The sequence below is a fragment of the Perissodus microlepis genome, chromosome 11, assembly GCF_051167445.1.
Source record: "Perissodus microlepis isolate ML-2025 ecotype Zambia chromosome 11, ASM5116744v1, whole genome shotgun sequence".
Taxonomy (NCBI): domain Eukaryota; kingdom Metazoa; phylum Chordata; class Actinopteri; order Cichliformes; family Cichlidae; genus Perissodus; species Perissodus microlepis.
In genome coordinates this window covers 18,734,164-18,878,342 of record NC_140471.1, presented here as the reverse complement: position 1 = coordinate 18,878,342, position 144,179 = coordinate 18,734,164, and the positions used below count along the sequence as shown (strand labels likewise).

Below are 144,179 nucleotides of genomic sequence, written 5' to 3'. Positions count from 1 at the left end.
AAAGAAGAAAAAGAAAGAAAGAATTCAAATCTGCATTTAGTCTTTGCTCCATCAATGTTATGGTAACCAATAGAGCTGAAATCTTTGGCAGATGTGTGGCAGCAATTTTTCTCAGCTATTATAGCATTATAAACACTCGGCTAGAGTTACATAAAACATGCATATTTTTGACTGGGAAATTTTCAGACGAGAGAAACAGCTGTGCTGGCCTTACAATGCATTAAGTATTTCATCCCTTTTAGATGGTTAAATTGTGCATGAAATGTTGCTGGCGCAGGGTTCTCCCGAGCTGGACTGATTAGGCAACATCTGTTACATTGGGAGAAATCTGTGTCGTTTCTAATTAGCTGTCAGGCTGCGGATACGTTGTGCCTGATGGTGCCGAGGATCTGCCACAGGTTCCTCTCCTCGTCCTGTCACCTGCTTGTGTGTTCCCTCCTCCCCACATCCTCCACCCCAGTTCCCCTCTCCCTTCCTCTCTCCCCCACTCACTCTCTCACACACATACACACACATACACACACTCATCAGCTGTAATTAGAGAGCAGAGTCCATACAAAGGAGCGAGCCGGGAGCCAGGCTTGAGCCCATCTGTGCAGCCCCATCATCAGTGAGCTCACAAACTCCTCCAACACTGGGGGCCGCTCCCGGGCTCCCAAGCTCCTGAGCCAGACCCCTGCATGCCGATCATCTGAGCATGCAAACTTTCTTCCTCTGCCTGCCTCACGCCCGTCTTTATCTTTCTTCTCTGCTTTGCTCTCTTTCATTCCCCGCTGAAAGGAAATCTATCGGCTCGGAGCTGATTCATCTTGCTTTAATAAGGCCCAGATGCTGGTAAATATTAAATGCACTACAGTGAGGAACAGACAACACTGTGACCAGCTATTGACAAAACACAGCATTAGAGGGATGGAATGAGCTGAAATCCATATGGACAAATTAACAAACACAGGAAGGTGTCAAAGAGACACCCACAACTAATGCTGTTTTCATTCGCACACTTGCACAGTTGTTTTACTCTCACATTTCTTTTTTTGCGTCCGATTTAATTTCCCTAAATCTGTTATCATTCATTTTTAGCTGAATGTAAAAAAAAAAGCACATAAAAAATACGCCTGACCTTCTAGAGTTTTATTTCATTCATTACTGAACTTGTGCACAGTATGCTATTGCTACAGGTCATCTCCAGCAACAGTCAACACAATATCTGTCTGGCAATTAATTTCAGCAGCTAATCGATGATTGTTTGTGTGTTTCAGTGGAAAAAGACTTCCCTCCCCCTTTTCTTTTAGCATTTTAATGCATCGTCACATTTGAAATCTTTAAGACAAAGCACCCCAAAAACAACATTAAAACATTTAAAAATAATAAATAAATATAACTTTAATAGCTTAAGATAACTAGCATCTGCTGTAAGATGATATTGAGAGTATCAGCTGGAGATGTGTAAGGAGGTAACTCAAAAACTCTGTCAAAGTCATTAACCGAATTTCAAAGCAAATTGTCTAAGGAGCTGGGAACTTCCACAGAATGTAATAAATTGTGTAACTTTGCAAAACATTTATTGCATTAAAAATTGTAACGTTGGTCTATTTTAAATCAAAATGTTGAATTTGTTTTATGTTGGAAAAAATAATCTTATGTTAACTTCCACCAATATAAGAGCCAGGAATATATTTCTTGATAACTAATACACACTTCAAATCTGTGACAGCATGGTTTTGGAAAATTTAGACTCATTTAGAGGTTTTTTTTTCAGGCAAATACACGAAAAGAAGAATCTCCATCATTTAGCCACGTCTATAAACGTGTGCGTCCTTCCTTTGTTAAAGCAATAAAACAAGCTAATACTTCCTCTTTCCATCCTTGAACCTCTCAGTCTCCCTCTTGTTCAATCATGACATAGTCAGACAGCATACACATCTGTCCCCTTTGGCTATTCCTGACAAGTTCAACTGGAGAGCCTTTGAGACAAGGGGAGGGGCTGCGGGGAAAAGCCAAAAGTTCTGCCTGAGTGGTGCCTTAAGGCAGCAGATGAGACACAAAGATAATGCTGGGTGGTTCTCATAGACCACAACTGAGAGATCCCACCTTAAAATCAGGTGGTTAATTTGAAAGTTGACAAGCAGGACTTGTCATGTACAGTGGAGTATTAGTAAGTCATGTTCATTCAGGTGTCTGAAACATCAGATGGGCCCTTAAAACAGGCACTCAAACACTCCACTGTCCATCAGTAAGGAGACAATGTGCTGACTGACTAATACAATTTGGATCATCTTGTGTCTGTTGTATTAATTTGTGTGTGCAAAAAATATGCGATAGATGTGACACTTTCCTTGTACTTTAATATCTACAAAGAATATAAATGTGTTTTTATACATCAGAAGCATCAATAATGCTCTCCTGTGTTTTAATTTATCTCAGATAATTTAAAAAAGGGTTAATAAAAAGTCTGCATGCGTCTTTTTTCTGAAAATATCTCGCAAGACATAAATTCTACATAAGCACAACTAAAATTACTGTTTTTATTTATTTATATTTTGCTTTGAAAGAAAGCTTCTTCACTTCTTTAATGTAAATTCGCATCATCTTATGTGAGAAATCAGTCGACCTATGTGGAAAGAAAAACCAAGTCCTGACCCTGAGATACGTAATTGTCTTTCACTGAGTATAAAATGATGATGAAGAAAAAAGTAAAAAAAAAAAACAAAAACCCAACTAGTCTTTGAAGTAGAAGCAAGGCTGTTGCAATTCTGCTGCAAGCAAATCAAAGCAGAGAGGAAAAAACAGTCTGTGACCAAGAATGACAGGCCTGAGAGAATGTCACAGCAATTGTGGGGCCATCACTGGCAAGAGATGATGGGTGATTGCTTTGCGTTCCACGGCAAGTCCATCCTGGAGGACATTGCGCACCCTTGCTCATCTGTGGCCCAACCTTTGGCGCTGACATTTAAAGTGTTGATTTTGGAGCACTTATGCTAATTGTTGTAATTTTCCTGATGAAGCGCCATTCTGATACCTTGATGTGGCCAAGATAGTTTTACATTTTCTATGTGGTCCTCTTTGCCATTTGCACTGTGTAGTGTCAGCGCAGAGTGCTACTGAAAGCAGACAAAATTGCAAGCAAATTGCATCAGATTGCCAACATTGTGAAAAGGTAAATTGCTTGCAAATCTATTTAAACCACTGGCCTATTTTCATCAGCTATGGTACTTGGTATTCATGATTGCTTAATTGGCGACCTTTTCTATTGTGTAGTGCTTTATGGTGCGATGGAAAACGATCTTTACCAAACCAATTACCCTTTTTTTTTCTCTGCACTACTACATTAGAGCTGTGATTGCAACAGCTAGTCCTTTGTAAATGAACTTTCTGGTTTCAGAGAACAGGCTAAAGTGTCATTTGTTTGATATGATGTTGTTGAGCCTTTTTTTTTTTTTTTTAAATAAAAAGCAGCGCTAAAAAGATGGACTGTTTTAGTTATACCCTGTACACGTGTGACAGTAATAAGCCCATAATAACCTCGTCCATGTGAGAGACTTGTTAAATATAAAAATATTTTGTCACACTATCAATCATGTGTATTTACCTACCGCTTAGGCTTTATGAAGCTTCAGATATGGCCATTTGAACATTTCCTGCAGTTTTAGGCAAAACCTCAGTGGGCTGTTAAGTTACATTTACTGGCAGTTGATATTAAATATGCTGGGATTTAAATCTGTCCTCTTTCTTATTTACAGCAATTTATTTTAATGTGTGGTGGTTTACAGAACTCTGCAAACCGATTCACTATCACAGGAAGCCAGTGCCGTTCTAGCAACTTTAATATTATCCTAAATGCTGAGAAATTAATTTGAATCCCTCTCGTTTTGGTTAACTGATCAATACATTTTTCACCAGCCTGGCCGTCCACTGCAGAGTTCCATTTTCATTCATTATTGTCTCAAAAGCATGATAATGAGAAAGTCCCCCCCTCTCTTTCCTAGACAGACTTTTTGCAGTATTGAATTTAGTGAAGTGCTGTCAGTCTGCTCACTTCTCCTCTGCCAGACAGGCCAATAGAATTAACCCTGGATTAACCCACCAGGCCCAAGTGCAAGGTAATGGCCTTGGCTAATGGCTGTGGCTGCCTGGTGCCAGGTACTATTGACTCTCGTTGGCACAATTTGTTCCATCTGAGGGGCAGCGTGACAGCATGGTCATCTCTGTACAGCTGGCGTCCATTGCCACTGCCAGGCGGAGATAATGTTCGACCACGCCATTGAGCCAGGATCATAAGGAGCAGTGTTCTCTGGCCTCATCTCCGTCTTGACAAACATGGGAAAGGATCCTTTAGGAGAACATGCTTTAGGAGAGCTTAATTTATGTATTTTTGAATCTTTGTATTTGGTCCAAGAGAAACAGTAATACTCTTCAAATGGTGATGCAGTATAAACCACCGAAACAGTTGGTCATTGATTTAGCAGCTTCCAAGCACTTAAAAGATTTTGAGATGTTATCGTCACTCATATAAAACTGGCAGGTTTGAGGCTACAGCAGGCTTTATTTCAGTCCACTCATTTTCTGGCAGCTTTCTTCATGTAGTCACTCCTGTGTATAAACAGCTCTCATCCTTAGTTTTTTTGTGCTCATGTCTTTGCCTGGGGTGTGGGAGTGTAATGCAGGCGGGGGGATGAGAAAGAGGGCTTAAATCTGTCTGAACAAGGAAGCAGTCTCCTCCTCTTCAGTAGATTAGCTTATTTTAACTTCGGTCAGGCTTTTACAGAGGCAGAGGACGGGGTTCGGTGTGTGTTTATGTGGATGTGAGCGAGGGGTGCTTATAACCCCTCCTGCCATTTTAGCAGACCTGAGCTCTGAATGGGAATGTGGAGGTGAGGGAGGGGGCTGTAAATTTTCTCTGAGTCAGGCCAAAGCTGATTGATCTCTGAGTGTAAAATCGATAAGTAGACACTGTCATTTTTGTAAAGGATGACTTGGAAAGAGAAAATAAATTAAGACTCCCCAGATCGGACTGGATGTGCACACACTGATGGTTTGGTCTAATTAATTCAGTGCACTCCGTATTTTGGTAACGTTGCGTTCGCAGCTTCAATCTCACAGGTGCCTAGCCATGGCAGGCAGTGCTGGCAGCAGCAGACCCTTTATTACACTATGTATATTTCATCGCAAACATGCAGAGAAATCAGACACTTGCCCTTGCACTCCCTCCATGTCTTGATTCCTGATTAATCTCTGTTGTTATTTTCAGACGTACATCACGTCAGGGGTTGATTAAATCAGGAATTGAAAGCCATTGTCTTTCTTGCATGTCCCTTATCAGAACTAATATACCTGCTGTGGTCATTTGTCTTGAGTTGTTATAAGAAATAAAGACTGGTGCACTTTTCTCGTCCACAAGATATTGCACGAAGATTAATTTACTACTTCTCATCTCTTTGCTCCTCAGTTTACTGTCTGCAGTGTCACTTGTAATATTTTTCATGCTTAGATATGCTGTTTTCACTTATTCATTCCTGTTTCACCTTGATCCTCTCATCTATTATATTACGCTTCTTCCGAGCACCGGGAGAATATAGTCCTCATGCCTTATTGGATTGATGGTTACAGAAACCATTGCATAATATCAACTTTCAGTGGGCCATTTTTCACTGCGTTTCCCCCGATGTTTCATTTGATCAGCACTCGCGATTTGCTCTGTGTTCACATCTCCAGCTAGTGTCTTTGTTTATACCCTTGTGCTCTGTGTCATGTAGGACATCCTTCCCTGAAGTGGCGTATGCATGAGCAGCGTGTGTGCGTGCGCGTGTGTGTGTCTACTCAGTGGCTTTTATCACTTGGTCTCTAATGTGTCAGATGTTACTCAGGATCCACTCATCATGCTGCTGTCTCCACTGTTCAGCGGGACCATTAAGGACACATCAGGCTATCAGGAGGCAGCTCTCGGGGACTGGCAGGCATTAAATACTCCCTTTGGCCTCACTCTGAATGATCTACAGGTCAGAAGGGCTTTGCACATGGCTTGGGGCTTTAGAACAATCACTGTGGAATAGAAACCTGACAGATTTGCGCATTATACATGTGGGTCAACCTTGCAAGTTTATAGTCTTTTGAGATATTTGAAGGGTCTGCCGTATGGAGCGGCTAATGCTGAAGGCTCATATCTCTCTTGACTACGCTCGAGAGAGACCCAAGACTAACTAGACCAGATTTATCTCGGTGTGTAAAACAAAGGGGTTCTGAGACATGTGTCTCGCGAAGTAAAAGAGTAATTCTTTAAACCATCGACGTGAAAGAAGATAATTTGTATGTGAAATACTCATTTAATTCGCATTCACTAAGCAGGTTATCAAATTAAATCAGGGCTCTGTTAGGCCTGCCACTTGGGCTTTTGGGCCCAGCTTCATGTGTAAAATTGGCCAACAAGAGATTTGGGAGAGCGCTTTGCACACTCCTGTCACGTCATCTCTTGGCTCCCCTCAGGAGGCCGATCCCGGGGTCAGTGCTTGTGGAGAGATGCCTCTATGGACTGCCACAGGGCGACAGGGCCACAACACCATCTCCAGCTGGGCAACTTATTACAGCCCCGGTCTTTCTCAGCCCCTCCTCACCTGCCCCAGCCATTCACAACATCATCAAGCCATCACATATTCATGAAGCTGGGGGCTGGTGGAGTGTGTGTGTCTGTGAGCAATTGGTGTGTGTGTGGGGTGGGGGGGTACCAGTGCGGTGACACTGTGCAGCGGTTGCGGCAATGGTGCAGTGTTTGGGAGAGTGCAGTTGGAGCTGTAGGGGGGTGAATCTGCAGGTGGCTGTCACATCCGTAATTGCCTCATACTTCCCTCTGCAGCGTAAAATTGTTTTCATTATGTGTCATGCACACAGTGCCAGGCAAGGGCCCCTTGAGAGCATTCCCAAGAGCCAGAGGGAGGAGGCACTCCACTTAAACAGCCGCTTAGCTTCAAATAAGAAAGGAGAAAAGGAGCAGAGAGAGGAGGTGGAGGAGGAGGAGGACAGGAGAGAGGGAAGGGGTGTGGAAAAAACAGAGGAAGCTCATCATTAACTGTGTTCGAACAACAGCAGACAAGTGTGAGCTCATGCACAAAAACCAGGCAGAGCTTATCCTAAACATCTCAGTTACCAGGGGGGAGTTGTGTGGCTTCAACCATACTGTGAGCTCCTGGAGGGCTTCCGTGGTCAGAGGGGGGAGAAAAACAAGGAGCGGGAAAAGAAAAGGAGAAAAAGTTTCCACCTGACTGGAGTTCCCATGGTTTACCATGCAGGAGGGTAAGCAGGTTTCAGCAATAAACTCAGGCATTGTCAGGCAATAATGCTCAGTCAGGTCCCTCCATTGGGATTCAAGGGTGTCTTTTTCTCTGCTCCCTGCGCTGCACTAATCACAGGCCTACTTTGTTTAATTGCAGCAAAAGGGAGAAAATGTGTTCAAGAAGTCATCCTAATCCCTCCCCTTTACCCCCTGCTCCCTCACAGCAACCCCCAGCCAGATTTGGCTTCTCCGTGCTCCGTCCCTCTCTTCTGCTCCACAACGCCCCCCCCCCCCCCTTTTTTTTTTAATGAATTGTGGGACTTAAAGACACAACAAACAGCAGAACTGTGATAAATAAAGGATAGAGCAGAGGGGGATTGTGATAGGTAGGGGCCTGAGGTGTTGGCTGCTTATGTATGAAAAATCACTTCCGCTGGATTTAAATGCTTGCAACAAGTGCCATTACAGTAGGTTTTTTCCCCACTCCCTCTCTCGCTCTCATTTTTTTTTTTTGTTTTGTTGATGTTGCTGATGCACAGGTGGTGGCGGGGTAGAAGGATCAGATGAAAAAGTCCCGTATGCAGCCAGCTGCTGTTAGCTCCACGGGCAACGCAGCCTCGAAATCATCGCTGCTGCAAAAAGCACGTCAAAGCTCCCTCATTTGACACAAATTCACTTCTTCTATTTTTCAATCACAGATTTAGAAACTTAAGGTGCTGTGCATTGTACTTGATGACTCTGGGGTCACGGGCCCCCAGGGGGGCAAAAGAGGGGATTTATCAATCAGGACTCCTCGTCTTTCTAAAGCTGAATAAAAAGCGACCCATGAAGAGACAAACCAGTCCCCTTTTAACTAAAGGCTTTTCTTATTCATTAGATCCGGATTCTGGCTTCTCCCTTTACCTCCTTTTCTAGAGAACGAGGCATCTCAAGCATAGAAAACCACTGAGTGGAAGGAGACAAATATCAAAAAGATCCTTAAACTAAGGTTTTGGATAACATCATAGACACTGTGCCTGCTATGACTGACTAACAGAAAATTGTTATTGTGTTTTGTTTTGTTTTTTTAAAATCACTAACAATAAATTGCAAATGTGCAGCCATCATTTAAAGGTAGCTGATACTCAAGGATTCACAGAAAAGAAAAATTGTGATTAAATTCAATTTTCAAAAATAATCATCAGCTGCTCTGTGTCAATCATTTTTCTTTGTCTGACATAACAAACAGTAATTTCCATTTTTCTAACAAAGAGAAAAAGTTAAAAAAAAAACCCCCAATATAAATATGGTAACATTTGAAAAAAAAAAAAACCCACTACTTATTCCACCAAAATGCCAACAACTGTAATCACGATTCTCCATCATCAAAATCTCTGCCAGAATAAAGATTACTTTAATTTGCTTTAAATAAGCTCACAATCTGTATTTTTTTTCCAAATTGAAATCTTCTAGTGTTTTGTTATTATTTCAACAGTCTGTTACGGGTGTTTATGCCTGTTTTAGGCAAATCAATTCAAAGTTTTCCCAAACTGATGTGAACTGATGCACAAGAAAACCCCCCACAAAACACTCTTGATAATTACACAAAAGATCCAGTTTTGTAAACACGTCAAAGCACCGTGAGTCTCTAACAGACTCTCCACGCTTGCGTCGAGAATGGTGACAATAAGAAGAGGACACAGTTAAAAAGAAATAACTTCATAAAAAAAAAAAAGCCCACACTGAGTATGTACTTGTAGAAACCCTTCTGGTCTAAGTGGCTGAGGGTTTAGATGAGAAAATCCACCCTAAGTAAACGACTTCCCATGTGACCTGGGGCAAGTCACTTAACCTCTGTCTTCATGCCCACCGCCCAAGTTTAAACAAGAGGATTGCTCAGTTCCATCCCCATACACTCCTCGAGTCCCCTCTGACCGAATCATTTTGCTCAGGATGAAAAGCCTGGTGAAAAGCAGAGTTGTCAAAACAAACAAATATACATTTTTTTTTATTACAATGCCAACCACAGGCAACACTTACAAAGGCTGCTAAACATTAATATTTCCTATTCCAATCAATTTGCTCAAAAACACAGTAAAACAAATCAATTTCTTATTAATATCCACCCTGTGACACCACATGGAAGTGATACTAACAAAGAATACCAGCTCAGAAGTGGCAGTTGCATAATGACTGTTGTTACCATCTAACCGTTTGCACAAAAACTGCCCATTTGAATCACTCGGCCATCTTTGTGGCTAAATTTGGATCTTTTCTAACCTTGTTGTCATTTTATGATATCCACATTGTCTCACAGTTTTATGATTCTTTTCCTGCTTTTTCGCTTAACTTTAGCGAGTCTAACTAGAGACTGTTGCGAGCCAGTGAGGGCTACTGGTGCCTGTGAATGTAGCATTATATGGCCCAATCTCTTTCTCACTCCCTGAAAGACTGTTTAAATGGTTTGGTTTATTATTGCCCAAGGAAGGCTAAAGGCTTCTGTCAGCATTTGGGAGAGGGAATCACTGCCTCTTTACTGGACAGCTGTTCCGGCCTTACCCCACTTTTCATATGGATATGTATGTTAATGACAGGCAATGGACTGGAGATGAAGAGGCCTGAGCGCTAGGCCCTCTCTTCAGCGCACTTCTAAAGCTTCCACAAAAGGAGCAGTAAAAGAGGCTGCAATGGTGAAGCTCCCACTTTTGTGCCCTGAATTAGTTCTGCAAGCAATGAAAGTGATCTTTTCTGGACGACAGGGGAAGTCTGCCGATGGCTGGACCAACTCATTAGCACAAAAGTCTGTTGGGACATATAATTGACTGACGCAGATCCCCCGCCTGTCACAACACAGCATAGACTGTGGGATAGCACACATACTAGAAAAATACCTATCCTCTTCAAAACTCACCTCACAGTTTACATTAGACCTGCCCTCCCCCTTTCTTTAGGTGCTATTGTGTTTACTTCCTTCTTGCAAATATCACATCCTACAGCCTGCTGACGGCTGTGAAGCGCTGCTTCCTGTTGACGTCATTAAGAAATATCGCACCTTTTGACATTTGTTGACTTTGACTTCACTGGAAGACAAAAGTAAATGTTTGGGTGTTTTTACTGTTTTAGTTTCAATATCTTACATTTAGGAAACCTTTTGAAGATTGACCGAAAAAGAATTAGAGTAGATGAAAAGACTATTCATCTTCCATTTGTCATTATAACGTTTGTAACAAATTGCCTTAAGCATTTGAGTTTTTGTGGGTGTTTATTTTACACCATTTTTAAAAATAATAAATGAACTAATATGTGCGCTGACTGGAATATCAAAATCACTTTCTGGATATGCAGCAGGAATCTTTTTCTCTCTCTTTCTCTTTTTTTTTTATAGACTGGAGTAGCAAACCTGCTCTGCACACCAGAAGCCCCTAATGGCTGCATCATGGTTAAATTGACTGGAAAATGCTGTTTTAATTTCCATGTTAATTGAAATGGACTAATTGTTAATATATTCTGAGAGCAAAGTACTAAAATGGAATAATTTTCCCAAAATTTAATCTCTGCGGAAATGGCTTTGGAAGCGATCGCCGTTTTTGAACGCTTCTCTGACCACGCATTAAAAATGAATCACAGATAACCAAATAATTCAAATCTTATAAAGTTATTTTAACTTTTTGCACACCAGACAGGAATATCATTTTTTCCCCTTTCTTCTTAAATCCAGATAGTGTAAAGGAGTTTACTTGAAAACAATTGCCATTGTTTTTCCATTTTTAGGCAGAAGAATTTTGTCAAGCAGCTAAATAGGGTATTCTTCATGGTCTCCCTTCTTCACAGGCAACTATAGAAATTAGCCCTACGTTTCTCGGCTCTCACACATGGATACACACGCTTGCATGGACACAAGAAAAATTTCTTTTCTTCTGTCAGCATTCCTGGCCAACAATGGCTAGATTAGTGGACGTGAGGGCCCCCTCGGGGGCACGTATTGTGGCACAGAATACCCTCGGCAGGAACAGCTGGTAGGGGTTAATGGCTACTGAACCTCTCAGCCGGAGCCCTTTCTCTATTGTGTGTTCCGCTCATGGGAAGGAAGGAGGCCACTGACAGCTTCTGGGGTGTGAGGAACCCTCAGAACAGCACCCGGGTCACCCCAAATGGGGAGCAGGGCAGAGGGTGGGGAAAGAAGTAAGGGGGAGGGGGATGTTGATGCTTAGGGTGGTAGGATGGTGGTAAAAGGGAAGTCTCTGTGGACCAGTGACCAAAAGCTGCACAGCTACACAGCCAGCAGTAGAATTAGCATCAGTGTATATTCAGCAGAAAACAAAAAAAAAGGTTGGACAATGGGAGTGGCAAACTGTACACAAGGAGGGACGGGACTGAAGATGACAATGGGGAGGAGGGGGCAGCTCAGCGGAGGCTGAGTGACATCAGCTTATCATGTGACTTGATGTTTACATGAAATAAAAGCACAACCAGTATTGTAAGATTAATTAGTGGCCAGAGTCTCTGTAGCATCTTAATGATCCCGTTGCCTCGTTTCATTGAGGCAGCAGGATCAGCTTGTTGTGAGCTGAGGGCTGGGGTCGCTCTGCTGGGGCTTCTATCCTCTGCAATAGCCCCACGCATTAGTATTCAAAGCTGAGAATACACAGGAGTAAGCAGTCCTCAGATGCTGCCCCACGGTTGTCTGTGTGCTTGAGCTGTGAGAGAAGCTCTCCCATCCAGTCCTCCTGAAGTGTGCGTGTTTGTGTGTGGCCTGTGTCGCCTTGTCTTGTCAGCATCACAGGGCTCTAGCCCCGCCACCCCGAGGAGCCCCTCTGTCAGAGCCGGAGGGACTGCATCCCCGATTTAATCCCCCAGTTACTCACCCCCCGCTGGGCAGCGTGGAGAAGCCGTTCTCCCTGATCCATCCAAGCCTCTCACACCAGCGGCCACACTCATTAGAGGGCTGATTATGATAGTGTGCGGGTGTAATGTTTAATCGAGTCTGACACCTGATTTGCCATGTTACAAATCCTGTCATGCAAATTGAGCCATTTGTGTTGTTTGATATGGAGAGATAGGCTATGAAATGAAAGATTAGCCCTGAAATGAGGCACAGGGGATGTGTGCCCTCTGCTCCTGCCGCTGTGATTACATAGATGAGAACAAGCATCTTTTTTTGGCGCTGGTGTATCGCATCGGGACAGGACGCATTAAATTAACATGGTGTTTTTCCTTCCCGCAGGAATCAGAAGAGGAGCCTATCAGTGAGAAAATGTCTCATCTCGTCCCCGACAAACAAGGGCAGGGTAATGGGCCTCTAGGAGCATGCTCTTTGAAATCACACCAGCCTGTGACAACTGATGTAAATAATTCAAATGTCCTGAGCCTCTCAGGCTTGGAGTCTGCATAATAAAGGCAGTGCAGCATCTTATGTGGCTGCGGCCAAATCAATGCATGGACGAAATTGTTCTATAGCAAAGCAAATGTAATTTCAGCCTTTTAGTAGTCGGGGAAAAGAATCATTGACATGCTGTCGGAAAGTATTTCAATTTCACTGTAAAGACAAAACAAATCGCTGATATCGGTGCAGCGTTGCACTGAAATTGCTGGGGGTGTCTTGACATACAGATGGCTTAAATTAAATGGGGGGAGCGCACCACTTGGCATTTTTCACATGCCCTGACACCTGTTTTAAGAACGACCACTTCTCATCTGTAGCAACACACAGGGCAGTCCAAACAAGTGCTCTCGAATGTCTTATGTGGCCTCTCTTATCAGTCCTCTTACTGTAAACATTTCATTTCCTCACCCTGTCAGAAATGTCTTTGTTGCTCGGGCTTTAATCTGAAAGACAAAGTCATCCACATGGCTTCCTCCCGCTTGCTATTTGTCTTTTGCTTTCTCCTCTCTCATCTCTTGTGACAACCTTGTCTTTAGAGGGCTTTAAGTTCATGTTCCAGTTTTTCTTGGCCTTTATTGCGAGTGCAGAGGTCCTCTAAAGTATGCTCTTCTGAGTGGCTGACTGTTTGTTTCTTTGTCAGTCTGAGGTTACAGTGCTGATGTTTATCTCCCGATCGGCCGAGGATGACATTACCGCAAACGCTGTCAAATGCCATCAGTCGCTCGGGGACTTTTTTATTTTTTATATTTCACCCCTGTGAGGTTATTTGTGCAAATTAAACACCGCTATGATTTCAGTGTCTCTGGGCAGACAGCCAGGACTCGATGGTGAGTTATTACAGCAGCAGAAGCCTTTTATGTGAGTCAATTCACGTCTCAGAGGAAATCTACCTGTTTTTACAAGTCATCTCCTCCGAGAAACACCTGTACTGAGAAACAGACTCATTGTTTTTCTCTAAGCTACATCGTAAAAGATTGAAAGAGCGGAGAGACAACACCAGGCAGGTTTGCTGAATCACTCATCCTTTCTGGCGCCACTCGGCTGACTGAAGAGTTCCTGTCAGATGAGTGAGTGATGTCGGATTAGAGATCCTGTAACTTGTTACTACGATTATATTGGCCTGTTTTGCTTTACAGGAAAAATAGGCTCATCTTTGGAAGCCATTACAATATAAGACACATTGATTAATGATCACTAAATGACCCTTTTTTCATATTTGAATTGGATTTCTGGCACAAAAAAGCCCAAATGATTAACCGATTGATTTGATATTTTTGATTAATGTGAATTTAACAGGTTTTGTGGACATTCGAATGCAAACAGAAATAAAGAATAGATAGTATGTGTCATTAGTTTCAAGGCAGCTTTAATCAGCTGTTGTGAAGGACAGCAATTTCTCTCCAGCTAGCAGTGCAAACACAGCCTGACTTATTTTCAGCTCAAGTTACAGTCTTATCCATAGATCGCCCCATATAGAACTAGTGACTTGCTCTTTCCTGTTAAATATAAATGTTACTGTTTTCCCAAACTGCCCAGAATATTGTAAAGTTATTGATTAGTCGTCATGTTTGGCCGCTCTTATTGATGGCACAAGAATGTGAAAGTAGCTAGCAACCCTGATGTAAAGAACAGGATTTATTGCCCAGAATCTCTTGAACAATTTTATCAAAAGCCTATTCCACTGTGACATTTTTTTTTCTCCCATAAATCAGTGAGGGGAAATCTATCAGTGGACAGTAGTGAGAGATAGATGAGCAGAGGGATGAGAGGGTCAGCAGAGATTTTTCACTGGTCCTCCCCATCACAGCCGCAGCCTCACTTTTTCACCTTTATGAATTGGTCTTTTACTGACTGGCCGGGCTTTTAATTTGTTCCACACACTTGGAAAAAAAAACTCTCAACATTTCGACTTTGCACATAAGATAATGTATTGATTGTTAAAGCACTGGTGCATTGGGTTCCTCGCTCATATTTATATAGCAGAAACTTTTAGATGAATGGTTCTCAGGAGCTGGATCAACCCCCACAATATTAATATCCTGGATATATTCAATTTTGGCAGTAAAGATATTAAGAATCGGGGGCCTCGACACATTTCACTTTAAAACCATCTAACTGTAAATTCAGACAGGTTGTATTAAAGAGGAATAAGAAAAGGAGTGAGCATTTTGCAATAATAACAAGCTTGTAAAGCATGCCATTGTTGGTCATGGATGCATCCTGGTCCTCAGGCATGCATTCATTTCCAGCAATTTGTTTAATTAAGGATCACAAGTGTTGAGCTTGTATTGTTTTACTTCACTGTGAGTCTATATTAGGACGTGTTATTCACCAGCCTCACTGCAGAAATGCTCAGGCATATAAAACGGGAACAACTGAGCATAAAAGCATGCTTCTACCCTATTTGTTTCATTGGAATTAGTCAAAAAGAGTATTATTGGTGTGACCCTGATTTTTTTTCGTGTCCTCTTTTTTTCTTTATTTGATGGATTTATGCCTTTGTCATTACTCTCGCTGTAGGGTGTTGGTGTCCATCCACCCAATCTGAGTTGATTGAAGGCCTTCATTTGCTATGCGGCCATGTAAAGTAGAAGCCTGGAAATATCACGCTGACCTTGATGCTTCTTTCTGATTCATTTTCCCTGACACCCTGTCCTCCGATGGGATTTCTCAGGAGTTAGACATCCAGCTGATATTTGTAAAGTAACTCTTCCCTTAATTTCCTTCAACGATGAAATATTGGCATGTTTGTTCGAATAAATATTGGGAAATTTATAATGTGGACGCTAAATGTGGGGTTTCAATTACACTTATTGTATTTATCATGGAAAAATGCAAGTATGTGTATAGAATCGTCTTAGTTTGGGAAAAAAAAGTTTTAAGCAGGGAGACTTACTTGGAACTTTATCAGCTTAATGTAATTTTACAGGATATAATCAATATTTTACAAAAGACACAAATTCTCTCTTACTGCCCAAGTAAAATTATTTTTCAGTCTTTTGATGCTTGACAGACTTTGGTGAGATTCGTTGATGTGAGTGCTGATAGTAAAATGTTTTTAAGGATGCTTAGTTTGTTTGTTTAAGCGCTGAATTTCTTTTTATTAAAACGACCTTGTACCAGGAAACTAAAAGACAGTCAAAAGAGATCATAACCAACATTTAGAGTTAGACATTCATATAATATATAATCATTCTAATAAACTTTAATTATTAAATATATTAAATATTCTTCCTGTTTTGTGACAGAAATCAACTGAACATCTGCAAAAAAAAAAGATTTTCAAGATGTGACCTTCCTATTTGCAGTGACACATATCTTCACAGGTGGCTCTGCGAAATGTTTCTTCTGCAAAGTGGCTCCATAATGTTGTCAGGTGACATTGTTGGCATACTTGTTAGCTTTGCCTCGGAGCGGGGACGAGGAAGCGGTGAAGACAAGTGAGAGGTGTTGTCTACATGTCTGATTTACTGTCCTGCTGCGTTTGAAGTAGGACAGGCGGAATTTGCCTTCACTCTTCTTCTTTGTGATCAGTTGTCCCAGATTATAGCCTAGGTGAGGCCTCTCGCTGTCAAGCACAGGATATAGGAAGTACCTGTCTCTCATAGCCTCTGGACATTGTCCCACAACTAGTTTTCCACATTGCATGTGCAACCCTACACCAATATTTTAGCCTGCTTCACCTTCAGCTTTTACATTATGACTTGCGTGCAGTGACTAACTTGACTAACAGAGATTACAACACAATAATTTCACAATCGCAAGGTTAAAATGTGCATGTAGCATGAGAATAGCCTGGAGCTGTGGCACTGATGTGTTTTAACCAGTTGTGGACCCAGACAGCACAGCTTGAGCTTGGCGTCAGCAGTGTTTTCTTTGCCAGACCTGTTCAGCAAATGGAAATACAAGCCAATACATGCGATGCGTTTGACTCTAGCTCTTTTTGACAACAAGCATTTCAACAACATCAACAGGCACTGCTGCTGGTGCCAAAATCTTCTTTGTTTAAATATTATAGCGTACTGTTTACTTTAAAAAGCTGCCTGCTGGCGAGGGAATGGTTCTTTCGCTAAGGGACTCTTCAGACTATGTGTATGTTTTTATCATCATCAAGCCATGATAAATATTTATGTATTCCTCACATTTTCGGTCTTCCCACCTAATCAGTCACCAGAATGTGCTTCAAGACAGAGTGATGCTGGCACAGTGTGGCTGATTAGAGTCAATCAGCAGGGGGTGAAACCAATGTTTCCCTCAAAACAACCACACAGACAGAGGACTGGAATTTCTCCTCTCAGCACATCAGCTAATGGCGCAGCCAGATTTTCATAGACCGAATGGCAGCTTGATTGTGAGCCGCATGTTCGTGCGGACACTGATTTGGTGCTGTTAGGGCATCCAGAGGGGGAAAAGGCAGAATATAATCAGCACCTTCAAAAGTTAAACAGAGCACAGGCGTCAAGTAAATTGATTGGATGAGACCTTGTAAGGGAGCTGATCTATCCCAAGAACAAAAGCAGCCTTAAATGGAATATTTCAAAGTGCAGGAGTCCAATCAGACAGTGGAATCAACAGCATCTGCAATCGTCATCGTATCAACGTGAAGAATCGGTGCAAGTTGAGATGCAGAGTGTTACTTAATGCTGTCTGTGCCAAGGATAACTAAAAATATCAGTATAAGGTAATCGTTCAAAGAAGAAAACTGTCAAACTTTGTGTTTTTATTTTTTGTTGTTGTTGGTTTTGTTTTTGTTTTTTTTGTAGATAAAACCACATTTTTAATAGCAACACAAAGTTTTCACTATGACTATTTTGAGAGTGCTGAGGTCAGAGGTTAAAGTTCATAAAGGAAACATAAAAAAGGCTTGTATTTGACAGCAAAGGGGATGACTGCTGTGAAATAAACATTATTATAGTGACTTGCATTACTGTGTGTCAGATAAGAGACTTTCAAGTGTCTTTAGAGAACTAAATTACTGCCACTGATATTTTAGCATTTCAATGGCAACCTTAACTCTCAAGGCTGTCTTTGTTTTTATTTAAGGCTCAGGCCTTTGCTGTTGGTATCAGTTAAGTTTCCCATTGAGGAGGAAATCACAAGAAACCAACATTCAAATGATGGATAAAAGGCCTCTGTGTGTTTTTGTTTTTCATCATTGTATGGCCATTTCAATGTATTACCTCAAGGGAAAACAAAGTAACAGTGATCGCCTTCACACTGTGTAGCTGATGAATATTGCATTTTCATAAAAAGGGATTGAGCCATTTCATTTCATTTCAGCACAGCTGCTATCTGTCTCTTGTTGTTTGACAGTAAAATATGAAATTTGCCTTTTTTTTAACATTTGAGGAATTTTAATACAATAAACGTTGACTGTGATGCACCTTTGTTTGACCTTTGAAAATAAAATTGTACCTTGTGTGAGCATATCCCACTTCACTCCATCTTTGTTTTGGAATTTTGATTTTAAAAAAATAATAAAAATAGAGCGGTTCAGACACTTTGAGAGGAAAGAAAATCATTTACAAGAGGTAAAGCCTTTACTTTTTATCAGTAGTGAGTAAAATAGTCATTTGCTATTTATGCTAACAGGATTGTTTTGTGTCAGTTTTGTTTCATTTGTTTCACGAGCTGGTATTACGAAAATGTTTTTTTGAAAATCAGGACACAACACCATATTTTGTGTATGTACCCATAACGGCCTTCAGTGTGGTCTGTTTTGTCCGCATCGAGCATTTCACCTGCGCGTGTGAACTCCAAGTGGCTTAGAAAATCTCTGTGTGGGGTTCTGGAGGCAGCAGTGGGTCCCAAATTGAATTACATGCACATTTCTCAGCCACAAAGGGGAGCTATCGCTAATTAAAACCATGTGATTGATGACACTGACGCTCCATGTCAAGGGAGGATAATTCACTCACAGTCACTCTGCTGCATTGGTTCCTGTCTCCACGCCATAAGCTACTGTAAGTCCAACACTTCCTTTGCTGAGAGGAATAAACACCTGAAAGAACCATTTTTTTAATGTTTGAAGACTGTGGCTTGTTTGCCACATATGTGAAATCATTTAAGTGAATTAAAGTCACTTGTTAAGGGCAGCATCAGCATATGAATCTGTGTAATGTATATACATTTACCCTTGTATGCACATACAGTACATGCTCCTAATTATCTTAAGCCGAGTGAAACTTTGACCTGCTAAAAGGGAAGCTGTCAACCTATCCATCCAAGAACAGCACTTTGTGAGTAATCACTGTGTAATGGGTTTCATACTTGTTCACTGTATTATACACAAACCCTATATGCAGCTACTCACACACAAACACACATAAAGACTCTGGTACAATCCAGCTTGTTGCTTTATTTACTGGTAAGAGTGTGGTTTCTTGTTAGGAAATAGAAAGCAAGCTTAGCATGGGTTCAGCTGGGAGAACTGAGAGTAGGCACACCATACATGGCCACACATACATATTACCACCTAAAGACAACACAGATAAACAGAAAAAACATAAACAGGAAGGTGAAGTGAGGATTCGAGTGTACTGATGTTGGATTTTTAAAGTAGAAGATAAAACCAAAGCAATAATGTAACTAAGGATTAAGAGGAATGTATTTATTCACGAAACACAGAAACCTGCTGATTGTAGCAGGCACTTTGGCTATTGGCACCGCACACAGTGCACTCAGTCAATAGATAGCGAAGTATTTTGTTTGTGTTCTTTGTTATTTTAAAGGTTTTTGCTCTGACATGCTTTCCTAGGGAGTGACTTTTAAGTTTGACTTGAGTTAAAGGGTCATTTTAAATGTTAGAAAAGAAAAGTAAACCTGAAAGCAGATGAGCAGAAGAGAATGGATGGATGGAGAAATGGATGTATGTGAAAGTAAAACCCAATGACAATCAAACTTTCTAGTGTACCTGAAATTAAAAATCACTGTAAGTCAGTGTGTGCAATTTTAACAACACCTTCAAACTAGGAAAAAAAAAGTCTCGCCTCCTTTTATGTAGCAAATGCTACTAAACATTATAACATGTTGCCACCTAAGCAGAACAAGTCCATGTTAATGCTCTCTCTATAGGCAGACTATTACAGTGGTTCAGAGCTGCTGCTATCGTCGGCCAGGAACAATTTTGCACTCTTAAGCTTCATACAAGTCAGATCCTGTCAGTGGGTTAGTTTTGTTCAAAGGACCAATTAGTGGGTCCTACCTTAGCCTGCAGCTAAAAGGCCTAATGGGGGCATCCACCTGAGAGGTGCAGAGCTCTCCCCACTGGGCTTTAATTTGAGAGAGGAGTGGGTGGCAGTTTCTGAGGCTTTTACCATTACACAGGACTTCATTGTGGCTGCTGACCGTTTGATCTTAAAATAATTTACTTAATGATCTCACCACGGGAGCAATTGGTGCTGCTCGATTAGTCTGCAAGGTCTAATGGACATGGGAAAGAAAGAGGAGGAGGAAGGGAAGGAGGGTGAGGGAGAAATGGGGGGTGCCACAGTGAGGATTAAATGAATCTGCTATGCAACCTTGGGGAGGTACATTTTTAGGCATAGGTAAATTCAGAGGTGAAATTCTCTCAGTTTTACAGAAATTCAGAGTGTGTAACAGTGTGAGGAGCTGCAGCAGTTAAACAAGCCATTAGGCATTTCTTTAAAATGTTTTATCATATAAAGGCTTACTAAAGACTTTGCCACATGCCGATTATGGGGGATCTTTTTTTCTTAGAGTAATTTGGGATAAACAAGAAAATATTCTTGAACCTATGAAGTGATTTATATGTTAAATGAGGCGACCTAAAATTGAGGATAACTGATATATCCAGCCTCTAAAACATGGGCAGTCATTACCACAATTTTCATTAACATTTTAAATTGTGTGATATTTAGAGAAACACTTATTCCAGTTGAATTAATAAATCAATTTACAAGCAATTTCAAAGCATCAGCATCTTGTGAAAAAACCATGTGAGGGATCACCAAAACCAGCGGTTTTTCATGAAAAACAACCATGTTTGCAACTTTTTGAGAAAAGTGTATCGCTTCGTTTAAATAATTGTTTCAAAATGAGTTTATTTGCTTAAAAGGGGTTGTGTAACTAACAGAGGAATATCAAATGATTTTTGAAAACTAAAAACAATCAAAAGGTCTAATTCAGTATTTCAGTTTAAGCTGAATCCCTTTTTATACTATTACTTCTTTTAAACCCTTTTATGTAAAAAATTACAAAATGCAATTAAAAATATTTTGGGTTTTTTAAAAGGTTCTGCATAGCTTGAAAACCAAATGCTGTGTTAAGGTAACAAGTGGCAAAGTTACTGTTGAGCCACTGATGCTGCAGCATACTGTGATAACGTCACGAGGCTAGTGATTGGTTAATGCTTCACCATGTCACTGTAACAATAAAAGACTCTCAGCTGTGTACATTTGTTGTACATCATACCCTTCAGGCAGTGGCGGGCACCGTTTTTTTAGCTTGATATTATTAGATAGTCCAAATACTGCAGTGCTAGCTAAGCTTCCTAATCCAGCTTCCCAATGTTAGCCATCATTGTGTTCCTTGTTTCATTTTCCACTGCTTATTATTCAATATTATGCCAAGTCAGATTTATAGAATGTATTAAAAGAAAGAAAGAAAGAAAGAAAGAAAGAAAGAAAGAAAGAAAGAAACAAAGAAAGAAAGAAAGAAAGAAAGAGCTAGTTTCTCGTCCTCATGTTAAACTGCTTTCCTATCTTTACACCAAGTGTATTGGCCGGGGTTAGCTGGTTAGTATGCCAGTACATGGACGTCTTTGACCTAAGGTCGTAGATGTTAATGCTTTACATGCTCTTGGTAATTGATAAACTGATAAATACTTTATTGTCATTGCATCCAAGAAAAACACATACAATGACATTTACTAAGCCGTCATTGCAGTGAAGCATGCCATAAAACCCATAAAACAACAATAATAAACACCATCAAAAAAGAAAACAAACAAACAAACAAAAAAACAATAAATTGTACACACAGTCCAATCATAAAAGAAAAACAATACAAAAGCAGTATACAAGACCATTCAGTAATTTATTAATGTTGGTAATGTTTCTCTGTTTGTTGGTTTGTTTTGTCAGTAAACTAACAATCTGGCTAATTGTACCATTAAGGAGGATAAAATTGTTAAAAATAAACATTGTTTGCATACATTTAAGTTTGTGAGAGGTACTTAATTCAACTTTATTTATACATAACACCTTTCATGAAAAACATGCACTTCAAATGCTTGAGCTTAAAAAGCAACAATGATTTTTGAAATTGGATAAATTAGTCAATAAAATGAAATAGTAAAAGTATTTGATACGATAAATACCAGGACTCTCACAGCATATAAAAAGCAACAATAAAAAATCAGTTGTGAAGATAAATAAAACTCAGTAGAATACAATTAATATCAGGGATAGAAGGTATATAAAAACTATGACCGTTGTGTTATATTCCAGTGTTAGATATCATAATCTGTGGCTTAAAGAACATAAAAATGTATGAAAACTAGTGACAGTGAAAAACAGTCCCAACCAAAACAGCTTCAGGGATTCACAGGAGAGTTGAAAAGGTCACTGTACTTCTAGGACACACTCCGGTACATGACTGAAAGGCTCTCCTGACCTCTGCGCATTGAAAACGAGCCAAAGAAAGCTGGGGGTTGGGGGTCTGAGGCAGCCATTAGCAGATAAGGCACTTCAGGTAAGTTGGTGCAGTTTATTTTCCCCACGGCAAAGTATGAAAAGCGGAAAAAGGGAGGTGGGTGATTAACACAGATCACTATTATTAAATCATGCAGGAAGGTTCTTAGTGCACATGAAGTTGTCTGTAACATGTCATGACAAACTCTGGATCACTGGCAGGAAGAACCCAAATAAATCTCTGAATGGAATTTTTGATGGGAAGGTACGCCATAATTAGTATCTTCACTTTTAATGATGAACTGCATCTGTTTCTCTTGTCAGCATTATAACCTTATTCAGAAAAATGCAAATATGTAACAAAAATGCAATAGTAAAAAAAAGAGTGCTGGCGGTAACATTAAAATAAGCAATTTAAATTATTTTGTAAGATTTTAATTTAAGCTATAACTGTTCCTATCAGGTAAAGCTACTTTACTTGTTTCTCTAAAGTGATTTTTGGGCTTTTCTAAGGAAAAAAAAGTCATCCTTATGAAACTACAGAAATTGCATGTGGTCATGTAAATTGATGAATGTTGATTTTTTACTAGCAATTGAGTGACTTGCTGTGTTTCTCAGGTAATGTTGCAGAATATCATAAAAGCTATGCAAGAAATAGCGAAGCAGTTAACTTTTACAGGGTTAATGTCAGTAATCTGTTCTTTAAAAAAAGTAATGAAAAAATGGCTACAACACTGCAAATAGTAGCTCCCTGAGCTTATGGAGATTGGCATTGATTCTAAGTTTATTTTCATAACACGTGCCAAAACTCTCAAAGACAAATTTGAATGAAATGTAGCATAACTGGACCACTGCAGTGCAAATTGTCACACATTCATTCATTAATCTGACAGCAACACCAGTAGGGAGTAAACCACTTTTTTTTAACTCTTTATTTCCCCAGCAGAGAATTCTAACTTAAAATAAAGTCATGATTTCCCTCTGAATTATGATGTTTGTTAAACTAAGTATAATAGTATGATACCTGCAGAGAGGACAAACACTGAAGCATTCGGTGGTTGCCATTCAGTTTGCGCTCTTGATTTTATGCCGACACGTTTACTGTGGCATGTGCAGGAGTCAGCCTCTTCACTTTAAAGTGGGCAGTAACTGCATCATCAACAGTGCAGTAATTAAGAACCAATATTGTTCATGCCCAATGCTTTTTGTGTTCTGTATGTGGGTTGGTGGGACAAATGAGGATGTAAGGGATAGGCAAAGATGGAAGCAGATGATCCACTGTGGGGACTCCTAAAAGGACCTACCAAAAGAAGAGGAAGAAGATAAGTATTCTAACAATGTGCTATTTGTCCCTAATTTGTTATATATGATCATATTTGATATATTTAACTTGTTGTCTTTTAGTCAGACTGACCATACTGAAATAAACCAGGCACTGTGTCCTGATAATGATCTTGTGCGTACATGGTCGTGTGTCTGAAGCGGCCATCAGACTGTAAGGTCTTGGATGAATTTTAAACATTTATTGACCCATCCCCCCCACTGAATGGCAGTAATCCTTGTGCCGGGCCCAGCCAGAGACCACGAGGTGTGCATATTAAAAGTTTTTACTGAGGCTCCACAACACCTGTGAGCCCCTCACCATTGAGCCTTGCACCACAAGAACATAAATCACAGCTTGTGAGTGGAATATCTCATAGAGAGCCAGCATTCCACAGCTCGTGCTGGGATTAGGAAATCAGAAGGGCACACGCTCTGCAAATGCTGCACAAGGCCCCAAGGAAGCCAGGGTGTTGAGAAACAGCCAAGGAGGCTCACTCAGCTCTGTCATTTATAATGGTGCCGGACTGACAGAAGCCCCTGGGATATTACTGCTACAAACCCCAAACCACTGACTGTATGTGCCATCCAAGCAAGTACAAATTATGGTCTAAACGAAGCGGAAGAGCTACTGCAAATTGCAGGAAGCGTTCTCCTGTGTCTTCATTATCTTGTTAGTTTTTTCGATAAATATATTTTCCACAGCATGTGGCTGAGATTACCAGAGTAAAATGAGCTTTCTTCATACAGTGACATCCTGAATTGGCCATTTTACTAAATATATGCAAAATAAAATGCGGATGTTTTGCTGTCAAATGCTACATTCTCACTGCAACAGGTGTATGCATGATTAAAACTACACAGAGGACATCCATGATTTGCCCTTCTTTATAGCCCATTATGCATTCCCGAGGAAAAGGAAACTGTACTGTGAGAAATGCAAGCATTTGATATGCAAAAATGCTCTTCGTGTATCCTTGGCCTGTGTTAGTCAAAACATTGATGAGATTAATTTGCATTTATGGAGTGAATGATTACACAAGTACACTATATGAGGAATAAAGGGCCCAGCTCAGGTTAAGGCTGATTGACAGAAGCATTGTCTGGTGGGGCTTCACTTCATTTTGAGAAGCCCAAAGTGACCCCATGCATTATGGCTATGGGGGCAGTGCCAGTCTCTCAGGATGCTGATTAAGTGGGATAAGCCAGCCCCTCAGACACAAGTGGCCTGACCATGCTGGGGGAGTCCTACCTAACTGCTTACACCCAGCTCCACCCCATACCACATACAACTGACACAAGCATAGGCATACAAACATCAAAAAGTGACATTCATTGCTAAACCAATTTATTAAACAGCTGGACCAGCTAGATCAAATAAACCTGGGGTCTTAGTTTGGTTTTATCAACTTTGGATTTTTAGTTTATTTCAACCATGTAAGCTACTTAAACCACTTGGTTTTAAACCCAAGCCTAAGCATATGCTCTAATAGGTATGTGTGTGAACCTAACTGAACAATGGTGATTCTACAACTATTGTAAGGTAATGGCTGCCCTTAAAGCTTTTGTTTCCCAGCTGAGGGACACTTAAAACGAGCCTTTCAAGATAACGGCTGTTGTAGGCCACCGGCTTCCCCAGTCCCCCCCCCCGGGACAACGTATCCATCACCAGATGCCCTCGGGTGTGGGCTAACAAATTTGTTCATTCCGGGGGCTTACATAACACACGAAGAGTTTATTTTGCAGGATTTAGCGTGAACTGCCAGCAGAGATCCCACTTACAGGTTGCGCGCACAGCAGTCCCGGTTTTTAACATGCATTAGGCGTTAATTCACTAAAGGGCAAAATCCCCCACATGTAGGCTATTATTTGCCACCAACACATCGAAACTGGTTTGTCATGTCTGTAGGTAGACAGGTGGAGCAATAACTTATGACGGGGTGACTGACGAGATATTATTATTTAGTCAATGCGATCAATTACTATGTGGACGGGAGGTCACCACGTGTCTGTGTTTTTAAATATGGGTTGCAAAACGGATTTTTGCCAACCACCTGGTCCACTTGCTACTCTTTTGTCCTTTAGGTCAAAAATAAGAAAATGGGAGAAAAAAAGGAAAAAAGAAAATTCTATCTATCTATCTATCTATCTATCTATCTATCTATCTATCTATCTATCTATCTATCTATCTCAAAAAAACGTTTAAGCTGACAAACTGCCTGAAACTGTTTTTTGCTGCACTGTGCATGGGTCTCTTGGATCTGTACGACGATTCGTCAAAAGAGAAAAGCCAGTGCCCTCTACAGGACGCCACTGACGGTGCCAGAGCGCACACTTACAAACACATCTCTCACTTTGTAAAACTACTGTTTTACAAACATGTTTCTCACACCTATGTTAACAACTACGTAATTTCTGACTTATCTCGCACAACCAGTGCAACTCATTTTTATATTTCAGAAGCAGGAGTAAAATATGAGAGGAGAAAATATTTCGTGCATTGTGTGTCAGCTCATGAAAAGGTCAGACCGTCCGTGTGATGTTCATATTATGACGCCGTTTTAAATCTATGATATAATACTTTATTTTTTAAAGAGGACTCCAGCTGTAGTACTGCTGTAAGTAGTCATACACTGTGGTGGCATAGCTCACGATTAACCCGGCCCTGTAGAGGGCGATCTTGTTGTGTGGACGATCAAAATTGGGGTCGGCATGTATCTACTATTATATAGAATTCCAGTTTCTTACAACATAATTTATCTTACAGCATAATTTAAGCACATCAGTATGTTAAATAAAACCGTGAACTCATATAAACATCCACAATTACATGAAAGGAAAGCAGTACTTTGAATCTTAAAAACACTTTATGAATATTTTTATGGCAGTCTAAGGTTGTTTTTTTTTTTTTTTGTTTGTTTGTTTTTATACCAATTGCATCTCCTTTGAAAAGAAAAATGCACTTTTGGAAACTAAATTGACTGCACTTTGAACGCATTAAGAAATGTGTAAATTTTTTGCAACACATACAAATGTACTTTTCATCCAGATTCTTTTCTTCCTTTCTGTGATTTACTGGCAAATTAATTTATATAATAACTAATGTAAAGATGAATGAAATTAAAATACGTATGATTAATAAAAACAATAAAGTTTATCCATTGATAAAATTCCTACAAAAATATAGCCATTACTAGTTCTAGAGATATTTTTCAGTGTTATAGCAGTGGTATGGAAACCTAATTGATTGCCAGAAAAGACATAAATAGTAATTTCCACAACCTTCTCTTTATCATAATAAGAAACAACATGTGTGGTTGCTGAGTGAACCTTTGCAAGGATAACTCAGCCTGTGACGCACTGTTATTTACACTTGGAAGAAACTGTGAACCCTGGAATTACCAGGATTGCCAACTTCATTGCTTATAAAACATGGTTTTATCATCATCTAAGAAACAAACACAGTCTGACTAAATTAGTGAAACACAGTTGTATTTTTTGTGTCTTCGTGAGACATATTGAGAAATAACTCACAGTTCAAACTGGAAATAATAAGTGAATCATTGCTACATGTATTTTTCTTACTCCCAGTGTTCATTTGGATTTAAATATTCAAACTGAGAAAACAAAACTGTAGCTGTACCATCCATCAATTTATGAATAAAGTCCTGTGCAAGAGTCTTGAGCCACCACTCATTTTAAAATATTTTGCTTCCAAGGAGCCAGACTGTAATTTTTCAAGTAGTCTTAATTGAAAAGTTCTCCAGGCTTTCTCAAGGTCTTTCAAAGTTTCTCTTTGGTGCTTTTTCAATCATTTTCAGCCAAGTCCTTGTATCTGACCTATGAACCATTCAAGGGGAAAAAGGAATCTAGCTCAAAGGCTGAACCATTGTTGTTTCTATACATAGACAATTTGGAGGAAAAAACAAAAAACAAAAACCAATTTTAAATTGTATCTTTGAGCATTTTTACTGTCACTCTGTTCTAAAAACACATCATTTGTTTCCCTTACTTTAAACAAATCTAGGTAAAATGCCAAAGATAACACAGTTTGACTGGTGTAAAATAGTATTTTTGACCAAAGAGGTGATTCTCAAAGTTCCATTAGTAAAAAAACTTGGCATATCTCAGCACTGTGTGTCTTTAAGAAGAAGAAGAAATAATAGGCCTAAAAAGCTATCTGCGACAGTATCTGAAAGTCATATCCTTAAAAAATAGGAAAAAAGCCAAGACTGGACAAGACCTGAGAGATGGATGTGGAAAATCATTCAAGTCATTATCAATACACAGTAAAAGCATACCAGAGCCCAGACATCAACATTAAAGGAGTGTGAGATCATCTTAAGAGAAAACAGAACAAAAGGCAGCCAACAGCCAAAGAAGAGCTTTGAATGTCCTCCAAGAAGCCTGGAGAACTATTCCTGAAGACTACTTAAAGCAGGGGTGTCCAGACTGTTTATTTTTTTTTACAAGAGTGCCATATTTGTCAATGGAAAATCACCCAGGGGCCAAAAAAATAATAATGCATTTTAAGGTAGGAGTGAGAGGCCGTATAAAGCCCCCGGGCTAGACAAGCCTGACTTATGAAATTACAAGAAAGCTTGCCTAATTCAGTGTTCTGTAGACAAACAAAACAAAAACTGAGCTTTCTGGCAAAAATACACAATGCTATAATTAGAGGAGAAAAGATACAGCTCCTAAACCCAACCTCAGCTATGAAGCATGGCGGTGGAGGAGACATAATATGGTGTAGAAAACCTGAATGCCCTGCAATAACTAACTTAATTAAAATTGCCTACTGGGGAATGTAAAGGCACAAGTCTGTGATTAGTCCAGCACAGATAAGGAGAGGCAGGGTTATGGAATGAGACAATGACATGTACACAAACAGCAACAAGATAACATTTTCATAGAGATGAATGATGTGTTTTTAGAATTCCGAAGTCAGGGATAGGGTGGGATAGGCTTTAATTCTGTTGCGACCATGACTCAACAGAAGAAAATGGATGGATGGATGTAAAGAAGTTGTATATAATGGAAGTTGTGTTTCAGTACAGAGACAGCTATCAGAACTGATTTTAGACTCAGACATAACATTTGCTTTGTCACTAGTGCTTCCCAGATTGACCAGACTGTTTTGATGAAGGGCCATTTTATGATTTATCTTAGAAATCAATGCAGCATTGTCAACAAAACTCTCAACACCGTCAATCATTGATAAGATGCTTCACACTACAAATAGTCCTTGTCCTATTTTAGAGTACAGATGAGAAAATGCACATATAGAGTATAGAAAATTACAAATACATAGTTTTAACATTCACGATTAAAATAATTCAAAATAGTAGAGTTATTATAGTTTTGCGTTTTCTAATTATTTTTTTTTATCATTTTAATTCATTTTGACTTTTTGTTTTGAATTCACTTTAGTTTTTATTGTATGAAAGTATTTAGTTTCAGTGTTAGTTTTTTTTGTCTTTTTAATTATTATTTTAATATTATATTTTATTTTTGCATGGAGAGCATTTGTTAGTATAAAATCAGTGTATGTATTACAATAAAAACACAGAACTTCTTGAAAGCAGTTGACTCACACTGTTGCAGACATCCAACGTCTCCATAAACACGTCCATCAATGCCTCATTACGCAAATAGTTTTTTTAAACCAAACTTACAAATACTAAAACTAAAAGTTTTTAGTCTCTATTTTTTATTTTATTTTAGCTTTTCATGTTCACAAAATTGTTTTAGTTTTGTTTGTTTGTTTGTTTTTTAAGTCTAGTTTTTATTTAACATTTTAACTAAAAGTTTTCGTCACATTCTTTATTAGCTTAGTTAACTATAATAAGGTTGATGAATAGTTGCATAAACAGTCAGTTTGCACCTTTGTGGTGGCAGACTCAACAACTCCATAGAAATTTTTGGAAGGCTATTGAGGTGGCAGGTATGGTGCCAGGTTTGAACATCACTGTTTTTTTTATAAGAAATCATTTTTGGTTTTTTAGAGAGTAAAAGTGACACAGTCTGTCCTGAGCACCTCCTGGGTCAGAAACCGTTAACAGAATGTAAAATTAAAAAATTCTTATCTGCTTTTACATTGACAACAAAGCTGTGTTGTTGGAGTTGAAGCAATCATTTATACAGTGCTGTAATTGTACTTGGAAAGGGTTCCAAGATGTTTGCCTTTCTCTCCCTCTAGCTGTGATGACTGTGATGAAGGTTTTATGGTCCTGGTCCACTTTAGGCTAATAGGGTTTCTGATTCCTTGGCAAAGTGAATGACTCATGTTGTCAACCACGTTAACATCTGTGCTGGATTTCAGAGTAAAATGAGTGTGTGGATTACATCAGAAGCCATCTCCATCTTAACTGCTTGAATGCATTGCTTTCAAACTTGTTATTATCACCATAGCAACAGGCAATCCCCTTCCCGTAGGTGGTCTTGTCATTGTTAGTGATGAGGTCCAAAATGGTAGTGCCACCTGCATATCTGAGGAATTTGTCTCACTCTCCTCTTCCTTTTCCCAAGGAACCTTCTCTTATAGTGAGAAAAATAAGAAAACAATGTCACTCACAGAAAGAAGCCATATACACACACACACATACAAATATATACCACTCAGTTAATTTAATTTCACAGGCACCCCAGACATTACAATTTGCATGTTATTTATTTAGTTATATCAAAGCAGTCAGACCCCTAGGCTGCCCTGAAATAAGTTGTTGTAAAGTCACTTGTGAGTGTCCGTATCAGTCTGTGGGTGAAACACGTGTATTCACTGGTTGCTTTTTTAAGCACACCTTGCTAGTGCCGAGTGTGTCGAATCCCTTTTTTGTCTTCAGAACTGCTTCTCTTCATGGCATAGGTTCAACAAGGTGCTGGAAACATTTTCATAGATTTTGGTCCATATTGATGTAATACATCCTCACACATGATAGTTGCTGCAGATTGGTTGCCTGCACCTCCATGATGTGAATCTTCTACATCCCAAAGCTGCTCTGTTGGACTGAGATCTGGTTGTGAAAAAAGTCTGAGATGATTTAAGCTTTGCAACATGGTGTGTTATCCTTCTGGAAGCAACAATACCCCGGTCAGCTGTGTATTAAACAATGCTTAGTTGGTACTAACAGGCCCAAAGTGAGCCAAGAAAATGTACTGCAACAGTCTGAATGGTTGATAATAGGCAGGATGGATCCATGCTTCCATGTTGTTTATGTTTATTTTTTGATTGTATCATCCAAATGTTGCTGCAGTTATTAGAAAAGATTTACCAGAGCAGGCAACATTCTTTTTCAATCTTCTATTGTGGAATTTTGGTGAGTCCATGCAAATTGTAGCCCCAGTTTCCTGTTCTTAGCTGGCAGAAGTGGTGAAAGTACAAGAGAACTGGTCTGGTCTTCTGCTGCCATAGCTCAGCTGCTTCAAGGTTTAACATGCTGTATGTTCTGAGATGCTCTTCTGCATACCTTGGTAATTTGATTTACTGTTCCTATCAGCCCAAAGCTTTCTGGCAACTCTCTTCTGAACTTTGACACCAACAAGGCAGAGAACTGTGACTCACTGGATATTTCTCTTTTTTGGACTGTTCTCTGTATACCCCAGAGATGGTTGCAAGGGAAAATCCCAGTAGAATCACAGTTTCTGAAATACTCAGACCAGGTTAATGAACGATTAGATCATCTTTCTTCCCCAGTCTGATGCTTGAACTTCAGCAGGTCATCTTGATAATGTCAACATGCATGCACTGAGCTGCTGCCATAGACTGATTAGATATTTGGTTGAGTTAGTGATCGGCTGAACTGGTGTACCTAAAAAAGTGGCCTGTGTGAGCCTACTCTGTAAAGTAATGAGTGCACATTATCTTTCCGGGCCCATCAGATTTGAATGTTTATTTAAGCCAAGAATCTTTGGAATGCTGCACATTGTATAGAGTAATGATGAGTAAAGTGAGTATTAACAGACCATGCCAGACATAAATGCAATAATATTTAGGCAAACTTCTCATTTAAGGCTAAACCCAGAGGGTAAGAAGTGTGTTGAGCTCAACTAATTGGAACAAAATTCAAAAATTAGACATTAAATAAAGAATTGCCTGGAGTATGTTTACTGGACAAATGGTTGCAATAATAGTCCAGTAGTTATAGCAAAATGGCTCTGACCCTTTGCTGACTACAGATGGTTATAGAAGAGCAAACGAGACAGCTGAAAGTGGTTTAGATCACATTTTAACATGAAAGGTATCATTGATAAAGGGGAAAACCAGGTAATTAACATTCACTCCTGGATATCAGGTTCACAGTATAAAAACAATAAAAACACCAAAACAGGGTACAAACTGTTCAAGCCACCATGCATTGGTGTGGAATACAAATTACAGATAGTCTGGAATTATATCGACATTATAGGGCCTTTTCAGTAATCATTACACCTCCAGTCATTTTAAACAAGCTAAAATAGGGTCCTGTCTTTACTGAAGCTAGCCGGCTGACACTTACGTATCCGGCAGTGATTGAAGGTCGTTGCTAAGCAACGGAACGCTGAACCGCCCTACTATGCAGCGCTCTTAGAAAAGCACATAAAGCGAAGTTAACACTATCCATGAGGGAATTTAATGGATAATGTATAACTGCTGCAAGTAAGTTGATTTTTTCGAACGTAGTGCGGAGCTAAAGCATGCCATCTTGGCAGAGTAGTCATGGACGAGGAAAAAAATAGTCCGTCTTTTCTTGAGGACCACAGAGTTAAGTTTGTCGAGGAAAAAGTTTGCGGGCTACTGCGGGTGCACAGCCAGACATGGCAAAGAAATGCTGTCAGTGAAGAGTTTCAAGCCCCTCTGAAGAACTTCTTTGAAAAGCAGTCGCTTATATTTTTCTCTTCCTCTAAAAAGGGCTGTCTGGTTGCTTCTAATGAGGTATGTCTGTTACAGATGTTGCAGAGTCTGCTGCGTGTGTTCTTACAGCAGACATTTTGACATGTCATAGCAGGAAACTCGCAGGTATAATCATGGCAATTTTCACTTAGGGGAGATTCTTCTTTTTATGTATGTTGGTTTGCTGTTACTGGGGCACTTCATCATTAAAATGATTGATTTCACCTGCAATTTTCCTACTACACAGGTAAAATGTCTGCTTTGAAAATGCAGTGCCAAAGCGCATTCAGTATAATACTGTCTTAGAGTATTTATTATGGACTCATCAACTAGTAAAGATCTTTTAAAATGAAACAAATAAATCGTTTTATCATGACATATTTAAAAGTCTTGCAAAATCTCACATTATTTCAAACGCAGGCTCCACCAGATGCGAAAAATGAACAAATCTATATTCTCAAGAAGAGAGTTGTTCCAGTCACCTCTGAAAACTGCAGGGAACTGCTGCTCTTTGGCCTTTTGACTCCACCAGTTCTCCTGCAGCTGTCATGTGCAGTTAAGCAGGTGACTGTGCCACCCATTTTCATACACATAAGCCATAAAGAAGCTTTTCTTTCCATTTCTAACCTGCCTGTGTGGGTTCTGGGTGAATTGGTTATGTTTTTGTCTTCGCAAGATATGTGTTCCACTGCTGTCCGACAACAAAAACCATCAGACTTGGCCACTTCTGATATCTGAAGACATCCTTCGACATGTGGAAATCATGTGCAGTCAGACCTCAGTTGTGCAGGGACGGGTTATGGGGAAAACTGTCCTCCCTATTCCAATAGCAGCTGACTGGATGGAAAAGTCACACGGCATCTTTGAAAAGTAAGAAAACAACCAAGCATACAGTGTAATCTTTGACACTATATATTTTAAGTAAAGCACTCACCTTCTATTTTCCTCCTTCAGGCATGAAAACTATGACAGGGCAGTGGCCCATACCATAGAGACCCAGGTCATCAACTGGACAAATCTGATCCAGAAAATTTTAAAGGAGGATTCATCAGACAAACTAATAACAGGCTGTAATCCAGGGCCCAGTGCAGAACTGAAGTTTTGGGCATCCAGGAAGAACAACATAGAGAGCATTTATCATCAGGTATACTTCCTAACCACATTGGTATTCACCAAAACATGTTTTAATATCTTTTCATCTCCTTCTACGTCACTATTTGCTAAAGTTGTATCTTGCTGTAGCTTCAGAGTCCAGTTATTCAAATGATGGTGAAGATGTTAGAGACGATGGATAGCAGCTATCATCCAGCAATCAAGATGCTAATTGGAAAAGTGTGTGATGGTAAGATTACCGTGTCACTTTTTTAAAGACAATGGGTAGTGTCTGCCTTGTACAGCATAATATCACCTCCATCTCTGTTATACAGTTAGAGGTTAACATATGATTATGATATATATTTTTTGTCCTCAAAAAATAAAGCTCTGCGAGAAGCCGAGGACATTGACCTCCATCTACAGCCACTACATGCACAGCTGTCTCATTTGGAAAACGGAGAGCTTCTACTCATGGAAACATACATGCCGGCACTTTTTCACACGCTTTACCTCATTTGGACCAACTGCCGGTCTTACCAAAGACCAGCACGCATCGTGGTATTACTGCAGGAACTCTGTAATCTGCTCATTGAACAGGTATAAGTTCTCTTTTGAAACACCTGTATTTATAGATGTACATAGGGGGGTCCAGAGAAAGAGCAAGCTACTACTGACAGCTGACATTACTCTCACTGTTAGCTGCTAGCATGAACAAATTCACAGATACAAAAACTTATTCCCTGTAGGCTTCTACATACCTCTCTGCAGATCTGCTTCTCAGAGAGGATCCAGAGGAAAGTCTACAAATGGTAAAGAGAGTCATAAAGGTTTGTAGGTGTTTCAAAGACAGTTACCAGACCCAGAGGGAAAGACTTGCCAGCCAAGTGAAACATGCACCCTGGGATTTTCCAGCTGCTATGATTTTCTCACGTTTCAACCAGTTCTTTAATCGTATGCAACAGCTTGAGGTGAGATAATATTTTTGCTTTATTGGTTGTCATAATAATGTTGTGCGTGATTTTGTTTCCTGATCTTTTTTTTTTCCTGACAGGAATTCTTTGAAATCATGCTACACTATAAGAGAATGGAAAAGTTGCAATTTGGTGGAACTAAAGGGAAACTCTACAGTGAGCATGCTGCTAAGATGCACAAAGAGTTCAGTGACCTCTGCCAAGCACTGATCCACAGTAAAAACTGCCCGCTTGACTTGAACTCTCAGGTGATACTATTAATAAAGATTTTTTGGGATTTATAATAATAATCATAAGGATTATTTTAATATTATTATAATACACATGGATGCACTAGTGTTCATCATTAAATACTGTTGAACTGTTGTTTCTCTCATTAGGGTTTTGAAAGTGAGTATAAGAATTTCAAGATTAAGATTGCGGACATTGAATGCCGCCTTGCTCGCTTTCTGTGTTTGGTTTTCAAGGATTGTTCAGGCCTCGAGTCAGCAATGAAAGTAAGTAAGACTGCATGCTAGTGTGGTAATGCATTATTTACCAAGTGAATGGTGAACAACAAAGACTCAGAGTGTTTCGCCCGTAGATGCTAACTATTGCTGGACCCTTCCTGGAGAAAAGACAGATTAGACAGATATTTGGTCCCAACTTCCTTCTGCTACAGCAACATTTCAGAGAAGAGCTGGAGACGTGTAAACATCTATTGAAATTACAGCTTAATCAGGTACTCCAAGCTAAAACTGGATACTAGCAGTATGTATTCACTGCACAATAGATATTGTTAATTTGATTTTTTTTTCTATAATCTCACTGTGTTTACAGATGGAAACTAGTCTGGTGAAGAACATGGCACACACATCTGGAGCTTTCAAGTGGGCAAAAATGCTCAGAGAACGCATTCAAAGACCGTGGGAAAAATTCAGATTGCTTTTTGGCAAGTCAGTAAAAACAAAAATTAGAATATGTTCTAAGCATAAGTTACACTTCTTGTCTTTATTGATTATATTATTGAACAGAAAGAGATTTATTTTTCATATTTCCAGGCCTGCAGAAGGAGTAGACATGGTTACCGAGTACAGCATGTACGCAGAGATCTTGAATCTACTAGACCAGTTTGAGAAGGACATTTACTCTGACTGGTGCTGTGGCTTAGAACAGACGTGCCTGATTAACCTGAACCAGCCACTTATCTCCAGAAATACCTCTTCTGGCCTGATTTCAGTCAACTTTAATCCAAAGGTAACCAATTTCATGGAAATATGAAAGTGTACACCTTTCAATGCTCAACTTACTCTTTGACTGAGAGCATGCAGTGGCCCACTGCTAAGGCACCCTCAAGATCCCTAAAAACTTCTCAAAGAATACAATTCAAATGATCCAAGAATCATTATTCCTTACCTCAAACTTTTAATCATACTGCTGACACAGTTTGCAAGTACAAAAATAGTAGCAGCGTTGCAGTGGAAGGAGCACATTTCCATATTTAGTTCAGAATCAGAATCAGAATCAGAAAGGGTTTTATTGCCAAATGTTGAGCAGGTTTACAACATTAGGAAATTGCTGCGGTGCTTCAGTGCAAACATACTGTCATAAATTACGCTTAAATAGACATGAAAATAAAAATAAGAATAAGAATTAAAAGTGCTAAGTAGATAGATATATACATGATATATACATGAGTGCAGGTGGTGATCAGTGCCAAACATGGAATGATGCAGTGAACACAGCGTAGGGTCATGTGTTAGTGGTGGGAACAGTCATACGGTTATTGTTCATGTGTCCAACAGCAGAGGGGAAGAAACTGTTCTTATGGCGAGAGGTTCTGGTGCGAATGGACCGGAGCCTCCTGCCTGAGGGGAGCAGGTCAAACAGACTGTGTCCAGGGTGAGAAGGGTCAGCTGAGATCCGAGCTGCACGCCCCAGTGTCCTGGAGGTGTACAGGTCCTGCAGAGATGGGAGTCTGCAGCCAATCACCTTCTCAGCAGAGCGCACAACACGCTGCAGTCTCTGTTTGTCGCTGATAGTGGCTCCAGCGTACCACAGTTATTTTATTCCTTAATTTTTTTTTCTGTAAATTGATACAAAGTTTTCCCTGATAGGTGCCAACATCATCACAACAAACACTGTTGCCCTGGCAACCTGGTGTTGATAGTACTATTAATTCTGCACCAGAATTAATAGTACTTCTTCTCGTAATCATCTGTGGTGTCATCCAGAATGTCCTGGTAGAGTGTTTTGCCATAATTCTTCTTGTAGTCTTCCTTGATCCGCTTCATGTCAATTTCAGATCGTGATCAGATCGGGAGATCGTGGCTCAAAGCTGTGTAAAGCGCTTTGGGGTCCCTAGGGGGGACTAGTAAAAGCGCTATACAAATACAGGCCATTTACCATTTACCCATTACCTACTCACAGCATATCAATGTTTATGCTTTCGCATACCTGCTTTATCAGTAGCAGAGTATTACTTATACATAATCAAGGACAGGAATATAGATTTTTTTTTGTTCAAGTTAGACATGACCAGGCTTTTGTAGATATAGAAGCCTCACTCTTCTGGACGTGGAGGTGGGTGTGCTATTAGACAACCCACTCACCACTTTAATCACACTCTAGATTTTGTTCTAACATGTGGCATAGAAACTGAACATTTAAGTAAGCACAAGTGTTTTCTGAAAGCCCTCTCTTGTCTGATCATTTTCTAATAACATGTACATTTACAATAATTGATTACACAGCAGTGAGGAATAGATTTCAACACAGTAGATGTCTTTCTGAAAGTGCTGTAACTAGGTTTAATTATATAATTCACTGACTTTAACTCCTGATTGTTACTCCAACAGAGGTCTTGTTAATAAGTTTACTTCTTCAATATGTATGGCTCTGTCTGATGTAGCTCCTGTGAAAAAGGAATATAATTCTCAAATGCATTAATGCACCTTGTAAGCTGGAGAGGAAATGGTGTATCACAAATTTAAAAGATCATCATTTAGCCTAAAAAATTGTTTGCTGCTTTGTTAAAAAAAAAAAAAAGCCCTCTGTAGAGCTGGAACATCTTACTATTCATCATTGATTGAAGAAAATAAAGAATAACCCTATATTTCTCCTCAGCACTGTAGTCTGGCTGACAAAGTCAGAGCTCTGTTAACATTAACTAGTAATGATTCCTTGAATTTCTTCACAAATAAAATTTTAAAACTTACTCAAATCATCTCACAGATGTAACATTATCTACATTTATTTAGTATCTTTTACTCCAATTGATCTTTCTGAGTTAACTTCAGTAATTACTTCCTCCAAACCATCAACGTGTCTTTTAGACCTCATTCCTACAAGACTGCTCAAAGAATTCTTACCATGATGTTATGCTTCAATCTTAAATATGATCAACCTATCTATAATAATTGGCTATGTACCACAGGCCTTCAAGCTGGCAGTAGTTCAACCGTTACTTAAAAAGCCATCTCTTGACCCAGCTGTGTTAGTTAATCAGAATCATATCTATCTAATACACTCCAGTTTGTCCATGTAAATGGAGTGCCCTCTTCACTAAGGTTAATTATGGAGTTCTGTAGGCTTATATGTATTTAAAAGTAAAATGGGAGGGAGAGCCTTCAATTTTCAGGCATCTCTTCTGTGGAATCAGCTTCTAGGTTTGGATTTGGCAGACAGACACTCCCTCTACTTTTAAGATTAGACTTAAAACTCTTCTTTTTGCCAAAGCACATAGTTTGGGCTGGATGAGGTGACCCTGAATCCTCCCTTAGTTATGCAGCAGTAGTTGTAGGCTGCTTGGGAATTCCCATGATGCACTGAGTATTTCTTCTTCAGGCACCTTCCTGTGTTTATACACGCATTGAATCATTATTCCTTCTTAATCTCTGGGTCTCTTCCACAGCAAGTGTTTTGTCCTGTCTTCCTCCCTCACCCCAACCACATGGACGCCCCTCCCTGAGCCTGATTCTGTTGGAGGTTTCTTCCTATTAAAAGGGAGCTTTTCCTTCCCACTGTCGCCAGAGCACTTGCTCATAGGGGGGTCATATGACTGTTGGGTTTCTCTCTGTTGTATTATTGTTGGGTCTACCTTACAATATAAAACTTCTTGAGACGAGTCTTGTTGGTATTTGGCGCTGTGTAAATAAAATTGATTTGAACTGAGCTGACAAGGCTTTTAGTGCTGCTGCCCCTCTGCAGTACCTTATTTCTGGATGTTTTCAGCTAAAATGCCACTTTCTGATGCCTTTGACTTTTGTGTGTAAAATAAATGAATCCAAATTTTTATTATTATTACAAGCTATTACTAGTTATTACCTGCATTACTGGCAGTTTCTGCCAGGCCTGGGGTGCATTTTAAATAATACTTTATGTATTTAGTGGTCAAACAAAATTTTGTTGTGAATATCAATTTTGATGACCCTTAAGCTGTATGTGTGATGATGTTCGTGCAAGGTTTTCTTCAGATCGGTCCACTCATTAAGGAGGAGATACATAAAGGCATATATACATAAAAATGCTACAGTCATTATAGTATTACATTTAAATTAATTCAATTAAATTAATCAGTAATTTCTTTTACTTCTCAGCTGACTGAGGCCTTAAAGGATGTGAAGTATTTTCAGACTGTGAGTGAGATCAACATACCTCCAGATGCACTGGCTGTTTTTGAGAAGCGTGAAATGTTCACAAAGGTTTGAAAAATCATTTTAGAACTGGGCCACACAAGGTCACCCATCAAAGTTAAACAGCAGTTTTGTTTTGTTTTTTAATTTTTTTTAATTTATTGGCCCTAAATGCATCATTTGCTCACATTTGTATTTTTCAGTATGTGAACGGTTTGCAGCTGTTAGTACAGTGGTACAACAAGCTTAAGCAGACAGTGTTAGAGGTGGAACTCCCTCTCATCAGAGCTGAGCTGGAGTCAGTAGACCTGCAGCTGTCGAGAGCAGAGACCAGCTTGACGTGGCAGGACGAGGGCTGCTGGAGCTTCATCAGCAACACCAAACACCTTGTACAAGACCTTGTCTGTCGAGTTAATAGAGTGAGGGAAAACTGTGATGCCATTCAGTCTGTGATGAAGAGATGGAGCAAACAGGCCATGTTTTGCAGAAAGGACAACAAAAAAGGTTCACTCATACAACTGGACGAGAGAGGAGACTCTTTCAGGAAGAAGTACAGCTCCATGAAGAATGATGGAGACTATATACATGGGCTGGTGCAGGTGTGTGTGGCTGGATCTGTGAAGAGTAACTGAGCCATTATAGATTTTCTGTGAATACCTAAGTAAGCACTGAAACATGTATGTTTCTGTTGGTATGGTTAAAAACAGCATTCACCTTGATTAGATTAAAGCACATTATTGGTTCTGTTCACTGACAGTTTAAAACCTTGTTTAGTTACTTTTTGTTAATTTTATTTAAACCTTGAATTTATGTGCAACTTAATTAAACATCACATTAGTTTCATTATGAAGATGACTTGCATATGATACCATAGATCCAAATCTAAGTTCTTTGGTGTATGTCCTGTATTGTTTAACATAAATTTTTATGCAACATGGAGCTGCTAATGCTCTCAGCTTAAAAACTTTTAATTATAATCACAATAATCTTTTTCCTCTGACATTCTGGAAGTATTTTTCTTGATATAAATAGTATTAACATATTTAAGCACTTAAGAAGCTATTAAAATAAAATTACTCCAGTTGTTGTGGAATAGATAAATCCCCCCAAGTAGAGCTTCAAAAATCATGTGAAATAGAAATTATTACAAGCAGAAGCTAAATATTATTCTAATATTCTACTTCTACTCAGGAGAACATGGTTCTTTTCCATGCTGATCCGGATTCAGAAGAGTGGCAGTGCTACCTGGAATATTTGGATGACATGGTTGTTGAAGGGCTCTTCAGCTACATCAGTCGCTCTCTTCATTTCCTCGTGGAAAACATGGAGGCAGGCCTGAACCAGACTCCACTGTTTGAGGCGAAGCTAATCCTCAATGGCTCAAAGATGACTTTCTGTCCCTCAATGGAGAAAGATGCAGGAGATAGCCTCTATGAACTGATAGAGGGGCTGGTTGCAGATGTATTCAAGACTTCAGTGAATATCAGGAGAGTGGCTGCTCATCTTAGCATGGAGACCTATCAGGTATGAGACCTATGTTTGAATTAGCACAGGTTTCTTATACACTGACAAAAACTAGGAGATGTCTTCTCTGCTTTTACTGCAAAAGTCACACAATTTTAGAATTGCACAATTTGAATGACTTGCTAGTTATTATTTGTCATTGTACTTTTATATGTGCTAAAATGTTCCCAGATTACATCGTAAATATGTTCTTACTAGAGTGAAGAGTACAGCCTCCCTGTCAAAAGGAGAATAGTGGTAGACTGTGTTGCTGTGTTATAAGTGAAGTACTGTTACATCCATTTCCTTGGTGTACTAAACTTGCCAAACTCATTATTGTGTTTTCTTCTACAAATGGTAGCTATTCCTGATGTTTTGTTTGATGTAATATAACTCTTACAGGATGTAATGGATGGCATGCTAGACTTGCTGGACCTGAGACAGGAAATAATGGAGCGAGTGGAGAACGTCCAGAAGAAAGCAATAAATTACCAGACAAAGTTTGATTGTTATACTCATCTGTGGCAAGATGACAGGGCAGAGTTTCTCAGGCAGTTTCTCCTGTATGGACGTGCACTCACATCAGAGGAGATGGAAGCCTGTACAGGAGATGCACTCCCTGACAATCCTCCTACAATCAGTAACTTCAAAGAACAAGTAAAAAATGTTTAAACTCTGGGCTAAATTCTTGCAATTCACGGGAGTTTGAGTTTTATTTTTGTTTTTTATTTTTAATTTCAATGCCTGTTGTGGTTTTAATTTTATAGATCGATTATTATGAGGATCTGCATGATGAAATTTCCCACTTTGAAGACTTCAGAGTTTTTGATGGATGGTTTCGGGTGGACATCAAGCACTTTAAAGTCAGCCTTCTTAACACACTAAAAAGGTGGAGCTGGCTCTTCAAAGAGCATCTCCTGACCAATGTCACCCACAGGTAAATTTTATTGGCATAGATTTTAAGTTCTGACAAATTTGTAGGATCAGTTGTTCTTACTCTAACTTTTCCCACTCAGTCTTGATGAGCTGCAGAAGTTTATCCAAGCTACTGTTGAAGGGCTAAGACAACCTATAGCTAAAGATGACAACCATGGCTTTGTGGAAGTGATGAGTCACCTGTTAGCTGTAAAGGACAGACAGAATGCCACAGACAAGATGTTTGAGCCTCTTAGAGAAACAGTGATCCTCCTGGAACAATATGGTGTGACCATACCAGACCATATCTACTGGCAAATGGAGGTAGGAAAAGAGTGAGCCAACTACAGCAATGTAATCATAAACAGTAATTTATCCACAAAGAATCAGATTACTGTATTCATTATGTGTACTTTCGTGCTCCGAGTGATAACTGTAGTTTTGTCGACAGGAACTTCCAGAGAAATGGAGTGGGGCTAAAAAACTGGCCCTAAGAGTAAGGCATGAGGTGGCACCCATGAAGAATGCAGAAGTGATGGTTTTACGAAGACGGTGCATGGATTTTGAGGTGATCATATGAGAAAACTAAAATTGTACAGTGTAGAAACTATTGTAACATACGTTAAGCAACATGAACATTTTTTTCAGGTGAAACAAACCCAGTTCAGAGACATGTTCAGAGCAATGGCACCCTTCAGTTACAAGGCAGTAAATCCTTACAGTAGTCTTGAGAAAGTAGGTTTTTAATCATTGCTTGACTATCGGATTAAAACAGCATTTTATTTGACCTTTTTGAATGATAACTGCCATTTGTTTTCTAGTCAGAAAAAGCAATCCGGGATATGGAGAGAGAAGTAGCAGAGCTGCAAGAGTCTGCCAGCCTACTTGATGTTTCCATTTCTGACTACAGAGACATCAAGCTCTGCAGACGAGAGATTACGATTCTCAAAGAACTGTGGGACATTGTTGTATATGTGCAAGTAGGTTGATTTATCAGTGATTTTTAAATGTCATTTTTTTCATGGGGAAATTGAAAAAACAAAAACAAAAAAACAACTCTAGGTCTCATCACCCTACCACAATACCCCAATACATAAATGACTTGACCTGGCTGTCCTCTTTGAGACTTTGAATACCCTGTAGCCTCTAAATGTCCCTATTAAATAGCCTTAACCCACTGACCCTTCTCCATGTGTCTTTATCTATACAGAGCAGTGTGGAAAACTGGACAATGACCAAATGGAGGCAGATAAACGTGGACCAGATGGATGCAGAATTGAGGAGGCTTGCCAAGGTAAGGTCACCAACAGTGCTACATCACACCAGCTCATCTCTCCTGCTGTCTTGCTGTCACGCACCATTGCTGTTTGTAACAGATGCCCCTAATAACTAATTATGTTTACCTACCTTCTGTTTGTGTAGGACATACAAAAGCTTGACAAAGAAGCTCGCTTGTGGGATGTGTATTCTGGATTAGACCTTTATGTAAAGAACTTGTTGACGTCACTGCAGGCTGTGAGTCAACTGCAGAACCCGGCAATACGAGAGCGTCACTGGGTCCAGCTAATTAGAACAACACAGGTGCATAAATTCATAAAGCAGAGGCCTTTTTGTAGGAGATCTCGTTGTATATTTTGCTTTGCTTAATAAACATGTTACACTTTTTTACTATTTTTTTTTTATAGATGGATTTCACTGTGACAGATAGTACCACTTTGGAGGACCTGTTGGCTTTACAGCTCCATTTGTTTGAAGATGAAGTCCGCAACATAGTGGAAAAGGCAGTCAAAGAGATGGCAATAGAGAAGGTTTTTCATCAGCTATGAACACAAACATGTTGACGTATTTTCAATTCAGTTCAGTTCAGTTCATTTTTATTTCAAACATGTGCCTTCACAATCATTACAAAATATCATTCCATTCTTTTGTTTGAAAAGGAGTATGCAGAAGTATACACTTATTAGTCCCTACCCCCCCTTGGAAGTTATTAGAAACAGAATTTCACATTAAAGAGATGTGCTAAACAAATAAATAAGACATGCAGCTGTACTAATAGCACTTTTTGTGAAGTTAGTTTATTGGTAAACTTCTATTTGCTATCAACACTATTCACTGTTTATATTTCAGGTTGTAACAGAAATAAGTCAGACGTGGATGTCAATGGAGCTTTCATATGAAGAGCATTACCAGACCTCTGTGCCACTGCTTAAATGTGATGAACAACTCATTGAAACTCTTGAGGATCATCAGGTAGATGTCTTAAGTTACTGTAAGTTATTTTACAAAAGAACAAGAGCTTGTTCTCAAGATCAGCTGTCTGTGAGAATCTCTGATAGTTAAGTGCTGAACAGAGATGAGATCACAGACGTGCCTTCCCCATTTGAGTGTCTAATAGCATGGCTGAGAGCAGAAAGGTCCCTATTGAGTCCCAAGATTTATAGCTTCTGGACAACACAGGGCATTGTTGCACCGTGGCGCTCTTTGAACATGTACACCAGATGCGTTGAGGGGGTTACAGCCAGCAATTACAATTCCTGACACTTTAGTGCCTCCATCTTTGTTTAAATAGTCCCCCCCCCCCGTCCCCCCCCCCCCCACCCCCCCACCCCCATTTGACTTGGCTTGGCATGCTGATGAGGTAGAAGATGTTTACAAATGCAGCTGATACGTGTAATGGTGTCCAATTCTGAAAATAGGTTTTTTCTTTAGGATAGGTTTGATTCTATCTGCTGCACTTTAATTTTACATTAGAGCACATTCTTTATGCTTATTCTTCTTTTCCCTTATTCTCAAGGTTCATCTCCAGAGTGTCTTTCAGAATAAGCACACAGATCACTTCCTGCACCAGGTAGTGGAACTACAAATACAGTTGACGGTGGCCGACTCTGTGTTGATGGTCTGGATGGAGGTCCAAAGGACATGGGCCTACCTTGAAAGCATTTTCAAAGGCTGTGATGACATTTGCCAGCAACTGCCTGCAGATACACACAGATTCAAAGCAATAGATGCAGAATTTCAGGTCTGCATGTATACACAGTTTGTGTAGAGCTGCAAATTATGTTGTTGTCACCATTTGTAACAATGGGAATTTTTGTTCTTTCAGGAGCTAATGTTGGGCAGTGCCATCATTAAAAATGTAATTGAGGCCACTAACAAACCTCATCTACTGGAGAAGTTAGAGGATCTACAAAAAAGGTTCATGCTGTTTTCATCAAACTTGTGTTATACGCTTAAAGGTTTCCTGCCTACTGATCCTATTCAATCTTTCCGACAGGCTGGCATTATGTGAAAAAGCTCTTACTGAATACCTGGAAACAAAAAGACTCGCATTTCCACGATTCTACTTTATTTCATCCGCAGACTTGTTGGACATCCTCTCTAAAGGAAGTCGTCCCAGAGAAGTAAATTCAGTAAACTTTCCCTTCTTTAGGGCAGCTGTGGCTCAGGATATAGAGCAGGTCATTCAATTATCAGAAGGCAGCGTTGGCGTTATGGACAGGTCCCCTGGGGTGTAGGCCTGTCCAATAGGGACTTTCAAAACGCTTGAGCGCACTGTGCATTTATAGTACTTATGCATGCATATGCATTTGGTCTAAGATAGGTTGTTTATTTTTGAGTTTGTTGTGCAGGGATTTTTTTTAACAAAATTAGTTGTTTGCCCATCAAGTGAGAAGCTCTGTGCTTTGGTCTCCAGATCCTCACATGTTCAGGTTTCTGTGGGGAGGATACTGTACCCCAAATTGCTCCTGATGCATCCATCAGAGTGTGTGCATGACAGAAAAAAACTTGAAGGGTGAATGTGTGTCTAAATGGGCAAATGTTGCATGTAGTAAAAAGTGTTTGAGCACCCATTTAGAGTTGAAACATGCAAATCCTTTTATTTTATTTTAGTGTCTAGCCTGCGTAATAATTGCCGTGCTTAATGTGTCTATCATGCGCAAATACGACTGACTGTCTTTTGTAGGTGACCGTCCATCTCTCAAAGATTTTTGACAACTTGACCGATCTTGAGTTCAGCAAAAATGAGCAGCTGAGTAATCCTAAAGTTGCTGTGGGCATGTATAGCAAAGAGAGGGAATTTGTGCCATTCCAGACTGAATGTTTGTGTCGCGGGCCGGTAAGATCATATTCATCATCAGCGAATGTAAATTATCGATCACACATCACAAAGTAGCTGAATCATTTGTTTAAAAAAATACTTCCCGTTAGGTTGAGGCATGGCTCAGTCGTCTCGAAGAGTCTATGAAGGAATGTGTCAAGGGTCACCTATCCGAGGCTGTGTCCGTGTACGAGGACAGACCCAGAGAGCAGTGGATTCTCGATTTCCCTGCCCAAGTTGCTCTCGCTGGATCACAGATCTGGTGGACTAATGATATGGAACTTGTGTTCAAAAGACTGGAAGAAGGATTTGAGTCAGCGCTAAAAGACTACAATAAAAAACAGGTATGGTAGCTTAACTGACATTTTAAGGCTTTAGTTTTAAATAGTGGCAAAATAGTTTTGCCATTAAAAGGTGTTTGTCATATATTAATGTTTTTTAAGGTTAATGTGATATTTTCAAAGAAAAGAAAGTTTCGATTTGATGTCATGCTCTCGACATGCTGTGTTCAATGATCTGTATTATACATAGTGTCTGCATATACTGTGCATATGATCTGACCTGACTTGGGCTTCGGGAGCCTCACCGTCGACTCTGATCAGAGTTGTTTTATCACTCTTGTCACTTTCATCGGTACCATTAAAGGTTAACATGTCCTTGGCTGCTGTTTGAAAAATCTCCCTCTCCCCCATCAACCCACGGCATTGCATTGATTGGATCTGCTGTCACACAGGAACAGGAACAAATGATTTCCAATTATCTTTTAGTAAAAACAAGAACACTAGACTGCTTTTGATCATATGTAAAGTAGACATTCGTGTAATGCTGGTAAATGACCTGCAAGGTTTTATGATTTTGAATGATCAGTAGGACAAGTGACAGGAAAAAAAGAAATGTTAATATCAGTTTGAGGGAAATGATCTCCTGTGTGAATTTGTGTTACTCTCTTCTCCTCTTTGCTTTGAAGTTGTTGTTTCCCACCTATAGGTTTCTCAACTCAACATGCTGATTGGCATGCTACTCGGAGAGCTGAGCTCAGGAGACAGGCAAAAGATCATGACTGTATGCACCATTGATGTCCATGCCAGAGACATTGTTGCCAGCCTTATTGCTAAAAAGGTTAAAACAAATGAATAACTTCTTGCATGACATCTCATTTTAGTCTGATTGAGCTAACTTTGGTATTATGGCAAGCTTTACTCTTACTGTATGTGTGCAGATCAAATTACTTTTTTTATTAATTTAAAACAGCTTGATTTGGAATTTGACTAACTGATATCATAACGTGGCACACTCAAAGGTATAATTCTTTTAAAGAAAATAGTCATAGCATCTCAGTATTTGTGTGGCATTTTTCATTGATGACGTTTGATATGAGCCATGTGTGTTTACAGGTCACCACCTCACAGGCTTTCCCTTGGCTTTCCCAGCTTCGACATTACTGGAGTGAGCAGCTTCGCCACTGCTACATCAACATCTGTGATGCTCAGTTCATTTACTCTTATGAGTATCTTGGAAATACACCACGTCTGGTCATCACTCCTCTGACAGACCGGTAACTCTTCTTGTTTTTCCTTCGGCTGCTCTCTTAAGTGAGATTATCTGCCTCCATCTCACCCTCTTCTGACACTTAGACCATCTGCATGTCTTCCCTCTCTGACTCTTCTCTGTGTTCTCTACTTATGCTTATCAGCTTTTACTCTTTGCAGACAATACACAACATTAATTGTGTAAAAAAATTATGTTCACCTTTCACACTGTAGGTGTTACATCACCTTGACTCAGTCACTCCACCTGAACATGAGTGGGGCCCCGTCAGGCCCTGCTGGAACAGGGAAGACTGAGACCACAAAGGATCTTGGCAGAGCCATGGGTGTCATGGTATACGTCTTCAATTGTTCTGAACAGATGGACTACAAGGTGTGAAATTCCGTACATCAGAGTTATTGCCATTGGTCAGTTTATGTTTTCATTTAGAGGTTTCAGTAAAGAAATATATTTTAATGCAAAATTTCTGTGATGCTTATTTTTATGTTTAGTCCATTGGAAATATTTACAAGGGTCTGGCACAGACTGGAGCATGGGGCTGCTTTGATGAATTCAATCGTATCCCTGTGGATGTTCTGTCGGTTGTAGCGGTGCAGGTTAAAACCATTCAGGACGCCATTCGATCTAAAAAGGAAAGGTGGGTAATTGAAGAAGAATACATGAAGTTTACATCATGTTAATTTTACTTAAAAAATAAGTCAACAGTGTGTGCCACCTCACAGGTTCCTGTTCCTCGACAAGAACATTGCTTTAAAACACTCGGTTGGGATTTTCATAACTATGAATCCTGGCTATGCAGGGAGGACGGAGCTACCTGAGAACCTCAAGTCTCTTTTCAGGTGGGAATGATGCACCCACCTTTTTAAATATATATAAAATGTCATTTTTCAGCAGAGAGTTCACCGTGTGCTTTGTCTGTCCTCCTGTAGGCCCTGTGCCATGGTGGTGCCAGACACTGAACTCATTTGTGAGATCATGCTCGTGGCAGAAGGCTTCCGTGATGCTAAGCTTTTAGCCAAGAAGTTCATCACTCTGTACACTCTCTGCAAGGAACTGCTCTCCAAGCAGGTATGAGTAAGACACTTAGTAGCTCTGTAACATTTCACATTGTTGAATTAGAACAGAGGGCACCAGTAATAAATCTTTCTAGATTTGCCTCAGGAGCACAGCAAAGCACTAGGAGTTTGTTTGGATTTATGGTTAGTTTAAACGTGGGAATGCACATTTTCATTTTCTTTTGTCATTTTTGTTTATCAGGACCACTATGATTGGGGTTTGCGTGCTGTCAAGTCTGTTCTGGTTCTGGCAGGGGCATTGAGAAGAAGAGACAAAACAAGAGTAGAGGATCAGGTGAACTGATATGTGCATTTTATCTCATATTTTATCTAATATCTCACGCTGATATTTTATCTCATACTCATTTTAATACCTAGGTGTTGATGCGTGCACTGCGGGACTTCAACATGTCTAAAATTGTGACAGAGGATGTGCCTATCTTCATGGGACTGCTGGGAGACCTGTTCCCAGACATGGAAGTAGAACGAGAAAGAGACCTAGAATTTGAAAAGGCCATTCGAAAGACTACACTTGATCTTCGGCTGCAGCCAGAGGAGACATTTATCCTCAAGGTTTGAGATGAATCTGTTCATACCTACTCTAAAAAGGATTAAAGAACCCTCTTTTAAGCACCTTTATTTTTGAAGGTGGTGCAGCTGGAGGAGCTCATGGCTGTACGTCACTCTGTCTTTGTTGTTGGAAATGCAGGGACTGGAAAAAGTCAGGTTAGATTTTTTTTCTGTGTCACTTGCTGTCTAAATAAATGTTCAGCTGAATTTGTAACATAAATATAAATGGTAAAGTGCTGGTATTTTTATTAACAGATATTGAGAGTTCTCCATAAAACTTATGTAAACCTGAAAAGGAAGCCTGTATGGAATGACCTCAACCCAAAAGCAATAGACAGAAATGAGCTGTTTGGCTTCATCCATCCTGCAACTCGAGAATGGAAAGATGGTAAAAAAAAAAAAAGTGCATTAAAAACAAGATAGCAAAACCTCAACAAAAAGACCAAATCTCACTCTTGTTCTATGCACCCCAAATTCCTGTTTGCTAGGTTTGCTTTCATCACTGATGCGAGAGCAGGCAAACATCTCCCACAGTGGGCCTAAGTGGATTGTGTTGGATGGAGACATTGATCCGATGTGGATTGAATCACTCAACACAGTGATGGATGATAACAAGGTACCTCCCTCCTTTTCACTCATACACTATTGTAGACACATAGCAACCAAGGTGGTATAGATAGAAAAAGATGTTTCTCTCCCCTTCCTTCAGCAATCAGCTCCTGAAGTGTGAGTACTTGGAGGTTCTTTTCCACAGCAATGAATCATGCCATACTTGATGAGATATGGGGGTGTTTTCTTATCATTTGGGTAGAGTCTTGTCCATCATATTGGCCATTCAGATGTCGTAGTATTAATGTTTCACAATGTCTCTCAGGTACTGACTCTAGCCAGTAATGAACGTGTGGCGCTTACTTCATCTATGAGACTGATTTTTGAAATCAGTCACCTAAGAATGGCGACTCCTGCCACTGTGTCCAGAGCAGGTATCCTCTATGTTAACCAGCAGGACCTGGGCTGGAACCCGTGAGTTACACAGACTTCAAATTAATCTCATAGTATCTAATATCGGATACCTTTTCTGTGGTAATTTTGTGTAATCTTCTGGATTTGGGTTGCTGCTCAGGTACGTTGCCAGCTGGATTGACCAAAGAGAACGGCAGACTGAAAGAGCCCATCTCACCATACTGTTTGAGAAATACGTTCCACGTTGTCTAGAACAGATGAAAAACACTTTCAAGACAATCACTTTCATTCCAGAGATCTCTATGGTGCAGGTGCATATGACACAGAAACATGCGCAATGCATTTATTTCTTCCCTTGTATACCTCTACTGGCAGAAAACTGAAATATAATAAGCCTTTCTTTTCATTCAGACACTCTGCACTTTGCTCGACTGCCTTCTGACACCAGAAAATGTTCCTTCTGAATCCCCTCGTGAAATCTATGAGACCTATTTCACCTTTGCCTGCATCTGGGCATTCGGTGGGGCCTTGTATCAAGATCAGGTATTCATATAGTTTAATTTAGGTCAATTTTACATCATGCTGTGTACATTATAGCAGCTGTAAAGATAAGCTTTGACATGACAGTGAAATACTCTTTAGAAGTCTCTCATTCTGTGATATTTCAAAGAGAAATTAATTTTTTTTTCACAGAACTAAACATCAAGCGCAGTTAGACAGTACTATTGGTTGGTTTACTTAGTTATAGGATTATTTTTATTTACTTTTTCTAGCACTATTATTGTAAAATAAAATAATTCATTAAAAATGTCAGGTAAACGGGACAGTTTTTTCAAGAATAAGCTTAACAAATTTTGACTGATTGTAGATGGCTGTCTAAATGACATGATGTGAATTAATCCATAACATTGTATGCTTCATTGCTTCATAAGCTCTGTGATTATCGAGCGGAGTTCAGTCAGTGGTGGACCAAAGAGATGAAGACTGTAAAACTGCCAGCACAGGGAACAGTGTTCGACTATTACCTTGACCATCAAACCAGGCGGTTTTTGCCCTGGAGTGACACCGTGCCACCCTTTGACATGGACACTTGTACACCATTACAGGTAAGAGCATATGTATAAGCTGCTAGAACTCAGAGTAGATCCCTCAAGAGAGAAAGGGAAACTTTTCAAAGTGGTTTCATAAATAATTACCTTTACAATCAAAAGAAGCAACCTCCTTACAGCAAAATAACCAAAAATGAACAATGCAGTCATATTAAAAATGTATGTATGCCTCAGTGAACATAATAAGAGAGGGTAAAGTCACATCCTGAGGTTATGGCAGGGGTGCTAGAATGGATGATAGGCTTGCCACTGTGTCTGATTACCATCCAGTACTCCCTATACCAGACTGTGTGGGGGTGAAGGCATGAGCAACAAGGCTTGAGCTATCACCCACGCTCTTTTGTCTTTCTTTATGCTCCTGTGTACAGCTGTGAATGCTCCAAAGGCTCTTGCTGAGCCATAATTAGTAGGGTTTTGTTCTGAGCAAATGATGCTATTATGACAGAATAGTTGTGGCGTTCAGGGGAAATACAAGAAATTATAAATCACGCACAATTCACTGAACACATGTCTGTCAATAAATCACACTCAAAGAAAGCCATAATAAGCATGTGTGTTTCTGTTCTGTGTCTTCCTGCTGTTTCTATGATTGCAGGCTGTTCTTGTACACACAGCAGAGACCGTGCGTCTTCGCTACTTCATGGACTTGTTGCTGGAGAGGAGACAGCCAGTGATGCTTGTGGGGAATGCCGGAGTGGGAAAGACTGCACTCGTCAGGAACAAGTTAGACTGTCTGCCAGAAAGTTACATGACCACAAAAGTACCTTTGAACTACTACACCTCCTCCCTCATGTTGCAGGGTGAGTGGCGTTTTTGATTGTCATGTGGAACAGAGTAGCACATGCAATGAACTGTAGCACCACCTACTGGCAATGACTGTTAATGTCCGTGCACGACTCACTGCTTTATTTATTTACTTTATTTATATCTCTCAAAACTGCACTGTTGTACGTAGGTGTGACTTTATATTTTTCCCTAGAATGTCCTCTATCTTTCTTAACTCTAAATTCTTATTTACACCAAGTTGAGAGAGAAGCAGTATTTCGATTATCCTGTGTGTCCAATACACGTAGTGAATTGCCAGTAAAAATCTTTGATCTTTAAAAATCTTAGTTGAATTTGGTTCAGTCAATGTTTTTATTGCTGTTCATTTGTTTATTTCTGTTGCAGCGATCTTAGAGCGACCATTAGAGAAAAGAGCAGGCAGAAGCTACTCCCCTGTAGGCAACAGAAGGCTGATCTACTTTATAGATGACATGAACATGCCAGCTATGGACAATTATGGCACAGTGCAGCCTCACACACTTATACGCCAACATCTGGATTATGGGCACTGGTAAGACGACTCTGCACACACCAAGTCAAAACAAGTCAAGTCAGAGATTCTGTATAGTTTCTCTAAGGAGCACAGACAGACGTAGCATAACAGCATAGGCAAGAATAAAAAAAACATGCAAACAATATGAACAAACAGTACCTGTTTTTCAGCTGTAATTTTAAATCTCGTGACAGTTGTTTTTTTTTTTGTTTTTTTTTGATTAGCCATTGAAACCTTCTTCAATTTCCTTCTCTCTGCAGTTATGACAGACAGAAACTGACCCTGAAAGAAATACATAATACCCAATATGTTGCCTGTATGAATCCAACTGCTGGGACTTTCATTATCAACCCCAGATTACAGGTATGATAGCAGGTAAAACTGTTGTATATACCAACATAATCAATTTTTCAAAAAATATAGTTATGCAGAGCAGTGCTGATGGTTTGAGTTGTAGTTTAAATTAATCTAAATTAAAGTGGATGTGCAATAATGCACAAATCCTGCATTATCATGCTTTTTTCATTGCTTTCTAATCTCCAGAAACTGTTTTGAACCTAATCTTAAATGTTGATAAATTTAATCTCCTGAGACCCTACATGCTCATATGGGGACATTACATCTGCACCTTTTACTTTATTCTGACCTACAGTGTTTTATATTTGTTACTTACTTTTATACTTTGTTAAGCAATGGCAATTTTATTTACTTATTCTGTAAAATTAGCCCATTGTCACCACATTACAAATGTTAAAAAAAGTATGTAACAAAGTTTGTTTGTTTACTCAAATAAGAGCTCGATTTCAACAGTGCTTTATACTGTGAAGATATTATGGGAGTTCTATTTTATTGGTGTGGGACTTCATACCACTACTTAATACATACTACTGCTACTACAAAGAAAACACAATATGTGTCAAGAATGATTGCTACTTCTACATTCATACATTTGTCACAGTGTTTGGTGTTTAACAGAGCCCATTTCTAAGCAAGATGTTATCTATACACATATATACTAAACATATTTTGCAATTTTTGTGTGCCTTTGCTCTCTACAGAGGCATTTCTCTGTGTTTGCAGTGAACTTTCCTTCATGTGATGCTCAGAGGTCGATCTTCAGTCAGATCCTGTGTAGTCATCTGAAGCAGCAGCTCTTCAGTCCCCTTGTTCAGAGTAGTGCTGCAGCTGTCATTCAGGCAGCCATAACTCTTCACCACAAGATGGTTCATAACTTTCTGCCCACAGCCATCAAGTTTCACTACACGTTTAATCTTCGAGATCTGTCAAATGTCTTTCAGGTATTGCCCATAGTAAACACTCATACAACTTGACTTGTGTATTAAAAGTAAAATATTAATGATGATATGTGAAATTAAGGGCATCCTCTTCTCTGGACCTGAGAATGTGAAAGACAGCGCTGACCTGGCACAGTTGTGGCTCCACGAGTCCTGCAGAGTATACTCAGACAGACTGGTAGATCTAAAGGACCTGCAGCTTTTTCAGAAGTTCCAGTTGGAGACTATGCTAGAATGTTTTGAGGTGCAAAGCAGCTTTTGATAAACAGAATAAACTGCTGCTTTTCATCATCACATAAAAACTTTACCCATTATTATTACTATGCCTGTTTCCTGTTTTCTTCTAGGGACTGGAGGATATAAAGGTGAAAAAGCAGCCCCTCCTTTATTGCCACTTTGCCCAGATGGGTGAGAAACCCTCCTATGCCCCTGTCACAGACTGGTCTGCACTCAGCACCATCCTCACAGATGCCCTGGAAAGCTACAATGAGATTCATCCAGCCATGAACCTAGTGTTGTTTGAAGATGCCATGCAACATGTGTAAGTGGAGCTGGTTTCCATATAAATATCATAGTTATAATAAAACTATGTCATACTGGAAAAATAATATGATGTAAATATAATTAGAACTATAATGAAGAGATGTGTTATTGCCAGCTGCCACATCAGTCGTATCTTGGAAACTCCAAGAGGTCATGGCTTACTGGTCGGAGTCGGGGGCAGTGGGAAGCAAAGCCTGACTCGTCTGGCTGCCTACCTATCCTCTGTGGAAGTCTTCCAAATTATTCTGAGTAAAGGTTACACAGTCCAGGACTTCAAGGTAAATACTGATCTTGACAGATTAGACAGATTAGAGCCAAGAACATGAACCACTGTTTGACTTTCACAGGTTATGAAAATGTAGAGGAAAAAACGTTATTTAAATCAGGGTGCCTTTAAAGAATACCCAGATGAGCTTTCCTTCTCGCTGAATGCAGCATATTGATATAATTCAGTTTTGCTCAGATCCTCCAGTGATGCATAAAATAATTGTCAGATACTATTAAAAGACACTGGGCAATATTTTAATACATTATTGATGAGGCAAGCCTATCAATTTATCATTTAAAAGCCTCTTAAAAAAATCAAAGTGTTAATCATGGGATTTTAGATATCCAATTGATGAATTTATTGAACAGTTTGATCTTCATGCCACTCAATATGAATATTATCCATTCATGGCCTGTGTGGTTTTTGTGTAGATGGATTTGGCCGGTTTGTTCCTGAAGGCTGGAGTGCAGAACAAGCGTGTGGCTTTGCTCCTGAGTGACGCACAAATATCCGATGACCGGTTTCTGGTCATTATTAATGACTTTCTGGCATCAGGTGAGACCCAAACTCCAAATTAATTTACACTGTGTTGTTTCATCTGTTCACCTGACTCATATACCTGTTCGATATATGTAGCATTTTTTCTTTATGATTGTGAATTACTAAACATCAAATGCATTCAGCCTCTAAGATTGTTCTGTGTGAATATCCATCATTAGCATTTGCTAGTCTGTAATAATGACTGTGTTTTGCTGTACAGGGGAAGTTCCTGAGGTTTTCAGTGAGGAGGAGATTGAAAGTATTGTGTCTGGGGTGAGAGCTGACGTGCGAGGCCTTGGTCTTCTGGACAACAGGGAAAACTGTTGGAAATTTTTCACAGATCGAGTGGGACTACAGCTCAAGGTTTAGTCTTTCAGATTTCGTATGTTTTTTTAATCCACCAATGCATTTAAATTTAACATGTTCTGTTAGAGTTTTATTGGTAATCTGTCTTCTACAACAACTACCCCCTGATCCTTTAAAAGGTTCCAGTTATGCACTGAAGGCTGACATTAAAAAGTGAGATTATTAGCTCTGGATGAATTCAGGGCTGAAAATACACTGCATGAATTGAGTGCCCGGATCCCGAAGAACATCTGGAATAACCTCTCTCTTTTCTCATTTCAATTTTATAAGAAGCTCTTAAAAAGTGAGAATTGAAATGTTTCATTTTTGCCCTGTCTTCGTCCCCAAAACATCAGGATTGACTCCAAAAGTTAATCACCTCTAGGCTGGGTCAAATTCTACTACTGGTAAATTTATCATGCAAATCCATTCATAAATTTTGGAGAAATCCTGCTACCAAACAAACAAACTAAAATAAAGAGAAATTCTTACACATACATTAGATTTGAGCTGGGGAAATTAAAAGCACAGCTGCTGTTTAATATTACTAAATATGTTTAACAAGCTGAATTAACCAAGCCTGACAAAGTGGGGGGGTTAAAAGGAAGGAAATTCTTTTCTCAGTCACTACACATGTATGCCATCCAGCTAGTGTTTGCGCCAGGGCCTCTGGTAGCGTCACCGTCTGCTCCAGCCAACTGGGAATGTAGCTCCTGTCTATGTGCCAAGGTGTTGAAAGTGGGGGCCCAGGCTGCTGCCAGTTTCCCTTTGGAGATGCATCATTTCAATGTCTGTGACCTGTGTTGATTTTTCTTTGTGTACTCTTTGATGAAGTGTGTTTCTACTAATCTTTTAGTGCACATGGTAGACTTTCTCTCTTTGCTTTCTTCTTTGCAGGTAGTCCTGTGTTTCTCTCCTGTGGGCAGTGTTCTGCAGGTTAGGGCTCGTCACTTTCCAGCCCTCATCAACTCCACAATCATCGACTGGTTTTATTCTTGGATCCCTGAAGCTCTGCAGTCAGTCAGCTACAGGTTCATCCAAGAAGTTGAAGGCATTGAGGTCAGGCTTTTGAACCCAAGAACAATATCTCATAATCTCTTATAACTTAAGAGTTATATTCTGTACAACACAACATGTGCCAAATTACTAAAAAAACAATATCAGCTGTCAGATATGTATGCAGCTGGTACTGTATCTTGCCTAGGTTTGTCATGTACCCTGATATTCGGGACTCAGTTGGACTTTAATGAACACCTTGCAATTATTGCTGTGCAGCTGGATTAAGTTTTCCATGGATCCTTCATCATTAGTTCTCTTCTGAGGTTCTGACAAATTGCCGAACACATGCCTGGGGACTCTCACTGAGTGCAGCATATCATTGTTTTCCATCATGGCAGTGGAACGATCACAACCCAGACTCATTTATGTTAATGAGAGAAGAGTGATTAAGCACATAACGACCCTCTAAGGTGGCACAGCTGTCACAACCAGGAAGCGTCATCACATATGTGAACATGTGCCAGACCATTACTTTCCACTCTTGAGTGTTGTGCATGTTCATGTGCAGGCGTGTCTTGTTGTAATAGTAGCTGTAGTGCTTAGAAGTTGTGTGATGATGATGATGACGACGACGATGATGATTAGGGGATGTTGCAGCTGTAGTAGATTAGTGCACAAGGGTGGAGGTAGGACTAAAGTTCTCCTGTAACCAAAATATATGTATGAGAGCTTAAATAGTATAATCAAATCAAATGAAAAGTACATCTTTATAGGTGCAGAGGAGAAGAAACCAAAAACAATGTGAAACTGTACATGTAAAGTAATTTATTAAACCATTGTTAATGATTGTTTATCTTCTTAAAGAGGCAGGACTGCAAGAAATGAAATGATCATTCATTTAAAGTTAGAAATGCACAACCTGCTAATAGTTGTTACACAAGGCCAATCAGAGAGTTTCTGTCGCATCTCAACAGAGCACAGCACGCTTTGTCAAGTGCATTGTGTCAGATCTTAATTAATAATGATTTTTTTCCCTGTGGCTCTGTGATCATTAACAATGGCTTTTTGTGAGTTATGGTCAGGTTTGATCCTTGTATTCTCTGATCATTTGTTTTTGCTTTAATTGATCACTAACTGTGTGATTAATGCAGGCTGTGTGTCATTGTGTGCCGTATGATGAATACCAAGTCAGGATGTAGTATTATGGCCACAGTAGATGGTGTTTATAAAGTTGGAGGCCACCAGATATAATGTAAGCAGTGTGCATGTTTTACAAGCTTGCACGTCAGTGGTCTAAACACATTATTTTCACAGAGGTTTCAAAGCATAATCATTTCTGCTAGCTGCACCTAAATTTCAGATTGAGTAAGTCAGGGCCGGCCAAGTAAGATGGCAAAACTTGTAGATGAATTCAAAATTTATGAAGATAATATTTCAGTTCCCATCAGGCCTGGGATGTTAAACTCCACTCAATCCAGCTCACCCTGTTCGCCCCTCTCCCCCCTTGTCTGCTTATTTTTACAGCCTGCCGTCCAGGAATCCATCAGTCTTTTCATGGCCTATGTTCACACTAGTGTCAACCAGGCAAGTGAAAAATACCAGCGCAATGAGAAGAGGTACAATTACACCACCCCCAAGAGCTTTCTCCAGCAAATCACCCTGTACAGAAACCTTCTGGAGAAAAGCCGGGCTCAGCTTCAGCACAAGATGAACCGACTCGACAGCGGCCTTCAGAAACTCCAAACCACTGCTGCTCAGGTAAATCTTTAATCTGCACTGTAGGCGACTGATTTCTGGGCAAGAGATGTTAGGCTAAGGTAAACAACAGACAGTACTTCCTTTTTTATGCTTTTCTATGACATTAAGTATTTCACATATTGAAGTATTGTGAGTATGTTTCTTTCTTATATATACAGGTTGAAGATCTAAAAGCTAAACTTGCATCCCAAGACGCTGAACTGACCCTTAAAAATGAGAACATCGAAGCTCTGATTGCTAAGATTGGACAGCAAACTGAGAGGGTGAGCAGCAAGAGAGAGGCTGCAGATGTTGAAGCACAAAAGGTGACTAGTCCTGTCACATATTATATAACACACATTCTTTGGCATTGCACTCTACATACCACATTGTTAAATAGACATGTGGAATCCAATTTGTTATGGTTGCTTTTGTGCAGGTTGCTGTGATCCAGGCAGAAATTGCTGTCAAACAGAAGGAGTGTGAAAACGACCTATCCAAGGCAGAGCCGTTACTGGCAGCCGCCACAGCAGCACTGAACACCCTCAACAAGGTACTAGATTTTATCAGACTAGACAGAATTACGTAAAAATTTGCAGTCTTTCTCAATATATGATGTTATATAATATTCTTTCAGGTGAATCTTACTGAGCTGAAGGCCTTTCCAAACCCCCCGGCAGCAGTAATCAATGTAGCAGCAGCTGTGATGGTCCTGCTGGCCCCTCGTGGTCGAGTGCCTAAGGATCGGAGCTGGAAGGCAGCGCGGGCCTTCATGGGCAAGGTTAAGCCATCATCATGTCAATTGCATCTGCCTGATTAATGTCAATCTAATTTGTGAGTGGGCCTTGACCCTGGCCCTGCCCAACTCCAGTGCTCACATTACAGCTGGATGGCTCTATGAATATGCTCACTCACTGGTGGAGCAAGTGTGCAAACCTCCCTCCTCTGCTTCTTGCTTCTGTTAATGCAAGTGTGACTGGAAAACGTTTAGTTTTAATTGCATTTGATTAATTATTTTAGGGTATCACTTTTAAAATTTTTCACCACAGGACTTAATCCTAAGAATTGTTGATGAGAGGAATCAAATATAACCCTCATTTTGTGGGACTTTCTCTTTTGTAAGCAAAGAATTAAGTTGTTTGAAGTGGTTGTGATTCGCAACATGCTCTATGTGTTCCATTTTCAGCCTTCATCAAATGCTGTCTCATTTGTTTTGGTTTTTGTGTGTCAGGTGGATGATTTCCTGCAGGCCTTGATGTCGTATGATAAGGAGCACATCCCTGAGTCATGCCTGACTGTGGTGAAACAAGAATATCTGAGAAACCCAGACTTTCACCCTGATCTAGTTTGGACCAAATCTACAGCTGCAGCTGGTCTTTGTGCCTGGACCATTAATATTGTGAGATACTACGAGGTCAGCCATTGCATTCAAATAAACTCTAAGGCAGTTTCTTATGTTTCCTATGAGAAATCTTATTCTTCATTTTAAAGGTTTTTTTTCACACATGCTGTATTTATTTTTTATTTATTTTGCAGATCTATTGTGAGGTGATTCCAAAAAGGCATGCCTTGTCACAAGCTAATGCAGAGCTAGAAACAGCAACAGCCAAACTGTTGGCACTTCAAAAGAAGTTGGCAGTGAGTACAATGTTATTTTTACCTAAGTCACTCAGTCTAAATGCTGCATTTTCTTTATCGTTTTTAATTTGCATGGCTTCCTTCTTTTTGTTTCTATAGGATCTTGATGCCAGCCTCCAGAGCATAACAGCTCAGTATGAAATGGCTACAGCTGAGAAAATCAGTTGTCAGGAGGAGGTGATGCGTACCACCCAGACCATAGAGCTGGCCAACCGACTAGTCAAGGGCTTAATGGTAAACAAGGGGAGATAGAGGAGTTTGGTCGTGTCATTGGGGCTGACCTGGCATACAGTTAACTGTCAATTTGCTGGAGATATGCATGGAGAGGTGCTGGTAATAGAATTGCATCAGTAATCTGGACTGGAAGTTGTTATGTCCTGGCAGGATGGCCTGACAGTTGTGTGAGCAGATCAGGCAAAGGGAGATTTTACAGCCCAGCCCAGCAGCATACCGGGGACTTGTGAGACAGGTAGAGAGGGCTGGACAACTGAAAACGCATGGCTGAACTGGGCAACTGGCTGGCTGAGCAGTTTCCAAATTGAGGAGTGAAGAGAAATGGCAAGAGGTCTACACTAACACTACCCTGTGTCTGTGTGGTAGATGTGTGAGCACTTCTGAGCTTGTCCAAAGAGTAAAAAATTATTTCTTCAGAAGTTTTTTTTTTTTCAATTATTTGAAAAAGTGCAGATGGGAAATTATGGAATGTGGATATGTGGAGAATATAAATGTCGATAGCTGCATATTTATGTAGCTGGTTTAATATAATATTCAACTTTGCTGCATTCCTTTGCATGTCTTTTTTTAGTCAGCCAAATCTTTATCTTTATGGATGCTAATATGAAATAAAATATGGTCATTTCAGTGGCCATTTTGCAAGTTCGACTTCCTTATTCCAGAAAATAAATGCGGTTTGCATGGAACAGCTTGGCTTTTAAGCATATCAAGATAAATGTTTTGTCTTTATGGCATTGACCTGGAAGCAATAGTGTACAGACTAATAAATCAGGCCGTCTATATTTAATCATTAACTTACCTCAAAGCCTCAACAGCTGTTGGAAATTAACAATGTCTCACCCCAGACTGAGTGATATTACAGGCAATCCATAATACATTAGAGTAAAATTATAGTGATTTTTAACTGTCTGAGAATTTATTATGTGACATATTCTAGATCCACAGCCCCTTGTAAGAAAATGCCATGCGTGATTTATTGTTGTAGGCTGTCACAGTCACAGTATTGAAGGTTTAAATGAATGCTAAATTGATGCCGAGTGAATCTACAGCCAAACACCCAGAGTTATTGTAAGGGAATTTCAGTTGTATGCTTTACTGCTTACATCTTCTTAGTTTGCATGATAAATGTGAGCAGTGGGAAGCTGCCTAGGGTGCACATAATTCAGAAGCACAGATTGTTTACTTTTTGATGTAAATGGTCATGAGATGGACTGCTCTCTTTGGTATTTTGTGTGTATTTTTTAAAGATGATATTGAAGCTTGCTGTTTGTGTCTTATAGTCAGAGAAGGAGCGCTGGTCCCTGAAAATTGTCCAGTTTGAAAAGCAAAAGAAAACCCTGTGTGGTGATGTGCTCCTCACGTCAGCATTTGTCTCCTACATGGGTTACTTTACCAGCCAGTATCGTGTGGAGCTTTTTAACAACAAGTGGATTCCTTTCCTTAGATCTCTGAAGGTAAGCAACATACTTTCACTACCATCCTTCTTTCTCTGAGTCTGAACTGGAGTGCACAGCCACCAGTGCTTGAACCAAAATGACATCATTCCTGTGTTTCTGTTCCAGGTCTCTGTACCCCTGACAGACGGCCTGGATCCAGTCCTCATGCTTACAGATGATGCCACCGTGGCTGCTTGGCATAACCAGGGCCTGCCAAATGATAGGATGTCTATTGAGAACGCGGCCATCCTGACCACCAGTGAGCGTTGGCCACTCATCATCGACCCACAGCAGCAGGGCATCAAGTGGATCAGAAATCAGCTAGCGTCAGAGCTGAGGGTGGTGCAGCTTGGACAGAAAGGGTGAGAAGCGGTAAATTATTGTCAGTTTTGCTGTCACAGTGTGATTGTATTACTCGTGCCAGTGAGTGCTTGTGAAACTTAAAAATTTGCAGCTCCAGTCATGTTTCTTTTTCTTGTTTTTTCTTTCTATACAGTTGTTTAGATGTGATTGAACAAGCTCTTGTCTTTGGGGAAACTGTCGTGATAGAGAACCTGCCAGAAAAGGTAGACCCGGTTCTGGAGCCTCTACTAAGCAGGAAAACTATTAAACGAGGAAGGTTGGTACTAAAACATGAACAGTACACGTTTAAGCATTTTTTTAGCTTGCAAAGATCATTAAAAAAACCCCACTACTGCTCTGTTACGTAGCATTGGTGTTGTTGCACGCCAAATAATGCTTTAAATCAATATGCGGTTTTTGCATCACCATTCCTTCATAAGTCGATATACCCACAACTTGTCCCAATGCATCTGTCGTGTGAGACAATAGAAGCACATTTGCCAGATGGTTGAATCTCACTGAGCTTTGAAGCACCAGTAAGACATGTCTGAATGCATTATTATTGCCTGCTCTTTAGATTATAAATGAATTTTGCAGCACATCGCCTGAATCCCTGAGGCCAACGTATTGATTGGCCCCTCAAGACTGGTGATGGATGTATATTTGTGCGTTCATATTCTTTAGGTGCAATGAATATTGAACAGCTTAGCCTAAGCGTAAAGGCTGAATTCAGGACAGTCATGGTTATGTAAAAAGACTCCTGTCTCCTACAGAAAAATGGCATCTAACACAATAAATTCATAAGTCGTCCATCATCATGAAAGACTCAAGTCAGCTTCAGTAACTTAACTAAACACTGTAACTGTAGGTGGTTTGCCCGTATTTGTCTCCATACTGTACCTTTAGAGCAATTATGGACTAATTTATACATTTACACTACATTTGGATTTCTTTTAACCAGAGTGGGGTCATATTTGTGAATTATATCATTAAGTTTGTCAAATAGTGCTGCTATTTAAATTTATTTACTGAAAATGAAAAATTAATATCATATAAAGAAAATGTATATCATAGTGTCCTAAACAATCCAGTGTCTTTATAGTCATGGTTAGAGTTACTTTCAAGTCTCTCTTGGCAGTCTTGCCTTTCAGTTACTGCAGTATTTTATTGCAATCTCAGCTTATCTACATTTTCTACATTATGGTTGACTAAAGTGAGGTAAGCACCATTTAGTACTATAACAACTCTCACACACAAACAGGACTCACATCCATCAATAAATCCACTAAGTTAGACCCTCAATTCCAGCCCAACAGGTGGTGGCAGATGGCTGCCCCTCCATGAACCTGGTTCTCAATCTGATTCAGAATCAGAATACTTTATTAATCCCTAAGGAAATTATGTGGGTTCTGCAGGAGGTGTCTTCCTGTTAAAGGGGAGTTTTTCTTTTCCACTGTTGCCAAAGTGCTAGCTCATAAGGGTTTTTGTGATTGTTGCAGTTTTCTCTGTTTTCTTTGTATTCTTGTAGGGTCACTGGGTCAACCCACACAATATAAAGCATCTTGAGGCAACTGATGTTGTGATTTGGTGCTATATAAATAAAACTGAATTGAATATAATAAGTATAATAGGTATTGCTTTATTGTGTGTGAAGCACTGGAGACAAGTGAACTGTTTAGTTCTTAATTTAATTACTGATTTGTTGTCTGGTCTTGCTGCTCCTCACTCTCTGCATTCTAGCAGTCTTGGCTTAGTCAAGCTTTTCCTTGATGAACAGATGTGCCTTATTGGCTGTAGTGTGAATCTGTTTTAAGCATACAAAGCAAGAAATGCATATTTCACTGAAATTTGTTAATTTTTGTGTTTTGTTTTTTTTGTTTGTTTGTTTTTGTTAAACATTTAGATGTTTATATTTTTGGCTTGGTGTTGTTATAGTCCTTAGTTTGAAAGTGATGGATCTAGCTTCCAGGTCTGAAAAGTGAGCTAGTGTTGGAGTTTTTTCTAATGGCCAGCAGCAAGTGAACTTCTGGTTGGAAAAGAAGAAAATATCCACTTGTATAAAATTACCCTCTGGTTCCTTTGGTCGGTAACCTCAGTAAACACCTTCATGATGAATTTACGAGCTGAATGTGACACAACATCAAGTAAATTTGGTAAATTATGGTCCCCATTAGAGTCAAAGAGGAGGATAAAGCAGGATATTATAATAGGTCTCTACAATATGTGTGTGCACTATGTTCAGTTTCTCATTTAGTTCCACCTCTCCTCTCCATCTTGTGTAGTTTCAGAAAATCAATATGCAGAGAGCAAAAATGTCAAGTTCATGGCTTTACAATCGGAGTTTACTAACTTGTGTGTGTCATCAAAGTGGTTACATCCATTTTTAAATATAGAATTTCTTTACTCAGTAATGATATTTTACATAAAACATTATAACTATAACTATATAATTTCTGGCATAAACATAATAACATACACAACCTCATAAAATAAATAAAATCATTATAAAATTAGTACTTACTAATATTAGCAAATATTATTAGTAATCACCAGAGTTTAATTAATTAACAATTTAATGTTTGTAAGCAATGGCTATTCTAAAAAGCCACCAATTAAGTTAATAGCAATTTGAAGCAGTCAAATCTTTTTGCAAAATCATCGTCCCTGTGAATTCTTTTGGCGGTGATACTCGTGCATTTGTAGTTCACTAATAATTAAAGCTTTGTTACAACGATACGGTGACTTTTATTAAAAGGTGGTTGTTATTATTATTATTATTATTATTATTATTATTATTATTATTATTATTATTATTATTATTATCATCATCGTCATGATTTAAAAAAAAAAAAAAAAAAAAGACAAATCTCTCTGATTTCAAACTCGGTTTTTCAAACACGACCACTATTCTGGTGAAAATTTCCAAACCACTGGTGTCACTAAAGTAGCTGCTCTGCAAATACCTCAGTTACCAAAGAAAAATACAGTAAATTCCATAAACTGGACAAGCAACAGCAGAATAAATAGAAAATACGACATATTGACGTCCTGCTTTGATCTCCTACTCAGAAATGTTTACATCTTTCTTGCTCTGATATTTGTAAGACCATGAATATTGAATATTCGGGCGACTGTTCATCGAGCGTCTTTTGAAGCCCTGTCTGTCCAGGCGTAACAATTCATCATAGTAAATCTGATTATAAGTTTATCCCTTGTAGATGACCCACACGCTTGTTTCTGTCGATGATTAATACAACCTGCTGGGGCGGCCATGATGGATCTCGTAGGTCTCCACAGCTGAAGTTCATTAATAATTGGAATGTTGTAGAGTGTGAAGTAATGAATACTAATTATTCCTTTCATGGCTGACGGAAGACTACAAGCCAATCCATCAGCAAGGACTTTAATTTGGTGGAGTAATGGTTCTATCAATAGTACATTAATTCTGGCTTGTGAAGATATAGAGTTGAACCAGACCCAGGCCATGAGGAACCTGTGCCATAAAAATTGGGGCCTTGCCTGACATCTAAGGGGTAATTAGAGATAAATGAAAAGCCACCAGGTTCGTCAAGCCACTGCTAATTTAATTGAAATGCAGGAACAGATAAATATTGGCCATGATAATCTTTCATATTTACTCAAGAATATTTGTCTATAGGGTAAGTGACATTTGGAGCCAAACTAAAGTTGTAGGGCAAAAACAGAAGTGCAGTTCAGACCATCTTCATCATAATCATGGCTTTCTTTTTTTAAGTACACTTCCTGCCAGGTAACAAGTCTAACAAGTGGGTATGATACCAGGCTGTCTTCTTTTTATCACTTACTTCTATAATCTAAATAACCAACATGCTGTTGAGGCCTCATTGTCCTTCAGACTAAATAAATAAAAATATTTGTGGTCCTATTATCCAGGTACATTCTAATTGGAGGCAAGGAGTGCACGTACAACAGTAATTTTAAACTCATTCTTCACACCAAGTTGGCCAATCCACATTTCCCTCCTGAGCTCCAGGCCCAGACCACCCTGATCAACTTCACCGTGACTCCTAAGGGCCTGGAGGAGCAGCTGCTGGGACAGGTAGTCTCTCGGGAGAGACCTGATTTGGAGGAACTAAAGGTAATCCACAGAAAGTTACATTCTTTTTGGAGTAAAGCATTTTGTCTACATGATAATCCTTAATACCTGATAGGAAAAATGTGCAGTTTTGAACTGTTCTGAGTACATTTTCCAAGACGAAGCTGACCACGCAGCAGAACCACTTCAAGATTGAGCTGAGAAGGTTTGAAGATGACCTGCTGAGTCGCCTCTCCGCAGCCCATGGTAATTTTCTAGGGGATATTTTTCTGGTGGAGCAACTTGAGAATACCAAGACTACAGCCGCGCACATTCAGTGCAAGGTAAGGTTATTTTTCTTTTTGTTGTTTTTTTGTCACTCGGTTGTTTTTTTGAATGTCATAAACAGCAAGCACCTCATTTTATTGCATTAGCTGCAAATGATGTGTAGTTAGGAATAAGTGTAATGAGAGGGTTTTGGAGCATGACTGAGAGCCTAATAGCTCATTTTGTGCAATTGGATCTCACAGGTGGTGGAGGCCAGAGAGAACGAGAGAAAGATCAACGAGGCTCGAGAACTATACCGCCCAGCAGCTGAGAGAGCATCACTCCTCTTCTTTATCATCGACAACCTCAGCAAGATTAACCTGATGTACCAGTTTTCTCTCAAGGTGAAACCTTTACCCCTGAAGTGCTCTTAGAGGACAGATATCGCTTTGTGGTTTTTGCAATTATTATTTCTCTTCAAGGTACAATCTTTATGTAAAAATGAGCTTAAACATGTCCCTCTATACCAGATGTCAGTCCAAAAAAACTTGTTTGCATACACATGGTGTCCTCTTTTTTGTTGCATTCCAGACCTTTAACTCGGTGTTTATTAAAGCAATGGAGCGTGCCGAATGGGATGAGGATGTGAGGACCAGAGTCCACTCCCTCACTGAGGCCATCACCTATTCTGTATTCCTGTACACCAGCCAGGGCCTGTTTGAGAGAGACAAGTTAACCTTCTTGTCACACACTGCCTTCCAGGTGAGGGACTCAGGACCGCCTCAGAGGTGGGGCCTCCTGTCATCCTCATCAATCAAAGTACTTTTCTTCCCCCACATTAACTTCAATTAAAAGCAGTCAGGAATACCATACGCTGCTATTGATTACCTCTCACACCTTGCACCGTGGCTGCTGCTCACACAGTTGGTTCTGACAAGGGGGCTGGTTCTGATGGCATAATGCAATTATCTGTCATTGCACCAACTGTTTTCATCTTGGAAACTGTGGCACTCTGAAGGCTGTCCTTCATGTGGCTATTTCACATTCAGAGGCCTGTAAAAGTTTACCCAGCACCATTTCCTGAGTTTTCCCATTTTTATTTCAGTAGCCGTGGAAATTCTATCAATAACAGAGAGCTCATAATAAACTGCTTTTGGTACTTCTCCTCAGATTCAGCTCAAGGAGAAACTGATTGATATGCAGGAATTAGACTTCCTGCTGCGCTATCCCGTGGAGGCAAGCAAAGTTAGTCCAGTGCCGTTCCTCTCTATGTCTGCCTGGGGGGCCATTAAGGTACAGTAAATATTAAGATGACGCATTCGACAAATGAAAAGTTCATATTTTCACTCTTTTTAAGTGAAGTATCAATGTGTGTTTCTTTGTTGCAGACAATTTCTACAATTGAGGGCTTCAGTGGACTTGACAGAGACATAGAGAGCTCACCGAATCGCTGGAGGAAGATAGTTGAGTCCAGCTGTCCTGAAAATGAAAGGCTTCCTCAAGACTGGAAGAATACGAATTCCCTCCAGAGGCTGATTATCCTGAGAGCTCTTCGCCCTGACCGGATGACCTACACACTAAGGTGAGTAAACTCACTAAAGCACATTTGTGTTTCTAGTTATTGTACACAACTGAGCTTTTGATGATGTCTCCTGGCAGGAAATTTGTAGAGGAAAGCATGGGAGCTAAGTATGTGGACAGTGCCAGGCTGGAATTTGAGAGGCTGTTTGAAGACAGCGGTCCCTCAACACCTGTGTTCTTCATCCTCTCACCTGGAGTGGATCCACTCAGAGATGTAGAGAAACTTGGTATGATGTATATTCTTTGTTAGTTACAAATCCTGTATTGTTATTTATGCTCAGATTTTCAAAATTTCCTTTGTGTGCAGGTTTAAAACTGGGATTTTCCATTGACCAGGGAACTTTGCACAATGTGTCCCTGGGACAGGGGCAAGAGATAGTGGCTGAGAGGGTTCTCAGAAATGCCTCTAAACATGGACACTGGGTCATTTTGCAGGTAGGGAATCCTATTATTCAATGATTGCAGCAGTTCCAGCTGGCTTATAAAGCACCTAATGATATTATCTAACTCCCGGAGCAGGGGAAATAAATTTGGTTCAATAAAAACCATAATTGGCTAGATCAGCTCACTAAATGGCTCCTTTAAGGCGAAGTCTGTAGCCAAGTAAATCAGTGGTTTCCTATCAGAACACAGAGACACAGTTTTCATGGCATTTACTATGAAATCAAATTTACGCACAAATTCTATCAACCTGTTACATATTCTACCTTATTTTGATGCTCAGAATGTACACCTGGTGGCTCAGTGGCTGCCCTCTTTGGATGCTCTTCTGGAGACAACAGCAGTAGACAGTCACCCCAGCTATCGGGTTTTCATCACCGGAGAACCCGCGCCATGTCCTGAGCAGCATGTAATCCCCAGAGGCATATTGGAGAATGCCATCAAAATCACCAACGAGCCACCCACCGGCATGAATGCCAGCTTGCACGCAGCCCTCAGCAACTTCAGCCAGGTAAAATGGAAAATATGCTTTATTTCTAATATGCTTAGACTGTAGTAGTCACTGAAATCTTCACTTGTTTTCTTTCTCCTTTCAGGACACTCTGGATATGTGCTCCAGAGAACAAGAGTTCAACTCGATGCTCTTCTCCCTCTGCTTTTTTCATTCCTGTGTAACGGAGCGCCGTAAATTTGGCCCACAAGGGTGGAATAACAACTACCCCTTCAGCACGGGGGACCTAACAATCTCAGCTAATGTCTTGTACAACTACTTAGAGACCAACACAAAAGTATGTTTAGCACTATTTTCTACAGCTAAACTGACATTTTAAGTTTTATTTATTTTAATTTAGCATTTCGATTACTGTAATACAACTTTTAATTTGTTTTTGCAGCTACCTTCTTTGCCGGCTAAATTTATAATGATAATGGTACTTAGCATTGGCATTTCTAACAGACAGTAATGTTGAATTACTGCAGTGTCTCCAATTACTTATTGAAATCTTTTGTCCCACTGTTATTTGTGAAAAATGTTCATTCCCATCTTTTTTTATTCCACATTTCTTCTCTTATAACTATGAACGCGCAACCTGTAATTTAGCTTTATTTCACAAAGACAAAAAATCCATTCTTAAGGTGCTGCTCCCCTCACAACTGCTAATGCATTGCTCTTAGGACTCCTATTACTCTGGTCATAACCAATTATGTCTCCCAGGTATTCTGCCCTCCAAAAACGAATGTCCTTCATTATGTTAACCAAACAGTAACCTGTATGTGCGTATACAGAGAATTCATTAGGAGGGCAATGAAGCGTTATCCTAAATGTAATTACATGCAGCCAATGTGACAGTTCACAACGCTACATAAGTGATCACTGCAATTAGAGCTGATGAAGGAAGCAATTTGCAAAACAATACAGGTACAAATGATTGTGAACCTACAGCTTTTGTAATTTGTTATGAATCACAGCTTCTTTTCTTCCTCCTTCACCCTCACTGATCACAATCTCCCGCTGTGGAAAAGACTCTTCTGTTGCACTTTAGATCAGTGTGTATAAGAAACATAATTTTGCTATATTTCCCTACTGTTGTCATTATGAAAAGTAGCCTATCTCGGAGGTTGTTTGCTTAAAGTTTAAAAACAAAAAAAACTTTTTTTATCAGGAAAATAGAAACATGTCTCTATAACAGAACAGAAATGAACCCTGGGAATAATTTTAATAAACCTACCACGATGCATTCGTGTCTTATATTTGCAATATGATTTTAGTCAATAACATCTATTGCAGTTCATGCAGGTGCCTTGGGAGGACTTGTGTTATCTGTTTGGAGAGATCATGTATGGAGGACACATTACTGATGTCTGGGATAGAAGACTGTGTAAAACTTACCTGCAGGAATTTATGCATCCTAAAATGGTAAGGCAGAGGTGATGTAGCCTAATTTGTTCACATCTTCTTCTTTATGTTTTTTTTTTTAAACAAAAGTGTCACTTTTGAAATGTATTTCACTTCATTTAATAACGTCTGCTCATTATTTGGGTACAAACTTTTATCTGGAGTTGTGTTCAATTTTATGATGACAGGCTAATCCATAGCTGTGTAGCTGTTTTGAGTTGTTGTCAAGGTAAAGGGTGCCCCCTGGGGGTGAAATACTAAACTGCAGTTTTGCATGTAATACCAGTCTAGGTTTTCTGTTTCTTTAGACATTGTGCTTTTGTGACAGATACTATTAAGGGTTTATTTCATATATTTTTTCTTTTGGAGATTTCTCTTCCAGTACTTTTTCCTGAAACTGCATTTTGAAGAATGTTTTGTTGTGCCTGCAAGAAAAGGCTTGCACTTGTATATTGTCCATGATATTAACATATAAAATACATGCTTAGCTTTTTTTAATTTTAATTTTTTTGGTCTTTGTGTTATGAATTTTCAATTCCTAGTTTGAAATGGATCTCTCTCTGTGTCCGGGGTTCCTGTCTCCTCCGTTCTTGGACTACACTGGTTACCACCACTATATTGACGAACATCTCCCCTCCGAGAATCCCACTTTGTATGGTCTCCATCCAAATGCTGAGCTTGAGTGCCTCACTGTCACCTCAGACAACCTCTTAAAGGCTCTGTTGGAACTGCAGCCACAGAACTCTTCCAGAGGAGAGGGAGCAGCTCAGAGCACAGAGGAGAAGGTCTGCATGCAGAAAGAATCATTATGGGGGAGGAAAAAAAACTGCTGAGGGTGCAGGGACCTGTCTATATCACTAACCCAGTTTATTGTATTTCTTAGGTCACGTCAATAATTGAAGACATCCTTGACAAGCTTCCTGAGGAGTATAACATGGCAGAGATTATGGCAAAGACAACAGAGCGAAACCCGTACATCTTAGTTTGCTTTCAGGAGTGTGAGCGCATGAATCTTCTGTTAGCTGAGATAAAGAAGTCCCTTCATGAGCTGGCTCTTGGTCTGAAGGTACCATAAACACAGTGACTGCCAGCAAGGTGCTTTACTGTTATTATTATAGCATTAAAAAGCATTTCTCTGTCCACAGGGCGAACTCACTTTCTCCTCCAGGATGGAGAATCTGCAGTCTTCACTGTTCATGGAGCAGGTCCCAGACTCCTGGGCCAGATTGGCTTATTCCTCCACTAAAACACTGGCACAGTGGTAACTTATGAGTCAACCTATTATATGCTAATTTTTCTTACTTCTTAAATAATCCCTTATAGGCACACTCTAAAAGCTTCTATTAATGATCTTCCTAGTTTTTTATTAACAATTATTTATTCTTTAGGTTGAACGATCTAATGTGTAGCTGCCACGAGCTCGACAGCTGGACTCAAGATTTTGTCCTACCTGCAGTTGTTTGGCTTTCGGGGCTCTTTAACCCTCAGTCCTTTCTTACCGGTGAGGACTAAATGAAGACAACGATTAATATTACCATATGTGCACCGGTAGAACCAGAAATATTAACATAGTCATATTTTACAGCTGTGCTGCAGAGTATTGCTCGCAAAAACAAGTGGCCCCTGGACAAGATGACCCTGAGCGTGGATGTAACAAAGAAAATGAAGGACGACTTTGGGCATCCTCCACGGGAAGGAGCCTACATCCACGGACTCTTCATGGAAGGTCAGAATAATTAACCTAGCAGTAGATCCTGCTGTAAATTATCTAGATTTTTCACAGTATTTTGCTGCCTGTGTCTTGGTAAAATTATTGTCTTGTAAGTATAATTGGTCAAACCCACAGTGCAACATGTGTCTTTGTGTTAGGAGCACGTTGGGACACTCAGGCTGGAGTCATCTCTGAGGCGGTTTTGAGAGAACTGACGCTGGCCATGCCTGTGCTGTATGTTAGAGCTGTGCCCGCAGAGGAGCGGGACATCAGTAACACTTTTGAGTGTCCAGTGTACCGCACCAAGCAGCGTGGACACACTTATGTGTGGACCCTCCGCCTCCGAACCAAACAGCCAGCTACCAAGTGGATTGTAGCTGGAGTGGCTTTGTTGCTGTCTGTGTGAAATTCAGTATTCAAGTATTACTGCAGTGTAAGAGCAGTATGTTTTTAAACAGTATTGGATTATGTGTCATTATAGTTTTACCATGTTTAGTTACTTTAACACATTTCTAATCTTGTATTTGTGTTGTCAGTATTTGAGTGTGTATATACTGCATGTTGTAGATAAAGTAAAGTAAACAAGTAAAAGCAGATAGCCAGTGTTAAACCTGTTGTGTTCGTGTCCTACACTGTTGAACATCTCCCTTGAGCCTGGGTGTGATTTGTTGGGAGCTTATGTCTCCATTTTAGACCATGTAATTCTGGATGGGGAGCATATTTTATTGGAAGGTCAAGATTAAAAAAGCTCTCTGGCTGCCCTCTACTAACTGAATGATACACAATGCTGTCTGGAGGGGATCCTGGACAGAATTCCCAGGAGATGATGTGCATGGTTGCTATTGACTTTTAAATGAGGTGCATTTGACATTGACCTTTTGTACGGCAGAGGCAGAATACTAACAGACTAGTGTAATTCATTCAGCCAAACTCGTTGGAAAAACCCATTGAAAGACACTGATAGCTTTGTATGAGAAAGCAACACATTAGATTACCCATCCTTTATCTGCCTCCACTCTCTGTTAACATCTGATGAACCTACTATGCAACAAACAAAGCTAAAGAAACAGTCATTTTAAGTAGAAGGTTATTGTTTTAAATGGATTTAATCAGGATTAATTGAAAACCGAGAGGACGTTCAGACTAAAGTTTGTAGTTATGGATACATGTCTGAGGTGTTACTATTTATATGCAGTGATTCATATGATTTAAAGTCTAATGTATGTCAGGGATATAATGAGGTAGAGTCAAGGTTAAGGCCATGTACTACACTGAGAAAAAACAGATGTGTTAAAGGAGATTTAAAAAAATAAGACAGGTGCCATATTATCTGCTAAAAATAAAATAACATTATGACGCTTAATTTACTGCAACTAAATCGCGGTGTTGTTTTTTTTCTGAAGGGGTGGGGGCGTCAAACTCTTGTCTACTCAAATAAGATTTTCTTCAACACTAATAACGGCTGTGCTGCTCCTAATTTCTCCCTGCAGCCAAAGTGGCTGTAGACAGACAAATGGAGGCTGGAGGATTGATTCTGTGTATTGTATTGCACGAGGGGGGGAAATGAAGAACCGTTCTTCCTGTAGTTTCTCTTCATCTGCCTTCTCTTCCTCCCATTAGCACAGCACAGCAACTAGCCAGTCATTTGGCGACAGGGAAATGATACAGTGCTCGTAATGTTTGGGAGGAAATGGCAGGGTACGGGGCCGGGCTCAGCAGGGGTCGTGCCTCAGATAAGGCATGTTAAAGGCCAAGCAGGACACCTGTTTAAAGTCAGAAAGGGCATCTGGGTCACCACTCTGCCTTACAGCACCAAAAGAAGACATTGTGTTTGGTATTTTTTTTTGTTTTTGTCTTGAAAAAAATCTAAAGGAAAATATGAAATCAAGTCTAGTTTCCTCGCAGTATTATGAACAGCTTTAAAAATGTTATAGTTTATGATGTTAAATGATGTCTCTGCTCTGTGGAGCCTTAAAATAAAAAGCTGCCTATGACCAAATATTTACTTTGACAAATTGTCACTATCTTTTTGTTATATTCATTTTTACATAATGGCATGGGGTTGCAAAGCTGAGATAAAAATGTTATAATTTGTACTGTTTAGTCTGCTACAGAGCAGAAAATTGCAAAAGCTTAAAGCCACATTTTAAGCTTTGAATGGTTCAAGGTTTGCCTCCAGGACTTACACGTCACTTTCTTGTCCCTTATGAAACAATCCCATACTTTGTTGTCACATTAGGTAATAAACACATAAAAATGAGAAATTTTAAGACCAATCTTTTCCTTTTTGTCCTTTTTCTATATTACGTGTATGTTTTCACTGACTCTCGACGTATGATTCAGCTCTGATCCTTCATTCTTTGTTAAAAACCATTGGTTGTGAGAACTTAGGGAAAAGTTTACTACAAGCACCTTTTCATAATGTGTTAAAGGTAATAAAAACATAGTATAGTGACTTATATGTGCTCTATGAAATCTGAAATCCTTAATTTTGTATGTTTGACAAAGTGCTTGAATATACAAAGAGTTTTCTTTTTATACTTTTACACGAACATGTCAAGTGTAATAACGTTTCACAACAGTTCGTCCTGCTGTAAGTTTTGTCTTTGGTTAATCACAGCATTGTGGGCCAAAGTATGGCATTAAGGTACTTAAGCAGACTTTTCAGGTATCTGCACCTGACCGGACCGTTTATTTTACTGACAACTTTTTACTTTTACTCCCTGCGATTTAGCACAAGTACCTCTACTTTTTACTCCTGAAAAATTCAAAGACTTGTTACTTTACTTTTAATGCATTTGAGGGAGTTATTGATTATTTCGCATCACAGCGCACCTTTCCAACATTAAACCACTTTCAACCCAAATGGAGCGAACAGTAACACTTAAATGACAATCTTATTGGTCTTATGATCCATCATTGGCAGAGGTGCTTCCTGCCACCAGCCAACTGCTTGGGGCCTTCAGCCAGTGAGGGGGAGAGACACCTGAAAAATGTAACTTCCACTTGCATTAAATTATTTGTTGACTTTGAGATTTAATATTAAGGTAACACTTTATAATACAATCCACAACTAGTTAAATGGAACATCTGTGTGCTGTATTTGGAATTACAATGTAAATGTATTCGCCTACAAATATTTAAAGGTAGGTACACTAGAATAAAAGAAAAATTAAGTTAGACTTGGCTCCATTATTATAAGATCACATAGGCAATTCTTATAGTATTTTTTTTTTTGTAAGTTGATAAGGGAGAACAGTCCTTATCAAAATTATATTGGTAAAATAAAAAGGACAGTTGAATAACAGAACATTCAATATGTCATTAACATCATGTATACCAAACAAAGAAGTAACAAAGGCTCCATTATTCCATCCTATAAGGTTACGAAATGGCCCATCACTGTTACACTCTTATTCTAGTGTGCCTGCCTCTAAGTATTTGTAGGTAAATACAATTACTTTGTCATTTCAAATAAAATACATTTAATTACAGGGTAATTACACCTTTTTGTCGAAGACTGTATTATATAAAGTTAATAATTAACTTGGCTAACAGAACTAGTGTCAGCTGTGACATGACTGAGTTGAAGGTCCAGGTTTTTAATTTGCTGGTGTCAGATTATTAATAAGGGTGACGAACACTTGTTGGAGAGACCCGGTTTTGCCCCGGCAGACCCTTGATCTTGATCGGCACTTACTGCATGCGTTTACTGTAGAAAGAGGCAAAAAACACAAGCAGGAAATCCAAGTGCAAAGCAAACATTTGTGTCAGAGGGAAATGGAGTCAGTGACCCTATGAGAGAAAACAAAGACACTGATCAGTTACTGTAGCTTAGCGCAAAAATTTCCTTCAGAGTGCTACTTTTCACTTTCATGTTTCATGTACATTTCAGAGCGTGTACATATTCACTTTTGTAATCAGTACTTTAACTTCCAGGGTCTTTGTTAACACTGTACTTCTAAGTGAAGTAATGTTTACTTGCTGGTGTTAGAAAACAGACTTTACCTGTTATGAATTATCACCAAATGTTAGTTAAAAAATAATGAGCTCACGATGATGAAAAGTATTTTAATACATGCACAGTTGGCACTAATGGTCAGTCCATGGTTTGACATATCATGCAGACCCGCCAAAAACAGTGCGTACAATAAAAAAACTAACAAACAAACCAAAACAATTAACACAAGCATCCTAAATAGTATCTTGAAAGCAAATAAATAATTATGAGATAAATATCTATATCCAGAATTTCAACATATATACACTGTATAAATTGAATCAGCTGTACACTATTGATGACAAAAAATGATACTCAAAATAAAATACTACTAAAGCATGTTTTAAAATCCAAATATACAAAATGTGAAGAATATAAAGCATAATTGTATGTACACACTGCACAACAACTACCTCAGTTTGCCTGACCCAACCTAGCAAAAGAGAGATTTCTCACGCATTTACAGAACAAATACTGCATGTTTAAAATCGTACAGTAGTGCTACGACACAATGCAAACAAGCAAATGGCTTCCAGTTTGTCTTCTTCTTCTCTCTTCTTATTCTTGCCCAGAAGGTGCTATTTTAATATTTGATTTTTGCTATCGCTAAATCTAACCACAAATGAATCAGGCTTCAAAGAAATCAGATTCTTTTCTGGTGCTAAATTCTTGAACTCTGTGTATCAGAAGTGAACAACTGCTGCCAGTCTTCAAATCTCAACAGACTGAAATTGTATGGATGTCTGCGAAATGCACCAATATTGATGAACTTTAAAGCCCAGTACAGAGAAGTGCCAGTATGAGTCTGTGGCTTCATTTAACTGATTGTCCACAGCTAAACCACTTAAAGTTCCCCATGCTAGTGATTTAAAAATGATTAGAAAATGATCATTATTTTAAACACCTATTTTTCATGGGATTTGGCACAAAGATAGACAATTATTACACATGCCAACAGAATACAGTATACTGTACTACTCTGTAGTTCCCTGCCTTAATACAATCTGTACTGTGCAAAGACTCATCATATACGCGTCACTTTGTGGTCAAATAAAACAAATACAAAAAATAAAGAATAAAAAATAAAAATAATATAAAAAACTGTTAAACATGTAGCAACAGTTTCAATCTTGTTGTGCATAACACTGTGCTGATTTGCTTTGGGAAAAGCATGTCTTACATCTGACCTGGCAACAAGAAAATCTGGATTGTGGCGAACTCTGAGAGCACAGAAGTGTGTGTAACAGTGCAGACTTTTATTAGCTGAAAGAATCTTTGGTTAAATCTGATGAGCTGACCACCACTGTTTTTAGTTGATGTAAAAAAAAACAAAAAAAAAAACAGTAGCTCTCTGAAGAAAGTCAGAAACAGTTATCAACTAGTCTTCCTTCTGTGCTCACTGTTGCTTTGTGGTGTGCTAAAAGCTCACAGAAAAGACCAGGACAGTGAATCTACACACATTGGTTGCATTTGTTGTAAGTTTGTATTAGAAGGAAGCATTTTTCCTGCAAAGCAACAGTTTCTTTTTGTAAATGTTCATTGTTAAATGACGTCTAGACTTGCCTTAAACTGTGTGATTTTGCTTTAGGTGCTTAAAATGTCATGTTTTTATTAATCTGTTTTTGCCACCTGCTCCTGTCTCTGGTAAATAATCTCCTGATCAAATAGCGCCCTCCTGTGGTTGGTTAGGGTCTTGTAGCCTTTGTCCTGAGAGTTAGATGAGACAGCGGTAAGGTTGTCCCTTGGCACAGTATGAAGGAGGGTCAGAGTTGTTTTCTAAGATCGAGGCTCCAGCCTTTGTGACAGTTCAAACAGAGTCTGCTGATTGTCGATGATGTGAAGATAGTCAATGTAGGCTCGCACCTCTGAGCTGCTCTTCTGTGTTATTCCATTTCCTAGAATGAATAGAAAACATGTTACTTTGCTGGGTGAAATGGATTTTGTTGACTTTCTTAAAGCCATTGTATGAAATCATGTAAGGCAATGTGCTGGTGCGAGAGGATCATGAATGTAAGTGACTTTGCTCACTGATTTAGTTATTTGCCTTGCAAAAACTGATGATGACAACTTTAAAAAATTGCTTTTAGTATGGAAGTTTGTAGAAAAGAAATAACAATATAAACAATTTAAATACTGACCCATGTGATCTTTCTGGCACTGTCGAATGAGACGCACCATGTCTGCTATCATGTGCTGGAAGCAAAATGTGGAAACAGGCATCTTTAAAATACAGTTTTGTATTCGGTGCTGAAGCATGCCCTGCCAATTCAGTTCAATTCGATTCAATTTTATTTATAAAGCGCCAAATCACAACAAAAGTCGCCTCAAGGCGCCACAAAAATTCACAAACCTACCAGCTTTTCAAAATTGACCAGGTTATCATGAAACGTCTTGTTGCCTTCATGAATGAATGTGATATCTAAAGGAGAAGAACATTTTGTTTAATATTCTCCAGCAGGTTTGTTCTTCCATGTCAGATCTGCTTGATAGAAATATCTCCCCAACACTCTGCTCCTAGAGTTAGATTTTCTGCAGGGGAGCTGAAATGACAAAATAATGAGCACACCTTTCAGCAGCAGAGGAAGAAAAGGAATCTTTGGAGCCTTCATCTTCTTGAAGGAGTCCCTGTAGGCCTTGTGATTCAGCGAGGGATCCTGTGAAGACATTTTTAAAATGAATGAGTCTTATCCAGCGGGAGTGACTGTGTGTTCCTGGATGCTTTTATTAGAGACTACTAACGATCTAATGCAGCCAGATGTTTCCCCTTATTTTACAAGTTCAAAGCATCTGTTTGGTTCGGCCAGTACACACTGACACAAGGGTTTATACTCTCTGTTACAGTGTGAATTCATACCATGCTCAGTACACTTACTGTAACTGTTTCCAGCTCTGAAAATAGCCGTTTGAATTTGCCAGGAACTTTCTGCAGAGAAAATAAAAGCTGATTTCAGATACTTCAGCTAGACATATAAAAATGGAATAAGATGGAAATTATTAATTCCTTTTAAAAAAAGAAAAAAGTAAAAACATCTGACCTCCCATGTCTGACTGAGGCGGCTCACGGCTGCTGTGTTGAGGCCCATTATGATCGCAAAGAAACAGTTGAGGTTCCTCTGTGCTTTACAGCTGCACACAAGCACACAGTTCATTTACTTTCAGACTTGTAACCACAAAAGTAGATGTAGTTCAATGATTTGCCACTGGAGGGTGCAGTATTCCCATATAAAACATCTCACCCTACAGGTTGAATGCTGTAATAAGTTTGAACTAATAGTAGGAGAAGCCAATGTGAATACTCGGTAAGTGAATCTCTTATCACACTGCTGTGGCATGGGAGGAACAATACTAACTGGGCAGCAATCTTTATGAATTTCTTGATGAGCTGAACCCGTTTGCAGAGCGTTGGGCACAGCAGCACCTCGGTCATCACCCACAGCTGGATGTCATTGCATCGCTGCAGCAGGAATTCTAAAGCTGTCGTGTGGTTGCTGCCGGCGTGGCGGTTGAAGGTGAAATAGACCAGCTCTTGCTGTAAAAAAAAACAAAAAAAACAAAAACATTTACTGAACATTAACATCTTTGAAGGATTCAGTTTGAAGAGAAGAATTTTTGCAAGTTCAAGTTGTGAGACAAACCTCGTGCACTGCATCAAAAATTGCCCAGTCAAAATCAGTGAGTGCAACAGCGACATCCCAGGTGTTCAAACTCAGCATGTGAGCTGTCCTCTGCTGCAGCTCTGAGTTATCTGTTAAAGGGTTCTGCAAAGAAAAACAAGCAAAAAAGGTTCAGATTTTCCTTTAAAACCACAATGCCCTGAACACCGACATAAACATTTAGACATTTTTGCAGACACTGAATAAGAATTAGTTTTGCCTCAATTTAAATACTAAAAATTAACAGTCTCTTTGCGGGTTTTGAGGTATCATATATAAAAATGCATTTTTTTCTACTCTCAAGAAAATGCATATTTAAAGTTAAAGTTAAACATAAAAATATTATTCCTACCAGGACTTCACCAAGGTCCTTCCTGCATGCATGCAGCCTCCCCACTGACCGTAAAGAACTGGAGAAAACTCGGTCCTGAGGCTGCAGGAGGAGTCTGCCTGCAGGGGAGAAAAGAGCATAAACAGCAGAATACCATTAGAAATCTGTCTGGCAGCATGTATGCAGCTATGGTTACAGATAAGACTCTGTGTGCCAAGCTCCACTTTGAGGTAGCCTGACACTTTAGTGACTGATAACAGATGCTGACTCCATATTACTTGACTCCCTGGGAGACATCGAAGTCAATTATGTTGATTGCAATCTCGCACATACCTATCTGGGCTCAGTATCAAAATGAATATAGAAAGAAACATCAAATATGACAAAATGTTAGAAAAAAAACTATAAATGAGAATTTTTTGGTATGATATAAGTTGGATTCACTTGTCTCCTAAGAGGAAATGATCACTGAAATCAATACACAGTTGTTCTGAGAGATCACCATATCCTGATATGAGTGCTCTCTTTGATAGGGAAACAGACGGACTCAGTGGTGTTGAAGAATATGAAAATGACTTTTGCCGTCATAGTCCTTAAACTCATATGACAGAATCTGGACCAATGCATTAAACATAAAACACAAAAGAGAACAGAGACTTGTTCTAGTAGGAAGTGGTGGCCCAGCACCTCACTCAAACACTTGTGTAGCATTTTCCTTTAATTTGTCACACATTTGCATTTAGAGTAAGTAGTCTCATAGCTAGTTCTGGATTACTCTAATATTCAATTGTAGTGCTACAGTGTTAAGTTGTGAGTTTCAACATTGAAAGTATTGTCATTATTGCTATGCAATGTTCTCCAACCAGTTAGAGAAAATACTATTTACCTCCAGGATAAGTGACACCCACGAGTACCAGCTCCTCCTGGGAGACATCCATCCTTTCTGCCACTGCCTGCACCAGCTCCTGTGCCACTACCCCGGACTGGACCCTCATACTTAGGTATGAGTCCATGGTTATATACACATGACACAGCACTGGCAAAGGGAACAAAAATAATTTCATTAAGTTGTAAGATCCGTTAAAAAGTGCAGCCCACTGCCCATATAGGAGGTTAACATGAAATCCATGCCTCTATTAGGCACAGCAGAAATCCATTGACCTGGGATCTTCTGGTCCCATTAGGTAGGTCTTGGGAAGCTGTCCACTGACCAAGTTTGCACATTCTGGACACAGACTAAGAAATTCAAATCATCTGCTTCAGTGTATTTTGGCCAACTGAATGACCAAATGAAAGACCCACTTTACAACCCACTGAATGGCCCACTGAACTGAATTTGGTGGTGAAAAATGTTTGTTATGCTAATTAAAGAGCTGTTAAAACAGACGGTGACCGGGAACACTAAAGTAAGGGGAGTGACATGACCACAACTGGAGGCTTATTTGAATGAACTAGCCCTTTAAAAGAAATATAATTTAAAAACAAGATTTTTTCCCCTTACTGTCTGTCTCCTTTTACTACATGATTTCATTACAAATCACCTTTTAACTGTGCTTTTGAGAGGTGCTATAAACATTTAGTCTTATTAGGCTATTATATGTCATAAGTCAGGTATTTGCACTCCCAAATATCTCATTCATTCCCTGGAAATATTCCCATTGTTGTACAGTTCAGACTAAAAGTCTCCTTTTTTCTTACTTTGGAAACAACGTATGGCGGGAGGAATGTGTGAAGAATGAAGCTTTTTTTTTTACGACTTACCATCCTTGGTCTCCCTCTGTGTTGCCCTGGACTGGAGCCCGTTCTCTTTCAGACTCAATTGGTGGAAAAGTGCTTTGCTCTGAAAGAGAGGAAATGCGTGGATTTTGAGACACGCTCTTACTGCCTGAGAACATCGTGCATTTCAGTGGAACAACGGAACAATGTTCTTAGGAGGAAATGTGACTACAATAACCCCGACACCCGAAACGTCAATCAGGAAAGCCAGCTCATGTTGTATAAAATCTTTCATTTCTTAGCGTTGTTCACTTACCTTTCTTTGAGGGGAATATTCCACAGTACTGAAAAAAGGAGAAGAAGAAACAAATCACTAAAGTGCACCACGGTGTAATTAAACATTTACAAAAACAATCGTTGTACTTTGTCTTAAAAACTGATGATGATGATGATCCGTGGACCGCAGGTAATATCCGTAGTACAACAACGTAACGACCCATGCAGTTTATATAATCAAGGTAAAAGGAATCCATGTATACTCCTCTGCTGTGTTGAGTCCATTATTTAAGCTTGGTGTCAAGGACAGATTAGAGTGCTTGGTAGATTTTAGATCTTCCAGTGTGATACCTTCATTTAATCACCCTATTCCCATGGGTTAGTCCTGGTTTGATAGATAGCCCCGTGTCTATTATCATCCCTCAGCTTTTACTGGGCTCTGCATCACAAAAGGCATGTTGGCACAAAGCCTGCCCGCAGGGATCTCCTCTCATAGGCCAGCAACGACTGTGCACTAATGAAAAACCTGACTCCCCCTGCCATGTCAAAGCACCGCTTGTGATCTAACTCTCTCTTTTACTCCTCAAAAAGCCGAATCACCAAAGAAGTCGATTAGCTCGGTGAATTATAATGGCACATGATTGGAGAGTGCAAGAAAACAAACAGTCTTTTTCCCCCAGCTTAGCCTTCCCTTTGCACAAAGGCCAGATGGAAGTTGATAGGAAGCTTCTTTATATGAAAAGAATGACACTTTTTTCACTCTGCAGCAGATTTCCACAAGGCAGTCAACCTTGTCCTCCCCTAGGGTGGGACTGATTGTGAAAAGCTCATAAATAGAAGAGTATGTCAGCCGGTAACACCCACGCAAAATCGGCTGCTTTATAAGAGTGGGTGTTGTGGATTTCCCTCCGTGCATATAAACGGGAATGAGACACGGTCAGATATCTGCAGGAGGCTCGGGTTGAATCATCTGCACTGGTTTTAATGGGCATCAGGCAAGAGCAGCCCCAGGGGAAAAGATGTGACTGGAGGCTGACGAAGGGGAAGGGGTGCATGGGTGTGGCAATGTGTCTTGTGACTCAGGGTTGTACCATCAAAAGCAACATGATGTTTATTTTTATCAACGAAAACACTAAAGCTACTCACAGATTCCAGTTTCAGAGCAACAAAACTGTTGAAATTCATCTTTGATTGAATTTATGTATAAATTTAGCAAATCAAGCATGTTTTATTTAATGGAGAATAAATACTGGGTTATTCATAAATAAGGTGTTATGATCAATTCAAACCTGAAACATGCCTTCCATTCATTAAATATATATAAAAAGTAGTCTGCAATTATAAAAGGTTTTACATGATTTCATATTATTTTATATATACTTATATTTATTTATTGGTATCTGTGCTTCGTAGCTTCCACAGCACTGTGAATATACACCGGCTTCATTTGATTGGACCGATACTGTATATTGTGTTCTGAATATTGCATAATGACTTTATGACTCAACAAATCTGAAACCATACTGATGCGTATCACTGTGTTTGCAATTATTCTCATGTGTTTGGCCCCAATCACAGTCAGCTGGCTAGAAATAGAGTCTTGTAAACAAGTGGTGGAACAAAAAGTATGAGCGTGCTCTTTGAGCTTTTTTCTTTTTCTCACGGAAAACATTTGTGGCTTCTTATTTCTCAAACTTCTTATACATCCTCAGTTCTGGACATTTGAAATGAAGACTTCTGTGCCATTCATATGCATACCAACCCAGAACACTGCAATTACTTTTCAGTTTCTGAATGGATTCATTGATAAGAATCTAAAGAAAGACACCAAGGGGAGAAGAAGCCCTTTCTTCATATTCAAAGAACAGTGTGTGTTCCAGTTTGAATCCTTCAGCAGTCACAGATCTCACTAGAAATTTTCCACACCCAGGCCTGATGAGGTTCGTTTCCATTTAATAGAATTTGAAAGTATGTCTGTATTAAACTATAGTTTTCTTTCTGTTTGCACCAAATGAGGAACAAATATATGAACTCACTGTCTGCGATGCAGGTGGTAGAGTTTCTGCAGCTCCCCCACATCCCTCTCCAGGGCTGGGTGCTCATAAAGATCATCCAGCACACAACGATAAAGAGTCTGGAAGGAAATGTCAATTTTCATTTCTCCCATACAAAGTTCACCTCCCACCCAGTTTCCACCCTTTTCCGTTTGCACAGTGTGTCCTACCTTCATGAAGAGCTTGACGTGCTCGTCTTCTCTCAGGAAGTCTTTGCAGAGTGACATCCACTGCGACACCAGGTGCAGGAGTTTCTGCTTCCTCTCCAGAGCCTCCCTCCGATCCTCTTTCCCTCTGTGTCGCTTGGTGCAATAGGTGGGACTTGGTTAAGGTTTCAGCGCAAAAAAGGAAGGGAGATTATTTTTCATGTCTGACGTCAAATGCACAGCACAGCGAAGCATGGTGCATGATATCGATTTAGTAAAGGGGCCAAGAGAGTCAGTTATATGAATAAGATGAGTGAAGTGGAACAGCTTTAAGAAGGTAAAACATACTTTGTTTTTGAATAAAACATCTAATTCAGGATCCTATAAAAGCCTATGTGTTCAAGGATATTGTCCCAGTAGAGCTTGGCATAAATCACTTGTAGACATGAATACTGGGTAGGTTAGCAGGAAGTCATCTAGAAGTGTATCTGTAAAGAGAAATAAAGATCATTTTATGGAAACTATAACTCAAGAAAAAGCAAAAAAGACTTTACACATCCCATTACATCAGTCATAAGCCATGGACGCGTATTTCAGACATGAGATACACGGCCTTGTCACTGCTAAATCGGTGATATTCTTCCACCCAGACACGGTCCACTTTTGCCTTGTAGGAGTGCGACCTTTACCAAAAAAACGAGCGGAATTCCTCAATTAAGCACGAAGCTGACACATTCAGATACTGTTAGATTAATGGAAAAGAGTGCATGCTTGGAAGGGGTTTTATGGATATAGCCTTTTGAGCTTCATTCAATGCTACAAGATGCTGGAGGGCATGCACTCAAGTGACCTTGACAACTGTATGATTAATGTCTGCTGAGCACTACGTACAGGAGAGCTTTACTAATTGCGATGGCTTCCGTTTTCCACTTTAATAATGTGAGAAGAAGAGCTCAGAAGAGGCAAACAATATGCTAGCGGCCTTTTATTGCACACCATTTTTTACTTGCATTATCTGCAGTCTCACACATTTGCTACTGCAGGCTGTATCAGTAAAGATAAGCCAATAATGTTAATGTGTCAGGTGACTCTCTCTGACCTGTAATGAAGTCAATATTTTCATTGTTATTTTCTCGCTCACAGACAGGAAATTTGATGTTTCTGCTGTGCAATTATGCTATTGTGTTTACAAGCAGTACTTTCTGCCACGGTAACCTTCTACAACCTCTTACCAAGGTTTAAAATGAAAAAGCGTTCCTGTAAATAGATGACACGAAATGGACGCACGCTCTGCATTTGCGTACCTGCAGTTGCATTTTCAAGAAAGACAGCTGATTTTGCTTAATGGGATTTCTTTAATAATCACAGATGAATCTTTCCCAAATTGTGGCCAGCGATTCGTCTGAATATCCTCAGGAACCACTACCCAGAAACTGTCATAAAAAGATACACGCAAAAGGAAAAAAATTGTCTAAGGCATAATGTGAAAGAAAAGGACACTAACTCTTAGACATAATGCCCAGCCACAACCAAAAAGCTTTACAAATCCTATTAGAGCCAACTGCCTTCCAACCCCTCTGTAAGTGTGCCTCACACCCAGAATTGTAAATTCTTCTTTTTAATTTCACACTGGCTTCCCAACGTCTTTGTGCACGTTCTGGTCCACAGGACTCCCTGACATCATTATGTTAATCCAAGCAGAGCAGCTGTGGACACATCACTCACTGCTCATGAGCAGCACATATGCACATCTTCTATAAAAACACACCTTAACACAAAACCAGAAAACGACAGGAGAGATATCATAACCCACCCACATGTACTGTATCTACTTGCACACACACACACGCACACTGACTGACTGCATACTACTCACTCACACTACTGCCTACTGCTGTATTTTTTCAGAGCTAAGCTGAAACGCTTTCTCATGAGTAAAAGCTCACATGCCGCTCCCCAGACTGTACAGTCTGACGGTTTCTTTTTTGAAGTTGGAAAACAGACCTAGAGGTCTGCAGTTTTCAATTGGAATAGAGGGAAAAAAAACAAAGTGGCTCACCTGCGGGATCAAGATTTAACCCAAACAAGTTAGCAGAAGATGTATTTGCTTCATAAAGGGAAAGACATTGTGTGTGAATTCTGCCGTTTGAATGAAGTTTAGCAAGCAGTTGGGTCGTTTTCTGGCTCCAGTCAGTCATAAAAGTCAGTCAGGTTTTAATATTTCACAGTTAGAACTTGTAGTTGACGTGTACTACCATGTATGATGTTGCTTTCAGACACACAAACCAAACCAAATTTTGTCTTCCTTTTAGCAGAATTACATAATTGATTCACTAAACTACCTTGTCAGTGCTGTGAAATCATCAATAGGCTTGTCAATCAATCTGCACGTCTCTTTTGCATTTCAACAAAGCTGATCAATGCAGTCTTTGAAATTTGCATGTTAATGTGTCACTTGCAAGCTTGGTAACCACCAGAAGGCATTAGTTTAGCATTTAGAAAGCTTTTACATTTTCTGTTCTTTCACTTTCAGTACAAATAAACATCTGTCCACGTGATGCATTGGCAAAAGAGATAGGACATCCTCTCATTAAGGGCACAAATGTTCTGTTGCATGATTTTCAATGCTACCAGCGAGCAGTATGATCTGTGCAGAGCAAGAATCAATAGCTGCACTCAGGGATTGGGTACAGGAAAGAAGGTAATGCTGAATACTTGTGAATGCTAACCACAGTGCTAAAGAAACACTTGCACATCAGACATCCACTGATTGCTGCAGTGGTTCACACTTGCTTTCCCTCAAACATGCCTGCGGTGGTTTCAGAAAAGTGCCATCTCTCGCAAAAGAAGACAGTAAGCTTTGCATTTCTTAATGTTGTGTAAACATGGAAGTGAGTGCTACCATAATGAAATAAAAATGGCTTTCTAATGCGATGTACTGTATGTAAAATCATCAGCTTATCTGAGCCATCCAAGAGAGACGAACCAAAACGCAGCAGCTCGTTGAATGTTGGAATAAATCTTGTTTGGAGAAAAATTGGAAATCTGATTCTATGAGACGATCCTCAGCAGTAGCACAGAACGACAAGGAGCCAGCAGCAGTCAGATTATTAAACATCACTGAGTGCAGATCAATTGCTGCTCAGGACTCATCCTCCTGAGCTCTCTGGCTCTTTGACCCTGGGATACCACTCAGCATCATGCTCTGCTTCATAGCTCCCTATGGAGCATTAACTTCTATACACTCACTGCAAGTTGTACTAATGGTGAACGATGCATAAACAACACAAAGCCCTTCTGAGCCGATGGATTTATTATACTCTAAATGAACAAAGAATAGAATGGCTAAACTATTTGTCTTAGTGGCTGACTTTATGTTTAACTTCATACCAGAATAAAATATTCTAATAAAGCGATAAAAATACGACACTCTATAACTCTATTGCGTCCCTGATAAGACATTTGATCTCCAGTTAGTCATGCCTCCATCCCAATGAGAGATCATCTGTTACCACCTCCATATCCCAAGAAAACTGCAGCTCCTCTCCTAATCTCCTTATGCCCACTTTCTTTCCTCTTCCCCGCTCTTTTCATCAATCTTTCGTCTCCTTGCCTCACAGCTCTCAATTGTCATTCCTCATCCAGTTATCTTTTCAGCTTCAGAAACAGAGGGTCTCCTCTGCCTTGGCAACAGAGCCAAATCATCAAGTACCTGCTTGGATGAGAGGAAATGTGTTGATTTTTTATTGCTGTGAGGCTGGACTGCATGTCGTGCAGACCATTTACAGCCTCACTGAAAAGATATGAGAGACATTTATCTCTGTCATGGCTTTTAAATGAACGCGCTTAAACTTAACATTATTTCGGCAATCACAGCACATGATTAACCCAGTAATAATGCCCAGAGGGGGAAGCTGTCCCAGCTTTATCGGTAAGAGAAAGGGTGGGGAGGGCAGAAAGTAAAACAGAAAGTGAAGGTAGCTCATTTACTCTTTCTCTTCTCATTCACATAAAGATACATATGTGACTTCTACATAAAGATAAAAAAGACTTTGTGTTTTTGCTTTCTAATATCAAAGAAACACTTTATGTCAGACACAGGTAAAGCCAAAAGAGGGTGAAATGATATGAAAGCAGTATGCTGACCTGACTCTTTGCCCTGTGTCATCCCTCGGTCCTCCTCCAGCGTTAGGTCATTCAGCAAGTGCTCCAGGATCTTCTCGGGAGTCCCTGACACTACCATGTACCTGTCAGACACAACAGAGTCATTGGACGAGTCCTCCTCAAAAGAAGAGAGAGACCGGCTGCTGCTCCATTCCTCCTCTCCCTCTGTGCCCTCATCATCTATGTAGCGAAAGTAAGGGACATCAAACGTGGGCATTGTCACCGGCTCTGCCCGGCTGGTGCTGTCACTGCTGCTCTTTTCCGAGCCCTCCTCATCCTCCTCGTCCTCCTCCTGCTCCACCAAGGCAGCGTGTAGCAGCCTTACCTCCTCCTGCTGCTGGTTCAGGGGCTGTGGCCGAGATCCCATCCTAGCAGAGTCCCCTTGCCCTTATGCCGGCAATGTTGCCGTGGTTACTGCTGCATGACCCCTTTACCCATCCCTCTATCCACCTGCACCTGCTAGAGCCAGTAGTCCACAGAGGTATCCCAGTATGCTCGCAACTACAAAAAAAACCCCTCTCCAGTTACTTGAATGGGAAGGCTGACAGCGCAGCTGTGTCTCACAGTCCCATGCTGCCTACTTGTATGTATTTAATGTAGTCATTTATGTGCACGGAACTGTGATGTAAGCATGCCTGAGTGAGTGAGTGTGTGATCCGCAGAGGGGGAGAAGGAGAGTGATTATAGGGAGAGCGCTGAGGGAGCGAAACATATAGTGAGAGAGGGAGGGAATCTAGGAGGGGAGGGGGAGTGGAGAGGCTTACCTCCTGTTTCTCGCCTCCTCTCTCCCTCCTCCCCTTGCTGATGCAGAGAGCTGCTCTGACGACAATCTCTGGAGAACGAGCACATTGTGGCCCCTCTCTCTCAGACACAAGCGGACTGCCTCGTCACTCTGGGGCTGGGGAGAGAAAAGCGGGAGGGAGGGAGTGTGTTATCACCAAGGAGATTCCCCTGTATTTTCTCCCACTCGCACAAATCACCACTGATTTCCATCATAATACTGCACTGTAAGTGAAAGAGAATTTCCATATATCATTATTCAGCCCTTATCGCTGGAGCCCATTCAGGGATTAACATAAAAGACTATTTTAATTATTGATTTATGTGTAGCGCCTATTAAATCATGGTTGGCGACTGAAGGCAGTCTATTTTCAAGCTGTCATATGGTTCAACTTTGCATAGTAACAAAGGTTTTGTGGTTTGGAGTTCAGCATAGACCCCGATTCCCTTGCCAGGTACTTGTCCTATTACCACCACGACATACAAGCAATGATAAATTCATCTCCTTTTTGTCAACAAACAAAACAAGTATTTTTATTGTTATTTTTTTTATTCATGCTTTCACATGTATAGGGCAATATCTCTGTTTCTATTGCTGGGCATACTGGACAGCCTAGACATTCTCTTAAAGTATCTAAAATCTAACTTAACTAAAGTCGACATCTTAAACCAAAAAGGATTACTAGAGTGTCTCTGAAGTATAAAGATGGCTGACAGCTGCTTGACAATGGAGTAGCCTAGATCAGTGATATTGGTCTTAATGAGATCTTCACTGTATGTTGCATACACATGCATCCTGAATTAGGCCCCCTCCCCTCACTTTTCACCCATCCTCCCCTTCTCAGCCATCAGTCACTGCAACACAAGCCTCTGTTCATGCAATTAGCTGGGTAGACATGCTGGAAATGGTTGCAGTTTGTGGCCCTAATTGCCTTTTGCCAGAGAAGCATCCAGGGTCGTTCAGTTAAGCATGGCTTCCTGGCACTATTAACGCTTGTCAAGGGATCCGTGGACATAAAGACACACTATAGATGCACGATACATATGCAAATATATGCATTTAGATACAAAATATAACAAAACAAAGACACACAAACATAGTGTGTCTTTCATCATTATTATTGCATTATCCCACTACAGTAGTTTAGATTGGTGGTACTTTTCCAGTCCTGTGTTGTCTGACTGACTGAAGAAAACTTTAGATATCTGTTAAAACTGCAGCAGCAATTAAGTTCCCACTGTATTCTAATATTACATAGAAAGGTGCTCTCAAGCAGTTTCTACGTTTCTGAAGAAGCATCGAGACTTAATTGTCTTACTACTGGACTAAGGGGCATGGAGGATGACAAAAATGGGATGAAGAAAAAAATCCCATTGAAGCGAAGCTGTTCCTTTCTTCCTGTGGTTCTAGCTTTATCAACATGTGGCATACTGTGTCTGTTAAATTCCTTTAAAGTTAAAAAAGCACACTTTTTTGTCTCACCAAGCCTGGCAGTACAGCACAGTTGATTCTTGACTATAATTAACATAATATCTCAGTGTATGGCTAATGGGTCAAACAGCAAATAAGACTCTCTTCACAATTAATTATTGATTGTTTCTTGGCTGCTTCAGACTACTGCTTAGTGTGCTCTGTGCTTTGTGGTTACCAGTGTTCCTATACAAAAAACAACCAGGCGTCTAGAGTGGATCATTGTAAGGAGACAGCAGGACACCGGGCCACTCAGTTTCAAACCTAGCCTTGATCTGACCTTGCTCAAAGTTACTGAAGCCTTTCAAACATGGACGCCATCAGCAGAAAAGCAAAAATAATTTTCAGGCCTCTGCACAAAGTCACATCCCCCTAAGAGCTTCACTGTCCCATCTATGGCTCCAGATCTATCCTGCTGGCTAGAGAGATGTGTTTTATGTATGTCTGTGTGCATCTGGCATGCATGGTATGAAACACTTAAAGTGCCCTGGAAGGTCTCAGTCATGACAAAGTGCTGATTTGTCTTAATTCCTCCCAAGCACCAGTGTGGATTACAAGGGATGGGAAGAAGAAGACGGGATCCATATACGAGTGCTGTTTTCAAATAAACATCATCTCTAACAGACGCTTGATGTCATTCATATTTCATGTGTGAGGTCTGAAAAATAAACAGTGAGCAAGGGAGGTGCACATTATGTAACATCAAGGTAATAAGAGTACGACAAAATGTGTTCAACAGAAAAGATGAGAATGTGCTGCTATCTGTTCCCCATAAACTGAAATTAAAGAGGCTATAAAAGATAGAAAACTGTAAAAGATCTGTAACCTCGGGATCCGAAAAGCAAATAAATGCAGAACCTCTTTAAACATTGCATTTGAAACACATCTGGTTGCAAAGAGAAGTCAAATTGTACAGAACTCCTGTTGACTTGAGGTATGATCTCAGTAAACATCGTCTTGAGTAATCTTTAGTCTCAATCACTATTTTTTTTAGCTGTAATAAAGCATGGACTTCTTTTATTGTCTCATTTAAAGCAAAATATGATGAGTGACTATAAACTATAACGCAATATGCTTTAGGTTAAAACAGAGTGCCTAACATTCACAGTCTTCCTGCATCAGAGACTCTGACATGCAGCACTCTGTATATTAAGCACCCCTTTTCCCACCAGCTGGGATTTAACTGATTCCTAAACACTTTGATGTCTGTGTTTAGATATCTGTATGAGTCACGTTTTACAGCACTAGCAGCATCATTAGATTACTTATAAGATGAGGAACACTAGAGAAATGTCAAGTGTTAAATGTACTGTGTCTTCTACACTGTAAAAACAAATCGTGATATAAAAGTATTTTACTGTGTATTTTACAGTTTTGTACTGTTCTTCTAGAATATCATTAAATTCACATAAATAGACTGATTTTACATTTCAAATGTAAATTAACGTAAAATCACTGTAAATGTAACAAAACATAATTTTCCTGTTTTTTAAATGTATTTGTCTGTACATATTCATATTTAAATTGTTAAAATACATTCACAAATGTATCATAATTTCACAAATATTTGTCTGTTATTTGAAAGATTGAACTGTTAAATTCAAATGTAATGCTATGGAAAAATATATAAAATGATTCGTATAAACTTTTTTTTACATCAAATAATTACTATTATTGCTATCATTTAGGGTGATCGTGGCTCAAGAGTTGGCAGTTCGCCTTGTAATCAGAAGGTTGCTGGTTCGAGCCCCGGCTCGGACACTCTCGGCCATTGTGTCCTTGGGCGAGACACTTCACCTACCACCTACTGGTGATGGCCAGAGAGGAATTATAAAGTGGAATTGTAAAGTACTATATGAATGCAATCCATTGTTATTTAAACCAACTGTTAACTGTATATTTAAGTATTATTATTCATATTGCCACATTCATTGACCTTTTTTATAGGTAATTTCATTGTTTAATCACATTAAATTGTTCCTAATTTAATGTTTATAGCACTTGAAAAAGGCAAAATCCGATGTAAAATAAGGGCAACAAACTGTATTGTCATTACTGAAAATAACCGTATTTTCATGGGAAAGTTATTTTCTGTTATTTTATGGTATTATTTTGGCGCCCCAGCTGTTGGAATATTACTGTTTTTTTAGGATTTGGGGTTTTTTTACGGTGTAGTGTTAAGTGTACTTTACCATACCTGGCTATTATTTCTGGCATTATAAATGACACATAGACATATATAGCCCAGAAGGGAACTGCATTAGGTGTGGTTCTATTCCTGAATTCAGGAATAAATTTTCATTAATTTAAAATTGCTTCTGTGGTAAGTTTTCTGTTGAGACACAAGCACTGATTCATTCCTTGAGTTCTTTATTTATTTATTTATAATTTATATTATATATTTAGGTCAGTGTTAGGGATTGTTCCTTCTAAAAATGGTCAGGAACAGGGACTGGACTGAAAAATGAAAATGAGTGAGAAAACAACCAATGTCCAAAGAAAGCCTGAGAAACTATTGCTCAAGACCACTTTAAAAATTACTAAAAAGTCTTGATCCTTGGAAACAAATATAAAGAAATGAATGGTGGCTCAGTACTGTGCTCAGTATGTCACTAAAGAAACAAACGTAAAACACTGTTGTTATGTAGCTCTAACATTTGATCATCCACAGACTGGCAGCAGCTCAGTGCAGGCGACAGGCTGTTACTGAAAGTGCACGGTGATAAGGAGAGCTTGCCTCATGGTGGAGAAAAGGTCATGACGCTCGGGAATCCACCCTGAAAACATACAATGTCTTGGCATGGTGGTTCGGCCACTTGCGTCATTTCTTCCTGCAATTGTTCAGCAGGTCAACGCACAGACACAGCTGGCAGGAAGAGAGAAGCTGAACCCACCATAAAGCTAGCCAATCAGATTGCTCCTATACAGGTGATGTAATACTTTTAAAAGTGTGGAGGCTGACGTGCACATACAGCACTTCTTGTTGTATTTGAATTTCTTTTTACCCACGTTTTGAACAGCATCCCAACTTTTTGAGAACTGGGGTTGTAAACACAGGCATAGTGATTCATCTTATAGATACAATCTATTTTGACATCTTTTCTTGCATCTAAAATGGTCTTTTTTCTCATACTTAATGAGACACTTCTTGCAATCTGCACATAATTTAAGCACCAACACCAATCTTTAGATAAGGTGGAGACACTATAGAACGTAAGGAGACCGATTAAAAAAAAAAACAAGACTGCAAATTCACTTCAGTTTGATTAATGGGATGCTACACAGACTGCAATGCTTGCATAAAACACTGCAGTATAATCCTGAGTGAATGTAACTTAGGATGCAGACTCCACTTGCTTTCACTCATGGGGAAAACTTGCTAACAGAGTCGGATTTATAATTAAATAAAGTGGAGCATCAAATATGTTGAACTAAAGCTGCGTTTTCGTTTTGATGCATTTACATGCTGCAACAAACAAAAGTTGTAGAAATATCTGCTCTGTCTGCCAATGTGTCATGTATCTCACCTCACTTGTCCTTTCTGGGCTCTTGCTGTGGTTTTGCAGAAAGCGACAGCCATCCTTGGCCAGTCTCTGAACCATCTCCAGTCTGGACAGGTCCTCCTTGTCATGCAGGATGCACTTGTTCCCGTGCTGCAGCCCAGGGGACACAGAGAACATGTATCTGAGGCCACAGTCCCACGACATTGCCGACTGATTACTGGCTGCTGGCTTTCCACCAGGAACAACAGCAGAAGTCCTGAACATGGGCTTACACAACTCGTAAAAAATGCCTAACAGAGGTGAGCAGCTCAAGAATGAGTGTAGGCTATATGTACGAGTTGTGAGTTTCTGTCATCACAGCCTGAGTAGATTCCAGTTGCTGTACACCTCAGTCAAGTCTACAGGCGCATCAGTTGAACTCCAGGTATCGCTCTGTGTGGTTGGCTGTACTGAGAGTGAATGACAGAGTTCTCCTCTCCGTCCTTCTGGTGCTTTTCAGCACCCGGGCAGGGAGGGAGTGAGTTAAGGACACAGTGGGTTCAGGAAACATCTGGTGAGCCAGACAGACCCAAAAAGGAAGTTTAAAAATCTCCCGAAAGCAGGAGAGAGTTAAGATTCAGGATAGGGCAGGGTACTTCACACTAGAAGGTCAAACTCTTGTTAGGGTGGAGATGTACTACGTGTGAGGCAAACAATACTTAACCGCTTTAGTTAGAGTGAGGTAATGTAATGGCGCCCATAAGAAGCTCGTAAAGTCAGAGCAAAAGCTACAGATCTGTTACAGAAAGTTACTGACATATTCAGGTGGATGTGTAAACATCAGAGCATTTACCTGCTGTATATAAAGTGGAGCAAGCATTAGAATTTTGAGTAATCAAAACTCTTTATCACTCATCTAGATAGCTGCTGATTACAGTGAACAGTGAACAGAGTTTCCAGTTTTTCATGTGGTATATTGCAAATTGAGGCTGGATCTCGGGGAGTTCATCAGACAAGAGATCAACTTATGCTGGGAACTTACAAACGGCTTGATTTAACATTCGGTATTCTGTATCATTTTTGAGTCTCTAATTAATCTCCAAATGATTTATTGAATTTCTCCATCAATCGTTGGTGTGTAAAATATCAGTAGACCTATACAGAGGATCTGAAACCCAGGCATGTTTGAAGCTTTTGTGGAAATAATTACATTTTTGATTTATTCATTTATGGACAGTGAAGCTGATTAATCAACTGTTTGTTTGGGACACTTCATTTGAAACTGTACGTTTCTCTAATAGGACGATAATGAAAAAAAAGAGAGAAAAAAGAAAAAAAAAGCCTTTTAATCACCCTGCAGATTGCTGCAACCATAAAGTGTCCATTTTTATTACAGAGCTCTAAGTTGTCCAACTAAGATGTCCAACTGCAATTGCTGTCAGTGTGCTTAGTGAACTTGCAGAGGGATCAGTGTGACCCGACATGTATCGATCAAAGAAAAACAAGGACATTAAATCTCAGTATGGGCAACATTTTATCTATTATCATTATATCTTTTTTCCCCTCTGTCAGCGGTGTGATGCTTGACTGGGTCCTTGCAAAGCCATTCAGCTGTGCTGCCATCCCAAACTGCTGATACAGCAAACTGCAGAATGAGAAAAGGTCCCCATCTCTAGGTGGAGTTTCTCTTTCATGTGAGGACGAGTCCTATCGTTCCACTGCGGCCTTTTTGTTCTTTTAATGTAAGTGATTGGCACGACACCAATTGCACTACTCCTGCAGAGTACATATTAGACTTATTACAATAGGTAAGTCTTCCTTTAAGTCCTCTTAAAATCTTTTTAAAATGAAAAGAAAAAAATTACCAACTACTAAGTAAATGAACTAATATGACCACATCCTTGGTTTGTACCAGACTTAATTACATTACTGTATGTGGCTGTCTTTGAGCATTTGCTTTTGTGATACCACTGTAGGAAGAAAGTGAACGTGTTACATCGGGACAAAGCCAGGGGTACAAACCTAGTTTTAATGTGCTACCACTGACCCAGTTTTTCAAGTAAACGAATTGCAAAGTGAAGATGCCTAAAGCCAAAATTGTGAGGCAGCTCTGTGTGCTGCTAGTGTCTTTAACCAGGGACTGCCATGACAACCATGGGAGGAACTCTACTGCAGGCGTGCAGCGCTGCAACAGACTAAAAAAAATGATGAAACTCTTTTGGGTTCATTACAGAGATTTCCAAAACAATAGCCACTCACAAAAGGTCAAAAGTCAAGCCACAGTCTGCCACATATATTAAATATTTAGTAGCAGTTTTTTTTACAAGCACATTAAAATTGCACATTAGACAAATAGCATAGATCCTCTGCTGTTTATCAACTCTTTCCTGTCTTCTTTGAGCTCTTTATCACAATCTGGAATGAAAACCATTCATCTCCAATTAAAATATTATATCTGAGTTTGGGAGTTTAAAAATAATGTAGTGTAATGTAAGAGCTCTTCAGAAAATTCTAGCAAAGGTCCATTTTTGTGTCTATCATGTGTTTATTTGCCCAGCCCTAAATTAGGTCATTGGCCTTAGCTGATATAATCTCAGCTTTGGCATCTAATCATCTTACATGCTATCACAATCACAGCCAAAGCTTATAATATTATCATGAGTCACTGACAGCACATAAAACCCTGGTGTTGCAGTTCATTTGTATAATCCATTTTTCGTCATAGACATTTTTGATTTTACCAATTTTATATTTATTATAAAATTGCTCTGAAAGACACAAACGGGACAAACGGCCATCTATTATGGGGCTTTATTAGTAGTTTCCCTGTTCATAACAACTCTGAAGGAGATGATTATTTACTTATTTTAACCCAATTCATTTGGACACAAAATGTGGGGGACTCACTTGTCTCCATAGTCTGCTAGACCTCACCTCTGCTATGTGGAGTGTCCAAACTGGAACTCTTCACTTTTTGTCCTGCTGGTGCTTTTTGGAGCATTTTTAATCGAACTGTCTTATAGAGGAGAGTTGCAGTAAGGTATAGCTCATCTAAGAAGCTTCTGTTTCAGTTTTGGTGAGTGAAATTTTAGCGTTTTATTAGTCTGTCGGTTTATTTAGCAGGTGTGTTTTTGTTTTTGGCCATTATATATAAGGAAGAGGAGACATGGGTCTTTCCCCTAAATGGTTAGCCCATAAGCAGCCAGGCAGTGTCTCTAATTTGCCACCAGAAGACAAAGGAAAATTTATTAGCTGTAGTTTTAACAGCTAGCATTAGCCACTCATACTGTAGGTAAGACCAGACCATATGGCATGCTAGCTTGATAGTGCTACTTGGCATAACAGGCATAAATGAATGACTAATCTGTACTCATTAATCCTCAAGCTTAATCTGCAGAGATACATTGTATGTATAGGGTAGATATATGTCAAAAGTCTAGTCCAGTCTTGCTTTATACAGATAAGAAATATAGCAAAGGTCAGACTGGACCTTTAAAACAATACTATATGTTCTTTTTCCATTCATGTTATGAACTATGAAATGTTTTATCAATCTCTTTTTGTAAATTTTGTAAAGTACCATGTTACTTACATGCTTTTAGAAAGGTGCTATAGAAATAAACTGACGTTGCTTGGAAAACAACAACAGCTCTTCCTGGCTAGTTGTCTTAGGAAGCCTTTTCATAGGTTCTGTACATTACCAATGTTTATCACTCCAATCTCTGGTTCATACACTGTCAGCGATGGTGATAGAAACAGTACAACCTTAATTTAAAGGGTTGCAAAAGATACACATATAAATGTAAATATTTTATTTTGATGACACTCTTCGGGACCAGTGATACATTTATTGTAAATGCCTTTTATTTACATAGTGGGAATTCTGCAGATAGCAGTTATTCATTAGCTTTCTGTGCATACTTGTGTACCAAAAATCTTAAAAGTACAACTGTAAAATGTGTATTTTGTGACACTTTTTAGTTGGATATAAAAATCACGCAGCTTCTACTTTGTGTCAGGAATCTTGTCTGTGGATGACTTGATATCAATCATTTGAGATTGGTTTGACATATGTTCCACAGATTACAGGCAATCATTTTTGAAACAACATTGGCATGATGATGACCACTTAATGGAACATTGACCTCTTCTGATGACCAAAAGCTATTACATTTGCATGTGGCTTCGTAACAGTAGCTTATTTTCCCAGATATTGATTATGCCTAATCCCTCACTAAATACTTTTTTAAGGGGATTAGTTCATTAAATGTTTAATTTAGTCTAGGACAGTGCTTAATGTGTGACTGAGAAACTTCAAGTGCCGTTAATGTACAAGTTTATGCTAATTAATAATATTGTTAATCTTCTAGCAACTACATTTCACAATAAACAGTGCTCAACAAATGTATTAAACCACCACTTAATGTAAGAGTCATGCAGCTGCCCAAAATGATCAGTATTGTTAGTTATCAAAATATTTTTTTATGTGTTTCTGTGATGGTTAATCCACAAATATTTATAACCTCTTTCATTAAAATTTAAAAATAAGATGAAATAGGATAAATGAGATAAAATAAGACGACAAATTACACATTTTTAGTGTTTTAATGTTCTGACTGAGCATTAAAACTGATGTTTGCTGCTGTTTTCTAATTGTGTTTCTTATTTTATGAAAGGTCATGTACTATGTTTGTAATCAATGTATTTAGATGACATTTTGGCACAATTCTGCAAATTTTTTTTAACATGTATTTATTTTCCCTGAGCCCAAAGATCTTCGTCAGTCATCTTTATTGTCATAAATAGTCTTAAAAATGACAATGTACAATACAGAAATGTCACAAGAAAATGTTACAAAAATACTGAGATGTGATGCATGTTTTATGACAAAAGATTCAACTTTGATATTGTCTCCACTGCACATGAATGAGATATGAAAACACGCAGTAGCTGAGGGTAATCCCCATGTTGGATTCAGTGGTCTTGCTCTTAGCTGAGGTAAGGAAATGTTTAGTTCTTCAGAACTACAAAAGAATGAAGCAAACTGTCAAACAATATTCCTAATGGCAGTTATCAACATGTAGTTATCACTGATTTCAAACATGTCCCAAAATGAAGATTGGTGGTTTTGGATTTCTATAAAACTATTAATATCACTCTTTATATGAGATGACAAGAAAGTATGTTTTTATTTTAATTTTTCTAAATACACAAGCAATTAGAATAAAATTATTTAGTGTGTGTTTGTGTTGTAATTCATAATCCAGGATTTCATGCATGAAAGAAAGGCAAATGTTTGCTTGATTCATCCACAGAGAAACAAACCAGGGGAAGAAACACTTGTCCTTTCACCTTTGTCCAATAAAAAGGGCGGGGGGGGGGGGGGGGGGGTTGTTGCCTTTCAGGGGTTTTTTTTTCTTTCCTTTTAATTTAAACAATCTTTCAAACAATCTCACATCAAGTTCCCTTTATCTTCCTTTTTGGACATCCTGGAATATTTCCAAGTGGACGGATCAGTAACATCAATGCCACTTGAAAATGTACAGCTTTGTCTTGTCTTTATTTTCATGTGTCACGTTCAGGATTTTTTCACAGCAGCAGATCTGTGCTGAGGTCATGGTTAGATTCATCTCTCTGTCCCTTCACCTTCCCATCCAAAAAAGCTATGAAGTTAACCGTCTTGTTTGAAAGTCTTGCAGTATACAAGTATTCTGCACAGTTGGCAAAAACATTTGTTGGTGCCTTAAGTCGTAACCTTTGTGTCCCCTTAGGACATTTCCCCTGGAGGCAGCATGTATGGTAGCCACTTCGACTTATGTACATAAAGCGAGAGCTTGTCTCCCACTCTACTTCACCTGAGTTTTCGTTTGCTGCCATGGCACATGGCCCTGCAGTGTGAAAGCAGCTGAGGTGGGATTGGCACTTGCTGTGTTGTGCTGAAATGAATGGCTGAGTTAGAAACAGTTGGAGTGTTGCAATTAGTTTGCTGAAGGATCAGGAGGGAGACATTCATTTCACTGGTGCAGAGTGGATTCAGTGCTAGTGAGCATCTCATGCCTGGATGTGTAAGCTGCTCCTTATGTGTCGAGGCGGCGTTTTCTCTTGGCTTTATGTGCATACAGGAAGTACATAGTGTGCCCCGTGGTGATGAAGAACACAGAAATTATAACTAGGATGCCAAAGTGTTGTGGCTGCGGAGCAGAGATCACCATAATGAAGTGAAGCAGGTCCATCAGGTAATTCATGGAGCTCTGCACCCCGTTAACCACTCCTCTCTCTGATTCACAGATGTTCTCCTGCAGAAGCTGAGTCACAGTCAGGTCAAAGGACCAGAGACCTGAAACACAGTAATAGATGAACTGACCTTTATAACAGATGGGCATTGATTCAGCTGCAAGTAAATTTCATTTGACCAGATTAAAAATTGTACTTGTATAACAAAATTACCCAGAAAAGTCACATTTTGGGCAGATTTATGTATTTTTTGACATATATTTCATACTCTACACCAATATTTAAACACTATGCACCAATAGAAATAAATATCCAAAAACCTTGTATGTAATGAGAAATACATTTTAGAGTTTACAATAGTGCTCTCTGGTGGACTGACTAGGTAATTTTTATTTTTTGTTAAATTGCCTCAAAAAGATCATTATCACTATATATCAGTATATTCAAAATAAATTATTACTGGAATATCTGCCGTGTGCCCACATGAGATGGGCATTAAAAATGGCAATATCACTTGTACATAAGTTTTTCTCTGCACTGAATAAGCTCTGAATTTGTGTCTACTCACCAATGCGCGCTGTAATGACACCCAAGAACAGCAGAATAATGGAGATGTAAGATTCTGGAGCTGTGCCGGAGGGAACATTGTCAAAAAGCACCGTGTTGTTGGTCCAGTGGATAGAAGAGCGGTCGGGCAGAAGTGGCTGATTGCTGCCTCCCATCATAGGGTATGTGTGTTTTTGCCTTTGGCCTGTCATCCCACCAAGCGCTGTAGAGGAATTGGAAGTAATGTCGGGCATCAGCAAGCTGAGATCCATGGGGCTGCCAGGGGCAAACACAGAGCACACGCACAGCAGCAAGCAGCCCAGGTGGAGGCAGCTTGAGATGATGCCTGTGTTGACCAGGCCATAGGCCTTCCTGAGCCTGGTGAACATTATAGTGCCCATCAAGCCTGTGATGGCTGACACGCCCATCAGCAGACTAAGAAGAGATCCGCTTATCCCCTGAGTATAGGCATAGCCAGTGGTGATGCAGTCAAACCCAAGCACTGTGGTGTAAAGGAAAGCCAGACCCATTCCCGCGAGGAAAACAGGCTGACGATAGTAGGCCATCCAGCCATCTTTACAGGTGCTCACCAGCCAGCGGAACCTCCGAAAACACAGCGGCAGATCGGTGATTTCCTTGAGGTGCAAGCTTGAGTTGCAGTTGCCCTCTGTCAGAGCCTGAGGTCGCGCAACATTGCCTTCTCCTAATGAAAAACAAGAATGGCATCCATCACTTGAGTTCATTAATTCTAAAGGCCTAATCCTCACTAGCTTTTCTGCACCCCCTCTATGCAATGTCACGTTAGCCTCTACATCATTTGTCAAACGCAGTTCATCTACGCTAATGTGTGTGAGTACAAACAGAAATCTATACCATGTGGACCCTTTCATTTGGATGCTGTACACAAACTCAAAACTCTGTTTTAAGATAATGTATGTCAAAAAGCTTTGGTGCTGGATCTTTTTTTCTTTTTTTTTTGGAAAGAGGCAGCTCCCATGAAGATATGATTCCTCATCTTGATATTTTGAAAACAAACATAAGTAACTGAGAAACGGAGGCACACTGTTGTACTGACTTCTCATTCACAGTGTAAGCCTGACCTAAAGCACCTAAACACTTTTTTTAATCCCACACTAGAGAAATTCACTTTATCCTCCCTTTTGACACTAATGGGGATGTAAGGGCTGTTTTCAGACACCCCAAATCTTTTGCAAAAGTAGTTTTTCTTCTATTAGAAAGAATACAGGTTTAAGGCACTGCTAGATTGGATTCCCTTTTTGATCTATGAAAAAGACCCAATGAACAGTTCATACCTTGTAACCTTTTCCTCTCTATCCTCTGGAGATATGCTTGATCCACTGCAACCGATGGTGGTTTGGCTGACAGAGCAGGGACGATGCGATAAACCCGTGACAAGAAGAAGAACTCCACAATTAGAGACACCAGGTTCCAGCCCAGGATGAATCCACAGCCAACTACGTTGGAGGCAAGGGTCATGACCTGTCCCACTGCTAGTGGGGCCAGGATGTTAGTCACCTGATCTATCCGCCTCATGGTTGCATTCATTCCTTTTGTTAGGAACAAACACAGAGGTTAATGTGTGTCCAGCATCGGAAGCTAAGCAGTAGTCAGTCAATATCTGATCTTTTCTATAGTTCGAGGATCTATCTTCCACAGACAAGTCTCAAATACAAACCAGTATATTCATTAACAGACTGAATGTCCTCACCCGCTAGGTGACCTCGGTTGTAGCCTGTGATGACCACAATCCAGTCCCTCTGAATGGCAATGGTCAGTGCTGTGCTTGCAAGGTTTGCCACATCTGCCAGGACGATCACCACCGTATAACAAACCACCTTGTGTGAGTTTTGCGATGCAACATGTTACTATGACAGCACAGAGTAGCCACAAGCTCAGAGGCAGAGACAACAGGGACACGAGACAGAGGGGACAACAACAGCAATGACTTCTCTGTGTAGTACTCATATCAAGTATATATAACCGAAACACAGCGATTGTGTTGTAGCAAGTATGTAGTGTCTACTCACAGTAAGCCACCCATCCCAGATCTGTTCAATCCTTTGCTTGTATGAGAACACCAACATGAGCACAATGCTACATATTGTCACCGAGATGTTCTGAACGAAAAGAGATGCATGTGCAACTAAAATAGAAGATGGAAAAAAAGAATTTCAAATATACATTTTGGGTTTTTTTATGGGGGTTGTAAAAAACGAATGCTAGTCATAACAGATACGAGTCAGTGGCTATGAACCTTGAGCCAGGAGGTTTACACTTGACACATCTGGCGAATAGCAATTCACCTCCTAGTGGGATAGGAAACCAGCAAATTTCCTGGCCCAAGATTGAAATCCACTGAGCTCTTATCACTGTACCTCGCTATATTACATGTTAGAATTTTCATATGGGTATGAGATTGCTGTGCATACCTTTATTCCTAGGATTGCGATCAACCCAGTCTCCAATCAAAGCCCCAAACATGAGAACTGACCCAGCCACCACCAATCCAAACACCGCAGTCAACAGCAAGTTACGGCCGTACAGTTCAATCAGGAACACAGAGATTGCGAAGTGCCACATGCGGTCGCCCTGTTTAACACATGAGAAAAGTCATCATCGTGTGTTGTGTTGCAATATTGTCGTCAGTGTGCTGTGACACAGTGTAAAGAGACTACCTTGCAGTCATTTAAGTTGCGAAGTCTTACCTATTGCCCCACGAATGTTTCTTCAGGAAATGATTCTTACCCACATTGATAATGCTCCACTGACATAGATGAGAAACTTGGGACCCCTGAGGTAGATAAGAGCTGAACCTTAAAAGGAAATACATCAAATCAAATAAGCAGATATTCAATTGGCTACAAAGACACTGCACAAATTCTAATTGGATTTTAATTCGAGTTCACCTGGTATACGCGTAGCTTTTTCAGCTCTTGCATCCCGGATGTTGTCAGACTCGAACTCAACCACAACCCCACCACACTGGGAGGCATCTTCCCGCTGCGACATGTCCTAGTGAAGTGTTATCGAACTTGTCACACCATTCTGCTGTTGCTGATAGCACAGTGTGTCGTTTACATGATAACAGTAATATTTAGATTATCACAAATACAGCTGATTTGTTTATCCTAAAAGGTCGCTTTCCTCTTGACGACTACAAAATCCTCGCTTGGACGATTACTGTTTATTTACTTAGTGACAAGTCTAGAACAGCACAGAAATGAATATGTGACATTTTGTAAGCAGCTGGTCAAACACTGCATTTTTTTCTTACCTTGAACTTACTTCAACAGCAGTTGAAACGGCACGTCCTTTTGAACTCAGTAAACTTCTGTAGTCAGTCACATCAGGTTTCTTTTTTTTTCCCCCAAAACTAAAAGAGCCATAAATAATGACCAACATTGGTAGTGTCAGATTGTGAAGCAGAGAAGAAAGTAAGTAATTGTATACGGCAATAATTAAAATTAAAATAGAATTATTATGTTACCTTGCATAGCTCTATCCATACAGACATAAAGCAGCAATAATCAAAGTTAATGGAGGCTCAGTTGTTACCTTTTGTTTTCTCGTTGCAGTCAATCCTTGCTGTTGTTCCTCGACGACGAGTCTTGTGCCATGTATCCTACATTGGGATGCTAGTCTTTCCTGAGAGCTGGAATTCAAACTGTAGTAGTTTGAAAGGCTTAATAACATCAGGGTGTTCAAGTGCACCATTGTATGAAAGTGCCAGAAAAGCAGAACAGGCAGGGAGGCAACAAAGGCAGCCAGCATATTCCAAAGCACGTGACGCTGGAGGGACAATATCACCGTCCACCCACACCACAAAAAGGTAACTGCGTGTAACTCAAAACACACACACGCACGCACACATGAACATGACTAGTGAGCACATGCATGTACCGCTACTCTCATACAGTCACATGCACTGTTGACATGCAGCATACCTAAAGGACACATCATGCAACACTACATCACTCTTTACATGTGCATGTAACCAAGAGTAGAAAGAAGATTATGATGTAGCAAAAGTTGGTTTGGGCAAATGTGAATGAAATGACAAAATCAGCTCATGTGCTTATGTACATTTTAACTGAAAATTGTTTATTTTATTAATATATGTGCTGATCACAAACTACACATGTTACAATATCCATCATGCTCCATTTGTTCCTATCCAAACATCAGCACAGGAAATTAACTGTCATCTTCCTTTAATTGAATAATAACACAAACATGAGAGTCAGTTCCAGCCCTTGGTGATCTGTATTCACAGAGATATTGTCTTGCATTGAATTGATCAGGCTGCATCTCTGTCTCTGATACAAATGATGCATTTAGGTTAAAAAAAAAATATGATTTTCAATATGTTAAGGATGTTAAGGATATTATTAGGTGTAATAAGCATGCAAAACCATACCTTAAAAAAGATGGGAAAATGTAAAAATAAGAAGTGGAATCATTTTGCTTGCCTTTTTGTTTATCAAATGAACATACAGAGTACAAAGTTAATAATGAGTGGCAGGGGTTACTTGTAATCCTGACCACCAATCAAATAACATAGGTCAAGATATCTATTTACAATTCCCCATGATAATACTCATTTGCATATGGATTTTGATTGTGTCTGTTCATGGTGTGATTCTTCAGGAAGCACATGAATTTATAGAAAGCCACAAGGGGAATGGAGACTACAGGAAGGATCGATAAGAGCACACAGATAGCAAAAACCCATTCAGGATAGTGCAGGACATCAGCAAGGGGGAAGTGAACCTGCGGGGGTGATGCAGTGGAAAGTCAGTCTTTGTTCCAAATTTAATGAAGTGTCATAATGGTACATTAAAAAAAATCTTACATAATCTGGGTTCCATGCATTGTATGTTGGTTGTTTCTCAGCCTCGATCACAACATAAGCCACAAAAACCACCAGAAGCATGAACGGGCTGATAAAGCGCCACATTGCCTGCCAGTAAATGTTAGGTGTCCGCCCTGTCATCCATTCAATGTCGTCATTAAACCTGTGGGCAAATGGAAACATTTGTAACATTTGTCCTTTTAAAAACACTGTTTAACATAAGTATAATCATGACATAAATTGACAATGATAATATCACCTGTTTATTCCAAAGATGAAAGCCACAGCGATGATCTCAAAGAAAGCTATGATGAGTAGTGGCACGGATCCTACATAGCTGTTAAAAATTTCCAGCCAGTAGTTTCCAGAGCCCAAAGTGAAGATTAGGGCCACAGCAAAGGAGATGAGACAGATTAACCCTGTAAGCAAAATATCAGACATCATAAGACATGTGACTATAAACTAAAATCACTAATATAAACACCTTCAGAGAGAACATAAAGGTTTCTTGCAAAAGTAATGCATGTGTTTTGAAATACCAGGTGGGATTTAGTCATAGTCACAATTCTATGTAGAAAGTAATAGATATCTTGCACCTAACTTTATCATCTTTATTTTTGTTTTAATAATATAACACAATACAAACCAGTTTTCTTCGTGCCGTCAGTGAAAATGCAACGTTAAGCTGTTCAGTCTTTTTGGTATACCTGTGAAAGCTTCCTTAGGAATCCAGGGTGGAACTATGTGTAAATCCAGCAGAGGAGTAAGGACGCCCTCTAGATTTCCAAACATGGAGGACAGGCCGAGACAGAAGAGCATGACAAAAAAGAGGACCGCCCACACCTGCGAGGCCGACATTTCAATCACTGCCTCAGTAAACAAAATAAATGCCAGTCCAGTTCCTGAAGCGCTCTAAGAGTGGGAAATGATATATGATCACAAATACATAAATGCTAATTATTTTTTATATGACTAGATGTATTACACCTCTTCGAGGAAGGTCTGTAGATTGCAAGCTTTGAGATTGAGACTTTTAACTTCCAAGGGATCGGTCTTATTGAGATAGTTTAACCACTCGCCATAGTTTTCAAGAGTTATGTTGCCAACCCCGATGTTAAATGCATTTGTCAGGGTTAATATGTTCCTGATATCAGCAAAAAACAAACAAACAACAAAAACACTATTAGTATTAAAAGCATTAATATTAAATCAGAAATGTTTGCTTTAATATTGTATCTATGTAATGTTAAAGCTTAAGTTTCACATCATTTTTTTATTTAACTTACCAGTTTTGGCAGTTGTTGTTGTTTCAATTTTCCTTAAAGCCAAGAATGGCAAAAATAGGAACTGACGCATATATTGATGTAAAGCTGTTCACACATCCAGCAATAAGGGCATCTCTCTCACAGTTATTCCTGCAAAAATAAAACAAAACAATGTATTGATCAGTATAATGTATGGCTTTAAAAAAAAAAAAATTTCTTTTGGCTTTTCTTACTTCTGAGGATTATAACTGGAAAAAGCAATAAGTCCCCCAAAGGCCAAAGATAAGGAGAAGAAGATCTGGGTGGCGGCATCCAGCCAAACCTTAGGATTTTTCAAGGTTTCCCACTGTGATAAACATTAGTTAGATATCAGATTTATCACATGAAATTATGTTGGTAAGGGGAAAAAAAGTAATAGACTTACATTTGGAGTGAAAAGATATATCAAGTCATCACTTGTTCCAGGGAGAGTCAAGACTCTGATCAAGAAGATGGTCAAAACAAGATATGGAAAAGTGGCTGTGGCATAAATAGCCTGTTTGGGAAAAGTTTGGATGAACTCTTTTCATCAGTGTATCGTCAAAAGAGATTTTTACAGCTTGTAACACTTTTAGGTATTGTTACTTTTATAGGTAATAAAGAAAAATGTAAATGTAAATGTTTAGTCTTCTGCTTATCCATCACAGTTACTGCCTTTAATGCAGCCAGTAGAAGTTGAATTTTGACCTTTATTCCAATTTACGGAAGTTTGATTGAAAAATATTTCAAATGCATGATTAAGTGAAAGTAACATGCTGCACATATGCAATACAACTAACTTATTCAACCAACTGAATGGATGCCACAAACTGCAGTACAGTGAATATGCATGAAGACCAAGAAAAACAATGTAGTGGCTATTGAAGGCAATCACTAATGTTAATCAAGAAATCTATAAACGTGAGCCTGTAGACCAGGGGTGGGCAATTCCAGGCCTCGAGGGCCGGTGTCCTGCAGGTTTTAAATCTCACCTTGGGTCAACACACCTGAATCACATGATTAGTTCATTACCAGGCCTCTAGAGAACTTCAGGACATGTTGAGGAGCTAATTTAGCCATTTAAATCAGCTGTGTTGGATCAAGGACACATCTAAAACCTGCAGGGACACCGGCCCTCGAGGCCTGGAGTTGCCCACCCCTGCTGTAGACTGTCTGCTTATCCAACTAGCTTACAAGTATGCACTGAAATCACCAAACAGTCACATTCCATTTGGTTAACAATTTGTGTTGATATATGTTTCGACAAATGGCCAGCATATGCAGGGCAAAAGTATGCTATTCCCTCATGCAACTATCTTTTCAAGGTGGAAAAACCTTTATCAAAGCTTATTTATCTACCATGCGGGTGCAATAAATGGAGCAAAAAGCTTAATATATCAACATTGGAGACCCAATGGTCTCAAATCTTCGTATGAAGCAGATGTACACGATGCACCAAGCAGATGCAAGACACAACACCAGCTACTACTGTAAGGACCCACTGGTCTCAATGTTTGGTGTTATGTTCAGGGTTTAGAAATTAGAGATATCATAAGTAATCTGTGGGCCTTTAGTTAATTTTGGCACATATTAATCTATAATATCGTGATGTCAATATTACCAGTATGGTTCAGGTTTACTGGGCAGTCCCTACAGGGAAGTGGACTCTGAAAGGAATGGAAGAAGTACCACAGGATCCAGGCCAAGATCATGTTGTAGAACAGTCCAGCCAGGAAGGACACCAGCATCGAAGCCACGCCTGTTTTTAAAAATTCACCATTAAAAGTTAATAGAAATTAACATAAATTATAGAGCGGTGTTAAGTATGACACAAGTTTGCTCATTTTTCGCATTTTTCGAACGTCTGGTATACGACCTTTTCGCATACCAGACGTTCTCACCTACACCTCCCGGATATGGGGAGATTGAACACTCCACACTCCAACGCTTCCCATGCGTAGCCGCTGTCCAATGGCCAGTTCCATGTGCAGCAGGGGAAGTCCCTCAAACACCAAGGCAATGACATAAGGAATCAGAAACTACAATCTTGCATTTTTTCAGTAAGAAGTAAAAAGAAAATAAAAAATTAAGGTTGGTTTGATGGTTGAAGGACATTTAGTTTTTGACATTTTGTTATCAGCAGGCAGACCTTTATCATGCTCATCTGCACCAACTAACAGATCTTAACACCAGATACAATTTTTTTAGAGTTTACATTATAGTGAGATTTAGGTAACATTAAAATTTACGGTCATATTGAAACAAAATGTCTTCAGAAACTTTAATCATTCTCTTCTGGAAATTTAGATCATGAAAATTATTTTAATATATCATCACTGCAACCAAGTCTTTGCAGTGAGACCATATGAAATAAGACCCACGTGGAAGCTGAAACCAGAAACCTGTCAGTATTAATTATTTTTAATACATGCATTGTTACTTTATTAAAAATATTATTTAAAAGTGTAAAAGTAGTAACATTTAAGAGCATCTATTATCTATTTTTTTTGTTTAATGTCAACATTAAAGGACACTGTGTAACAGAGTTCTGCTTACCTCCACCATAGGCCTGACACAGATATGGGACTCTCCATACATTACCAAGCCCAACAGCAAATCCTATGCAGGTTAGCAAATATTGAATTGTATTGTCCCATTTTGGCCTTTGAGTGATCTCTTTCTGCTCATCACTTTCAGCTTCCATGTCGAACATTTGCTCCTTGTTATTTTGGTGTATTTCTAAGGTAAGCACAAATCCTCACATGTAACTCATCTCTCTGTTAGGTCTGATGAAGAGAAGGGGAGAACGCAGTGACTGCTTTATCAGCTTCTTCTAATTTCTTATTGACTGTTAAAGCTATGGGACCATTGCGGCTTGTTTGATAAAAGTGTTTGTATAAAATGACATGATAAGATGCTGATAACAGAAGCAATGACAGTTGACTGAGCACGGATACCATAAGGAACCCATGAAATAAAACTGTGATAGTGAGTTTTCAATTTGTTACATGATACAGTTTATAAGATGGTTATTTGAACACTATCTCTGCTATTCCAGTGAATGAACGTAATGACCAAACTATTACACTGAAAAAATGTACTAGTGTATGAAATTTAGTCTTGTACTTATAGTTTGTTATATTCACACAAAATAATATCACTCACACATTTATTGCAGCCAAAAAGCACATGTAATATAGTTCACTTTATATTAGAGGCAAATAAATAAATAAAAACTTGTAGATTACAGTACGTGTCAGACTAAATCCATATTTATTGCATTTAGCTTTGCAGACCATTGGTATATTGTTAAACTTACTCCAGTTGGACAGACACATGTACCGTAACATGTCAGAGTTTCTAAGTCAGCATCTCCTCCCATTCTTGGCATCTACATTAATTACTACATAACTACTGTTTAATCAAATGCTAGATTGTATCTGTCAGATTATACCTAACCCTACTTAAACATCAACTGCAAGGAATAATGAAGGACTAAGAAAAAGTTGATCATAATAGAGGCATCTTATCTTAGGGCCCAGCTGTTCACCAAATTGATGAAATCAGATTGAGAAATTCTCTGTGGAGCAGAGCTGCAAACATATGCCAAAGTAGTATCAGGGCATAAACAGCAACACACTGCAAGCCACTGATTTTTTTTTTTCTTTCTTTGTTCTTTTTAAACAAGTTCTCATTGACAAAATATTTTTTCTATTTTTTGTGACTCTGAGAGAGCCATGCACTCCTTTTCTCTTTATATTAGTGCTAATTAGTATCATCTGGCTGCATTTTTTAACCTACATACAGCTGAAACATGCTCAAACATTTTGGTCAGCAGAACTCAGATGATAAATGAACCACATGTTAGTGGCGTTTTTCTTTCGTTCTTTCGTTCTATCTTTTTCTTTTTTCTTTTTTTTTTTACATCCCTTTAAATAGTGATATACAATTCTTGAGATCTAGGGACAGATTTACTAAAGGTTCAGTGCAAAATTTAATTGCCAGTTTAATATAAATAAATAAATAAAAAACAGAGAACAAAATGCTGTTGGGATTCACTAAAGAAGAGGAGTGACAAACTGGGGATTAAAAGCCATAGGTAGGGTCATTTCTGGGGCTGTCTGTCATGCTATTTATTTGTAGGAGTTTCCCTTTCAGAGAACATTATTTGTGACAGAGTATTTTGCCTTGATTTTTCGACTGATGTGAGCGTGTTAGCTGTCCTTAATTATTTTATGAAGTTGAAAGTTACAAAAGAGGAAGCAAAGAATTTAAGCATGATGATTTTAATGATTTCCCAAGTGGAGTGTGTGGTGAACTATTATGAGGCTATTTTACATTACAAATCTATAATCTGCTTTCCCCCCAAACAAACAATCTTCAAGAGACTCGTACCTGTTTTTCATAAATCAGCAGGCATGTTTCTCTCTCTTTAGCGTCACCAGTGTGAAGGCTCTTTAGCTGGAAGATCGGCACACTCAGAGAGTGAAGAGAGGGAGGAAATTAAATTAAATTCAAGATGACAAAATCCAGTTTCATTGTTAAAATAATTTTAAATATGCAGCTTAGATTTGGTGAAACTTTACTGCATTGAAAGAACTCAAACCTCTTATCAGAAATAAGGTCAACACTGCATAGGGAAGGCATGAAGTCACACATGCAACCTTGGGAAATTAAAATATTTACTCTGTGGAAAGCAATAAGCTGCACCTTCACAGCAGTATCAATACCACAAACTTCACAGATACAGAACATGTACAAACATGATACAACAGTATGCGGCACTGCTGCCCACCTTCCTCTTGTCGAGTTGCGTTCAGGGTTTCCCAGTACCAGAGGTAATCCACAGGGGAAGCTTCTCTCACACATTTTCACAGTATGTCGCTAAGGCTCATCTTGCAGGCAATTATGGTGGTGTAAAAGAAATCAGCCACCAAAAACACTTATGTGGATGTAGTACAGCCAGTGAATGTTTTAAAGGACACTCTGTAGTGTCTTATATTTGATCTAAACAGGACTATTATACAGTACTACAGTTTTTACAGCACGTTAACATTACATCAGTGATGTTGAACTAAACTTGGAGAAACATCTCCACTATTATAAAACATTCTAATATATATTTATTTTACATTATAATCATGAGAAATTATGCGAAATTACAATATAACCTGTAAATATTATGTGTTCACAGCTATACATGAGTATTCCTGTTCCAATATTTTATTTTCAAGCAGCATGATTGTGAATAGTTAAACCATGAAAGTATTACCCGTGCCCTTGACTCTGAGTTAGATATTGGAAGCGCCAGATATTTCTGAGACCCACACAAAACCCCACACAGGTCAGCGTGTACCAGAACTTGTTGCCGGTCTCCAGCCTCTTCCACCTCCAGCTCACCCAGCTGCCGATGGGGCAATATCCTGTCCTTCAGGCCTGTGTCGGTTAGTTTTTGCTTCTTTATCAGTGAAACACTGTAGTATTGTGGTGATACAGTAGTTCACTGTTCAGTGCTGGAATGTAAATTGTGGCGCACACTGTGAGATAATATGAACTAGATGTTTGTGATGGATTGACTAGTCCGTGGTGTCATAGAGCATCAACTGGAGGTGTGCTGCCTTTGAAGCTCAAGCTCAGAATGAATATAACGTAGGATATAACGTGAGAGTTAACTGCAGTGTTCTATGATGGAGAGAGGTAGATCCACAGAAGCCACTGCTCGTGTGAGGCTCACTCTTTTATAACATTGGTTGTGTGGGCCTCCCTTAAAGCGTTGATTCGTCCAACTGATGAAAACAGTTTTTCTGACATTGATCAAAAAATTGTTGAAATTCTGAGAACATATACACAAAAAAGTTTAAGCAAAGTTTAATCTGTCTACACAAAAATAACATTTTTTTAACTAGACAATGTGTAAAATATAAAATATAAAAAACATAAAACCAATGCTCACTTAACAGACATTTTTCTATCATTTAATTGTTAATCTATTACTTAACAACTTAAATACTTAGTGTAGTGTAGATGGCTGTGAGGGAGGTCTTTATCAGCAGGAAAAGCTGTAAAACTTGTGAAAATGCAGTTGAAAGTCCAAACATGTATGCCCTCCTTCATATTTTCCAAAGCCGTCCAGCGGGCCGGATTAGAGTCTTTGCCGGGCCGATTCTGCCCTCGGGCATTATGTTTGACATCCCTGCATTAATGACAGTGAATAAAACAGGGAATTTAGCGTTGAGTGGCAGTACTCCAGGTCGTTCAATGTTTGACTCAAAGTACAGTTATCATATGCCCGACTGATTTTAATTAAGACAACACTGATCCTGTGCATGAGCGCACACTCGCCCTCGGTTTCTTAGGCAAATTTACGCCTTGCATGTCACATCCAGTTTCAGAACACCAAGAACCCAACGATGGAAACAATCATTTTGAGGCTTCGCAACAGGACTTTACTAACCAACAGACAAGAGTCAGAGTGGCTACATCTGTGTTTATATGTAGTCTGTGAATGGGACCAAGACCAAACAGATATTTACACAGACGTGTACTGAGATGAGTGATCACAGCTGGACAAGAGTGCTGGGTTTAATCTATTTAGCATTTACTGTGTAAGTTCATTACCCAGACACATACAACACTTATAACTGCAGACAATAGTTATTAGTTAATATTAAACTCTCTCTCTTCCACAGCGTGTCTTTGTCCTGTATTCTTCTCCTCACCCCAACCGGTCAGGGCAGATGGCCGCCCCTCCATGAGCCTGGTTCTGCAGGAGGTTCCTTCCTGTTAAAAGGGAGTTTTTCCTTCCCACTGTCACCAAGTGCTTGTTCAAAGGTGGTTTGATTGTTGTGGTTGTGTCTCTATTATTGTAGGTAGGGTCTTTATCTTAACATTTAAAGTGCCTTGAATTGAACTGAATTGTACTACATATAACTTTTGATCCAAAACAAGAAGGTAATATAGACTCCATAGAGTCTATATTAAGTTGACTTCTGTTGCTGTAGGCAATAAGAGCCCCATTTCCTCATCTGCAAGATCAGGTTGGTGAATTAGAGCACTCTTTAGCTGGCAACCTAGTCTAGCTCAGTGGTTCTCAAAGGTTTTTTGTTACAAGGCATCATCTGTGGAAACAAATATTTCTAGGGCACAGCTTTACATAGCTGTAGCTTCAGATGATAATTTCAAGGTATGTCGGTTTGTATTCAAAGAATTGCTTTTTTTAAATTAAACTAAATGTAAGCTAATCTTTAAAGTTCTTTTTCCAGATTGAAGACTTTGTTGGCTGGATTGTATTTATGAGCTTTAGTGAATAGAGGTTAAAGAGAACTGGAGGAGAGAGAAAAGCACTGTTAAGACACCAGAAGAGCTAATGGACAGGTGAAAAGAAAAAAAAAATAATTAAAAAACAGACTAAAGCTTGTTTTAGTTTAAAGAGTTCTTTCAGCTTTCTTTTTATTTTGCCTATTGTTTACTGGACCTTGGTGCAGCCCCTCAGTTCATCTACTGTATGAGACAATCTGTTTTAATCCTCCCCTTTTAAAGATCACCCTCCATTTCTCTGTATGTATTATTGTAGGGTCTACATTACAATACAAAGTGCCTTGAGGTGACTATTGTTGTGATTTGGTGCTGTATAAATAAAATTGAATTGAATTGAATTTAAGGCAATTTCTGATTGGCTGCCACTCGAAAACAGATGATTTATGAGCAGCTGGGTGATGCTGCATGGTTTTTAAATGACCATATTAACATCAAACAGACAACAATTTAATGTTTGTCTGGAAAGCCTTGGAGTCCTGGCATTTATGTGGATGGCACCTACTTGAACGAAAGCACTCCTCAGTGGCAGCAGCCTCCTCCACCACAAATCCACCACAAATGCTACTTAGGAACAACTCGAGGAACGTTAAAAACCCAGTGATTTGACCTGGCCTCGAAGCTTCCCAGATCCCTGTCTAAACAGGCATCATGGGAGTGCCCGGAACAAGCCCAAACCACAGAGCTATAGTAGCAGAACTTTGCCTTCTTGTGTTTCTTGTAGAAAGCCTTGAAGGCTTGTTTCGTGTATCCCTGAAGGCCCCACCCAACAACCCATACCAGCCAAGGTTGTGCTGCCAACATGCCAGTGTGTAGAGACAGCCCGAGAGGCTCTGTGGCTATGCACTGACAGGTCAGAACTGTTCGAGGCTCAGGGTGGACCTATGCAACGTTAGACAGCTGACTCTAGAGATGTTTGGAGATTTGTTTCATATTTTTCAATTGCTCTAACCACTCCCACGAAGCATCAGTAACCAGGGTATAAGCATAAAACTCAGTAATACAGAAATGTACCATAAGGCGTATTTGTAGACAGCTCATGAATTTACTTCTAAAACTAGATCATACATATTGCTGTTAGATGCATTTTTTTTTCAAAATATATGCAGCATTGTGTTTTTTTCTGGTAAAAAAAAACAAGGTTATCATAGTTAACTAAAACTAAATGGAAAAAGAAATTGTTATCTAAAAGGAAAAAAAAACTAGACCTTTTGTGAACTTTTAAAACAGCAATTAAAATAAAATAACATTACAGAATAAATCCTTAGTTTAGGTGTTTCTAATTTGTTAACATTTGTTATCACAAACTGCATGATGAGGGTTTAAAGGATCCGTTTATTAAAGTTTGGATGTCTACAAGGCTGCGAGTCAACTGCTTTCAAAAAGCTCTGTTTATATTGTAATATCTAATTATTTTCCTAAATCTCATCTCTGGCATTTCCCATGAATGAAAAAGTAATAAACATTAAAAGTGAACAACATTAAAACACTGAACCTAAATATTTTAAGCTGAAGCAAGAAAATCCACTCTGGAAACTCACTGAAACTAAACTGAATTAAAAAGTCAAAGCGAAACAAAAATAAAAACTAATAAGAAAACACAAATATGTTATAACTCTGGTGTCCACTATAGCTCTAGTGTGTGTTTGTCAACACCGAGTTGAAGGACTGTCAGCATCCGTTTTGGCTACTTTGCTTTTTTCCCACTGGAGGCCGCTATAGCGCGTGTAATCCGAGCTTGGCCGGGCTGACTGGGACCTGGCTTGCAGTGTCCCTTCTCAGGCTTTATGCATGAGGAGGGAGCCGCTTCCCATAGACCAGGCGCCAAGTGTAGCAGTGCCGTCCGCAGTCTGCCTCAGCACCTCAACCGCCCGCAATGCCCTTGGACACTGGCGCTCCGCTCGATTCCGCCACGCACTGACTAACCGTGACATCTCAGCGAGTTACTCCGGATCTCTACTCTGGGACTTTTTGCGCACACTGTCCTGACACATCTACGCTGGGTGAAACAAATGGGGAAGGTCCAAGGATAACAGGGTGCAGGATTACTGTTACTGCAGAAGACCTGCCGGTAGTTCGCTGCCCGGAGGGGGGGCTGGCTGCGCCTCTGTCAGAGACCGTAGTGCCGCATCCACTGTTTTGATCATCTAAACTCGCCTTGCATGGATACATCATGGCTACATTTATATGCAGGGTGCAGTTTTTAGATGATACTGATCCATTTAACAGCACCAATTTCCCCGAGCCCACCAGACCGCCTCTGTACACCTTCAGGGAAGATATCCCTCTGATAAATCAGATTGCTGGAGTCCACAGGCTGTTAAAAGCCCCACACAAGGTATGCAACGCACGATTAACCTCTTGATTTTGTTTTTGTGCACGTTTCGTTAAAAGCACGAGTTAAAATGTAACACCAACGCCTAAATTAATAATTAGCTTGAACAGGTCGATTGTGTTACTACCAAACAAAACTAATTCACCAATGAGCAAGCGTCTTAGTAAGCACTTTGTTGATAGGGGATGCTGATGGGGCAAAGGGTGCATTCAAATAGTTACCGATTCTCGGCGTGATAGTCCTGTGATAGACAGAATAACTCTAGGCGGTGTAGGCGTAGATTAGATACCTATTATTTGGGGTGGGGGAGGGGCTGCCATCGGTTAATATTTACATCAATTACCCACCTGTGCACTGCCAAGACTTTAGATGCTCCTTCAAAGTTTGGAAAAAAGTATCCTGTTTGTGGTTGGCAAAGGAGGAGACGCAAACAAATAAGCAAAAAAGACATTTGTGGTTGCAGTCTTAATGATTGTTTGACTTGAAAATCTAACCTCCTCAAAGGAAAAAAACAACTTATTTGTGGGAGAAGGCGACCTATTTGCAGTGTCATAAATGGACAGACTGGAAGCCCATGTGGAGAATTAAAGTAGGTTGGGTCAAATCATGCTCAGTTGGTCAGTTCTTGAAGGATGGAAAAGGGTAATTTCCCACTTGGCTTGATTAGATCTGTGATTTTGAATTGGCAACATGTCTTCCTAATCAAACGTGTTTTTTTCTAGCCCCCTTTTTTGTATTTGGACTCTGTTAACCAGCTTTTCTTTAGTCTGAAATAGAAAGGTATTTGTGTTTGATCACCCTCAATTTTCAGGCTCCATTTACTGCTTGGTCTTTGAGGAGGTGAAGCAGTGCACATTCTTTTTGGTTGCAAACAATGGCCTTCCCAAGATCCAAAATGTTGGAGACAGTAGTTGACAAAAGTAGACCTGAAACTCATTTTCTTTTTCTCCCTTTGGATGCCTCCAGAAGTTAAATGTCTTGGCATATTTCTGCCTCTTGATTAGATTTTGTGAAGCCCCATCTTCTGACCTTTAAATTTAAACAAATCACAGAGACCATATCATCTGAGGCTGAGTCTTTTTACTGAGCATTCATCTCAGGGTGGAAGGTTGCATAAATGGGGAGTTAATTTGGGTCTTTATTCATTCTGTCAGATCAGTGGTACCCCATCTTGTTTGAGTCAAGCTGGTGAGATAAGTCATAGGAGCCTCAGGATGCTGTGGATCACCACAAGCCAGGCTCTCATTCTGCAGCCTGCTCAGTCTGACCAGCAGCATGAGATGGGGACGCTTTCCACCGAAAAGGAAGTGGGCAAAATTAAAAACACAAACAAGGAGCTGATGTACTTTGCACCGTCTCAGTTTAGCTGCAGACCAGCTGGACCGCAAAGCAGACAGAGAGGGAGTACCTGTGGTTGGCTGTGCAGGGCCTGGTTAGTGAGATTTGGTCACATGGGCATTGGTGGTTAGCCGTAAGTTGAGGGGGAAGTCCCTGTTCTTCTCGTAAACAAAAACAGTCAGGTGGGTGACGCAACTGTGTTGCCGCGTTTGACCAAGCAGCTCCCTGATTCACACCATCAGATGTTTGAAAACGAGACTTTAGTGCGACCTTGTGAATACAGCAAGGCTGTCTTATCCCTACAGCGCAGGCCATTCTGTTATAAATAGTACGTGGCCAACACATGGTGCAGGGGCAATCAAAACAGCTGACATATGCTGTTTTAGGGATTTTACTGTCATTTTCTGTGGGCATTCTCCAGAGTGGAGATCAGTTGTGTGTGCTGGATTGGGTTATACATGGGATGACAACTTGGAAAAGTAGCTGTACAGAGTCGAATATCAGTTTGTAGAAACTGATTTTTATAGCTGCACAAGGTTTATTTTTAATAGTGAAAACTCTCAGTGAGGGTGGGAGACTCACTTGAAATGCCACCTATGTGTGATGGTATGTCTTATGTACAGTACATCATAGTGTAATATAGTTTGTAGTATCTTTTATTCTGCTTGAAGACCATTTTGTATAATATAAATCTGGTATCTTTTGTGCTGCTTCGGTAAAAGGGAGTGATTCCCACCTCACCCAGACATTTGGTTTTCTAGTGAATAATGCATTGTCTTCAGCGTTATTCAGAGTTATTCAAAATATTCAGTTTTTCAGGGCAAATCAATAGCTCATTACTCCTTCATTTACTTTCTTCTCTCTCTGTGTTTTGTATTTTGGGGTTTTGTGGCCCAGAGGCCTTGCATCAGTTTATAAAAACAGAATTTAAGCGAGGTCTTGAAGAATGGACTCTCACTTTACCAATTTCAGTTTGTGGGACAGTTGTTTTTCTGCATTTTTTTTCCCATAATGAGAAGTTATGTTAAATGCTGCAAAATGTAGGTTCCTGCTTCAGGCCTGTCAGAGCTCCCTTTGAATTCTTTTACACATTGTCATGCAGATTTGAGGTTCTCTTAATTTGGAGTGTTGTCTCAGCTCCTTTCAGAGGAACACATCCAAGGAAAAAGTTGCCTTGGACTGGACAGGAAAATTAAGGTTACTGTTGTGGTTTTGTGTTCATGCATCAGGTGTAATGTGTTTTAAATCACTTGCTCTCACAGAAATATCACAAATTGCATCTCCACCTTATCGAGCAAATGTGAAGCTTTTAAAGTGGCCAGATGTTAATCCTCTAAACTGATTTGTAGTCCACTGTGGTTGCTATATAGACGTCTTTACCGTTTTCTCTGCTCTGTCTTCTTCTGCTGGTCAAGTGAATGGCAGCCCCTGTGTGTGATTAAATTAAAAAAAAAAAAAAAAAGGGTTGTCCTGTCTACATGTTGAGCACTCCGCTGGTCAAAGTTGCAGCTCTGTTAACACACATTACTAGTGAACCATATTCCCTGTTTCCATTAGAGCTACCAAACAGGAAGTGAGTTCATATGTCAGCAACACTCTTGACCCATTTTTGGGTCAGAGTGCAGTTTACCATTTGGAGAAATAGCAAGAACCAAAAAATGTCATTTGTTTCCAAACTGATGATCTGTTTGCTTTAAATCAGTAATTCTTGTGCTGGCACCACTTTTTGTTTGTATAAATAAATAATAATAGAAAACTTGTTTTTCCCTTCAGTGCTTACAGCCACACTTTTAACACAATGAGATCAAACTGCAGGTTATGACCCGCTGAACTGCTTGGCCCCCTCATCGCTGCTTACAGCTAGCTTTCCAAATGTCTTTCCCATCTGGAATATAAAGAAATTTGGAGTGAGATAGCAGTTTTAATTTTGAAATTGCATGGTGTTTATTTTTAGTTCTTTCTGCCTTAACTGCCTTCCTGGTCAGTGGACCACAGTATGGTGGTTGAAGGGAGAGGCCAGACCTCAGTGTGTGAGCAGAGGAGCTTGTGGTTGCTTCTCTGGACTTGGCCATCACAGGGCCACTGTGGGTTCAAGTCCTGGGCAGGAGACAGCTAAAGAAGTCTCTGCCTCTGATAATCTGGTAGCACTTATTCCTGGATTAAGAGCTGTTTAAAGTGCATCAACCTGGCTTGGCTGTACATTGTAATTCCTGTGAAGTAATCCACGCTGATTATATAAAGAGCGCCTAAAGTGACACTGGTTAGAGGATAGATTTATGGCTATATGGAAGAAAAGATGGGTGTACAGATGGGGATTAGTTAATGGCAAACTTGTGTAATTCACTGCAAGTTTTTTTTTTTTAAGTTTTTTTTCTTGCCTGTGTTGATTTTGGTCTGCAAGTCAAACCCATGTGTGGGGAATTGCATTTCTTGGTTCCACAGTTGGCTAATTACTGGTTACAGCTGCAGATTCAGCCCAGTGTTTTGTGCAGTTCAGGTTGTGATACAGAGTGAAGCCGAAAGAGTACAAATATTTTGTTTGGTCTTGTTATCTAATCCGTCTTTTTCAGTATGTAAAGTATAATTGAAAGTATAATATATACAGTATAAAATAGCAAAATGATAAATCTACCTGTAATAATGTATTTGGGTTTTTTGGATTGTAATTTAGTGGCATTTGCACAGTCATAATTATAGGGCTTATACAATTCAATTCAGTTTAGTTTTATTTATATAACACCAAATCACAAGAATAGCCACCTTAAGGAGCTTTATATTGTAACGTAAAGACCCTATAGTAATAGAGACAAAACCCCAACAATTAGATGACCCCCCCCCCCCCCCCCCATGAGCAAGCACATGGCAACAGTGGGAAGGGAAATCTCCCTTTTAACAGGAAGAAGCCTCAGGAAGAACCAGGCTGCTTGGGGGTGAGGGGTGGGAGACAGGACAAAAGACACACTGTGGACGAGAGCCATTTAATTATTAATAATAACTAGTAGTTAAATGCAAAGCGGCATATACAGTAAGTACAAAAGAGTGAAAAGAAGTGAGTGAAGGTGAAATGCTCAGTGCATCATGGGAAGTTTGCATTTTCTCCCTGTGCCTGTGTGAGTCCTCTCCAGGTGTGAATGTGAATGGTTGTCGGTCTCTCTGCGTTAGCCCTGTAACGGACTGCCAACATGTCCAAGGTGTGTTCCACTGACAGCTGGGATAGACTCCAGCCCCCCCTGTAACTCTGAAATGGATAAGTGGAATAAAATAGATGGAGAAATAGATGGATGCACAAAAAGGCTAACCTCTACTGACTTATGGTCATGTAGTACATATTTTTTTCAAACATTAAGGAAACCACATTTGGAAACATAAAGTTGACATTCAACAAAAATACGTTGTTTCTGGGATTGTTGAGTGTCTTACAGGTTATTTAAGGCCCAGCTACTGGTCACTCCATACAGTATGATTTAAAGTGTCTTCTCTGTCATGCAACATTTCATATTACTATCCCACTTTTTATTTTCAAAGGCATGTCAGTCCATAGGCATAAAAAAACAGAAGGGAAAAAAAAGAAGAAATCATGGGCCTAACTTGGGCCCCTATGCCTGGTTTTCCTGTCAGGCCAGAATCTGTCTTGTAATCTGGAGAATCACTTGCTTCCCACTACCGACTATGTGCAGAATAGATGTGCTTGTTTTCACTCGCAAGTCTTTTTCTATCACGCCCTGCCTCACCTGAAGAACATCTACAAATAAGACTTGCAGATGTCTTGGAAAGGGCACGATCTCCTCACCTGTCTCCTGCATCAACCCCGTGCTTTGCCTCATCCCCCCGATGTCTCCTTTAAAAAAATGATATTCAGCTCCGCTTCTACATCTTTTTATATTCCCAATAATCGTTTGGTTTGGGCAGCAAACAAGACAGCTCCGAGCCAGAGAGTGAGTTGGAGAGAGACTGAAAGTTATCCCAACCAACCACATGTTTTGTTTCAGCTCTCAAATATGACACAGTCCTTGAGTGCTGTAGTGCAGTAATGCAGAGTGGCTGAACAGATCAAAGCTGTAATGTCTTTCCCAGGGTTGTTCTTTCACGTTTAATTAAGTTATTGTCATACGCGGAAGGAAATTGAACTGCATGACTTTGCAGTCATAACTGGTCCGATTTAAAAAACACATGGTTTTGCATGTTAAACTTATGTTTACATGTGTTGTGTATTAACAGAGAAATTCTTGCAGGCTGCCTATGTAAGTAGTATTTATGGAAGGGTATCATTGCCTTTGTTGCTTTACAAAGCCCAAGTGAGGGCTGACAAAAAAGACAGGTTACTGGAGTTCAACGTATTTGTACAAATCGTTGTTGGTTTAGACACTCGGATTGTTGATGGTGCAGAGCAGTGCCACTCTCTGCACTTGCATCATATGTTCGCCCTCCCATAATGGTATTTGTTTTCCTTTCCTCTGCTTCACTGTTGGAGCCGCTGTCCCGTGGAGCTGACAGACTCTGAATATAAATAGGTTAATATCTCCAATTTGGAAATTTGGAGGTCAACCAGACAAGTGAACAGTCACTCTCATTCTTCATCTCTTTGACCACAGTCTGGTGATGACAACCATTCAAGACCAGACAAATCATACCTCCTCTGCAAAGTCATCATATGTGATGATAGTTTATCAGACAGGAGAGCAGCGAGATAAGAGGCAGCAGACTGCCAAGCTCGTTCAAATCTGCATGACTTCTCTGCAACCTTGCGCAGTTTTTCATTGTAGAGCACTGACAGGAGCTGATAAAAGAGCCTTCTGTGGTTCACGGCAAACAGACATAGACCTGAAATATGCTACGCATGTGTCCGTGGAGCCATCAAAACAGCAAAGTTTTTAAAATATTTAAAGAAAGTTACTTGTCTAAAATTCTTACGAGTCATTTGTGTGTAGCTTTAAAGTTGTGTGCCTGCATGGGCGTGAAACACAAATAGTTATTCAAACCCCCTGGATGTCAGTGCCATTTGTTCAGCTGATGTGTGTCATTCAATTCAGAAGCTCCCAAAGCATCTTTCCACTGTCAAATGCTCATAAATATCTCTTAACACAGCATTTTGAATACATGCTGACTGTGCCTTTTTCCTGTCTAGCCCGATGACTGTGCCCTTCAGCTGTCCCATAATGGAAGCTACTTGGACCTGGAATCTACGCTGGCAGAACAGCGAGATGAACTGGAGGGATTTCAGGAGGATGGAGGGTAAGATAATAATCGCCGCCATTTCTGTCTCCACTCTCGGCGAATGTGCACAGCCGCTGAAATGAAGAACATTCTCTACACTGTGCTGAATTTAAAAAGCTGAAATAAAACTAGATGCTGGCGTTAAAAAACTTGGCCATAATATTCCTTGCACTTCAAAAGGTGCTGCTCAGACTGATGCCAGAGCCACTCAGGCTGAAAACTAAAGTGGGACTGGCACGGTCTAGCAGGTGGATACAGTAATGTACGATGCTTGCCAGATTTTGATTGTCCAGGAATAGATTGTTCCTGTTGCTGTGGTCAAATAGCGGTGCAAATACTTTTTTTTCTTTTGGGGGGGGACTGAGTGATTTTAAAGCTTTTGATTACAACAGTCTGACTTAAAAAAATCTTGACAGTCAGGCATATTTCAGTACAATATGAGTATTTTTTTTAGTGGAAGAGAGATTTGAGGCAAGACAAGAGGGAAAAGCTATAGTGTTTAATCCTTGCCACTGGGAATGCATATTAATAAACATTTTTACTATATTCCTTTGCCTAATTTAATACTATTAAAGGGATTTGTCTAATGATACTTATTTGGATCTAGAATGAATGATCCCTTTTCCGAATGATCCTTTTTTGAACTGTGCCTTCCTCTATTAAAAGAACAGAGGAGAAGGTCTTTACCCCACCTGAAAGTCTCCTAGGAAAAAGAGACCCTGATTTTCCTCACATAGGTTTTGTGAGTCTCTCAAGGGTATTTTATCTGCATGCAGGTCACTAAAATGATCGTGTTTGTTGTATTTTTAAAAGGCATTGCAGTAGTAGCAGTTGCGGAATTTTATAAAGTTGGTTCAGTGGTGATACTGGTGCCCTTTTTTTAGTAGACTGAAAAATCTTGGAATTTCCATCGAATTGATCTATTTGTGTCGAGTGGCACCAAGGTTGTAATCTTAACCACTTGTGTTCTAGTCATGTCTCATGAGTAATCACCCACATCTCTTTGTGACTTTACTTTGGTTCTCATTTAGAGCACTGGGGCAGCTACACAGCTAACGATTTAGCCATATTGTTTCTGCGTAATGTGTAGGTAGATATTGCTTTGGCTTGACACAGCTCCTGGAGCTGGATGAAGAAAAAGTTCACAGTTGTGTTAGGTTAACTTCTGGTTCATACATTTTCCTTGGCCATTTACTTTATTGGCTCCATACATTTTTTCATGTACTGTGCAGTATGTTGATACATCCTTCATGTACTGCCCACTTTAGATGATCACAAACCAAAGGTTGGCATGAAAGTTCCTGGTCAGTTGGACCACAAACATGTATGGATTTATTTGTCTAACTTGAAATTCATAAGCTGCTCTCTGGCTTGGTGTTTCTGTTGGAAGTTGGGAGCGTTGGCCTTTCCCAGTTCCAGCTGAAATTGTTAGGAGCTTATTGGAGGCTATTAAGAGCTGTGAGGTTAAAGTGGTCCACTTCTTCTCTCGTCAAAGACTGAGCCTGCATGGGTCGGTGTTGTGCCAGCTGGCACGAGCTGGTATGGATGTGTGTCATTAAACCCACACAGCGTTGTCTGAGGAGGCTGGGGGGGTGGGGGGTGAAGGTGGTTAGCCAATTATTTAGTAAAAATAGGGCAGTGCTGCTCATTGGCTTTTTACGGTGCTGATGGGCCCAGAATTACGCCCCCCACTGCTCAGTGTTCTTGATTTGATGATTATTGAGCCAATAAAAGGTCTGATGAGGGATTTCACCCTTACTTGTTCCATTTTGTTTTGTTTTCGCTCTCATTTTTACTGCGTATGATCTGTCAGCAGCAGTCATAACACCCAAGGATTTAACCTAAAGAAGAAAAAAAAAGCTGACTTGCCAGACAAAACCAACGGTTGTTTTTTACTTTCTGGGTTTTCCAAGTGTATCTCAAAATAAACCTCCTGCAATAACTTCAGCTGACAAGCGAAAATGATGCTTTCATCATGCTTTCACTATTTTAGCTTTAAGCTAAGTCACCTACCACTAGAAAAGGGAGTAGTGCAATAGTTCTGAGCTCCCCTGATCATTGGCAATTGAATCCATCTGTAATTGATATTAATGACAGGTTACATTCCTGAGGCGCCTGTGTCATACCTAGTGTCTTTACAATCAGATTAAAGTATGATCCTCTGACAGAACGCTGCGAGAGCCAGGAGATATCCATGTCACGGGAGCTTAAGGGCCATAATCACTTCCACGCCACGTTATGTAGCTCAGCTATACAAGATTGTGACTCGTAAATCCCCTTGTCCCCTCTCTGATACCACCCCACTTCTGGTTACAAACTGACCATGTAGTTCAGACACGTGCACAGGCATATCTGCACAGTTCCTGGCAGAGTGTGTGTGTATTCTAGCTGTGATAGATTGACACACACGCTGTTTTTTTGGCACTGTAGTTGGAGGTGGAGTATGCGGGACGTGTTCTCGTAGGACCAGGATGGATAGAAAAGTTGTAACAAATTTGTTTTTGATCTTTTAGGGGAAAAACAGTGTTGTGCGATAGTGTTGAGTTATGTGTCGAGCTTGACACATTGTAAGACATATTCCCTGGCTTGTCTTTATAGGATAGCATAAAATGCTGTTATTGACTGGATAATGGATTCAGCATGTGGATTTTTTTTTAGCATTTTCTTTCACCTTTTCGCATTTCATGCTGTAGTAGATGTAATTTCTGTTAGAAAGCCAGCAATTATATGCTGAAAATGCTCTTGCTGGTTTTATTGAGTGTTTCTGATGTGTTTGACAACTATTCAAAAGTCAGACATATTAAAAATCTATCCGTTCTTGCTCTGAAGGCCTCAGAAATTCAGCGTTTCTCATCACATCCTTTCATGTCTCCGAGGGCAGCTCTGCTTTCTTTATTTTCGCTTTTTTTCTGACCCACTTGGACATTGTTTCATAGATGCTCGAAGCACACAAGGTTTTCATTTGAAGAAGAAAAAGTTGACTTGAAAAGAACCAGAGTAATTGTCAGACTTAAAACTTTACCCCACCTGGCTTACTCGGGCACTGGAGGTCCCGCTACAGACGCAGTGATACAGGAGCCTTCTCGAACAGGGGTGTCCAAGAAGTGCTGAGTCAGTAGACCTCAGCGGGGCCTTCTTGTCTGGCATTAATTGGTCTTTGAGGGGAAGTACTGGCTTTACTATATTCCAAGTATGTGTGTTCACTTTCTGTGGGTACACATTTTGTGATGTTTTATAAACAGGGCCAGTAATGCTCCCTTAGATAAAACCAGAGAGCATTGAGCTGGCAGGCATCCACCGGTCCAGTTGCTGCTGCTCTGTGTGAGGATTAAGCCCGAGCTTTATGAGGTGCTGTACAACGGGGCAGTAAAGGGGCAATCAAGATGGGGAACGTAAGGTTTTATTTTTTAAATTTTTATTTATTTATTTATTTTGTCGGGTACAGTTGTTAACTTTCTGCAGCTGCATTCCTGTTTGCTATGTTTGATAGAGAAATTGATGATGATGAGCATTTGGTTGGTGCCTTGAAATGCCCACTACTGTTTATAAATGTTCATACTAAATAACAATGTCCATATGTTTTCATTTAATCTATTATAAAGTGCTCTACTTTTGACCATTCGACTTGTGTAATGGTCAGGAAGTATGACATAAGTAGGAAGTAAGTGGTTTAGATTGCATTCAGTCCTTTCGTGATATTATAAAAAGTAGTAATTCAGTGATTCACCTATTTCAGAAGCTTCATGTATATTATGAATCAAGGTTAATTTGGCTCACAAGATTTTCATGGCTCACTATTATATACCAGCATGCCCCCAATTTGTTATTTAGCTGACATTCTTTATAGTTCTCATTGTTTAAGAAGGTTTGGGCTCCATCTTTTATAGGCCTGCAGCACTGTCTGCAGGAGTGTTCAGTTTTCATGTTTAATTGGTGGTGGTGGGGGTCGGGGTCTGAAAACCTCACTTATATTCCATGCACGTTTGTTTAATTTGATAATGAGCACGTTGGCCTGTGTAGCCTCAGGTCTTGGTTAAGCACAGGGATACTGTTCCATCTAAGTGGAGAGAAAGCAGACATTCGTGACAAAATGGGTCTAGTTACCGATTTGCCTCAACAGCATCACAAGGGATAAAGTTCCTGTTTGCCGTCTCATCTCGCAGCGAAGGGCCCTGTTGACAGATGTTGCTCCTGTGTCGCCTCTGCCTGTTGCGGGATATTATATTTGATAAACAGTGAGGATAAGCAGACTTCCCCTGTCATGTCATGCGCTTGTGCGCGTATCAGCTCGGCCTCCCGCTGACTGGTTGGGGCAGGAAAAATGTCAGTGTGTCAGTCTGTCTGGGTCTGTTTGTATGTGGCGAAGCAGCAGTAGGAAGTGCCTTCTGCACCGATAGAGTTTTTTCTCTTTCTGTCAGAGCCGCTCACGCCCGACGGTTTGAAAGTGACAGTCTGCTGCTGGCACTGCGCCGGTCAGAACAATCACACAAACTCTATGCAGCCAGCATAAAAGCCCATTTGTCAGTGAGCCAAATTAGGAAGGGAGGGTAGGGGGGTGTTGCGCAACTCTACCTGCTGTCCTCTTGTCTACATTTGGCCTGCTAGGTCTGTTTGTGTGTTTCTTTAGGTAGTTGGGAGGTTAAAGGCCCAATGAAGGATCTAACCTCAAGCAAAACGGTGATCAACCAACCCACTTTATAATTGTTTTTATTTTTTAAAATGAAAGTAATTAAAAACTGTTAAATGATTAGGTCTGGGAGTACCACACACCGAGTATGGGAGCAGCAAAGTATTGAGAGTTGAACTTTTACAAACTTCAGTGTCTGTTCACAGACACTAGAGAATTAACTTTTGAGGGATCTAAACTGTTCTCACATTCACTATCAGGGCTGAATAGCATTCAGGGGCATTGTTGTCTTCTTTGTTTTTGATTTTCATTCGCACATTGTGAGCTCTTGACAGGATGCTGACAGGGTCCTGGCATATCTCCATTAACGCAGGGGGTGGAGCTGACCTCAGAGTTGCTCCCATCCTTCATTTTCATTGATGAAGACTTTTTCCCTGATCTGCTTCCTGCTGTGTTCAAACTGCAAATGCTGCCTGAAACGGAACAGAATAACTTGTTGAAAAAGGCTCGAAGATCATTTTGCACCATTTAACAACAGCTTTTCAGCTCCATTATCCTGTCAACATGTGCACCTATGTCTGGCACGCACATGAAAATTGAAATGATCACAATGGTCCAATACCTTCTGACATGTTGCTTTATCTCCGTTTGTCTTTTGTCTTTGTAGACGAGGAAAGAAACACGGCATCATTCTTCGAACGCAGCTATCAGTCAGAGTTCACGCGTGCATCGGTGAGTAATAAAACTGCGCTCCAAACTCTGCATTTGTCACATTTCACTCTATAATTTGTCTCCTTCTGACTACATCAGCTTTAATTAGCTCTGTCACCAGTTGATTATTTTATGTAGATCCTTGTAAAAGTTGCACAGCAGCACTTGTGGAAAAAAGCCAAGTGACAGCAGCGTTTCAGCAACAGTACGAACACAGAGCACTGGCACGGAGCAAACCCTGAAAACATTTTATGTTTTCGGACTTACTGGGTTCTGTCACTTTGTTTAATTGGGCCTCCTGGTATCTTTGAGTAATGTGAGGGAACCAGCATAGAGCTGAGTGAAAACATATGCAAACATGCATGCACATGGCATGTGTGCCGACCCATACGCTCACACACAAAAAGGCTTTTGATTAAACTGAGGATGGCTTATCTTTTACTAACTGCATTGTACTCTCTGATTTAGATTTAGCCACTTTATTTTTCCACATCTTTATGGAAAGATTAAACCAACAAGGTTTTATCTGTTTTGTTACCTTTTTTAATATTTTTAATACAATAAATTACTCCACATGCTTTTAAGAAGTCATTTTCCAGTAGAGCATTGAGGCTGTCGGTAGTGTCATTCGGAGGAACACATGCCTCCTCTGCAGGCATCAAGTGCAAAAATAACCCAAGGTCTGCAAAGGCTATTAGGCTGTAAATTGTCAGATTTTATATTTGGCTGCTTGCAGTACAAGTGAACCAAAAACACAGACATTTTTCATTTGAATGAGGTCACTATGATGAGAGAACTATCTGAGGGTCATTCTTGGTTGTTTATTGTACCTGCTGATGATAATGGAAAGGTTGGGAAAATTGCTGTGCCGTGGCAGCTCGTTCAGGGACTGATGAGACAACGGAGAAACACAGCTTTTCCTCCAACCTGATTAACTCAAGTTTGCACATGTTGATTGCAAAAAAAAGGATTTCTCTTTCATGTGTTTTACACTGTAATTATGTAATTGATACAGTAGACCTATCATATGTTATGCATTGTTAAATTCTTGTTGTTAACGATACTGATTTAATAACAGTGGATAACCAAAAGTCATTTCTAATCAGTGCTTGATGTAACATGTCACACGTTTAACGTGGCTGTACTTGTGAATATTTGGCTGAACACAACTCACAACTGAACTGGCTTTCTTCTCTCCTCCTGCTGGTGCTTGGCTTAGCTTAGTGGAGCCTGGGGAGTGACCGACAGACTTGCTGCTCTTCTCTAAGTGGATGATGACCCTCTTTCTCTCTAAGTTGACAGCCACCTGTTGCCCCTCTCCAGTCTCCCTCGGTGAATGCCTGGGTGGTTAGCTGATTTATTTCCTCAAGCTGAGGTGGTCACTGTTACTGTAAATTGTCCAGACATTTGAGCCTAATTTTATCTGACTAGTGAGCTTACCTCGTAGCCCCATGAGTACAGAATTACTGGGTGATTTTCTTGTTATGTGTAGTACATAATTCATTAGTTTCCCAAGCACAAATGGCGTGCTATACTTCAGGCTTTGCCCTTGCTCTGTATTAACGGATGGAGTATTTCTCTAAAATGCCTATAAATTTCAGTGACTTTGTTCTTTAGCTGGCCACATTCTTTTGTCTGCATATAATCAATAATCACGTGCAATAAAATAAAAAGAAAGCTGCACTCTGTTGTAATAAAATATGTTTGTACAAGAGCCAGTAATAGATGTACGGAGGCATTAAAGTAGCTTTAACACTAAGATTGTCTAAAGCTCTGGATTTTCTTTTTCTTTTTTGCACACTTAAGCACACTTAAGATTGTGTGCTAGAATAGTACACCCACGTCGTTAAGATATTCTGTTTATCCTAGAGGCCGCCTTCATGAACATGAGTGATGAGTTGGTTACAGCGGTGTGTATTCTAATCGGTATCATTTAGCACTATTTTGTGGAAAACACGTTGCGTGTATTTCAAGTTTGAATCAAGCCGTACATTGCCTTGTTTATGTTATCTGGGTTTTTTGGCTTTCTCCAAATGTGCTCATCACAGGGGCAGCTTTCTATTTGTCTGTCTGTGTGTATGTGTCATGAACCACAGCGAGACCTAATCCGGGCTTCCTTAATCATAGTCATTAGCACTCACATGCATATGTCAAGACAGAAATCTGTGCAACAGAGGGGAGGAAGGAAATGCTTCACCCAAGGAGTTAATGGTTTATTAAACTGCTTTTTACTAATCCGCTGCTGTTGTAATCACAAAGTGAGATCATCTGGTTTCTTTGTGTACTAAAAGTACCTACCTGGCACTAAACTATGTTTTAGCTAAGCGTATTTTCTTGAGCTGTTTTATAATCGCTAACATTTACGATAAATGAAGCCTAAATGACTTGTGTTCACTTTTATGGTGTTCAGGTGACTGTTTGACTAGATTGGCTTGTTAGTATGAGCCTTCCTGGAGCTTAGAGGCCATAAACAGTGCTCGGCAATGATGAATGTAATGAATAACAGTGGAATGGATATCTCACTATAAAAGATCCAGAGCACTATGTGGAGGCAGTCTGAAGCTGTTTAGGTATTTGTATTTATGTCATAAGGTTTCATTTGATTCATTTTTTGTCTTTGGATAACCTGTAGAAGTTATAGTTTGAGCTTTGTTTGCATTTTGTAGGACCAGCATAGCAGCTCGGGATTTAGACAATAACCTCAGCCTGTCCCTCTCAGTGCGTTAGCGTCGGGCCCGGCCTGTTTAGATCTTTAGGCTGTTATTGTTGTTGGTGAGCTAGATGTGGTATTGAGGGCCTGATTAAAGCAATCTCGTGATTATTTTCCTGTTGTCTGCCAGTCCTCTTTTTAAGTGCAGTTTTGTTTCTGAAGCTGCGGGAGTTGCTGTGTTGTCATGGCATGAAGAGGCTGAAGACAGACAGATGTATTAGTGTGAGCCGCAGAATGTTTTAATAGGGATACCAAGTTAAGAATTAACAAATGTCACATGTGCTTTGTAATCATTAGCAGTTCTCACAAAGTAAAAATTCCAAAATAGCTTTCCGTGGAATCATATGTGGATATAGACTCAGTGGGCTGCGTTGGGCCCGCTTTTGCCTTCGAAGTTGCCCTAATTCTTCTTTACTGATTCAACAAGAGGCTGAAAACATTTCTCAGAGAGAGATTTGTCTATCTTATTGTTATGATGGCATCACACACACAGTTGCTGCAAATTTGTCGATTGCACATCCATGACGTGGATTGAAGTGAAAACTGGGAACTGTGGAGGTCATTTGTTCGAAGCAGCCATCAGAAGATGGGCACACTGTAGTCATAAAAGTATAACTGTGGTTAGCAATGATACTCGGGTAGACTGTATGGTTTAATAATGCAAAATGTTCCAAAATGTTCCAAGAAAATATCTCAAATGCCATTACACCACAACACCAACCTGAATCCCTGTTTTCATGCTCACACCAAACTCTGATCGCACCATCTGAATGTTACAGCAGAAGCTGATTTCTGTCTGGATCTGCTTCAAGGTTCAATGTTTCGTGCGCGGTTACAATGAGTTGTTAATTGACTTACTCTCTCCTTCCTATCAGCTATCAAAGTAGTCTAGGCCAGCGGTCCCCAACCCCCGGGCCACGGACCGAGTCATTTGGTACCGGGCCGTGAGAGTTGAGACTCGGGTGTGAAATGTATGGTTTTCAGGGTTTATATCGGTTTTTAGCGTTATTTTGTTATCGTTTTTATCGTTAACTCGGTTTTCCTGGGTCTTTTCACGTGTGTTATGAATAAATCTTCTTTTTTTCGGTACCGGTACTAGTTTTATTTTGTTGTATTTATCCGTTGGGCACAATCGGTCCGTGGCGCAAAAAAGGTTGGTGACCGCTGGTCTAGGCCATTCCCCTCTAACTTCAGGGTAGCAACAAGGCATTTTCCAATGCCTTTTTGTTTTTCCATTTTCTCTTTTTAGACCATTCTCTATAAACCCTAGAGATTGTTATGTGGAAAATCCCAGTAGATCAGCAGTTTCTGAAATACTCATATCAACCCCTTTGGCATCAACAACCATCCCATCTTCAAAGTCTCTCAGATCACCTTTCTTCCCCATTCTGATACTGTGTTTAATCGTCAGCAGGTCAACTTTACGATGCCTACATCTATTGAAATGCTAGAATGTGATTGGCTAATACTTGTTTTACTGAGGAGTTGAAGAGGTGTACCTAACAAACTGTCAGGTAAGTGTATATGATCAGAGCTTACTCCTCTGCCAAATCGTGTGATTTATGCAAAGCTAAATATCTGATGTGGTAAATCTGTCAGCTGCAGTCTGCAAATTATGTTGTCACTGTAATACCCATAGAGAGCCATCACAAGTTAGGGTACTGCAAAGCTTTTTCTTTCTTATTAGCAAATGCCTTCTATTGTCAGAGGTAGAAATCATACATTTCAAAGCTCAGGTTTGGTGATATTTCCCTTTGAGAGCAGGTTCATCTGTCAACACACTGATCCCAGCTGAAGAGTGGCAGCTGTAATCAGAGGCGACACATTCTCGCTGGATTATCTGCCTTGTCTTTTACAACCTCTTATAATCCGGGCTCAGGGCATGAATCATTGTGACCGCTCGTTGTTGACTTGTGTTTTCTCTTAAAGCTATAATTTTGTCAAATTGGTAGTTTTGATCTTCAGGTTCACAACTGAAAACTCTGTGGTCGTTAAAGTGGAAGACTATGAGCTGTAAATTTTCTTCAATTATCCCTCTGCACACCATGCTGGAAGATTAGTTCCTGGCAACTAACAGTGCACATTAAGAGCTTGGGCTCTTTACATGTTTGTTTGTCTAATTAATCTATTATTGTGTGTGTGAATGGGTGATGTCAGCACAATAGCTTAAAATGATAAGATCACCTGTGGGTTTTCGTGTTGCTCCCAGCCACAGTGTCTGTTTTTTCCAGACACCCTGCCAGATATGTACTTAGCGATCTGCACTTTTTGTCCACACACACATAAAAGTAACTCCAGTAGTTAACTTGGTTATTAAAAACTTGGGATCTGCATGAAGTTTTTGCTACAATTTTGTAAGAAAACAAGGGATTTATTTTCCAAGTTAAAAATGTTTATATTTGAATTTCCTATTTGATTGTTATCACCATTTTAATCCTTTATCTCTGTCACGATGCATATTTAGATGGCTGTATGTGCATAGAGAAAATCCCCACAGGGTTGGAGTCACCACACTTTGGAGTCAAATCAAAGCAATAAAATCCAATAACAAGCCACATTTGAGGCAGGGGAGTGCCAGGCAAGAGGAGAATAATTAAAAACATGCATATCACATGGCACGTGGGAGACGTAAGATGATCAAATGGCCTGGACTGCCATCGCTTTCACTGGCCTCAAAGAGACTCCAAAATGGGATCATGGTCTCAGAGTCTCCCCGGGAGGCCAACCTAAACAACGCTGTGCCAAAGAACAGAAATCTGAGGCAGCAAACAAGAAAAGTGAGGGGAATGGGTCTTGCTGTTCAAATCATAGCTGATAGTAACACGAGATCACTGGAAGGCTCATCTCACACTTTGACTCATTCTGCTTTTTTAAATGTTCTTTCTGTTTGGCCGTGAGCCCAACAGCCACATGCAGTGAGATAACAACATGGCTTAGGTTAATGTGGCGTTTACGTGCAACAGTGCAGCTCAGTGTTTCCATTCATTTTGCGTTACGTCCCTCTGTCGTCGCCCCTAAAACACAAAAATGTTCCATATATATATATATATATATATATAAAAATATATTTAACGGGATTAGAGTTAATTGCTCTGCTGTAGATTTGCTTCACATATTGCACAAATAGACTACTACATCAATTCACATAAGCGCCCTCATCTGTTCGCATTCACTCGCACACACACTCATCCAAAGGTATGCACATATTAAGAAACCATCTGTTTCCAGTTGTAAGGCCCCTCAGCGCTGCTCCTCACCCATCCAGAAAAGAAGCTCGCTGTCTACATTTTCATCCACGAGCGGAGTGTTTTTTTTCTTGCTGTGTTTACAGGACTGCCAGAGAAGGCTGAGTGTGCAGCCTGACCAGGGGACTAAACATTGTCCCTGTGGATAAGAAGGGATGTTTCAGTGCTGTAAATTCTGTTTTACTCTTCCCCCTTCACTTCTGACAGCTGCCCAGACTTTTGTAGCAAAATCAGATGACTGATAGGTGAAACTTTCGCAGGTTATAAGAGAATATAGTTTTTCCAACATGCACATTATGGCGTGTATGTTGGAGAGCTAAGAGTGGATGCTATGCGAACCAGACCACCACTGCTGTGAGACTGTTGAAGTGGACAGGTGTATAACCTCGGTAACCACAGTTTTTTAAACAGCTGAAGCTGGTGGGAGGAGTCTTTTTTGTTGTTGTTTTTGTGCATAAACCCTGCATTTAATCGCTGTATGCGCAGAAATGTTTATTGATGTCTTTGCAGGAATCTATGGTGGGTTTAGAGTTGAGATTTTAGGTGTCTTTACTCTCCATCTGTCCTCCTTGGATGGAGGACAAAGAAGAGCTGAGTGAAATGTTGCATTCTGTTGGTTGCTATGTTTCTTAACTATTTGTTTGGCGTCAGATTTCTGTCATAAGTCACAATCGCCATGAATCTCAGTACCCACAGAGGTGTTTTTTCTAAAAATCTGGAGATAACATAACCAGCCTAATGGGACAGGAATTGAAAGAATTCTTCAGTATCACATTAATTTGGTGAAGGTCATCAGTACTTTCTACTCCTGTAGAGCAAACATTGATTTCTAATAGTTGGGGAAGGGGGAACTTCACTTTGTAAAACAGTGTATAAAGAAGTGTAATCTAAGGTTTATGTTGTTTTCATGGTGTCACTAAATACCCATTCGCAAGAAGGGTAGTTACTCCCTTGATGTAGATTCAAGAGAGATCTACATCAAGCGCAGTGTTAGCTGAAAGAGTGTCCGTATCCTAGGCAGAAACCTGAAACGCCTGATAGCTGCTCACTTCTACATGTGCAGGTGCTGAAACTGTGCAAGTAATACTGAAGTAATATTGAACATCTGGGTGTTTAAAATGATCCGAGTTTGTTTTATCAGGCCGCTTTCGACAGAAATCTGATGCCTTAGATTCATTGTGGAATTCTGGTCGTTGTTTCCTTGATTATTTGGAATGACTGCTTGTTCTTTAAAAGGAGTTAGAAAAGCTAATTATTGAAAAATGTCCATAACAACTTTATGAAGGTTCTTCAGTTAATGTGTTTTTTTCCCCAACAGAAATGGAAATGATATATTAAAGAAAGAACAGCAGTTACAGTTGTCATTTTTAGCATCTAGGCAGCGCATCGCTCATCCCAAAACTGACTTAAACTGTTAAGTGACAATTACAAAAAGTTGAAGTATTTTTGTCTCTTAGGTTAAACTCATTTGTTTTAAGCTGACAGGTGCAGATTTTAATCTGCTACTGATTTTTTTTTTATTTGCTTTATGGTTTTGATATTCTAAATATGCCCCCATACACTGAACCGATGCATGCATCCTTGTATTTTATACCTCTGAACTTTCAGGTTGTCCTTAATTTATCATCTTTGTCATATTTGAGATCTGAGTTTGGGGTTATGGTCGTACTGTATCAGCAAGGAGAATCTGAGTGCCAGTCTTGACTAGAAAGAAAGAAAAAAGAAAAAAAAAAAGACCTGACCTTTAACTCAGTACCCCACTGGCCTTCAGCCAAATCCTAGTGGGCCATGCAATTCATCACACATCCTCCTTCACATGTCACGCTGGCTCCTTTTGTTTCCCTCAGCTTTGATGTTCGCTTCTTTGTAAGGAAATGTCTCTTTCTCTCTGCATCTATCAGGAGAATATGAGGAATGCTTAAGAGCCTGTTTGTCGTTACAGTAACTGTCACTCATTCAGTGTTGTTATTTCTTCTCTCACCTTGGATCAAGTACTGTTGCCACAGCTGGCTGGCTCTGAATTAGTTTACCATTGCTGTTTTGCTTTGAAGGGGGAATTATTGGATTTTCTAACATCCATGTGCTGAGATTGATTCGTTCTTAAGGCTGACATCAGCTGGAAAAATAAAGATTTATACGACCTCTTTAGGACTAAGCAGGAAGGGATGTGACTGTGATCTTTTCGCCACTCGCGAAACTGGTGGAGATTTGTTCTCCTGTTGTGGAGAAGTGCTGGACTGTCACCTAATCTGAATCCTTCCCACTTCAAATCTTTGCCATTGTATAGGGCTACTTTGTTCTGTGGGAAAGTTGTAGATTCTTCCACCTAATTCTGCCTTTGCATCTCTCTGACACATTTTGTATGAATTTGTAGCCAGAGAAAACTTTGTGGATTATCAGGTAAACAATAGCTATTTGATTTCTTAGTGTAAAACAGATTAGGAATGTCATTTTTTTAATCTCTGCAGGACTCTTAACTGTTATCTAGCTCTGGAACACCTGCAGCCTCCACCTTGTGCTGTGGTAGCTGGCTGCTTTCCAAAAGAAACTCCAGGAATATTCACCGCAAGTTATTTGGCAAAGGCACAAAGTATGCTGCGTTTTGCGGTGATGTGTTAATGATTTGAAAGCTATCCGCTTGTGTCCGTGTTCTTCAAAGTATCGACCTCCACCCAGAGTGCAGGCATGATACGCAGCTGTGGAATTATTGCGGATATTGCAGACCACATATCGATCCACTGTAAATATTAACTGTGCCTTCACAGCTAATAACGGGTATCTGTTTCTCTTTATCATCTTCAAACACGTCCAAGGCCGAGCAGCAAGTGCAGTCGTTATTTTTAGAGCTGATGTAAGCTCAATCGCAGCCCATAACTGGGATAAGGAATATTTGTATTGTAGAATCTTTAATGAAACATAATATCTATATTTTCTGCTCACGTTAGTTTGAACAAAGCAGTGGGGGTGGCACTCAAGAGTTTTGTAAAATGTAAAAAAATAAATGGGAGCTTCAGTCTTTTCAACAATGTGTGAACAAATACATATAACGGGTATTACGGTTATCTAAGGAATGACAGTGGAGGACATTGTCGGTAATGTAGCAACTGTGTAATGTTTGCATCAATCACTGAAGCAACCACAGTGTTCTTACTTGGCTTTTGTTTAAGGCTGCATCTGAAGCAGAAAACTGTCCACTGGAGACCCCAGTTAGAAAAAAAAAAAAAAGAGCTCAAGCATCAGGAGAATCTCCTCTTGCAGCCCACCCATGGCTCTTAAGGGGAACACTCAGAGTGGCCTCAGCAAGAGAAGACTGGACAACCTTTGTTGCATTCTTCAGAGCAGAAGAAAAGAACCATAGATAGAGAAGCGAGAGAAAGGCCCCAATGTCTTGTGTGAATTTGAGCCAAAAGCCTACTTAGGCGGTTCAGGTATGTTCAGGATGGTTCCATCTGAACTGCAGGTTACAAGAGAGGTCGACGCTAAAATGCACGCTGCGTTCACTGGTCAACGACAGGTATATAAAAATCCCTTTATCGTGAGGAAGCATGGTGGAGCTGAGGTAATTTGGAAGCGGATAGTGTTCTTAAATTTAACAATAAATTTTTGTGTGAAAAAATAATAATAATAATTACACTTAAACAAACAACTTACCCAATCTTCCTCTGCGGTGAGAGCAAAAGAAACATTGTCTGCTTTTGCTTAGACTGCGTCGTAAAGAGGAGTGAAAATCTCAATTGGTGTAACCCATAAGTAATGTTTCCTGATGCTGTGAGGAAAGCGAGCCATGTTTACATCATTGCTGTGGTTAAAGCTGTGTAAAGTTGAGGCTCATCTTTCAGTGAGCATGTCAGACATTGTTCTGATCCATTTAGATCTACTCATATGTGTTGTATGGTGGTTTTGTCAGTGGTCACTTAAGGATCATTGAGCGCACAAAGCACTTAAATATTTTGCATAGACTTCTTGTTTATAAGATAAAAGCCTGAATGTAAGCCTTTAATCTCTGTGTTTGGGAATATGAAAAATGTTTGAATCTCTCCCAGTGTCTGGACCTCAGAATTGAATGACATCAGTGGCAGCTCTCTCTGTCTGTTCTCTACTATTATGAATGCCTTTTGTATTAGCAAGGTTCAACACAAAAGCTAAATGAAGCCGTGTAGGGTTTCACTCTGAATTTTCTCTTCTGAGACACACGCAAACACAGAGGGTGGACACATTATGCTAACATCTGTTTGTTAAATAAAAATCGATTGCATTATCATGATTCACATGCGCCAGTTAAACACCATCACCAACTATAATCTCAATCAGCAGTTTTCTGATGCACGGTCATCTTGTGTGCATGCAGAGCAAAGGCTGAAAATAACACCTCCCAAGCAGCAAATGGGGGGAAATTTTCAGTCTGATCTTAGTAAATCTCAGAGGGCTATCCGTTACCTTGTTGGGTAGATACATTTACCAAAATATTCATGTGGGGGAAAAAAACAAAAAACACTTTGCTTAGGTTGGCAAAGCATACTAACACATTTTTTCTGCTTTCAGCCAGTGTTTGACACTTTGGCAGCGTATGTGTTTTTTGACCTACCTGTATTTTGCCTCTACTCTGATTGGCTCAGTAACTCTAACCAAGCAAAGAGCACTAGCCAATCAGACAAGTCAAACATGTCAGTAAAAACTGCAACTGACGAAAAGGAATGTGTTTTGATTCTATTTTGGTCTATTTTTAAGTGTACGATAAAAGGACGGCATCAAATCCAGAGGGTCTGCTGGCAAACATCAACTGTGATTCTGCCACATCTTTATTGGCAGGTATAAATAACGTGTACTCTTAGCCACCTGTTTTGTGGACATGATGATATGCTAGCAGGATCTGGCACACATTTCACTGCTGCACCACAGATACTCGTGAGTCCATTAAAATGCAATCACTGCAGTCAACTTAAAAGAAAAGGATAGTCAGCCTCTCATCTATAATACAGGCTTTAATCACTTGTCTTGTGAGGCAGGAAGTATACCACCCATTAATGAACTTTATGTTGTAGACCACTGGTGACTCAGTGTGGCAAAAATGGCAAGTAATGCTTGGGAACTTTGTAATCCAAATCATTTGAGTTTAAGTTGAATATGACACGCAAAGAATGCTGCAGCTGCACATCTAATGTGTCCTTGTGAACCACATATGAGTCCCAGACTCCCTTGTAAGTTTCCACTGCTCCAGCTGAGTGAAGCACACAGCAAAGCGACAGAAGCAGCACCTCCAAAACTGTTTCCTGCACATCGGTCGATCGATTGCATGCCTCATAACTGATGGTTAAATTAATTTTGTCAACCAGTTACAGTCGGTGAACAGAGAAAACAGACACTGTAACACTGGATTTACACACTTCAGGTTTTTGAACTTTTTTTTTTTTTTTTTTTTTTTTTTACATCGGTTACAACAAAACTGGTGAAGTTTGAGCTGACAATCACAAGACAATGCAACTGCAGGTTTTCACCATGATACTAGACAAAGAGGTACTCATACTTGCTTATGCACGCTTAGAATCATCTATAATTAAGTGCCTGCACACAAATAACTGGTGGATTCATTTAGCATATAAAATATTTGATATGCCTGTTGTCTGTGCGTAAAATTTACTAAAAAAGTTACTGTCTACATCTCTGCAAACCCCGCCTGTCTTATAAAAGCTGTCTGCTATGCTTTTCTACACACAAACACATTTATCTCGTTCTGATCAGACCAGCTAGATTCCAGCCACATGGGCGACTAGAAGAAATGCTGATTGTGATTGGTAGCTTTTTCGTCCCAATCCCACATTTACTGGAAGTGGTCACATGTGAAGCCCTCACATAAAAGCAGGGAGCAAAACAAAAACAAAACAAAATCTCAGACATGGCAGACTATTCATGTAGTGCAATAGATCTGAAACAGTGATATGGAGAAACATAAACTTCAATAATCTTCTATTTGCAATGTTGTTTAGGTCTGTTTTAAACAAAAAAGGCATGAAAAATGACGCCATTGTTTTTTTTAAATCTAGTATATTTGAAGGGCCATAATTTTATTCATACACTAAATTATTATTTTATAAAATACAACAACACATCCACCAAAAATGATACTAATCATTTATTATTGAGAATTTATTATGATAGAGTAAAACTTGGCCTGGATATCTAAACCTAACATTACCATACTGTAGTGTTGAGATTTTTCAGTTGTGACAAAGTCAGCAGTTTGAGGCTGGAGAAAAACCCACAATACGTAAAATGACATTAAAAGCTACCCTCACTCCAGCCATATGTTGTCATCTGAGACCTTTGTGTCTGAGCATTTAGAGGAAGTGTTTAACCCTAACCTGCCAACCAGCCATGTTTTCCTTGCCTTGGCTTGCCCTGAGATAGAGACTCTCGTGTCACTTTGAACAAATTTAACTGGTTTGTTTTTCAGACTTGGCGTGCATTCACTGGGGCTCCATTGAAAATCATATGAGACCATACTGCTATTATGAGATTAATGCACAGATAGTGGATGAAAGGGTGTTGTTGAAACGCAGTTTTGAATAGGCAAAGAAAGCACAAACGACAAAGAGGAATAGCAGTGTCTTCCATGGTCAAGAGGTTTCTTTTAAACAATTTTTCCAAGAGAAAAAATTTACTTTATAGACCCTTTAGTGGATGTTTTACAACAAGGATACGCCGCAGTGTTCAGCTTTCTTTGACAAGCTAAGCATAGATCCGCTTCTGACAGCGGTGTCAGGATCAAATGGGGTCAATCCTGTTTAACCCTAAGGGCCACCTGGTGACCCCCCTGCATGGCTCATCAGGAGTGCCCTGCACCCTCCTCTGGATGAGCTACACACATGTTAAGGGTCAGAGAGGTCCTTTCTCAACCCCTGTCACACACACTCACACACTCCCTCACTCTCTTTCTCTTTACATTTGCCTGTATTCTAGGATGCTGATTGTGTAGCTGCTATAGGATGGAAGCACTGGTTTGGCGGAGGCCTTTATGGCTTCATCTTGCCATACCCTCTTTTTTGTTTGGGTTCATGCTCGAGGGAAGCTGTCCCTCTTGAGGTCACCCTGCGGGGGTTGGCTGACTGACTAGAGCACCACCTCCTGTCACTGTGAAGTGATTTATGGAAGAAAGACACAATCCCATCTCCTGTAAGCTATGCTGAATACTGAAGCCATAACATCATTTCACTCCACTTTCCCTTGTGGTGTTTAGTAGTGCATAGTTGGAAAGAAAGTACTATAAAGACACTGTTTGGATTGAATTTTGCCCAACTTCCTTCCAAGACCTTACCTTGTGGACATGCTTTAGATACCTGTCTCCTATCCCCCTCAGAGAGATTTCGTGATGGTAATGTTTTGGCGAAGGTAAATCTTTCAACCATTTCTTCCTTTTTTGTTCTTTGGCACATGGTAGAATGAGGCTAAGTGGAATTCAGGCATTTCTTCCTGTGGAAAGTTCCTGAATAGGAGAAATGATTTTTCATTCCCAGTCTGGGACATTTCACATATGTCAGGTTTTTATGGCTTAATTTTGCATTAATCTGCTGCCCCATATTTTTGCACTAAACCGCTTTTTGTGCCCCCCGTTTCTAAATCGAGAAAAATGGTTTTAGAGGGAGAGAAAAAGACATGGAGGAATGTTCCCCTACTAAGATGCCATGTGGTGTATGACTGTGCACACAGCCAGGCTGGGCTTTTTAGGCCCTCTTAGAGGGATCGTTCATTTCTGGAAATCTCAGTTTACCTCTGGATATTAGAATAGGACAATATATCACAGACATATCTACGGGCAACAGAGAGTTAATGGGACACAGGAGCCATTTGCGAAGAGTTATACATAGTAGACAAAGAAATGCACTTATAAAGCACTTGATTTGTTTGCCTTTTTGTACTTAGTGACATTCTTATTATTCTGTCTAAGGTATCATTTTCTAAAGCCACTTGCGCCTCTTTATCCCCTGAGTGCACAGTCTTCTGACACTGTTGGTCCCTGTTTTTGTCATCTGAAGTAACTAACTGCAAACCTTGAAGGCATATCACATAGTACAGTGCTATGCATCTTGGGAGATGTGGCTGCTCTTTTTGGTCTGTTCCCCATCAGGCAGTCTGCCTCAGCAGGGCCTCAGCCTGCCCGTGAGTGGAAATCTGTGGCCCATGTTATCTTTGGAAAGTGTTGAGTCCACAGAAACCCAGGATCACCGAGTCCAGTGTAAGCTAGATGTGTCGGGCTTACTATTACTAAGGAAAGATGGAGACATTGTGCTCCACCACAGTGAAGATGAGCAGAGGAGGATGGCAGCAATAGGACTTCTTTTGCATTATCAAAGCACTATCTAGTCCTGTTGGGAGTGGGTCATATGTTATGTTTAGTGATATTTTTTTAAGCAACACAAATAAGCAGAAGATAGATATATGATAAATATATGATACAATAAAATGGTTCAAAATTGGACATTGCTTGTAGGGTTTTGTTGTCGTGAATAGGGAATGAGGGGGAATGTGGGACAAAGAAGTCCATATGTGCAGTAGACTGTACTGTAACCCAAGTCCTGTTATGAAGAGGACCTCATCCACTTAATGCAGGAATCCATCTCATTCTGTCTGTCTATATTGCTGTGATTTTTTTTTTCTCCCCCTCAGAATGGCCCACATGAGCCAGCGGGACATTGAATGGCCTTGTATACATTCTGCATGTTGTGGTGGGGCATGACAAATTAGCACCCTGCTGAAATGCTGGATTTCTATGGATGTTTGTCTCATCAAAACAGCAAGAGATTTCCTGACTTGGCAAACAGAAGTTTCTACTATAATGGGACATTCATACGGCTTTTGAGAAGAGACAGTTTCTCATCTGATCTAGAGTGTTCTTGGGAGTGTATTTCATTAGTCTTATAGAATTTTAGACTTTTTGAAGCTAGCTGCCAATGTATCCTATTTGGACCAAAATCAAAGTCTCTGCATAATTAAGTGAACTAAATGCAATACTTTCCATGTTTAAATCTCAAGTCACTGCTATCAATATCTCCCTGAGGCAGTCAAGTGTGCCTAAATATTTTATTGTGGTGTTAAGTTAATCATATCCATCTTCTTTGCGGCATGTTCGCGTTTTCTTGAAATGAAAGAGATTAGATGTCTTTTCAAGTTATATATGATCATAGACACAAATCTGTAAAGAAATACAGCTTATTTCAGAGGATCATATGTATCATATGTAGCAAAATTATGTGCCTTTCCTTGCTTCACATTGGTAAAGCAATCAATGTTGTTATTATTTTTAATTAGCTTAGGTTAGCTGAGTCTGTTGTGAAGCCAAAATATGTTACTGTGATTAAAACCTAAGGAATTACTTTGGTGTACTACTGCCTTATTACATTAATTTACACCGGGACATGCCCATGCAGTGTTTTTTTTTTGTTCTGTTTGGTTAAGGTACTGATATCCTTAATCACATGGAGAAATGTTCAAAAGTAGGGGTGACAGAATTTCCAAAATGGGTCATTTTAGCCTGTTGCAAGGTGGTTGCTAGTCAACATGATTGCATTATATCATCACATCATTGCTAATGTGAAATTCAAAAAATAAAATGTAAAATCATTTTCTAAGATGTCATAGATTGGTAAATGCTAAAATGCTGCAGTTGTAGCCATTGCTAGCAGGTAGCTAGGCAACATGATGATATCACAAGGTCTGATATTAGATAAGAGCCTTCAGGGGCCTAAGATGTACCTGTCTGCCAATTTGGGATGCTAAACTGTCTAGGAAGAGGTGCTGGACAAAGAAGCAAACACACACAGAGATGTTATGTATTACCGTAATATGGTTAATGGCTAATTAAAACAATAACATCAGAATACTTCACCAACCTGTAGTTACGCAAGATCTTCTTTTCCCAGAGGAATTATTCAAAATGTTAGATGCACCCAATTAAATGTGGCTATTATTCTTATCATCACCAGACCCAACACCATGTGTCACTTGATCTCTTTGCGAGACTAAAATATCACATCAGCTGCGCTCATAATACATAATATATTCCGAGTTAGATAAAGAGTGCTACTGAAAGAGTGACCTGAATATTAACAGAGGCGCTTTGTCATGTGTTA

The 144,179-nt window shown here is 39.8% G+C and overlaps 4 protein-coding genes and 1 pseudogene across 10 annotated transcripts in view; 2 read left to right on the top strand and 3 right to left on the bottom strand.

The window, feature by feature from the left end:
- Positions 1-32,158: 32,158 nt before the first annotated feature.
- Positions 32,159-73,796, top strand: LOC146377574 (dynein axonemal heavy chain 11). 2 transcript variants are annotated; one of them, XM_084944046.1, is made up of 82 exons: positions 32,159-32,510; positions 32,889-33,032; positions 33,145-33,338; positions 33,423-33,612; positions 33,711-33,810; positions 33,949-34,160; positions 34,310-34,531; positions 34,615-34,782; positions 34,915-35,031; positions 35,118-35,255; positions 35,354-35,469; positions 35,575-35,770; positions 39,112-39,216; positions 39,351-39,746; positions 40,339-40,671; positions 41,053-41,307; positions 41,418-41,587; positions 41,667-41,889; positions 42,017-42,133; positions 42,214-42,300; positions 42,387-42,545; positions 42,776-42,859; positions 42,988-43,146; positions 43,251-43,373; positions 43,693-43,815; positions 44,360-44,584; positions 44,669-44,760; positions 44,840-44,966; positions 45,530-45,682; positions 45,775-46,008; positions 46,652-46,783; positions 47,059-47,219; positions 47,428-47,584; positions 47,704-47,849; positions 47,935-48,051; positions 48,142-48,280; positions 48,470-48,562; positions 48,646-48,840; positions 48,916-48,993; positions 49,093-49,225; positions 49,326-49,453; positions 49,712-49,860; positions 49,961-50,111; positions 50,212-50,343; positions 50,733-50,906; positions 51,505-51,709; positions 52,080-52,245; positions 52,488-52,590; positions 53,286-53,525; positions 53,605-53,766; positions 53,870-54,063; positions 54,181-54,343; positions 54,765-54,888; positions 55,094-55,236; positions 56,116-56,277; positions 57,742-57,975; positions 58,134-58,280; positions 58,394-58,507; positions 58,592-58,735; positions 59,186-59,368; positions 59,491-59,592; positions 59,692-59,826; positions 61,107-61,280; positions 61,389-61,624; positions 61,759-61,881; positions 65,517-65,721; positions 65,838-66,002; positions 66,189-66,329; positions 66,517-66,687; positions 67,096-67,218; positions 67,314-67,507; positions 67,585-67,733; positions 67,814-67,941; positions 68,231-68,458; positions 68,544-68,735; positions 69,734-69,862; positions 70,384-70,626; positions 70,725-70,907; positions 70,987-71,102; positions 71,230-71,342; positions 71,427-71,567; positions 71,711-73,796. In XM_084944046.1, the coding sequence occupies exons 1-82, from the start codon at positions 32,295-32,297 to the stop codon at positions 71,956-71,958; spliced, it is 13,386 nt and encodes a 4,461-aa protein (XP_084800172.1). In that variant the 5' UTR covers positions 32,159-32,294; the 3' UTR covers positions 71,959-73,796. The 2 variants fall into 2 exon arrangements, with proteins under 2 accessions (XP_084800172.1, XP_084800171.1); XM_084944045.1 differs by lacking the exons at positions 32,159-32,510; positions 32,889-33,032; positions 33,145-33,338; ... (50 more) ...; positions 55,094-55,236; positions 56,116-56,277 and adding an exon at positions 56,744-56,903.
- Positions 73,797-75,608: 1,812 nt separating this feature from the next.
- On the bottom strand, positions 75,609-94,119 carry rapgef5b (Rap guanine nucleotide exchange factor (GEF) 5b). Of its 2 annotated transcripts, XM_084944032.1 has the most exons (18): positions 93,671-94,119; positions 88,657-88,790; positions 87,875-87,975; positions 84,138-84,216; positions 83,753-83,897; positions 83,565-83,662; positions 81,569-81,596; positions 81,298-81,376; positions 80,423-80,572; positions 79,558-79,655; positions 79,188-79,310; positions 78,903-79,081; positions 78,588-78,678; positions 78,425-78,475; positions 78,119-78,206; positions 77,907-77,971; positions 77,691-77,745; positions 75,609-77,447 (listed from the first exon to the last, which is right to left on the bottom strand). In XM_084944032.1, exons 1-18 carry the CDS (start codon positions 93,908-93,910, stop codon positions 77,329-77,331), a joined length of 1,923 nt encoding a protein of 640 aa, XP_084800158.1. In that variant the 5' UTR covers positions 93,911-94,119; the 3' UTR covers positions 75,609-77,328. The 2 variants fall into 2 exon arrangements, with proteins under 2 accessions (XP_084800158.1, XP_084800159.1); XM_084944033.1 differs by lacking the exons at positions 88,657-88,790; positions 93,671-94,119 and adding an exon at positions 88,218-88,644.
- Positions 94,120-99,024: 4,905 nt separating this feature from the next.
- LOC146377572 (ferroportin) lies at positions 99,025-103,795 on the bottom strand. The gene is made up of 9 exons (XM_084942898.1): positions 103,701-103,795; positions 103,333-103,438; positions 103,172-103,239; positions 102,856-103,015; positions 102,454-102,569; positions 102,135-102,261; positions 101,719-101,973; positions 100,428-101,108; positions 99,025-99,962 (listed from the first exon to the last, which is right to left on the bottom strand). The coding sequence occupies exons 2-9, from the start codon at positions 103,433-103,435 to the stop codon at positions 99,703-99,705; spliced, it is 1,770 nt and encodes a 589-aa protein (XP_084799024.1). The 5' UTR covers positions 103,436-103,438; positions 103,701-103,795; the 3' UTR covers positions 99,025-99,702.
- A 514-nt stretch (positions 103,796-104,309) lies between these two features.
- LOC146377571 (sodium-dependent neutral amino acid transporter B(0)AT3-like) lies at positions 104,310-110,446 on the bottom strand (annotated as a pseudogene). The gene is made up of 11 exons (XR_014801599.1): positions 109,104-110,446; positions 108,463-108,600; positions 107,973-108,320; positions 106,968-107,082; positions 106,777-106,889; positions 106,565-106,693; positions 106,266-106,422; positions 105,986-106,190; positions 105,538-105,697; positions 105,279-105,441; positions 104,310-105,196 (listed from the first exon to the last, which is right to left on the bottom strand). The product of XR_014801599.1 is annotated as a sodium-dependent neutral amino acid transporter B(0)AT3-like (transcript).
- Positions 110,447-115,646: 5,200 nt separating this feature from the next.
- Positions 115,647-144,179, top strand: part of fhod3b (formin homology 2 domain containing 3b) — a 92,451-nt gene continuing 63,918 nt past the window's right edge. For 2 of the 4 annotated variants that reach the window (XM_084942896.1, XM_084942895.1), the window contains exons 1-3: positions 115,649-116,213; positions 122,674-122,780; positions 128,057-128,121. In XM_084942896.1, coding sequence (XP_084799022.1) covers positions 116,049-116,213; positions 122,674-122,780; positions 128,057-128,121 — 337 coding nt within the window. In that variant the 5' untranslated portion in view covers positions 115,649-116,048. Of the gene's footprint in view, positions 116,214-122,673; positions 122,781-128,056; positions 128,122-144,179 lie in introns of all 4 variants that reach the window. The other 2 variants (XM_084942893.1, XM_084942894.1) reach the window with 2 other exon arrangements.

Coding starts and splice junctions, on each gene's coding strand:
- rapgef5b (XM_084944032.1), bottom strand. CDS start 93,910: ATGTTCAGGACTTCTGCTGTTGTTCCTGGTGGAAAGCCAGCAGCCAGT. Junction 88,791..93,670: donor GCCCAGAAAGGACAAGTGAG/GTGAGATACATG, acceptor TTCTCTCCCCAG/CCCCAGAGTGACGAGGCAGT. Junction 77,746..77,906: donor TGGTCAATTTTGAAAAGCTG/GTAGGTTTGTGA, acceptor TTTTGCTTCCAG/CACATGATAGCAGACATGGT.
- LOC146377574 (XM_084944046.1), top strand. CDS start 32,295: ATGGACGAGGAAAAAAATAGTCCGTCTTTTCTTGAGGACCACAGAGTT. Junction 61,281..61,388: donor CTTTCCTTAGATCTCTGAAG/GTAAGCAACATA, acceptor TTTCTGTTCCAG/GTCTCTGTACCCCTGACAGA. Junction 61,625..61,758: donor GTGCAGCTTGGACAGAAAGG/GTGAGAAGCGGT, acceptor CTTTCTATACAG/TTGTTTAGATGTGATTGAAC.
- LOC146377572 (XM_084942898.1), bottom strand. CDS start 103,435: ATGTCGCAGCGGGAAGATGCCTCCCAGTGTGGTGGGGTTGTGGTTGAG. Junction 103,016..103,171: donor GTGGAGCATTATCAATGTGG/GTAAGAATCATT, acceptor TGTGTTAAACAG/GGCGACCGCATGTGGCACTT. Junction 99,963..100,427: donor TGTCATTACAGCGCGCATTG/GTGAGTAGACAC, acceptor ACTGTGTTTCAG/GTCTCTGGTCCTTTGACCTG.